The 144179-nt window shown below is 39.0% G+C and overlaps 1 protein-coding gene across 3 annotated transcripts; it reads right to left on the bottom strand.

Moving 5' to 3' along the window:
- Window positions 1-42817: 42817 nt before the first annotated feature.
- On the bottom strand, window positions 42818-119891 carry HAPLN1 (hyaluronan and proteoglycan link protein 1). 3 transcript variants are annotated; one of them, XM_070232622.1, is made up of 5 exons: window positions 87585-87822; window positions 76058-76183; window positions 56949-57320; window positions 48452-48754; window positions 42818-46418 (listed from the first exon to the last, which is right to left on the bottom strand). In XM_070232622.1, exons 2-5 carry the CDS (start codon window positions 76155-76157, stop codon window positions 46129-46131), a joined length of 1065 nt encoding a protein of 354 aa, XP_070088723.1. In that variant the 5' UTR covers window positions 76158-76183; window positions 87585-87822; the 3' UTR covers window positions 42818-46128. The 3 variants fall into 3 exon arrangements, with proteins under 3 accessions (XP_070088723.1, XP_070088722.1, NP_001075973.1); XM_070232621.1 differs by lacking the exon at window positions 87585-87822 and adding an exon at window positions 76793-77007; NM_001082504.1 differs by lacking the exon at window positions 87585-87822 and adding an exon at window positions 119573-119891 and having other exon boundaries at window positions 46061-46418.
- Window positions 119892-144179: the final 24288 nt, after the last annotated feature.

Genomic DNA, 144179 nt, shown 5'->3' with positions numbered 1-144179 from the left:
TCACCATGTTCTTAACACCTGTAATAGTGCCTCGCACGAGGCAGGCACTCAATAAATACTTGTTAAATGAATGACTAAATCTACCTCTCAATATTCACAGTGATTTTATTATTATTCCTATTTACTGAGAGGCTCAGGGACACACACTGACAGCCCCAAGCTAACCCACAAGCTAGGATGTACACCCAGAAAGTCTGACACTGGGGCTCATTAACACATTTTGTTATTCTGTGGAGTTCTTCTCCTTATTTATGGTTTTTCTCTCCCCAACTAGATTGCTAAGCTCCTTGGAAGTGCATATCCTACATTCTCATGTATCCCTCCCACCATTGTTGTTGTTACCGTTGAGTCAATTTCGACTCCTAGAGTCCGTGCGTAGAGCCTCTGCCCGGAACCCTGCCTGGTCTTTTCATGCCATCTTCTCACCTTCCCTCGCTCTATCAGACAATGCTCCACTGCTATTCATGGGTTTTCATGATCAATTTTTTTGAAAGGGGGCCAGGTTCTTCTTCCTACTCTGTCTTTAGCCTGGAAGCTCCACTGAAACCTGTCTACCATGGGTGACCCTGCTGGTATTTGAAATACTGGTGGCGTAGCTTTCAGCATCATAGCTACATGCAGCCACCACAGTATGACAACCGACAGATAGGTGGTGTGGTTTCCTGACTGGGAAACCAACCTGGGGTGCAGTGGTGAGAGCACCAAATCTTAACCACTAGACCACCAAGTCTGGCTATCCCTCACATCTAGCACATGGAAAAACATTGTATTGATTGATAAATCTTGTGCTGTAAAAAAAAAAAAAAAAATGGTAGAAGGGGAGCCTGTTGAAAGTAAGGTGTCAGTTCGATGATGTTCGTAACCACACTGAAACTAAGACCCCCTCCGTCCTTGCACAGGTGCCATCAAGAACCTGGTATGTTATATTCATTGAGCAATTCTGTTAACCAGCAGCATCAGAAGCTGGGGACAAAAAAAGAAAACTGTGAAGCCGCTTGTCTCTCTGTCTCTCCCAGTTCTTTGCTCCAGAAATAAGCCATCCACAGTTGTCTGCCACCTAAGTTGGTGGTTGAATGGTTTAGCAGAAGAGAATTATATGGGCTTTTGGGATTTCTAGCATGTCACACAAATGAATGTTTAGAAAAATACAGGTGGAATTTATGTCTGCCCAAGCGCGCAGAGTCAAAGGGAGTGTTGGTGTTGTTTCATGCTAGATGTAAGTTCATTGCGACTCTCACTCTTGCGTATTTAACCAAAGTAAATATTTGCCGTTAGAGCAGAATCGGAAGTGGCTTTCCAGCAGGATGTGGACAAATCTCCATGAAGCCATTTAACTTAATCCAGGAGATCAAGAAATTATTGCATGAAATTTGCAAATGCAGCCACATTACAAATATCCAACTTTTGGCTTTCAAAGAAAATGTAGCAGAAAAAAATATTGAAATAATGTACTCCAAGTTTTCATAACCCTTAGAAATCTATTTAAATTTAGACTAAAAGTGTAAAAGCACAAATTCATTTATCTGTGCACTCATTTTTTCATTCATTCAACAAATATTTTTGAGCAGAAACTACATTCCAGGAACTCTTGTATGTAATTTCTTGGATTCATTTCCTTGTTATGACACTAGGACAAGGCTCTTGTGGGTTTTAGTAACTACTCCTCAAACATGAAGGTTTTCAGCTGTCTAGAAATGGTCTGAGAACATCCTACACCTATACTGACACACTGAAAGGATCTGTTATCTGCCTCAGGGTTAAAGACATTTCATAGTAAAGCAAGCTTTGTTGGAAACTAGAAATAGCTTGTGAGTTCAGAATGGAAATAAACGTCTGGGGGTAGGAAGGAAGATTTATATTCAGGCAACAAGTAGCTTGCAATTATTCTGTGGTAAATAAAGACCTTCTTCTTAAAAATATTGCCTCAAATATTTATTTTAAAGTCATGTCTTCCGCCATCTTGTAAGTAGATTTACAATGTATTGACATGATGTCAAACAATGTTTTGGCCGAACTTTCTGTTCTACCGCTCCCAATTTCTCGACTGGGAGCTGGGAACTGTGTACTTATGCTCCAAGTGGACAGGAAGGCCTGGAGCATATCCTGAACACCACCCAGAGACCCTGAGTTAGCCCTGCAGAGGGTGCATTGCAGGAGGAGTGACTGTCAGCCAGAAGCAGCAGAGGCGGTCTGGATGTGGTAGGAAGCAGATCTGCCTGCAACCAGAACGTGTAGGATCAGCCCCCGGCATCCCACCCACTCTCTAGGGGGCTTCTTGGGACTCGGCCCCTGTGGGACTCAGTTTGCTCACATAATGTAGCTGGCTTCTAACAGGACCTAAATTGGTGTTCGGGACGTGGTGATGTCTGACACACCATGAAGAGAGGATTCTTGGGAATCGTGTTTTATGAATACATTTCTATGTGGGCTTTTGGTTTAGCTGAAAACTATAGGAAAAGGTTTCTTTTTTTTCCTCATGAGGAAGTGAGAGGACAGGAAACTACCCCATCTGCATCTACCACTTGAAGCAGAAGCTCAAGAAACTATTTTTATTAGAGACTCAAACCAAGGCTTACACAGTGCTGTGCTGTATGGTATAAGGGACAAAATGTGAGCCATAAATAGGGGGCCAGAAGCAGTGGGAATATCGAGATACCCAGAGACAACCAGAGGCTACTTTGGGAGCTGGGGATGCTGTGGGGCCCTCTGAGCAGAGATGGAGGCAGGAGTCAGACTAATTTCGTTCTGTCAGCCGTTGTGATTTCCTCTGAGGCTGTTCCAGGGAAAAGGGCAGTAGATGAGGTCAAAAGGGTTTACCAGTAGTAGAGTCTTCTTACGACGAAAGCTTATTCCAAACCAATAAAAGCAGAGCTCTCTGTGCTGAAGTGGGGAGAACCAGGAGCTGCCCTCTCAGCTCACCAGGCAATTGTACTTTTTAAAGCTCCTCCAAGGGCTTCCGATTTGCAGTCAAGGTTGCGAATCACTGCCTTAGAGTAGTGCTTCTCACACTTGTGTGTGCCTACAAAGCACCTGGGGATTTTGTTAAAATGCAGGTTCCGCTTCAGGAGGTCTGAGATGGGCCTGAGGCTCTGCAAGTCCAGCAAGCTCCCAGGTGATGCTGGTGATGCTGGAAGGCAAAACACATTTTGGAATAGCAAGATCCTGGAGCCTTGTTGGGTATGTAGTCTGGAGTTCTCATGCTTTAGTGGGGCATTTACATTTGCTGGAGTGGTTAAGACACAGATTATTGTGCCCAGCTCCCACTTTCTGATTCAGTAGATCTAGGGTGGGGCCTGATAATTTGCATTTCTAAGTTTGTAAAGAACATAGCTCTGGACATGATCATGTAGGGCAGTGGTTCTCAAACCTGGCCACACCTTGCAAACTTACAAAGAGTCGTCAGGTGCGGCCCCTCCACCCATTCACAGAATATGCTCTAAAGCCCCCTCGGTGATCCTGACGTGCGGTCAGCTTCGAGAACCATTGGCAGAAGGCCTCATAGGTTGTGTGAAGACGTCAGATTTTATTCTAAATGTGGCACCATGTACTGCTTGTTTCTGCTTTTAGAAATAATTCATTACCAGATGAAAGACGTTTTAAAGCAGATCACTGATGACATCCTGACAACTGAGCTATATGCCCCTATCTGGATACGCGAATGAATGCTCTCTCGAGGCAGATCCTGTCTGCGTTATCTTTTGTGACAACTGAGGGAGACTCAGAGAGGTTAACCAAACAACGTGTTAATTCCTGCAGAGAAATATATTAAAAGGTGCACAAATTGGCTAATTTTGAAATCTGCTCATGCCCAACTGGCTATACAGTTTTGCTCCCACTTTCTATTAACTTTGGTCTGTTCCATTACGGGCTATGCGGCAGAAGCTAATTCCTGGAGCCTGTAATTTGAAGTGGCAGGTCATTGAAACTTGGGTTCTCTATGAATATGTGTGTAATGTATAATACATTATTAAATACTGATTGTTTAAAACACAAATGAAACCAATTGAAGTCAGCTCCAGCAGTTGGTGGTTAATAATAAAAATGAAACTACAGATCATTAACATGGGTCCAAAAAAGGTCATTTCAAGTAGGTCTGCAAAAATTATTTTTTGTCACTTGGTATTAATTATGACATGCTAATATGTCTAATTTTATTTGGCCCATCAATGTTCACCTCATGTACTCGGATTGAAAAGCAGAACAAAGCTCTAAATCCAAGAAAGAAATAAAGAAAATGATCTATCTCACACTTGTATTAATATTTAATCTTCTTTATTAATTAATACTCTGAGGTTGCCAACACAAACCTCAGTAGAAATGTTACTCTTTCAAAAGAATATGAAATCAGATTTTAGTTTCAAATAGAATGTGATCATTTTATAAAATTTGATCACTTGATTTTTTTCTAAATAGAAAAAAGTCTCATTGAAATAATGGGATGGATAACAACAATAGTTTATATATGTACACACTATAGTAAATATAATAAACGTAATAACGTAATAAACATAATAAGCGTAATAAACGTAATAACGTAATAAACGTAATAAGCGCATACATATATAATATAACTTATCTGTCTCTACCCGTTAGTGTATCCCTGTAATTGCCTTCCTGGTTTTGGCTTCTGGAATTGTCCATGTGAAGCCGTGGATCCTGCAGCAGCTTTGCTTATGATGATGCCGCTTGTCCAAGAGCAGAAAAATTGTGCAGACTTCTAAAAGTCTAATCAAAGTAATAGCTATTTGTAAACAAGTGTCTATGAATTGCAGAAAAGACTCCAGAATCCTGTAGAGTGCATTTCTCCAGGACAAATATGCCACTCTCCTATGACAGTAACAGCTCTCACTTCCTTTGTCACCGATCTGCAACCAGGGGCATTGGCGCAAAATCGAATTCTAGCCCAGTAACAGCCTTGTGGGGCTTTACAACCCTCACCTCCAGTACTGAGTTTTCGACAAGAGCAATAATCTAGAAGGTTAGCTGTCTTTGTAATGAAAACAAACTAACCGTAGGTGTAAAGACTTACAGCTCCAAGTATAGATAGAAACTATAGCTCTTTCTGATCTCAGGTCCTTCACGTTGGCTTTCCAAAAAAATAAATAAATTCTCTTTCTAGTCCGATCTTTTCTTGAAAAACACTGATAAAAACAAGGTTTCCCAAAAGTCCCCTGACCAAGGCGAACACAATGGCTGTGTTTTACACCAGGTGCTATTTGACCCAGTTGATCATTCATTTAAACTCCTCCTGTGAACACGTCCTTCTCTTGACTTCTACGAATTGCATCCTGTTGGTTTTTCTCCTACTCCTTGGGCATCTCCTTTGCTGGTTCCTTCACATATTTTCTATTTATACTCTTTCTCTTGTTGATCTCACCCAGTCTTGTCATAGTAAATGCCACATATATGTTTATGACTCAGCCTGGATGTCTCCCTTCAACTTCAGACTTATACGTCCACTACCTACCTTACATGTCCACTTGAATGGCAGTAGGCATCTCAAACTTAACATGTCCAAATACAAAATCCTGCTCCCCCCTCTTACTTCCTCCATCCATTGTGCTCCCTATCTTGGCATTTCCATTGCTACCACTTGGTTTAGGCCACCAATATCTCTTGCCTGGATTATAAGCAACAGCCTACCATCTGGACTCACAGGTCCATCCTTGCTCAACTTTGGCTTAATCTTATCAAAGCAATTAGAATGACCTTGTTAAAGTCAGAGAACTATTGAATATCCTCCAATGGCTCCCCATATCTCTCGGAGTAAAAGGCACAAATGGACTTTTGTGTAGAGTCTTTATTCAACCTGGCTCCTTAGTATCTCTCCAATTCTTCCCCTACCACTTTCCCCTATGCTCACTCTGCTCGAACAACACTCGTCTCCTGGCTGTGCCTTCAGCAGGCCAGGCTACTCCCACCTCAGTGCTTTACACTTGCTTTTTTGTCTGCCTGGACCACTCCTCCTCCAGCTTGTTAGCTTGTTGTCTGACCTCCTTCAGATCTTTACTAAAATGTCACCATTTCAGTGAAGCCTTCACTGAACATCTATTTAAAATTCCAACTCCGTTGTTCAACACTTCTTGTTCTCCTTCTTTGATTTATTTTTCATCTTTTAGCATATAATTTGTTTATTGATATTGTTTATTACCTACCTACTTCCATTAGGTTGCAGGCTCCACGAGGGCAGGTATTTTATCTGGTTTGTTCATTATTGCATCCATTCCCAGTGACCCAAGAACACCTGGCCCTTAGTAGGCACCCAATAGTACTTGTTGAATGAAAGAATGACTAGCTCCCTACGTGTGATTTTTGTGAGTGTTTGAGCAATGGGCGACCTGCTTTTACAGAGCTGTTTCTTAATATACTCTTTCTCCCTATTCTTCATTGCCTGTCTCTTTTAAAAGCTGGGTTTGCATTTTCTATTCCTTTCATTCAATAAATGCTATGTATCAGACCCTGTGCTAGGTGCTGAATAATACATTAACGAAATAAACACTGTTCTTGTTGTCATGGGTTTTGTCATACGGTTGTTGGAGAAAGACATCAGATGAATAACACAAATACGTGTAAGATTATACATTGTGGTAGAAGATTATGAAGGCAGAGACAGAGTACTGTGAGAAAGAATAACAGTGGGGTGAGGGGGTTTACTTTAGACGGGATGGGAAGGCCATCCTAATGAGGTGACGTTTAAGCTGAGAGGAGGTGTGAAGGATGAGAAGAATTTAGTAACGCAAAATGTAAAATCTGGGGGGAAGGGCATTTCGGGGAAAGAAAATAGTGTTATATGAAGGCCCTGAGGGAGTAAAGAACATGGCATATTTGAGAATCCCAAAGAAAGCCCGTGTGATTTGGGAGAGAGATTGACAGTTTCTATATTTTCTACAGCCTCGTGTAATGGCGAAGAGCTTGGAGCTCTAAGGCCAGCTCCCAGGTCAAATCCCGTCTTCACCTCTTGATAGCTCGTAATGTTTGACAAGTTACTTAACTACTCCATGTCTTAGATTCCTCATCTGTAAAATGGGGATATTTATAGTCCCTGCTTCAAATGGCTGTTGTGTTATCAAATGAGCCATTGTACGAAAGTACTTAGAACAGTATCTGCAATGCAGTAGACGCATACAAATTTGAACATTCATCCTGAATTCAGCTGCTTCTCACCATACCTAGAACTGCCACTCCGATCCATCAACATTTCTTGCCCTGCTCCTGAGACTGCTTCTCTTTGGTCTCTGTGTACTCACTCTTAACCCAATATAATCCATTCTCCACACAGAAGTTAGGGGGAATTATATTTTATAGAAATTTAATCATGTCACTTACCTGCTCAAAACTTTCCTAGAGTTAAAGTAAACCCACTTAGAATAAAATGCCAAGCTTTTTCCACAGCCCCCAAGGCTCTCCATGATCTGGCTCTCACCTGCCATTATGGACTCATTTTCTACCAGTTTCCCTTTGCTTGCTATGCTTTTCTATCTAGATCTCATTCTTATCTGATGGTCTTTATATGTAGTGTTGTCTATATTCAGAATGTTCTTTCTGTAGCGTTCCACTCCTCATTTTGCAGGTCTTTGCTCAAACGTCTTCTTAAAAATGCCTTTCAATTCTATATATAGAAAACCCTAAAGAACCCATCAGAAAACTATTGGAAATAATCAACAACTGTAGCAAAGTTTCAGGGTACAAAATCAATTTAAAAAAATCAGTTGCATTTCTATACATCAACAATGAACTAGCAGAAAGAGAAATCAAGAATACAATCCCATTTACAATCACAACAAACAGAATAAAATATCTAGGAATAAACTTAACCAATGAAGTGGAAGACCTGTATACTGAAAACTGTAAGACCTTGGTGAAAGAAATTGAAGAAGATATAAAGAAATGGAAAGATATTCCATACTCATGGGTTGGAATAATAAACACAGTTAAAACGTCCGTACTACCTAAAGCAGACTACAGATTCAATGCAATCCAAATCAGATTCTCAATGACATTCTTCACAGAAATAGAACAATGAATCCTAAAATTTGTATGGAACAACAAAAGACCCTGAATAGCCAAAGCAATCCTGAGAAAAAAGAACAAAGCTGAAGGCATCACAAACTCTGACTTCAAAATATACTACAAAGCAATAGTAATCAAAACAGCATGGTACTGGCACAAAAACACACACACAGATCAATGGAACAGAGTTGAAAGCCCAGAAATAAAACCACACACACATGGACAGTTAATCTTCAACAAAGGAGCCAAGAACATACAATGGAGAAAGCAAAATCTCTTCAATAAATGGTGTTGGGAAAACTGGACAGCCACATGAAAAAGAATGAAAGTAGATCATTATCTTGCACCATACATAAAAAATAACTCAAAATGGATTAAAGATTTGAATGTAAGACCTGAAACCATAAAACTCCAAGAAGAAAATATAGGCAATACACTCTTTGACATTGGTCTTAGCAGCATCTCTTCAAATACTGAGTAGTAGGGCAAGGGAAACAAAAGAAAAAGTTAACAAATGAGACTACAACAGACCAAAAACCTCTGCAAAGCAAAGGAAATTATGAGCAAAATGAAAAGACAACCCAACTGGGAGAAACCCAACCAACTTGGAGAAAATATTTGCAAATCATTTATCCGATAAGGGGTTGATCTCCAAAATATATAAAGAACTCATACAACTCAACAATAAAAAAACAAACAAGCCTATCAAAAAATGGGCGGTGGATCTGAACAGACATTTTTCCAAAGATATACAGGTGGCCGACAGACACATGAAATGATGTTCAACATCATTAATTATTAGGGAAATGCAAATCAAAATTACAATGAGATATTGCATTACACCAATCAGAATGGCTATAATTACTAAGACAAAAAACAACAAATGTTGGAAAGGATGTGGAGAAAAGGGAACCCTTATATACTGCTGGTGGGAATGCAAACCGGTGCAGCCACTATGGAAAACTGTATGGAGATTCCTCAAAAAATTAAAAATAGAAGTACCATACAATCCAGCTAACCCACTATTGGGTATTTATCCAAAGAACTTGAAATCAATGATCCAAAGAGATTTATGCATCCCTATGTTAATCGCAGCATTATTCACAATAGCCAAAGTGCGGAAGTAACCCAAGTGCCCTTCTACAGATGAATGGCTAAAGAGGATGTGGTATATATACAATGGAATACTACTCAGCCATAAAAAAGACAAAATTGGCCCATTTGCAATGACATGAATGGAACTTGAGGATGTGATGTTAAGTGAAATAAACCAGACAGAGAAAGACAAACACCATATGATTTCACTCACATGTAGAAGATAACAAATACACGGATAAAGAGAACAGATTAGTGGTTACCAGAGGGGAAAGGGATTGAGGGGTGAGTAAAAGGGATGAAGGGGCACATATGTATGGTGGTGGAGAAAAATTAGACCACTGGGGTGAGCACAATTAAGTGTATTGAGAAACCGATAAATAATAATGCACACCCGAAATACATAATGTTGTAAACCATTCTGAGCCCAATAAAATTATTTGGGAAAAAATGACTTTCATGATCATCACATCTAAACAGGCACATCCTCTGTCCTCAGTCCCTGTGAATCATTTACTGTTTTATTTTTTACCTCACACTCTTTATCAGTTGAAATTATATTATTTATTTCATTGTTTACTTGTTTCTTGCTTATCTCCCTTACTCGCACTATAACATACCAGGGACCCAGTACATATTTGTTGAATAAGTGGATGCTTTTACCTATTCTGATAAATGGAAGAATGATTGATAATATGTGCTTGGAGGTTGCAAATTATTTCCACTTTTCAGCTCTGCAGGTGGAAAGGCATCTTTTTAGTTGCCTCATTTGTTTCTCCCCTCTCAGGGATTGCTGTCTAGTGCTGCTTGTTGTTCAATATCTGAAAACCATTGTTTTATATATTTTATTTGTTTTTAAATTTTGGTTGTTTAAAATGAAAGAGTAAATCTGGTCCCCATTTCTCCATCTTGGCGGGAACTAAACAATTCCACATATATGATTTTTATGACTCCAAGTGGTTGGTTGTACTTTGTATGGCCTTCTTACAAAAGGAAAGCATCTCACATAAAGGCAATTCAGACAGATTATTGTGTCCTTTCTCCATTTGTATCCCAGGTCCTTAATACCTAAGTCAACATGTTACCATCTTGCAATACCATGCATGATATTGAAAGTTGTATTAATATAAATCTAGGAGGGTTTACATAGTGAGGCTGGCTGGTGGCATAGTGGTTAAGTTCACATGCCCTGCTTCAGTGGCCTGGGGTTTGTAGGTTCAGATCCCGGGAGTGGACCCACACACCACTCATCAAGCCACACTGTGGTGGTGTCCCACATACAAAGCAGAGGAATATTGGCACAGAAGTTAGCTCAGGGACAATATTCCTCAAGCAAAAAGAGGAAGATTGGTAACAGATGTTAGCTCAGGGCCAATCTTCCTCACCAAATCAATCAATAAATAAGTAAAAGAAGGATTTTGCACAGCATTTCCTTGGTCTTTTCCTAGGGCTCGTCTCTGTTATTTCACATCTGACTGGTTGAAGAACCAGGCAGATCCCAGAGTAGAGGCTTCTGAGAGACCCAAAATACAATATTTGGCCAGACCCTACGTGGTGCTTTGAACAATTCTTGCTCGTTTTTCACTAAAGCGGATAGGTTATTTCAAATCTAAATTCTAGAAAAGGGAACATACTAAGTTAACATCTTCAAGAATTTAATTCTTATAAGAGTCAATACAAAGTTTTTGTTGTAACACGAGTTCCCACCCACCCCCAACTCCAGAAAAATATTTAAATACTAAAATTGAATAGATGTGGAGATTTAATAGATCAATACTTGGAAATTTGGGATACGGCTTAAAAGAATAAGAAATATTTCCTATGGAAAATCAGGCTTCTATCACATTGATTTCTAGGCAGCCGATTTCAACCTAAGCATCCTGAGATTGCCTTTCTACTAACTGAGAAGTGGATAATTAGATACGAATTCATCTGCTAGGGCTCGACTTTCTATTTTCATTTAGAACAAAGCAAATTTTCTCCATCAGTTAAAAGGCTGAAAATGGATGAGTTTATTATAGCATAGAAAATTCTTTGTTATTTAATCCTTTGTGTAATGAAAGGAAAACACATAAAGAACTTTGAAAAGGACTTCGCTGTTGGTAATTGTTCTGATATGTGTTGCCAATTTCTGCATTCAGACCTGGTCTGAAGCCAAGAAGTTGTGTATGGATACCCTTAATGTCTTTTTATTCTACTTATAGAAATAAGGCATGAAGAACATAATGATACCCTGGAAGGAGAAAAAAAAATACTAATTTAGGCTGAGCAATCAGTTCTAATATAAATGGGGGATATCAAGTAGTGAATTTTTTATAATACAACTTCAGTTTTAGATGTAAATAGAATTTTGAAAGTTACTGTTCCACACTAGTAGGTTAACCCTAAAGGCCTGACATCAGTGTCTAGTTTTTAGGCATTAACTTAGATTAAAAGGTTTGTTGAAATATTTTGGTTAATAAGCTGCTGAGATTTGACTTGTGAAAATCTCATTCACCAGAAGTCTCTTGGAGACCCTTGCTATTCATTGGGTCAGAAAGAAGGCAAGAATTATGACAAGGAAAGAAAGGAAAAATGATTTTTTCAATCAGCTTACATGGACCAATCCGAAAATGATAGGTCTAACTTGCCTTAAAAATATTTCTGGGACACTGGAACAAAATGCGAATGTACACTCATTCATTCAAGAAACATATAAATGTGTGATATGCAGAGCTCTGTTTCAGTCACTCTTCTAGGTATTTTGGAAATACCAGTGAGCAAAAACAAAAATCCCTATAATTCTTGCTGTCCTAGAGCTTAGGTTGTGTTAGCGAGTAGACACACAATAAAAATAAACACAATAACTGAGTATATCACAAATTTGCCATAATCAAATTCCTTTGTGCAATGAGCTAGCACATGGGTCAGCACTTTTTTCCTTTAAAGGGGCAGAGAGTCAATACTTTTGGCTTTGCTGGCCATATGGTATCTGTTGCAAATACTCAACTCTGCCATGGTGGTGTGAAAGCAGCAATAGATAATATGTAAACAAATATGCATGGCTGAGTTCCAGTAAACATTTATACACAAAACCAACTGGTAGGCTAGATTTGGGCCACAGACTGTAGTTTGTCTGCCATGATGATAGAGTGTAGAGACTATATTATCTTTGGAGTGGGGGCCAGTAGGTGAGGAGGGGTGCAACATGGTGCAGGAGAAAGAGTAATCATTGAACTCTAGATAGACCTGTCCTTCGAGCTCAGCTCTTCCGCTTAGCCAGTGCACATAGCAGGTGTTAGGGGCTGAATGTTTGCGTCTCCCTGCTCCCCCTGCCCCAAATTCATATGTTGAAGCCTTAACTCCCAACGTGACGGTATCTTGGGGTGGGGACTTTTGGAGGTAATTAGGTTTAGATGAGGTCATAAGGGTGGGGCCCCATGATGGGACTAGCGTCCATCAGAGCTTTCTCTCCCTCTCCACCATATGAGGACACAGTGAGAAGGCAGCCAGCTGCAAGCCAAGTAAAGGATCCTTGGTAGGAACTGAATCCACAGAAACCTTGATCTGGGGCTTTCCAGCTTCTAGAACTATGAAAAGTAAACATCTGTTGTTTGAGCCACCTGGTCTATGGTATTCTGCTATAGCAGCCCAAGCTGCCTAAGACAGCAGGCATTCTGACTAAGACAGCAGGCATTCAAAAACAGGAGAATATTTACCAGATATCAGACTGAGAGCAAAAGACATCACTTCAGGGCACAATGATGAGTTCAGAAATAAGGGAGAAAGGGTTGTAGAAGAGGCCATGTCTCTCTAAATATTGCTTCTGTCCCCTCTCACTCCTCTCCTTCCGGTACTTCAATTATACAGATTTGTGCTTTTTGACTATGCCTTACATGTCTCAGACTTCCTGTTTCATTTCTTCTATTCTTTTTCGATGCTTTTTTTTTGCATATTCTTATTCACCTGTCTCCCTGTTCACCAATCCTGTCTTACACTGTGTTCAATCTGCTCTAAAACTCACTCTATCATTTCTTAATTTCAGATACAGTATTTTTCCATTCTACAATGTCTATTTGATTTTTTTATATTACAATTTTTTGCTTAATTCTCAATCTTTTCTACTATTTGACCAACTCTTTCTCTAATATCTGAATCACCTGTGGATCCTTTTTTTCCCCTCTCTTGGTTTTTAGTAAACCTAGTGAGTCTTATGTATTAGCATGCCTCATAAGTTTGGATATTGTGGATTAAAAAAAAAGAACTGTAGAGGCCCTGTTGATTTCTTTCAAAGAGTGCTAGTTTTTTTGGCAAGCAGATAGATCCTGCTGAGGTGTGATTTTGGCTTTGTTAGGGCTAGACTATTAAATTTCTCACCTTATTTGACCTGATTGCGCAGACCTTATTCTTTATGGGTTTCCCCTACTCCTAGGGCGTGCCCCTTCTGAGGTCTCAACAAAATTTTGTGATGTTTACTGATGCACCTCCTCTAGTAGGGCTTAAAAATTCAAACTTGTATTTTTTTGGTACTGAGTGCTGCTTAAATCTGTGATGAGATTTTCAGCTTCCAGCTGCCATTTTCGTCTGGGTTTTTGAGTTCCACCTGACTTGTGTGCAGTTTAGGCTTTGTCCAACAACTTGTGGGGAATATATACATCAGTTTCTGGGCTCCTTTTCTGAATTTCTCTCAGTGTTAAAAAATTTCTTCTGGAGTGCCTCACCCTTTCAAGAAAGCCACTTTCCATTTGGCCTTATTTCCCCATGCTTGAATGTGGAAAACTACCTTAGAGAAAAGCCCGGGGAAATGTGAAGCTCACCTTCTACGCTTCCTTCTCTCAAGGATTATAGCATCTGTATTGCTGGCTCTCCAGTGTCAAGTAGTTGTTTTGTATATTTTATCCAGGTCTTATAATAGATTCAGTCATAGCACTAATCCAATGCAAAATACTCTGCCACGGCCAGAACTGGCTCCCCTTGACTCTTCAACTTACTCTAATATAGTTTACATCCCACTACTCCATTGAAACTGCTCTTGCTAGGGTCACCAGCCACTTTTATGGTACCACTCCAGTGGATTCTGTTCAGTCTTTATCCTACACTATTTCTTACTAGCATTTGGTACAGTTGGCCACTTTCTGTCTTTGGCTTTCATACCATACACTCTTGGCATTCTTTCCACTTCAGTAGCCATTTTTTCCTTAGTCTCCTTTGTTGACTTGGTTCTCCTTTACTCAGCCATTAATATTTGAGTTCCTCTAGACCCTCTGATAGAAGTCTTAGGTCCTCTTTTCTCCTCACTCTACAACCGCTTTGTAGGTGGTCATATTCAAACCTGATGACTGCCATAATGTGCCGGGAACTTTCAAATGTATATTTCCAACCCAGGCCCCCCTTCTAAGTTTCACAACTTAGATCTAATGGCTTCCTTGAGATCTCCACTTGGATGATTCACAAGGATTTCCAAATTTAGTATGTCTAAAATGAAGCTATTTTTGTGCTGTGTGCTGACCTCCCCTCTCTTCCCAAGTTTTCCATCTCAGCAAAGGTCATCACTCTCCAACCCACCCCATCCCCTCCAACCTGTAATTCTTGCCAGACACTTGGGAATAACCTTGATTCTTCTCTTTCGTTTCAATAGACCAGGTTTCATTAGCTCACCTTTTGGTCAGACTTTCAACTTTATGAGAGTCCATCTCTTTGCGGGCTGATGAACTTATTTGAGGATAGAGGGACTGTGAATTCAGAAATCTCACTGTATCACAGCGTAGGATGGATACAGAAATTCATAGGCAAGATCAAAGTCATCAAATAAAGATTAATTTATGTCCATTATACTTTGTTTTAGATGCTTAGGACATCTGCAATTAATCTTTAAATGATTTCTAGGAAACGAGAAATTTGGAGGCTAAAGAGGTGGGTTGCATCAGGAAGGAAAAACTTTCCTCCTACCTTTCTAGATTCTGTAAATGGTCTAACAATTGAAATGACATAAGATAGATTAACAGGAGAAAAACAAATTTAATTACATAAGTACGGGAGCACCACAATGATATGAGATTCAAAGGCAGCCAGGCAATTGAGGCTTAGCTAACATCCTGATCTAAGGAAAGGGGTAGAGGTCTGGGGCTGCAAACGAGAGGAAGGCCATTCACATCAAGGTGAGAGGAGAAGATGCTTGGAAGACATAGTTGCCCTGTGATGCAGATGAGTTTCATGAGTAAAAAGTCATCTTTGATAATAGCTCTCTTCCTGGTACAGGCCACCTTTCCAATGTAAATTTCCTTTATAATTACAGATTTTCTCCCCAAATGGGAAAGTTATATTTCCTTTAGGCAGTTAAAGGAGAGGTAAAGAGCTTTTCCTGAGTTTGTTGGGTCTTGATTGCTTTTCTCCCAAAATAGTCCCCATGCCAAAGTGGCATTTTTGGGGAGAATTGTTCTGAATCCCTTAAGATAAGATAGATTCTCTGAGGCTACCTTCTAGGAAATGGTTACCATCTCAGAGAACTGCATCTGTCATTCACAGAATTGCTACTAGCTAGATGGACTATCAATTTATGTTACATAGGCTGAAATTTTAGGCTCTTTTAAAGTCATGAATAACTGGGAAATTTAGATTTATGCATACCATCTAGTCTATTAAAAGTCTTAAAAAATTAAAATGCTTTTTAAAAAGACCAGGATGTCTCAGCGAATGAGTTTCTAGAGAATGGTCTAAGTAAAGTGATATCTTTATTTTTTGTAAGCTTGCTTCAGAATGCCAAACACAGCACAGTACCCACTGACCCTGGGTGACCTTGGGCAAGTCCTTACCCTCTCTGTCTTTCTTTCTCTCAGTTATAAAGTGGTGATGGTGATAGTGCCTGCCTCATTGGTTGCTGTGAGGCTTAAATGACCCAGTATTTATAAAGAGCCTAGAACAGTGTCTGGACCAGGGCAAACATGGTAACCCAGGGCTTGCTAAGTAAATTAAGTAGTCATCCTGGCTTCTCCTTTTCAGTTTCTCCATCACTTTGTGAAAGAACTAAGGAGTCAGGAACCCTAGATTCTCACCCCAGAGGTGTCACTGTTTAATGGTGTGGCCTCAGTACCACTTAATTTTAGTACCACTTGGCTTTGGCTCTGCATCTGTAGCCTAGGAAGTCACATGTATTGGGTACTTCTCTTGCACCGGGCACTCTATGAAGCACTCGACCTACAACATTTCATTTAATTCTCACAACTACACCTCCAGCTAGGTGGGAAAATAGTAATCTTCATTTTATCTGAGGCTTAGAGAAGATAATAACTTGCCTGAAGTCACACAGCTAGGAAGCGTGGCATCCGGGCAGCTTGTCTCTCTCCAGAGGGCAAAGTTCCTGACCAGCGCTCTGAGATGCTGAGCCTGCTTCTCACTCTCCCCAGTGGCTGCTGGTTCCTCACTGACAGAACTTTCAGGCATTGAAAAGCAGCCCAGATTTCAGCCAGGCCTCTGTCTCTGAAAACCATCTGCCGTTTTGGCTGTAGGAGTCCTGAGAGTGTCTCCTTATGGGTGAGACATCTCCGTTGCCTCCTGGTGTGGGCTAGAATCCAGCCCACGTCAGCGGCTCTCTTGCTCTCTCTGGAAAGGAATAGTGGGAGCCTGGGCTGGCCTTTGTCCCTTGGCTTTTGGTTCTCCCCTGTCATTGCTTTCTTTCCAGGATGCATTTGCAATTATAACACAGAAATCATGCAGACCCTAAGCCCTCTGTTGCCTCTTTAACATTTTCTCCTCTGAATCCAGTCCTAGTTTCCCTTGGCAACGGTGTAACTTGACCACCTCCTTCCCCCCACAAATGTATTTTTAGCATTTCAAAACTCAATCCTATTGTCAATATAATTGTTTGTTATCCAGAATCCAGATTATCCTTGCAGTGGATACATTGTCCCTCAACAGACAATATATTTGTCATTTAATACCTTTGTGACTCTAATGGTGAGAAAAGCAGGCCAGGGAGGAAGGAAGCATCACAAGGTGGCAGGGTAGAGAGTTTTCAGACCGGCAGAGTCTTGTGATACCTCTGAAACCACACTGCGGGTGGTCGGGGTCTGGGTGAGGGAGGCACCCACTCCTCCGCTGAAGACCAGCAGAATCATTAAATGTCGGTGCTAGAAAGGATCATAGACAACATTCCAGCCAGCATAGAGATGAACTCAAGACCACTGTAGGCTGAATGCCTTGCTTAAGGTCCCATGTCACCTTAGCATTTGACCAGGACTAGCCCTCCTGACACCAATGCTCTTAACCCTAAATGGTGTCACCTCTTCCACACCAAATTTGTGTGTGGAGTGGGTATGAACCCCAGACCACAGATTCAGGTGTGCAGTGGGTTGAATTGTGTCCCCTCAAAAAGATATGTTCAAATCCTAACCCCTGGTCTCTGTGGATAGGAACTTATTTGGAAATAGGGTCTTTTCAGATGTAATCAAGTTAAGATGAGGTCAAGACGGATTAGGGTGAATCCTGAATTCAATGACTGATATCCTTATAAGAAGAAGAGAGGACACAAAGGGACACGCACACAGAGAAAAAGGCCATGTGAAGATGGAGGCAGCAATTCAGGAACCCTGAGGATTGCCGGCAACAACCACAAGCTAGGAAAAGGCAAGGAAGGAATTTTCCCTACAGTCTTCGGAGTGAGCACAGCTCTGCTGCCACCTTCATTTTGTACTTCTAGCCTTTAGAACTGAGAGAATGAATTTCTGTTGCTTCAAGCCACCCACTTTGCGGTAATTTGTTGTAGCAGTCCTAGGAAGCTAAGACAAGATGGCTATTAAATATAATTTTATTTTTCTGTAACACGACATGACATTTATTTTGTGCTTCAGTTCTTCCAGGGAGTAAACACTTAAACCAGTCAGTTCAGCCTCTCTCACCTCCCAGGACTGTGCCTCAGCTACAACATGCACATATATGTCCAACCCAGCTAGCTGAGAACACGCCTTGTTTCTGTGCCCAAGGCTTCAACAGAGCTGATGGCTCCAGCAGCTTCCAGCCTACCGCAGGGCGTGAGACACTTACACGGGCAGATTGCCCTCACGTACACTGGGGTGTTAATGGACATTTCCAGTGAGTACTTCTTTGTCATGGTGGCTCTGCCAGAGAAGAAGTCTTCAGCATCTCACTTCCCAAGACCCACCTACGTCCTTTCTCTCAATTCTCCCTCACCTCTGCAGTCAGGGAAAAGTCCTTAGCCTCGGTTCTCTCCACCTCATTTGTTGGCATTCTCCTTTTACTCTTTATCTTTGCCCTGAATCCTCTAACTTCCTAATTTAGACTTTTGGGATACAAATCCCTAAATATTTCCTGGCTTTTTTAGCTTTCTGTCTTGTGACATCCTTCCCCTGAGGCAATGTAACCAGAATATTTGCAGCAGAGGAAATGGGCAAAGAAAGTGGAAAATACTGGTGGAAAAACAATGAATATTAGTTTATCAAAACTATTATCTGGATGAATGTGATATGGAAGAAAAATGTACTCCTGAAGCCAAAGAGACGTGGCATCTGATGCCAACAATATGACTTTCTAGATGTAACTGGGGCAAGTTATATTTAGCTGCTGTGAACCTTTGTACTCCCACTTACCAAAATAGGAAATTAGAAGACCTACCTCCCGGAGTTGTTGTAAGGATTAAATTTAGTGAGATAATACATGCAAAGCCATAGTGTCTCCATTTAGCAAAAGTACAAAGAGAATAGCAACTAGCCAAGTCAACATTGTTGCAGAAATGATTTACGACTGAGTTGATTTTCCAGTTCTTTCCTAAGAAACCAGTATCCATGAAGACCCGTATCCATCAGCTATTTAGCCTGAAGATTCATTCTGAATGTGGGCTCCCACTACTATGCAAGATCCTACCATGGAGGATGGCTGGCTCCTTAATTGTCTTTCTTGAGCTAAGGAATAGCCTGAGGATGGGAACTAGGCTTTTAATTCTTCCCTATCATTATTATTTTCTAGCTTTGGTGCACTTTGGATTTTGTGCTTTCTTGAATCTAGATAAATACTCTGCAGACAGACAAACATCTTATATTTTAATCTACTTGCCTCTTAAACTGGAACACTGCTGAACTCTTCTGGGGAATTAGGAGTACTTTAGAGTCTTTCAGGAGTTGGTGAAACCCAGGCAGAGACTCTGTTGACTTTGCCAGACTTTTCTACTCTAAGAGGTTGTCATTCAGATGCAGGGCCACTAGATGTCACAAATGGGGAAGCGTTCTACCTGCTCCCTGTGGTTTCTCCCGCATGGAGAGGTGGTGATATACTATAATCCTGCCTTTTTTTTTTTTCAATTGTTTTAAAGGACTTAGTTTTTTTAGAGCAGTTTTAGGTTTTTAACAAAATTGAGAGGAAGGTACAGAGTTTCCCATATAGCCCCTGCTCCCATACATACATAGCCTCCCCTACTATCAACATCACTCACCAGAATGGTGCACTTTTTACCAAGGATAAATCCCCATTGATACATCATTACCACCAAAATCCATAGTTTACCTGAGGCTTCACTCTTGCTGTTGCATATTTGGGTTTGGACAAATGTATAATGACATATATCCATCATCATAATGTCATTGCCATGGTCTGAATGTTTGTGTGCCCCCCAGTTCATATGTTAAAATCCTAACCCCCAAAGGTGATGGTAGTCGTAGGTGAGGCCTGTCGGAGGTGATTAGGTCATGAGGGTGGAACCCTCATGAGTGAGATTAGTGCTTTATGAAAGAGATCCCACAGAGCTCCCCAGCCCCTTCTGCCATGTGAGAGGACAACCAGAAGTCAGCTACTCAGAAGGGGGCCCTCACTCAACCGTGCCGGCAGCCTGATCTCAGACTTCCAGCCTCCAGGACTGTGAGAAATTAATTTCTGTTGTTTATAAGCTACCCAATCTGTAGTATTTTATTATAGCAGCCTGAATGGAGTAACACAATCATACAGAGTCTCTTCACTGCCCTGAAAATCCTCTGTGCTCTGTTTATGCATCTCTCCTCCCTTCCCCACCCCTGGCAACTACTTATCTTTTTTCTGTGTCCATAGTTTTCTCGTTTCCAGAATGTCTTGTAATTGGATACATACAGTAGGCAGCCTTTTCAGACTGGCTTCTTTCACCTAGTAATACACATTTAAGCTTCCTCCATGTCTTTTCATGGCTTGACAGCTCATTTCATTTTAGCATTAAATAATATTTCATTGTCTGAATGTATCATAGTTTATTTATCCATTCACCTACTGAAGAACATCTTGGTTGCTTTCAAGTTTGGCAATTATGATTAAAGCTGCTATAAACATCTGTGTGTAGGTTTTTGTGTTGAAAGGAGTTTTCAGCTTTTTTGGGTAAATATCAAGGAGTGTGATTGCTAGATCATGGGTAAGTGTACGTTATTTTTATGAGAAACTGCCAAACTATCTTCCAAAGTGGCTGTACCATTTTGCTTTCCCACCAGCAATGAATGAGAGTTCTTGTTGATCCACATCCTTGCCAGCATTTGGTGTTGTCAGTGTTCTAGATTTTGGCTGTTCTAATAGGTGTGTAGTGGGATCTCAGCTGCTTTAATTTACATTTCCCTGATGGCATATGATATGGAACATCTTTTCATACACTTATTTTCCATCTATATATCTTCTTCACTGAGGTGTCTGTTAAGATCTTTGACCCATTTTTTAATCAGGCTGTCTTCTTATTATTGAGTTTTAAGAGTTCTTCATATATTTTGAATAAAAGTCCTTTATCAGATGTGTCTTTTGTAAATATTTTCTCCAGTGTGTGGCTTGTCTTCTCATTCTCTTGATGTTGTTTTTTGCAGAGCAGAAGTTTTCAATTGTAATGAAGTCCACTTTATCTATTATTTCTTTCACGGATGGTCCTTTGGTGTTGTATGTAAAAAGTCGTCATCATACCCAACATCATCCAAGTTTTCTCTTCTATTATCTACTAGGAGTTTTATAGTTTTATATTTTGCATTTAGGTCTGTGATCCATTTTGAGTTACTTTTTGTAAAGGCTGTAAGGTCTGTGTCTAGATTCATTTTTTTGCATGCAGATGTCTAGTTGTTCCAGTGCCATTTGCTCCATTGTCTTACCTTTACTCCTTTTCAAAGATCAGTTGACTGTATTTATGAGTGTCTATTTCTGGGCTCTCTATTTTTTTTCATTGATCTAATTTTTCTATTCTTTCACCAATACCACACTGTCTTGATTACTATAGCTTTACAGTAAGTCTTGAGGTTGGGTAGCATCAGTCCTCCACTTTGTTCTTTTCCTTCAATACTGTATTGGCTATTCTGGGTCTTTTGCCTCTCCATATAAACTTTAGAATCAGTTTGTTGATATCCATAAAATAACTGGTTAAAATTTTGATTGGGATCACATTGAATCTATAGACCAACTTGGGAAGAACTGACATCTTGTTTTTTGTGCTGGTCTCAGCCTATCGATAACCAGTGGCATGGCTGGACTGGCCCTTGTGATTCTTATTATGATTGCAAGACACTCTCAACAATAACCACCAGGAAACTTTGAGGAAAAAAAGATTTGTGACTTACAGCTGCTGGAAATTACATGACACACCTGGGGGCACACAGCAAGATTGCAGGTAGAGAGAGAGAGAAAGAGCACAGGCCTAGAGTTCTTTTATTGGAGTTGAGGGTGGGGGCCTAGGGTTTTGCAGGCTCATTCTGCACAGTCATGCACCATATGACGTTTCTGTCAATGAGGGACCACATGTACGACAGTGGTTCCATAAGGTTAGTACCATGTAGCCTAGGTGTGTAGTAGGCTATCCCATGTAGATTTGTGTAAGTACACTCTATGATGTTCACACAATGACAAAATTGCCTAACAATGCACCTCTCAGAATGTATCCCCATTTTTAAGGGGCATATGACTGTACTGGTGAATGTAAAACATAAGAGAGGGGATCTAAAGCACAGGAAGAGAAAAAAACCAAATGGTCAGTCATCTAAACCAACCCAAATCTCCAAAACAAAGGAGGCTGGGGTGGAGGGGACAGCCTGGCTCTTTATCTAGTGGTTCTTACTGGGAACAAATGTTAAGAAGCCAAGAATATGGTCAAATTAGGGCAAATGGCTCTTTTCTCTAGACAGGGGCCAAAGGTGGGAAAAAACTGAGCATTTCAGGGCTGGTACTGGCTACAGCTGGGTGTTGCTGCCTTGCCCAAGGACACACTGTCCTAGGGCGGCCCACACCTATTGACTGACTGGTATATAAGGGCTCAGTCATTTCAGCACAATGTGGGACAACTCTGAAAGGCCATTTACCTCCAGAGCACCTCCCCAGGATCAGCTGAATTTATGTACGAGGTCTGCATCACAGCTTGACTTTGCCCTCAGCTAATCCTCCCTCCTTCCCCCACTTCCACAGGCACTCCCTGATAAACGTACTACACATTAACCTCTGCCTCAGAGTCAGCTTCTTGGAGAACCTCACTTGTGTCAGTGTGCATGCAAAGACAGAAGCTTTTGCGTCATATTCAGGGTTCCCCTCCTCTCTTGGAACAAAACTGGGTATTCCCAAGAGTGAGAAGTCAGAGTGAGCAAAGTAATTGACTTGTTATATTGAAGAATAACAGTGGCATCCCTTTGCTGATTATCGCTGGAGATAATACTGGTTATGTGTAAATGAATAGTGGTATCCCACAGAGAGCAGCGGGCTCAAAAATCCAGTAGGGAATTAATACTTTGTAATTTTCTAATTTGAGATAACTAGGTGAACTCTTAGTTCTTTTCAAAATTCAGTTTAAATGTCACTGGCCCTGTTTTTCTTTCTGTAGTTTCCTCAGAATAGTTGTTCTCTTCTTTCATTTTCTCATACTGCAATATGATGCTGTATTAGTGTCCTACCAAAGGAATGGGATATGGGGGAGTGGCAGGGGAGAGCAATCTGCTCTAGAGGCAGGTAAAAAGGGGATATAATGTCTGTGAAGAATTTAAAAACAATAATAAAATGGACTAAAGTTCAGCCTGCTTTTTATTATCACCATGCATTGGCAATCCTAAACAGTGTCAGTGACAAAATGCTCTTTCATCCATGAGGAGTGCTCCCCTGTCCCCCACCCTCGTAGCTTATGCACTCCTTTCCACCTTGATCTACCACAACTCAATATATATCTTAATTATGGCACCAGTCACCTTGTATTATACTGTTTATCCCAGACTATGAATTCTTCATGTCTAGTTTAAGTATGGCTGATCTTTGTTCCTCCTTGTCATCTCTGTGTAATCCCTATTATAATTCCTGACCCAAAGTAGTCACCAATAATATATAGTCAAATAAATAAGGGATAGTAATTCAGTTCTTCATCTATGTGTGGGAGTAGCAGGTTGTTACAGCGATAATAAAGCATTCTAGCCCTAAAGTTCAACCAACATCCTAAATCAACATCATTATGCTTCCCTCAAACTTGATTTTCTTTTAACTTTCCACAGTTATTAAATCAAAACCCCACTTTTTCTGGTACCACCAACCTATTGGAATAGACAAAGTCATGTAACAGTAACAACTTGTGTCACAAGTCCTTGTCCCCACCTGCCTACTCAGGACCACCAATCCCATTTATTCATGTATTCAATCCTGCAATGGAAAATTGTTCATAAAATAAATAAATATTGACTACTGTGTGCCAGACACTGGTCTAGCACCCTGAAATCTCATCCAGTTGTGTCTGAGAGTTCCAAGTGGATGTCTCAGCCATGATTATAAATAGAGTTGTTGACGAAAATAATCCACAACCAATCTATAAATGAAAATTTGGGTGAGTTTATTCTGAGTTTAAATCTTAGGATTATAACCCGGGAGAGTCTTTCCACAAAGGAACAGAGCACTCCAAAGAGGTGGGGGTACACAGGGTGGTTATATACCCTCAAAGAGGGTGTTTCACATATGATTGAAATGTCCCTCCCACAATAGTCACAAGATCGCCCTGTCGGCACAGAGCTTGATGGACACAGCAGGTAGTGGGTCTGCTCTCTCGGAGGGCGTAGCAGGAGTCAAGTCTATTGTCTCAAGCTGGACGGTCACAAGTGAGCACAGCAATCAGTTTCTAGCCTAAGGAAAGATACTTAATCCTTAAGGAGACGCCAATGTTGGGAGGGGGAGAGAAGTTGCACCTTTATCTCAAGGGCCTTTGCTCTTCTCTCAAGGGCCTTTGCTCTTGCCATAGGGAATCTCTAAAGCAGATGTACAATGCATGCTCAACGGCCTCGGTCAGGCCCTTTTGGAAAGACAAAGTCAAGCCGAATTAGGTTTATACCAAATGGCTTCCTCATATACTCCAATATATCCTATTGCTTGCCATTTTTATTTGTCAGAGTGTAACTAAAACACACTTTGAGTTCTCTTGCTAATACTGACCTTCTCCCATAGTGCAACTTCAATGCATTATTTCATAACAATATCTCTGACTGAGTATGCGTCTTTGCATAGACTCCCAAGGGTGAGGAGAAAACAGAAAAAAGGAAAGAAAATTCTCTCTTGTCATCATCACCCTTCGTTTCTCCAATGTATCCTTTATCTTATGGCCAGACTGTCTTCCAATGTATATTTATAAGTTTAAGTCTCTCTCGTCATCAAATCTCCTCAGTGGTTTCCTATTACTACAAAATAAAGGCCAAATCTCATGGCATTTAAAGCTAGTGGAAGGAAAAAATAAACAAACAAATGTCACAGAACGAAAATGACTAACATATGGCAGCTCTCAGGCTTTTTCTTCTCCCTGTCAACTGAGGAGTGGTCTGGCTTTCCCCCCAACCTCATTTTTCCTTTTCCTTTTTCTTTTGAGGAGAGGTCTTCCAGTGTCCTTTGCACAGTTGCTGGTTGGTTGTATAGTTTGGGGGCTGCCCAAACATACCTGGGGCAAGGTGGGGCGTGGACCTTAGTTGCAGGGTGTGCTTAGCCTACTAAGCTGTGCCTGCAGGGTGCCAGGAATGATGTTCCCTCCAGAGAGGGCGTGTTCATCTTACTGGAACAGAGGTCCCACATAGCTGGCTTTTGTGATTCAAAATCTGGAGAAGGGTAAGAAGTGTGGGCAAGAGAAGAGAAGGAAAAGGGCCAGAGAGAGGATGGCTAAGACTGAGAAAGGAGGTTTTTTAGCATGTTTAGTGTGAGAAAGTATCAGAATAGCTGTGGGTTGGTAAGGAAAGGGAAGGGGGAGAAATGAGATTCTAAGAACCATTGCTCAGGTGCTGGCCCCGTGGCATAGCAGGTAAGTTCACGTGCTCAGCTTTGGGGGCCCAGGGTTTGCAGGTTGGGATCCCTGGCACGGACCTAGCTCCAACCATCAAACCACACTGTGGCAGCATCCCACATGAAAAGTCGAGGAAGATTGGCACGGGTGTTAGTTCAAAAACAATCTTCCTCAAGCAAAGAGAAGAAGACTGGCAATAGATTCCTCTGAGATTGGCTCAGGGCCAACCTTCCTCACCCTGCCCCCCCCAAAAAGAGGAAGAAGAAGAAGAAGAAGAAGAAGAAGCATTGTTCAAACAAAGAATCTAAGCTATGTTGAAATTTCTTTTGGTTTCTAGACTATTTTCTTTGTCTGCCATAATGTTAGAAAAATCATTTTACTCTCCAGCCTCCATGTTTCAGTTTAACCCGCTAACCCGTTAGTTAAAGTTTGCAGCTGCCTTCCAGGTCAACGTGTGTTGGGAAAAGACATCCTTTTGTCTTTGCGTTCATCAGCTGTTTGACCTTGAGAAAGTTAGCATTTTCCTTAACCTCCATTTTTTTAATCTGCAAACTGGGGTAGTGAGAACACATGCCTCGTGGAATGGTTGTGAGGGCTAAGTGACATCATGTAAATATAAAGTCCTTTGCTCAGTATTTGGTGCAGTGAGAGTGCTAAATAAATGATAACATCCTGTTATTGTTTATGTTGTTAGATGGTGAATATCAGGCAGAATCCTTGGAAGTCTCCAGAAAGAAATTGTGTCCTGGCAAGCTGAAAGGGATCAAGAAGAAACCCTGGGGCTTGCTGAATTGCAGTGACTAGAATGAAAGCATCTACTCTTTGCAGTGGTTTCTCTAGTCTGTAGACATAGCGTATTTTTATTTCTAACTGCTAACATGTCATATTTCCTCTAAGTAGTAGTTTCTTATGTTAAGCCTCTCATATAATTTTAACATTTTTCTGCATCTCATTTGCTTAAGCTTGTTTTTCTTTTTCCTTCCATGTTCCATCTTGTTTGCTTGCTCCTACTCAAAGCTATTTCTATTAAAAAGATTTAAGGACTGCAAGCCTCCTCCAATCTTGAATTTAAATGGTGAAAATATGCTTAACATCTCAACTCTCTTCTCTCCAAGTCATCGCCTTCTTCCATCCTGCTCCCCACTCTACAACTTTGGCATCTCCCCCAGAAAAAGCCTGCTCCTCAAGTTCTCAGCTTTCGCCTTCAGAGATGAAAAGGGGTAATCAGTTGTATCTCTTTGTTTCATAAAGAAACAACAATAACAACAAAAACCACACTGCCTCAACAGCTAGTTGTAATTACAAACCAGATACGACTTAAAATAAAATTCAAACACGGAGGCAAAAGTTCTTTGAGCCAGAGTGGTCCAAAGGGGCGTCATCCCTCTTTCCCACAGTTTTCTTTCACTTCCTCCAAAAGTTCACTCTTTCCTTGTTGTATTGCAGAGTTCTATCCTCTCACATCATTTTCAAAGGCTCAAGGTTCTTAATCTACAGCCTGAAGATACTAGCACAAAGGTCTCTACTAGAATTTATGGATGGCTTTTAAGTGGAAAAGATCCTTTAAAACTATCTTAAAGACAATGAAGAGTGTGTGTGTGTGTGTGTGTGTGTGCAGCCATGTGCACAAGCAGACATTTTCCGGGAAAAGAATCACATCTATTAGCAAAATCTCAAAGATCCCTCCAAAATTAGTCACACTTTCTAGGACTTCGATGGTTCATCCAAACACTTAATTTCACTTATTTCTCTTTTGCTCCTGCTTCTCCGATCGCAGGGACATTATCTTTACACAATACAACAGAACTATGTAGTAGTTCTATACAGGCATTTTAGATCTCAAAGCAGAAATGTTTCTTCCTTCTTCCTATCACATGAGAGGATTAGCCCCCATTTTAGGGCCTATGCAATAGGCACTTCAATTAAATTGGTGTTTTCAAACAGTGCAGATGCATGGTGATACGAAGGAGAATTAAGCATAGCTCCTGCTGTCCAGGAGTTTATAATGTACCAGGAAGGCAGATATGTTAAAAAAAAAACAACCCACAAAAAACACCACCACCTACAATCGCAGCAATGCAGTCATCTATATGCGGAACCATGGAAGGATAGATGGAGTTTCTAACCTTGTCTGGAGAGTTGGGATAGACCTGTTGAAACAGTGATATCCAAATGTTTCTTGAAAGGCCTTGGGGAGTTTTATAGAGAGGACGAGTGGGAGCAAGCATTCTTGGCAGGAATGGGTGTATGTGGGGCCTGAGGGAATGGGGTAGGTTTGGTGGGATCTGTGACTGGAGGGGACGTTGGGATCAGGTGAATGCTCCCAAGTGAATGACTTGCAATTTCAGGCCAAATCATACATGCATATATATGAGTGTATGTTATCTGTAAATATGTTCCCATGTAAAGAAAATGTGCTTTGGGGAGAGATCTGCCCAGTTGTCAAGAAGTTCCAAGTTGTAGGAGATGGGAAGGCACAGGATGAGCAGATAGAGACCATTTGGGAACCGAGGGGTCCAACACCTGAGCCCTAGAAATGCAGATCCAGGTCTGAGGTGGAGCTAAGGGGACAGTTCTCTGAGACATGAAAAACCATCCAAATCTGTCAGAGGGGAAAGAAGCCAAATCTGCTATACAGGCTCTTCAATTCTAGGAGCACTTTAAAAATCATCAATGAATATAGATCCCTAAACACTTCTCCGTTTGCTTATTTAACCTGGGAGCTTTCAGCTTATTTTATCAAGGATTGCCTTGGGTTTTGTGAAGGGTACTGTACAGAGTGCACGTGGTTTAAGTTATGCAATTATGTTCCAACGAAACCCCGTTATTCACTGGTGAAGGTCAAATGTAGAATGACTATTTTTGAGAAGGTGACTCTCACATAATTCCTTTGCGTTTTAATAAATTGCGTGTTCGTGGACACTTTATTCTGAGCGGGTCTTTATTGCCTTGGCAAATAGGGCTACACACCATTTTTGCCTATGGAGACATTACTGATGGCAGAGCCTATAGACCAAAGAGCGTGAGACTAAACACTGTAGAGTTGTTTGCACATTACGGTTCTCTGTGAAAGAACCAGACCATTGTATCCTTTGCCTAGGGCTGCTTAGAGACAGTTTAGCTGTCAAGTAAACTTACTAAATGGGCTTTTAATTTGCTGTATATATCAGAACCTGAGGATAATGTTGCAAGTATCTGAGAATTGGCTTGTGGAAGAAGCTAAATTTGGCTGTTATCGCTGTAGAAGGGGCCATGTTTGATTCATTGTTTTCGTTTGCATAACTTAAGTATTTTTAAGGAGCTGCTGAGAGAATATATTTGAATTAAATTTAGTGGGCAGAATAACTATGGAAAGATTTGTGCTCTGAAAATGCTTTTATCTGAACCCTTTTCCATGATAAAGATAGAAAATGTTTAGGCTGGTGTTTTATCTTTGTTTTTCTCCACCAAATAATATTTACTAGTTATCTTTCTTGATGACACAGACCTTGCTTCTTTCTTTGTTACTGTTATGATTTTGCTCAAGCATGTTGCCAACATATAGGAAACTTCAGGGTCTTCCGGGCGGGAGGACAGGGGTTGATGTTTTACAGGACGTAGTCACAGAGTATAGGATTTGTTAGAAATGACGGGAGGTTTTTGAAGGAACATCCACCTGAAAGTTGCTTTCCTCCTGCCAAGCTTACAATGGTCTGTGGAAACCGTGACCAGTATGGCCACAGAGAGAAAGCCCCGGCCTGAGTCCTCCTGGGTATCCCCGGAGGGAGCATTCGCAGATGGGAACTAGCAGACAGTGAACCTCTCAGAGTCTGGCCCCGCAGGGCTCCAGACAAACTGGAAACACACATTTTCCAGGAAAACTGAACTGTGTTAATAATGGCTGAAGGGTATTTCTCCATAGTTGGCATATGATCCCTAACATAAAGACGTGACACAATCAGTGAAGCCAGTTTGGGACACAAAAGAGGAGAAGCAGAGAATACAGACAATAAGGTCACAGCAGGAGAAGCCCTTGGGCAGAAGCTTCTTCCAAGCTATCTCCTTGAGGATCAGGAATATCTTTAATGTCCAAATTGATAAATAAATGACAAGTAATAGGATATATTGGGGTATGTGAGGAAGCTATTTGGTTTAAAACTAATTCCACCTGACCTTGTTTTTCCAAAAGGGCCTGACATGGCCTGTGGAGCATGCATTGTAATCAGCTTTAAATATTTACTATGTCTCAAAGACAAGAATGATGCCCTTAAAGACAGGCATGTAACTTCCCCCATATTGGCATTTCTTTAAGGATTAGCGTCTCTCCCTAAACTAAGGATTAATTACTGACCTGCTCTGCTCGCCTTGTGACCACTCACCTTGTGACCACTCACCTTGTGACCACCACTGACCTGCTGACCACTGATCTACTGTGTCAGCAATGTAATCTCATGACTATTGTAAGAGGGACATTCCTGTCATATGTGATGTATGCTCTTTGTTCCAAGATGGTATATAACCACGCTGTACATTCTACTTCTTTGGTGCCCTTCTTTCCTTGGGGAAGAAAGGCCCCAGGCTAGTCCTCAGATCTGGCTCATAATAAACTCACCCCAATTTTGATTTATAGACTGATTATGGATTATTTGTGTCAACAAATTGGAGGATTTAATTTCACTTAGGTAGATATATGAATGGGCTATAGATTTTTGGTTCAGCAGTGAGTTGAAGAAATGATCTTAACCACTGACTGTGGAATTTCTGTTAAAGAGGAAAGTGGATTTAGGGAAACCATTTATGTATTAGACTGGGGTGAAAGATGAGAGCTTGGAGGCAGTGAACTAAAGAGATAGTGTAGTGATTGTGCATTAGGAATAAACATGGATTTGGGGAGAAAAGAGTCAAAAGTAGAGAAGAAACAGAGGCATGGTTGAACAATAGACGCCAAAAGACATTTAAGAAGAGGCATTCCTAATGCTCGCTTTTAAGTTTATATTGCACACTACTCATCTTCTCACTTGCAAAGACAGTTCATGCAGTCTGCTGGGAACTCCAAAGCTTTGTAGAATTGCTAAGACAGCGCTTTCTTTGGCCTTGAGAGACATATGCAAATAAGACAAGAATAAAAATATTTGTAAGTGTTCTGATACCTGTTCTTTACCCCTTTAAGCACAATTTTAAGGTGTTAAAATATTCATCAGAATGTTAATATATGTATCATAAAATTAAAGAACATTTAGAAGTTGCAAAAGTGCTTTTCTGTTTTTTCTTTTTTTTTTAAAGATTGTTACCTGAGCTAACATCTGTTGCCAATCTTCTTGTGCGTTTTTTTTTTTTTTCTTCTTCTCCAAAATCTCCCCCTCCCTGGTACATAGTTGTATATTCTAGTTGTGAGTGCCTCTGGCTGTGCTATGTGGAACATGGCCTCCACATGGCCTGATGAGCGGCGCCGTGTCCGCATCCAGGATCTGAATCAGCGCAACCCTGGGCCCCCGAAGCTGAGTGTGTGAACTTAACCACTTGGCCATGGGCCTGCCCCAGCCCTTTTTTGCTTTTTTTTTAATTCTCTCTTAGCCTAGTCTTTGGTTACTTGACCATGTTTGTTTTGTATCTCTGGCTGCTAAACTTCATCCCATTTCTCCAGCATACTTCTCAGCAGTAGTCCTGGGATATCATGAGGTTATTGCCAATACTAAAAGTTTAGAATTCACTTTAAAATTTTAGGAATTTTCCCTGCTCTCAACTTTAAAAAAGGTATATATGTGAAAAATAATTAAGTTCCTCTTCAATGCTTATAGGGAAATTGTTTACTTAAAATGTTTATTTCTTGAAGGTAATTATCATTTCATAAAACTATTTGTGCAATTCTATAGCTTTAGATTTTTGTTTGAACAGAATGCATAAAAAAGAGCTGTTAAAAACTTAAGTATTTTATTTCCATGGCTAATGTACATCAGAATCTTGAAAACCACTCATTTGACCTATAAGATGAATTACGAAGGTAAATTAACTCTGTGGAAGTCACAAAAATCCTCTTTTGGACACTGTATTTCTGATGCACAATGATGGCACACACAATTTCCTTTGATGTTATTGCAGTACTGTGCAGAATTCTTTCTAGCATTCTGTCTACAATTCTTTCTAGTAGAAATGATACAGGCTGGCTGCTTCTGAGTGCTCTTCAGGGCTGCAAAGAAAAAGTTTATAAACTATGATTTTTAATTTTTGGTTCAAGACATGGTCAGAGGATTCGTATTATCTTAAAATAATTTTTTATCTTTTATAACCGCAGGGCTGTAATAGCTAAAACAAGACCTGGGAGTTGCCGATGATTAGGTAAGTTGAATTTGCAGCTTTGCCAGATGTCTTCTTTAGCTGGGAAAGAGAAAGATCATGAGGACTAGAAAGGGAGTGTTTGGATGATGCTGAGTGTCCTGGTCCCCACAGGATCTCCTTTGCCAGCATGGTGACCCTCCTTTCCTATTGACGAAGCTGATCCTGCCTTGCCTAGAAACCTAAAACGACCTCCCCTGAGATCATTATGCTGCAAGGATGAGGTGACTCTCCTCACAGCCGACCCTTTGTCTCTCTCCTTGTTTTCAAATCTGTAATTACAGTTAGGTCCCAGCATGCCACAGGGGGAGTACGAAGTGTGACTCGAGAGGACAGTGCTGACAAAAAAAGATTTGTAAGACTTTGACAATTCAGGTGATCAAAAAACAGCAACAAGCATGGGAATTGATACTAACGGCCCTAGGGCAGAGGAGAAAGAACCTGATTTTAGGAGACACTCATTCTCCCAGCTGCTAGGCATGTTGGCTGCTGAAAACTCACATCTGAGTTTCTCACTAGGAGTTGACCTCTGCTGAAGAGCCTTCTCCTTGGAACAGCCCACACTAAGGATTGGTCAGTTCAGGGATGTAAAGCCTTTGCCCCTTCCCTCCATTCAGGACAACACTGAAGGGTCATCCTAGCTCTGTGCACTTGGCTGAAACCTCTGTTGCAAGGGCCTTGCAATTCAGCTTCTCCCTCTGCTCAATTCTGCTTCTGTTGCTCGCTCACAAACGTTATTACTGAGAGCAGTGTGCTATAAACTTCCTGCGTACAAATCTACATCTCAGAATCTGTTTCCAGGAAGAGTAGACCTAAGACAGTCCCTGACAGGAGTAATCCACAAAAGTAGACTGCAATGGAATATTGGTGCTGCCTCCTGTGTTGCCGGCTGGCACAGAGGACCCATTGCTGCTCACAGGTAGAGTATGGGGAGCCCCTGGCTTACCATAGTCTTGTAATTGTGGTATTCATTGTGTGTGTGTGTGAAATTCATTGGGGTGAATTGTGATGGATTTTGGTGAAGGAAATGCACTGCTGGGTCCAGTATCTCAAGAGTTTCAGGGATTCAGGGAGAAATGGTAATTATAAGGGCTATGGAGCGGGATGCCTGTTGCTGGTGGTCATTGATACATTGGAGAAAGAGAAAGAAGAGCTGAGGGTGATTAATCACCAATTAAAGGCAAAGTGTGACAGTCAGAAGGTGTGCTTGAAAGCATATAAAGCAATTCTTACCTTCTGGTACTTTAAGGCAGAAAAAGCTAAGGCTCAGGCTCAGGGCTTAATTAGGAGAGTAGCAAAGCTTCAGAGAAGGAATGTGGAAATCCCAACCCCAAGTCTGTGTATCAATGTCTGAGCCGAGTGCAGACTTAAGTTTAATGCATGAGGTTCATTAACTCTCTGAACCCTCTGAGCCTGTAAAAGTGACCCACTCCTCCCTCTAGGAGGCTAGTGCTCTGCCACTTTTTTGAAGATGGTACAGAGGCTTCTGCCCAGGAGATAGCAAGCACCTCCGCTTAGGATGTAACCCCACCTGCTACTGGAAACCAGATCAACTGCTAGAGTTGAGTCACAACATAACCTGGACGGGAAAGTGCTGGGCCTGCTGAGGGAAGAAAGAGACCGCACCTGGAAGAAGCTGTGGCACTTACACAGCGTGTCCCCGCAGGAGTTGGGAGACCATGGATTGGACTAGATTCCGAAGGTGCTGGCTCTGGGGAGTGGAATGTAAAGTTGGGTAGGAGATAGTTTTTCAATATGGGAACACTTTCCTGTGACACAGGAGTTAACACCCTTTCAAGGACCTGGGACAGGGTGCCAACACTCTATGAAGATAGCTCTTAGAAGCTTGGAGAAAGAAACAGCCCACACTAAGTGAAGTAAAATGTGAGAATTACTGAGAAAAATGGCGGAAAAAAATGAGACAAAGGCTTGAAGTGGGCATGCTAAATAGATATATTATGTGAGAATAGAAAACACTGGCTTGATTGAATTTGTAAGGAAAAACAGAACAAAACCTCTGCTGTATTCTATGAATTCCAAGGTGGACGTCATTTGCAACCAGTAACTGTATCCATCGCGTTCTGAGCCATCCTTATTGGTGTGTGGTTAATGGATTTTTGTTGTCATTGCTGGTTTGTTTGTTTTTAACTGTATGTGAATCCCGAGAAAGAGTTAAACACAGGCTGTGTGTTCCGCCACAGTTCCCATTGTGTATGGCCCCTCTTTGCTCTAGGAAGGGGCTTTCTCACTCCTCTGCAAGGTATACAAGTCTCCTCTGTTCTGGATGGGTTGGGTAAGGGGCTATGCAGAGTTCTGGGGCTCAAGCCTTGGTGGATGGTTGATGGATAGGCAGTGGGCTGAATTCTGGTGATTGGTGGCCTTACAGGGTATCAATTCTGCACTGACTCAGGCCCATACCTCTCTCTGGTTTTCCTCACCCACCCTCCTGTCCACATGGCAGGCTCTAGTTCTCTCTCCTCTCACCCACTGCATCATTTTTCTAATCCTGGGGAGCAGTATCCCCTTCTGCAAGCCTGCACTTGAATCTCTCAGCCTGCCGAAAGGCCAGATTGTTGTTGAAGAGTTGAGCATCCTAGCTTTCTTTTTAAGGCTCTGTATGGGTGACTTGTGTCTGCCCTGAGCACTTGGGGAAAAGAGGAAGCCCTTGGGGTACAAGTCAACAAATCCAGTATTTGAGAGGAAAGATGTATCCCATCACGAACCTCTATATTGTTTTGTGTGTGAGGTGGCAGAAAATAGTTTAAGAACTGCTGAAATACACAACATTGTCTGACTAGTCCAATCAGAGAACATTTTAGTGAAACCTAGAAGCTGATCTGCTTTTAAAATTTGTGGGCTTTTGCCAGTTCCACCGGACAAGTTATGTGCATTTCCACTCATTTATTGAGCAAGCTGAAGAGTTCCTGAGGACTTGGAAATTTATCTTATGATCCTAATTTCTTCCCATATTTCCCAAGCCTGACTCATTAAATCACCCAACCAAACTTGAACAAGCATCCATGACGTTTTCCCCTTACACAATCTGCTCTCCAATAAAGGCTACGTGAAGAGGAGAAACTCAATTATTTTAAGATAAAAAGTTAGATTAGGTGGCACTCCACATAGTTGCCAGCCATCTGGTTCAGTCACAAACTCCCTAGGGATCCTGAACATATTTGCAACTGAAAAGAATTTGAACTTGAATGACTTTTAAATTGGGACATAAAATGTGGCAACCCAGACTATGCAGCTACTTAGCAAGGACTAATGAATGGACCTGTTTTCAGCCTTATGCTCCATGTTTTCCTCTCTTTAGAGAGAACTAAAAAGGATGCAAACACTTGTTAATAATTAAATTAAAAATACTTTCCCTAAAATTAAACCATACCTATAAAATAGATTTTAATTTAATCCAAAAAAGTCTTCTGCCCTGAGTGACCTTTCTCATTTGCTGGTTAGCAGGGAAGCACATTCTCAGTAGTTAAGTTCTTGCGTTAAGGAAATGCAGTGTTTTATAGATAAGTCTACAGACTATACAGTAACAAACCGTATTTTCATGGTGGAATTATTTTCATTATCACGTCAGACACACCTCTTCAGCTGCCTCCAGCTCAACCCAGCTGCACCTGTACTGAGCTCCACCGTGAGCGGTCTCTGAGTGCACATGCTGCTGGGAGTGGGGAACTGTGGATGGCATTTAATCTCCAGAAACCTGCAGCGTTTCTACATCAGAGAAGTCATACGTCAGAACACAGTTGTCCAAGTCCTCTGTCAGACACAACAAACTTTCAGTTTATCATAGTTTGTCCAGCAAACACTAATTTTAGAACTTTTACAAATCATTATTAAGAATACTGTCCCCCACTAACTACCCACACTGCATTAACTTTCACTAAGGGACTGCAGTCGATACCAACACAGGCCCAGACAACAGGTGTCCCAGGATGACCGTTTAAAGGTGTCTCAAATTTTTCATGCATGTAATTGACAGTGAGCGATTTTGAGACAGTTGACTTTAATTTTGAATTCTAAAGGGATGGTCTTTGATCAATGAGAAAAAAGCTTCACTTTCTACAGAAAGGTTGGCTGAGCCAGAAAAAAATATTTTTGGTTCAAATGTACTAGGCTTATATTTTAAGAAAATTCAACTAGTTCAGCCCATGCAGAAAATTTCTAAAGGAAGATGTATGACATAAATTTTACATTATATTTGCTTATGCACCTCAACAAATGTTTGTAAAAACATATATTTTTGGAAAGTTTTAGTAATTTTTTTGAAAAATGCATTGCCAAAGACAGAATCTTTATCCACTGGAAAAATGGGTACAACTTACAAAGACCCAAAATTTGACTGTGGAGCAAGAACTCTTTAGGTCTTCAGTTGATCATCACCCGATTGAAGAAGGAATAATTTGTTTTGTACAGAGCATGGCATACAGTAGACTAGGGGTAATCATTACAAGCTTCTAGGCTTGGGCCTTTGGACAAAATTGCTATTTGATATAGTGTGCTTGCAAAGGATATCATAAATAATAATGACAATGATGGTTAATGATGAATATGCCATTTATTGAACACTTACTAGTGCCAAGCACTCTTTGAAGCACTTACACACGTTAACTCATTTGATCAACCAATAATCTTAACCAATAGGATAAATGCTGAGATGAGCTTATTTCTTTCCTAATTTCAGGCAGTCATAAAAGGGCTGCAGCAGATAAGAGATTAGGTCTGGGTAAAATATTCAGGGCTTCCTGGAGAAGGTCAACTTTGACTGAGTTCCTGAGAGGTGGCTTGTTTGGAGGAAAAGCACGACCATCTAGCTCTGGTGGACATTAAGGTAGGAGCCTGTTGTGGACACCTTGTAGAAAATGTAACAAAGCTCCGCTGGGGAGCATTGCATTTTCTCTGGTTCCCCTCCTACGCTGATCAACCACCTTGTGCAAGAAATCTCAGGCAGTTCTCAATAAAGTACTGTTGCCTATCTTGATGATGTAGGGAAATGTGTGTGTGGTGTATTTTGAGTTGCTAAAATGATCGGAAAGGAGTAATCACTCGCAATGAGTGGCTGGAGGAGTAAGGGATGTTAGTAAGAAAGGGAGTAGGGGAAATTAAGAATAAGGGAAAGATGAGATAAACCCACAATAGTAATGAACCATTTTATCCAAAACGCCCATGGCACTTCTGGAGAAACACTGGAGGTAGTTCAAGTCCTCACCAACATATATCCAGGATGGCTTTACTGTGGCAGAGCTGGAATAGGGAATGACATAGTCAGGGGGAGTTTATAGAATCAAGTCTAGAATATTTTTATCCAATATTTTCTGGAAATTATAAGGCTCCAATGAGAATGTACTAATATTGTGACATTAATTTGTTAAATAAATTTTGTATAATATATCTTTGCTGTGGAAACTTTAGAAGTAGAAGGAAGAAGGATAACCCCCGTGAATATATTAGTGTATTTCCTTCAGGTTTTACTGAGCATATTAATTAATTGATTGCAGATAGTTAAGATTCTAAAGACAACACACATTTTTTTAATTGCCGTTTTTGAACATTTCATAGAACGGAATAACTTTCATAGCCTAAAACCAATACTGTATACTTGTAAGTTTCTGAGTCTTTTAAAGGCTTCTATATGTGCAGAGTCATTAGATATTTACATTTCAAATAAGAGTAAGCTTTAATTATAGTTTCAGCATTTTATTTACCTTTGCAGTATTTCAAACGAGCCTGGAGGGAGTTTATTTACATTGCATGTCCAAACCGACCTGTGAAGTGATGCTTTAGCTCTCGATAAAAGATGAGAGCATCTCTGCAGACCAATTGTCCCAGGGAGAGCTGCCTGCATGGACTCTCTAAGGCTTCAGGCAGCAGTCTCCGGAGGCCGTTACACTGTACTGGTTCATCCTGGACAGCGCTCTCCCACCAAACCCTCCAACTCTGATGCCTGAACTTTCCTCCACTGACTGTTAAATAGACAGCCAATTCTCAATGAATTTGCCCATGTCAGCAGTTTCCTATATCTTTTTGGTGTCAACTAACTGTTGTTATATTGTTAGTGCACCTTTCTAATTAACATTTATCCTTTTAAATCCAGTCAGGTCATTGGTTATCATTCTTCTCTTTATAATTTAGAATTATTCTTCCCAGTGAAGAGGATATAAAATAGAACTTTATTCATTCTTTTGCACAGGAAGTATTCAGATAGGAAGTCTCCACGCCTTTTGCCACTCATCTTTTGTTTGTCATTCTAAAGCTAGGGAAGGACTGGGCAGGTCCTGTCCCCTCTGCCAATGCCAGGCCATGTGCTCTCTGGAGGAGCCACAGAGTCAAGGAAGGTGAAGGGCAGCTAAAGGACATTTCAAGCTCATTTCTTATTGAATTGTATCGTTCACGTCTTTCACTTCATCAGAATGAGTTGTAGCAGACTCAAATAGCTGTACCAGATCCATAAGCCAATTAGGAAATCACTTATGGTTTTCGTAATGACATAGTTCATGCAGTTTATATTTTCTATAATCAATTAATTAATTAATTGAGCATGTTTAATTAGAATCTATAATGATGATCTAATTTTTATTAGAAACTATGACCTCTTCACGTACGTAGTGGAAAATAAATTATAAAACAAAATTTAACAGTGTTTTTCTCCCCCTTGGGTATTTGGATTATGAGTGATTTTCATTTTTTTTGTGTTCTTATCTCTGTTTTTCAGCATTTTTACTAAAAATATGTATTAATTTATGATAAGAAAATATTATTCATTTTGAAACTACATCTTTAGCCCTATGCTAGCCTTTGATGTGAGGGTGGAGGATTATTAAAATAGTATTTTATAGCCCATGATTTTGGAAATTTATGATTTAACTTAATGACCAAGAATATGTGAAAACAAAAATTTAAATAATTATATATTGTAGATTTACATAGTAATAGTATGAACAACAAAGATATTCCAAGGTAGTATGTTATTACAGATGATAATGAACTTTATATCTTCAAATAATCTCAATTATGAGAAAAAAGAATGTACAATGTTGATATTATCATCTCTTTTTTCAGATGAAGAAACTGAGGGCTGTTTTTCTATTTGACTTTTGAATTTACATATAGAAGATAATATAATAAGAACTAATACTTATAGAGTGCTTACTATGTGCCAGGAGTTGTTCCATCATTTTCCATGAAGTTAAGTATGGTGCAGTGGTTAAGAGGGTGCCTCCTTGAACCACCCACTTCATTTAAATCTTTACTTTGCTACTTACAAGAAGCTCTGTGGCTTAGGGCAAGTCATTTAACCTCTCTGGGATTTTGTTTTCTCATTTTAAAAATGTAGGTAATAATACCTGTATTACAGGGGTAAGTGGCTAAATACATTGTATGTGTAAAATACTTAGCACAGTGTGGTGTATCAAGTTAGCTATTACCAAAATATATTAACTCACTCAAATTTTATAACCCAAAGAGGCAAGCATTAATGATGTCATTCATATTAATATCTCTACTTTCAGATGGGGAAACCAAGGCCAAGAACGTTATATGATTTGCTCAGAGACAGTATGTGGCAAACCTAGATTTGAACTCTGGTGGTGTCTGTGATCTTAACCACTTTATGGTACTGTGTCTTCAGATGATAAATAGCCCAGTATCTTTCATTTGATGACTGAAATAGTGATAAGTAAAAAGGGATGCATGTTTCCAAGAAGCATGATCCCATAAAATAAATATGCTTTTGGAAAACAGCAGTATTTATATATTCTAATGTATATACTTAGAGTTTTAAAAAGTAGACAGTTGTCTCTGGCACTTGGTAAACAGATTTCATCAAACTGTGTATCCTTACTCAGGACTAGGGTAGAGTTCTTTCTCCCCTCTCCTCCCTTTCCTCTCTCTTTCTTCTTTGTCACCCCCTTCTCTGTACCTGCCAATCCTCTTCTCTGTCTTGCCAGCATTGTGTTGGCTGAGGGCCCATGTTTGTAATGTAAAGTTCACAGTGGGGATAGGCCTTTTTTTCTGAGATGTAACTAAAATCTCAGAAGCTGTTGACTTCAGTGTGGAGTTAGAATTCTTGTCCCCAAAATATTTTATACAATTATTGTTACAGCCCTTGGATTTCAGTGCTTTAGATGGGAAAGAGTTTGATATCAGGATAATACATAAAGGGTGTAAAGTGTTTTTTTTTTCTTTTTTGGAAGATTAGCCCTGAGCTAACATCTGCTGCCAATCTTCCTCTTTTTTGCTGAGGAAGACTGGCCCTGAGCTAACATCCATGCCCATGTTCCTCTACTTTATATGTGGGACGCCTACCACAGCATGGCGTGGCAAGCAGTGCCATATCCGCATCCGGGATCCGAACCGGTGAACCCTGGGCCACCGAAGCGGAACGTGTGAACTTAACTGCTGCGCCACCGAGCTGGCCCCTGTAAAGTAGCTTTTACAGGAGGAGTGACAACAATGGGGTAGGCAGGCAGATGATAGCTTATTAGATACACACATGCTAATGTACTGGGGGCCATCATTAGCAGAAACAGAGCAAATCAAATGAAATATTGACATGTGAAGAATATTCTAAGTTCAATCAAATTCAAACTAATTATACTACTTTAAAATATTATTTTCAGTTGTGAGCTATAAATATCAATATAATCGTATATCAATTGAATGACTTTGGTTTGCCCTCCTAAATCTTTTAAGACCAGAGGTTCTCAAGCCTGGCTGCATATTAGAATTAATGGGGAGTAGGCAGGGGGCAAAAATTCGTGATGTCCAGGTTGCACCCTTGACCATAACCTCTTGGGAGAGACCCAGGCCTCAGTGTTTTTCCAAAGCTCCCTAGGTGATTCCAATATGCCGAGTACAATTGCTTTAACAGGTGACAGAATTTTCATGTATATTGAACTTAAAGGTTGGCTTTTAAAAAACATTCTATTAGAACACCAGAAATCGCTTCTCAGCCTCTTGAAATTTGTCTTTCATCACAGGAGTATCTTCCCACGGAGCAAGGATGTTCAGTTTGGCAGAACTCGAGCACAGGAAGAACCACAAAGGACTTTATTTATCTTTTCCCTGGGCTCACAGCAATCACTACACGCGAATATGTTTATTTATCAGAATAATAAATGAGGGGTTCTGCAGCTCTGTTTTAGATTCACATGCAAGGTTCTCAGTATCTTCAAAGAAGGGCCTTTCAAAGACTCTAAAACTGCAAACTCAGTTGCTTTTTATCTTTTTCTGCTCTCTACATATATATGAGTTTGGGCAGGCAGAATTTTCACTAACCAAAATCAAAGGGAGAGACATTTTTTAAAAACCCCCAAAACAAAAAACATCCAGATAGTTCAAGCAGGATGAAGAGCTGGAGATTGAGCCCTGTCCTTAGAAAGAAAAATATGGGAGTAAAGTATTCTTGGAAGTCTATCACCATCCAAGAATCCTACATTTTTGGAGAAAGCCAACAGTTTTATTGTTAGGTAATGGAGAATCTAAACTTTCTCTCCACCTGGGGAACACTCCCCTGAATAAATGGAGCTCAGTCTACAGTCAGAGACCAACTAAATGAAGGAGCCATTTTTTGTGTGTGGGAAGAAGATTGTCCCTGAGCTAACATCTGTGGCAATCTTCCTTTGTTTTGTATGTGGGACACTGTCACAGCATGGCTTGATGAGTGGTGCGTGTGTCTGCGCCTGGGATCTGAACCTGCGAACCCTGGGCCACCAAAGTGGAGTGAGTGAACTTAACCACTATGCCACCAGGCTGGCCCCAAGTGCCGTCTTTTAATAGTTGATGCACGTGATGCTGAACAGCCCCAGTGGACAGAAAAAAGCCGAGAAGGAAAATTGGTTGATTTCAAGAAAGACATGGAATCACCTTCTGGGCTGACCTGAGTTGTTTGAGATGATGAGTGGCTATAGAGGTGACAAAACTTTATTGGCCTGAAAGAAATATAGAGAAAATAAATAAGCTTTATTTGCTTCTTAGTGAAAAAAAAAATGTGGGCTGTGAATTTCCTTGCTAAGATTGGGGCATGTAGCCTGCTGTCAGTTTCCTGAATATATCACCTACTGAGAAGCAGACTACAGAGCCGTTTTAAACTGTGTCTCTAAATAATCCCAAATGGAGGGACCAAGAAATCAAGACAGGAAAGGAAAGATCCTTTTCTGACACTTTTGATATCAGTTTCTTCTTACTTCATCCTCGTCTCCCTCCTACTCCCAAATTAATCCTTTGCTTTTATTACTCTTCCTTGCATATCTGACCATCTTGGACAGGGTCTATTCTACTCAGAAATAGTCTTAGCATTAAGCCTTGTCACTTGGTAGGGAACTAAGGGCATCACATCTGAGCAGTTTAACTTTTTTTTATTTAAGCACTACAAAACTCCATGGGACCCTTCTATTAGTACCAAGTAGGGTTTGTAATGCCCAGGCTGTAATAATTCACGAAATTTGCTGGCAAAGTGAAGATGACATCCTTCATCTGTGTGAGAACTTAAACACTAAAATAAGATGATTTAATTTCATATTATTCTTGGACTTTCTTCTCCAAGGTTGTTTAATGTATTCCAAATAAGTATGAGAAAAATTTTAAAGTGCATTTTTCTGTCTGAATCTCCATGATTCAAAACTTTTAAGGTGTGTTTGATTTCAAGTCATTGCACCAGCAATAGAGTCTTGTACCCAAGAATCCATTTCTGGATAGCAGGAATATGCAGAAACTATTTTCCACATTGAAAATTCAGGGACTTGATGGAAATATTGAAAAATATCTTCCTTGTTTTTGGAGTGTAAAGTGCTAGGGAGAAGGACTTTACTATGAAAATAAAGATCTGTCTGTTAATTTAGTACTAATAATTGAAGTCACAAAGTATCTCAAGTATATCAATCTGATCAACATCATCACAGACTTTCGGGATTGCTAACCTAGTGAGAAGAACAATTATGCTTTGAATCATAGAAAAAGAGAAAAAAGCCAATAAATTTCAGGATAATACTATTGCTGATTTAGCAACACTGTAGCTATGCTCTCTTTTCCCCTAACTTTGCCAAATACCAGGAAATAGAAATTGCTATGTGTTTACAATTTGAACTTGAATGTACCGGAACAAGGATGGGTTAAATGTCTTTTCTTAAAATAATGTATTTATAGAGTTTGACACAAAGAATAGCAGCTAATATTCTACAACTCGGAAGAATCAAAAGATACTGCAGTAACACAAAATTGACTTTTAATGTTTGTTTACCAGTTCATTGTATCTTACAGAAAATGAAAACATTTTTGTTTTTTGTAATACAGTTGGTTCTTCTCCTCAGATTTGTACTCAGTAGGTATTAAATGCCTTTAAATACTGATTTTCTTTTACTCAGGTGGCTTAATGACTTTCGTAGTTTTCATTGCTTTCGTCGTACATCATTGCTGCTCTGGCAGTAGTAAGCTATGATACAGTTAACTTCTCAACAAAACTACGGCACTTATCCATTGTTTGTTCTTGATGTATTCTACGCTGAAAACTGATGGCTACTTCCCTTTTGATCCTCCCCTCCTTAGTGGTCAGCTTCTCCATGGGACCACCATATTCTTTGGAGCACTGAAATCAAGAAACCCAGTATGGCTGCCAGCAACCAAATTGGAATCTCCTTTGAGTCTGCTTCTAATTGCCAAAATAATAAGCAACTATATTATTGCATAAAATAAAACTTTAATAGGTACCGGCCCCCTTTCTATGACAGAAAGTTTAAATTTACAAATACCATATCTGACTAAAAATTACTGTGATAAAATATGGCAGCAGTCATTTAAAGATGGCTTCCAGTGTTAATGTGACTAACTTGTTTTTATTCCTATTCTTTTTATATGAATTATTTCTTTCTGTTTGGTTTTTCAAATGTAGATGTCTCAGTGAAATTTGCAGATAAACTTTGTTCCTTATGTGGGCCACAAGTGTTAATTATGGGCAAAATGATCAAACAAAGATTTCCTAACCCAGACTCCCATCTCATCCCTCTGATACTCTTGGAAGCCAAGTTTGAGGAGCAACTTCTGAATTAGCCAGTGTTGTACTGACTTTTCGTTAGGAATTGTGTTAGGATAACCTTTCTTTTTCAGACATTCTCAGTGAGATATCTTGGAGAATGAAATAGGAAAATAGACATTTGGTGAAAAATGGCAAAATGAGCACATTAAAAAAAACTCTTATTCAAGTAGGAGTCCAAAGGGGTAAGGAGATTGTGATCCTTTGGGGGAAGTCAGAAGATAAAAAGTCTGCCCAGCAGTATTCATTCTGTTAAGATTTTTTTTACAAGATGGAAAAATGGTGTGCAATTGGTATAGATTTTAATCAGTTAACAGTCACTCCAGAGATTTTGATCAGCACCAATTCCTAAACTAGTAAGTATTCAAAAGTTAAGAAATGCTACTATGCTTAACATTATAAAGGTAGAGTTCTACAGCAATAACTGAAATTTTTATATCTGCTTCAATAGAAATTTGTTCCCACTTGCATTTCCAATAAAATTCTTGTAACGTGGGTAATAATCGTTCAGGTTATGGGCTATCTCCAATGAGCTAATCCCCATATTTGAGGTGTTAGAGTTGCTAGTTTGGAGCTGGTCTCCTCTTTAAATAATATCTTCATCTTCTTCTAGACCCTTCAAGTATTTTTAATTTAGAAGTTCGAATTTTATTTGCATCAGCAGAGATTGAGTTAAACCTCGCAATCTCTTTGGATTTATATTTTTGTATAGTTTGCATATCCAACCTAATGTAAAAATGTGCATGCATATATTGTCATCTTTTAATATTAAAGCATCTGAAAATTTCCAGATATGCTTTTGATAAAAGAAGTGATCTACTTTTATTTACAATATTTTGTCTAGATAACGTATGAATATAGTTATGGTTTCATGGACTTCCAATTGTTCTATACCTTCCACACACATAACTCTACATTTATAGAGTAAATTTATTAGAATTATTACAGAGCTTTAAATGCAACCACAATCAATTCAGGAAACAGATTTATTTACTCATGTTCATGGGAGGAAAATCTACATAAAAACATTCATGAAAGCATACCAGCTATGTCATACTTGGATTCTTATACTAAATCCCATTTATTAGAACTCATTGTAAAACAATGGGAAACCATGAAATGTAATTTGAATACAAATATTGGTCCCTGTGGGGTCTCAACAGTCATAGAAATATAGGAAAACAGAGCTTTATTTAAGATTGGAGCTGCTAATACGGAAAGTTGTTTTTCTGAAGCTGGCCTTACCTTTTCACTTAAAGCCCTGAAGATTTTAGTGTAAACTCTGTGATAACAGCTTCAGCACTTCATTTAAGACTAATGACGATCAGCAAGGAAAGTGACATCATCGACCACATTTTCTATATGGAGGGAGGTTTAGAACTACTTTGTTGACTTTTTTCCCCAAACACAGGCACTAGTTGTGCTTTCTAGTGTATATACAAATAGGAATAATAAGAATTTTGAAAGTTGGGTCCTTTCTTCTTGGTTAGACAAACGTATAGTTATTCATTCCTTTTATGATTTAATTTTTTATGTAACGTAAATAAGGAAATATTAAATAGTTTAAAGTTATTTTTATAGGACAGTAACATTTCATAGGCTAACATAAAGTCAAGCTGCTAAATTTTACACTTTTTCTGTCCAGCAGTTTATCTATATAACTGCCCTGAGTAGATGCTAAATGCTGCTTAGCAAACGGCCCTTAGAATTTAAATAGAACTCAGTAAAGCTACTCGAAAGATAAAACGATTCTTCTCAGGCATGTGTAATTTTAATTAGAAGAATGTAGGAATCTCTCATTGGTTAAATATTATCTGCTTGTTTAAGTTTCTTACTTCATATAAATGGGGTTGTTAAGGAGTTTTAACTGTGCTTGTTTCTATGCATTGGAGTTCCTATGAATTTCGTATTTTGGTCAAAAAGGCAGGATTTTAAACAGTAAAATATTCTGTCTATCGGAGATTTGAAATATTAACTTTTAGAAAAGTGTGGATTGTTCCCTTGTGAAACTGAGTTTTGTGCAACCTCTCAGAATCTCGGTTTATGGTAAAGAAGCCTGTATTTCAAATCCGTCGCTCTAATTTGTTTATCGCAGTACATTTCAAAATTGTACAAATGTGTAAAATTTGTGCTTGTGGAAGCTGCTGCTCTGAGTAGCTTTACTTTCCTTAATTGAATCCTGGCAATTCTCAACTATTGCGTGCCCCTTTCATGAAAGGATACTTCACTGGGACGGTGTAGCCTAAACAGTTTGGCTCCAAAGCCTCCTTTTGTGGAGCCTCCCTAAAAATTATATTAATTTATAATATATATTGAATGATCGCTTTACAAAAACAAATTAATGAATTGGTCTTTATGAAAATGACTCTTTACAGTAAGTAAAAAAGGGTTCTCACAGTTTTGGTAACTTGCACGAGTTCATATTGAAATAAAACCTTTCACATGTTCTCAATGACTTGAAAACAGACGTGCGCTAGGGGCACGCTCAATTGTATGCTCTGAAGCAGTAGACACCATACAGCTTATGCTTCTTGTCTGGGAACCCCACGAAGCGCACTGCAGCCTCAGTGGGACTGCAGCGCCTTCTTGGCCTAGAGATAGGGTAGCGGACACTGCCATCCGCCAACCAGCCCGCATCGCAGCGGTCATATCCCAGAAGTTTCCAGGCAGCAAATATCTGGCCCACTTTTGCAATCTGAGCACCATCTTTGAGACACGCCTGCACCGCTTCATCATAGGTCAGCTTGGTGGGGTGGATCAGGTAGTAAAAACGGCCTGTGGAAAGAAGGAGAGAGAGTCAACGGGCCTGTCTGCGACTGAGCCACACGGAGATGGAAGGAGCCCAAAACGGAAGTGTTTCCCAATGAAATGGGACATTGAGCAATGTCTGTCAAGTTTTTGGAACACAGGATTGTCAATTAAATATAGTGTTCCTAGGTCACTCTCCCTTAAATTAGTTTTTCTCCTTGCCCCTTAATATGTGTTCAGACATGTCCTTTTATAGCTGTAAAAAAGAAAAGGGAAGTGACAGATGCAGTTTCTGTTAGCTAATTAGTGACTGAAACAGCCCTTCTGTGGCACTAGAGAAGACAAAATTCCATGTTAAAAGCAAGAGCTATTGAAATTCTAGCTGTGGCAAGACTGAACCCCAGCACAAGTTTCTGGAGAGGAAAAATTTGAATGTGAAAGGATCAAAAAACATTCCTGACATAAAAGTCCATTTACAAAAATCAAAAGCCCTGAAGTCCTTTTCATTACAGGTATCAATAAGGCATTATTCTTGTTCAAAGACTACAGTATGAAAACGCAAAAAATACAGGAAGTCATTTGCCATAAATAATACGGACTCAGAATGTGAACCCCGTCTGCTCACTCACTAGCAAAGAGGATGAATTTATTTATTTTTTTCAACTTCCCCCTGTGGGAGCCCTGACACTGTTTCTTGATTTCACAAGAAAGAGCAAGTTAGTCTCAACCTCGTTGAATAGTGTTAATTGCTGAGATTCCTTCAGTGTGTATTAAATATGCATAAAATGTATAAAATATGACATCCACCGACAGAAGTGACACACGCTGATTGAAGATTTTCTCAGATTTTTCGTTTCAGGGAGAATATTATCAGACTCTCATCTGATTACACATTGTAATGCGATGTCCTCCTGCCCCTCATTAAATATAGATTATTGAAGTATAAATTAATGCCTGCCAGTTCTTTCTAGACTGAGACAATATGATTTAGAGAGAGGGTAGAGGCCATTGGAACATTGAATAGAGGGTTGGTTCTATCATCTATAGCAGAGGTTGGCAAACTACAGCACAGGAATCAAATGACACTTCATTAGAACACAACCACACCCATCCATTTAATACCATCTACAGCTGCTTTTGTGTTACAACGCACAAAGCTACATTGAGTAGTTGCAACAGAAACCGTGTGGCCCACGGAGCCAAAAATATTTACCATCTGACCCTTTACAATGTTTGTTGATCCCTGATTCTTTGCTATTTTCCCCAAAGTGTGTCACGAGGGCCCTAAAGTATAAAATGATGAGGCCAGGGCTTGCTTCACTGGTGTGCAACTTGTGTGGTTACACAGGGCTCCATGCTTGGTTTAATGCTCTGTTGTCACCATCTTAAAATTCTTGATAAGTTTTGAACAAGGAGCCCACATTTTTGTTTTGCCCTGGGCCCCACTCGTTATGTAGCTGGTTCTGGATAGAGCAAGATATAGGGTTGGGAGTTGTGTTGAATGCAACGAATCCGTCATCAGCACTGATGCTACCCGGATCTCTTTTTTTCTGCTTCCACTTGCAGTGTTATTCTACTTATTTTTCTTTCAAAGCTCTTTATCTTGAGCTTTCTCTTTATCAGAGAGAGAAAGCTTTCTCTTTATCCTGAGCTTTGCTGATCATCTGTGAATACACTGACGTTATAATGGAGGAGAGCATGACGCAAGAGCCCGTCTTACTTCAACTGAGAGATCTATCTCCCATGAAGGGCACGCAGTGGTGGCATCATCTTTGGCCATAAGAAAAAGACTCCATACAATAGGGCAGTTTAAACTATTTCATGATAACAATTAGATGCAATAAACCTAGGAATAGTGGAAATACACACTCTTGCTTGACTTATGTGGATATTTTTGAAAAATTATGACACTAAACAATTTATTACATCTTTTCAAACTGGAGCAATACTTCAAAATTTGGTTTTTTTTCTTAAGTAGATAAGATTAAAAGTTGGGCGTAGTATTGTGGTACGTATTGGTCTCTGGGATAGGAGAGAAGGAGGTATGGTTAATATCTTACCATTGAAGTTGGATGTAAAACAGAAAACATCATATCTGCTTTTTTCTTTATCCCAAAACCCGTAGTTCCTGACTCCAGGCACTGTGTTCTGGCCTCCGCAGGGCTCTCTCGGCTTTGTGATGGGGTACTGCACAGACCCATCGCTGAGCCAGCCGGCGTTGCACCAGTCCAGCCCGCCCCGCCAGGCATCGTACAGCTGGTCGAAGGAGGCAATCACAGCATCCTGGTCCAGACAAGCCTGCTGTGCCTCGTGAAAATTGAGATTGTAGCGACCCAGTCGTGGAAAGTAAGGGAATACCACACCTGTCCAAAGGAGAAGGGGAGGTGTCATTAGTGGCATAAAAGTGAAAACTTGGAGCAAATCCCACTTGACTGGTGAAAAAGGTAATAGAATCTCCATCAGATGAAGTAGCAATGTTTGATCATCTTGTGATGGTTTCTCATGGTCCCTTTTGCCTTCAAACAGCCTCTCAGCTCTGAGCACCTCACAATTAGCTATTCAGTAGGATAACTTCAGTGATTTACCTCTTTTGCTAAGAGTTCAATGCAAGCCTTATGATTCTCCTTTCTGAACCAATTCAGCTGCAGATCATAGTTTCTAAATAGCCCTCCCCGAGAACTTGCCTTCTGCCGCTGGTTACTAACCCTAAAAGGGATCACCACGGAGCCTTTTCCACCTGGGAAGAGGCCAATCTTGAATGCTAAGAGAGGTGGGGGACGTAGAAATAGTGCTCGGGGAGAAGGTATTTGTCAAAATTCACTTTTTTTCTAAGGAATTATTCTTATATAATTGGTAATTAGTTTTATACAGTCCTTTAGATGTATAAACAAACGATCAAGCGGGGATACGCACCTCCTTTCACATGTGCTCCTAAAAAGTTGCAGACAAGTAACTTTCATTCGGGACATCTCATTTGTAGAAGCTCTAATGTCAATTCCTAACAAAACCTGAATGCCGCAGTCTCGTCTCATATGGCTAGGACAATTCTTCCCAGAGAGGCACCTCCATAAAAAGCGTCATGGCTTTCTATCTGTTTCAACTTTCAGTATAACCCTTAATTTAATTTTTCTTCTGTCCTTGGACAGCACAACTAAAATCAGAGCTCTCATCTAAAAAATATTTCCATTACTATTTTTCAGCTTGCATATTCATATATTGCAAACTGAAACTAAGCTTTTAAAAACATTTTTATTGCAAATGGAAAAAAGAGCTTCCAGAAGCTTGTGCTATACAAGGTAAGTACAAAAGAGACATCCGTATACAATACCAAAGATTTAAGTTAAATATTCTGGAGGACAAAAACCTTTAGTGAATGTAAACAGTGTGAACTGACGCTTGACTTTGCCTGGGAAAATGGCTTTCCAAAAGCATTGCTTTTGGTCCAATAATCATAGGAGGTGATTGAGCTGTCTCACAACTTTCTGCACAATTTCTTTAAAGTATAAAGATTGCACTATAAGAAAGCAAAGTTGTATCATTTGGGGGACATTTTGAAGTACCACTGTATCAGTATGTCTGCTGCTAAAAGACAATTAATTTAGAGTGACTATTCAGGCCTTGCCTTGGATTTTTTTTAATATAATTAGAAATAATTAATATTTTAGCATGTGGAATGTAAAAAATTGTCCCACTGACACAGTAATTTGGTGGTTTATATCACATGTGCTACTTTATGAGCCTGCAGACTCTATTGCCGTACCCTATAAAAAGGGTACAACTCACTAATAGTGTAATAAGTACACAGGAAATGTTTTCTTTTGTAAGTAGTCCTGGAAAATTCTACAAGGAGAAATTTCAATAGCTTAAATCAAATTACGTCCATCGAAGGCCTCCGCAGGACATGTTTGTACCCCTAGGGCAGTCCAGCTGGCACAGTCCACTAGAGGCAGAGATCCAGGAAGGCTTCCTGATCTCATCCTGCCTTCTCAGGTTCTTGGCTGAAGGATCTGTAAGCTGAATCAGAGCCAAAAGAAAGGAGGAAAAGACTCTCTTGGTTGCCACTGCCCCCTGCAGTGATGGGGGTGGGGAGCATGGAGACGGCTCTATCTAAGAAGGGCTATGCCTGGGCATCCAGCTAAGAACCCAGTTAACACTGGGAAGCGACTGCTATAGGGCTCCCCGTCCCCTCATGCCTTTCATCCTCTTTCCTCAGCAATGCCGATGAAAAGGAAAACATTTAATTTATCCAGTAGAGATTTCCTTGGCAGCTAGACCTCGAGTGAGAGAAAAATCTCAAAGTATCTCAATCTGGAGAGAGAAAGAAACCATTTGGGTTGAATTCCATTTCCCAAATGACTCAAGATGGTAAAATAGTGGAGAATGTAGGATATCTTAATTTATAATAATTTTAAAGACCTAGACAACCTCTCAGGTTTAAATTCACTGTGGTGCACTGGGTGGCCTCCCATGGACATTAGGAAAATTTTTTCTTTAGTAATTTGTCCTTGATTAATCATTGGGTGTTACTGAAATATGTTGGATTCAGTTCCAAATCCAGTGTAAACGTTTTTATTTGAGTTCCTTTCAAATTTAACATAATCTGATAAATCATTTCTTAAAGTCAAAGTGAAACCCTATATTAAAATTTTACTATTTTTCAATTTCAAGAATAAACAGTCAACTTATTGTTATAGTAACTCAAAAGATTTACTGAATAAATTTTAATTAATGTTTGTTGATGCTGGAAAGAAGACATTCCAAGTAAATCAAGGTCAATTTCTATGTCTTACTCAGCCAAAGTTTTAAAAGTTTCACTATATTGTACACATTTGGTGCACGCATTTCAACAATCAGATGTTTCTTACAAGCAGGGGCATTTCTGGAACTACATGTTTGTTAGTATTTTATTTATTTACTTATTTTACTTCCAGTTAGTTAAGATTTCAACATCTAAGACTATGATTGCGGATGCTTGGCTCTGTGGAAAAATGTGCAATTCCTACAGCTGAATTATGGAGCAAATGGTGATTGCTTTAGTCCAGCATTACAGAAATAAGAAAAGTTAAACTTTCACGAGTGAGAAAGAATGATGTATGATTATTTCCCAAGTATGATTATTTTATAATTATATGTCAAAATATAATCAAAAGCTCTTTACTTTTCCATGAAGGGCTGGTATGCAGCACCGCAGAGAGGATTAATGAGGATGGTACATCATACGGAAAAGAATCATATCAAAGGATGTGAGTAGTCAGTCAAAATAGGTTTTGAAATCACATTCTTTAAGATTTATAATTGTGGGGCTGGCTCCATGGCCGAGTGGTTAAGCTCGCGTGCTCCGCTGCCACGGCCCAGGGTTCAGATCCTGGGCGCGGACATGGCACTGCTCATCAGGCCACGTTGAGGTGGCGTCCCACATTCCACAACTAGAAGGACATGCAACTAAGATATACAACTGCGTACAGGGGGGTTTGGGGAGATAAAGCGGGGGGGGGGGGGGCGGGGGGGGGAAGATTGGCAACAGTTGTTAGCCCAGGTGCCAATCTTTAAAAAAAAAAAAGATTTATAATTGCTCAGTCCAATTCATCCTTGCTGTTGGGAAATATCAATTTGTTAGACATATAAAGGTTTTCACACCATGGTACATATAAAAGCTAAAGTAAATCTCAGTAACTCTATAAAGCAAATATTTTTAGTGATGAAAAGGCAGAGACCATGCAGCATAATTTTACCTTCCTCAGTGCCTCTCACAGTGCCTATCGGTGCTATGTACACATCTGAAATTATTTTTCTATTTCTGAAAGTTCTCAGATTATATTTTTGTGTATTTGGCCCCATTTTCTCCAATGGAAAACCAATGCAATGGAAGATTAGAAGCACAAATATCATGTTTTTCATATCATTATTTATATATTTGTTGATTGCTGAGATGAGTTCTGTAGCCCAAGCTACTCATAGATTTCTAGTGATATCCGAATAAGGCTTGTCTTTTGTTGACACTGTTTCTAGCACTGTGGGTAGTGGGTAGTAATAAGAGGGCTTTACCCTATCCAAGGTTCTATATGAAAAAATTGTGTTCCCACAGCTAATTCCAATACACACGTAGGTCAGTTTTTCAAAACAATTTACAAATTCTTTTTTTTAAGGAAAGATCAGCCCTGAGCTAATATCGACAGCCAATCCTTCTCTTTTTGTCGAGGAAGAGTGGCCCTGAGCTAACATCTGGGCTCATCTTCCTCCATTTTATATGTAGGACACCTGCCACAGCATGGCTTGATGAGCAGTGCATAGGTCTCTGCCAGGGATCCGAACTGGTGAACTCTGGGCCGCCGAAGTGGAGCATGTGAACTTAGCTGTGCCACTGGACTGGCCCAGGATTTATGGATTTTTAATCGGTGTGATTAAAAATCAGTTCCTAAGTCACAACTAAGAGCGAGGCATTGTGCTCTGTACTCTAGGATACAGATTTGGGGGTGTGGCCTCTTCCTGCAAAGAGCCCATAATTTGATAAAAATTTATATGTATAAAAATGTGAATCTAAGATGTAATAAATCTTGTAATATAAATACAAACCATATAACTTGGGCATCTTGAAGAATAATTTTTTTCTAATCGGAAAAATTCTCTGGAGAACATAGCGTTTAATCTGGTATTAAAGGGCCAATATAATTAAAGACATTGTACAACTACAGTTGGAAAGACAGCTTAATCACGACATTTAGAATGATGCACTTCCCTGACCTTGTTTATGCACGCTGGAAGACTAACCAGGTGCTTGAGAGAAGCTTGCCTGATTGGCAGGTGGTCACACGTAAGGATGTAATTGATAATGATCAAAGGTCAGAAACTGGAACAAGAGCTAATAAATGATAACCACGATGTATCTCTTCTGCCACATGTGGTTTACTACAGCCTTCAGACTCTTCTGTGTATAATTGCTGCATGTTGATTATCCCAGACTCTGTGGAAACTGTCAAGTCACTCACAATGTCCATCCTGAGGTTAGCAATCGAGCTTCCTCAAATTTTATTCTATAATGGTATTGTGGCTATGTTAAAACATTTTTTTGTAATTTCATTTTAAAATATGAGTCTTTATATTTTATTGAGGTGTGTGTGTATATATATATATATATATATCAAATAATATCCTCAGTTTTTCTTGGAAATTATTCAGTGGGAGTGGGAGTAAATAGAGCAAGATAAAGTAAGATTGGCTATAATGACACTTTTTTGAAGCTGGATGATGATATATGGGGATTCCTTATGCTAATATTTCTACTTTTCCAAATGTGCTGTAATATAAAGTTAGAAATTTTTATCCCACCCTTTTGCCAAGCTGGGCCTTAAACCAATCAAGCTGGATGCTACGTGTATGTGGCATCTGTTGTTCAAATTTTGGCCTGTGGAGTTTCTCCTTCCTGCCTACGGTGCCCCCTTTCCTGCTTTTTCACGCTCTCTACCCTCTGACATGACCAAGTTCACCTTTCATGGTCCACAGCAGTGTCTCTTCCTTCAGTGTGTTTCCCATGGCCCCTCTATTCCATGCACACTTTTTTGTATTTGAAAGTTTAAACCTATTGCATCAAACATTCAACCACCTGTAAACTATTTACCAAGTACTAACTTTGTTCTTGGCACTTGACTGCCCTCAAGTAGATCATATTTAGCAGGCAGAGAGACAAGTTTGCAAATATTTAAAAAATAAGATGTGATTAGAGCTATAATGGAAATCTGTACCGAGTGCTAAGAGAACATGATAGCTGGGGCGGGGGTGGAGGAGGGCACAGGGTACAGCTGATCTCTGATCTTGTTCTTAAGAGAGAGCATTTTCTTCAGTTGCTCAGAAGCAGGTTCATGTGTACCATGTTACATGTAAAATGTCAGTTATTTCAGGGCAGGTCCTCTGGTTAATGGCTGCTTCTACCCTTTCTACAGCACACCAGAAAGATGGAAAAACACTGTCTGGAGTGAGGGGAATTTAACAGCTACCATGGGTACACCAATTAATGCAGTATGACCAAAGGACCGTCGCTAGGTCACCTCCCAAATAACTTTGGGGCCTTTAAGAATCTTCTGAAGCCACTGTTCTGCCCCCAACAGAGACTTTCTCCTTCCCGTGAGCCCCCAGATCATAGTAGATAAAGCCGATGCCCCTGGTATCAAATCGCAGCTCTAGCTCTTTCTACCAGCCATGCTACCTCAGAAAAGGAGTTTGCCCTAAGTCTCATCTGTCAGGGGGATTCCCGAAAGTGAGCACAATAAGTAGCACGTATGATTAATTTGTTTGTACCCACTTTCTTTACCAAATTCTGCCATATTTTAAAGTCTTTACCTTTTTTTTTTTGAGGAAGATTAGCCCTGAGCTAACTGCTGCCAATCCTCCCCTTTTTGCTGAGGAAGACCGGCCCTGAGCTAACATCCATGCCTATCTTCCTCTACTTTATACGTGGCACGCCTGCCACAGCATGGCTTGACAGGTGGTGCCATGTCCGCACCAGGCATCCAAACCAGCGATCCCCAGGCTGCCAAAGCAGAACATGCACACTTTACGGCTGCGCCACCGCGCCGGCCCTTAAGGTACTTACTTTTGAAAGTATCTTAGAATCTTTAACGGGCTGTAAGATCGTTGAGTGAAAGGAACTGAGGTTTGGAATTTTTTGTATCTCATGGCACTAACACAGCACTTGTAAAAATACCTATCAATTAAATTGGTTTCTTGGACACATTTGCTTGGCTCAAATGCATATGTGTTATATGATAGAGAAACGTTCTAAAAGCATGGAAAACGTGGAGATTTGAGATGGTGCAAGGCCTAGGCAGGAAAAATGACTTTTCTTATAATTTGCCTTCAACACCTCTAATTGTGCCTTAAACGAAGTCTCAGTTTGACCCTATAATGCGTTATCCTTTACCATATGCTAAATCTCCTTTTCAATCGAAGGGAGAGCAGGTTCATGCTCAAAGCCATTAACAAGCAGGTATCCAGCTAGAATTTAGAAATACCTTATATTCAGTGTATTTATTTTTACGGCTTCCTCTTATTTTCGTCAAGTTATGCTGGTTTCTACTTATTTAAAATTGCGTTTTAAAATAAATGTAGAGAGACAATAAATATGGCACTTGAATTACTTAGGTTCAGGAAATATTGTGGTATATAAACATAATTTTAGAAGAAAAAGTAACTTAGATAATATAGGTCAACCCACTATTCAGAGATGAAGAAGCCAAAGTACAACAAGGATAAGTAACTTGCCCCAGTTACAGAATTTATACTAGCAGAGCTGGGACTACCCTAAACCTCTAGATACTACTAACTCAAGGCTCTGTCCATTGCCTGATGCCCCTTCAATAAAGGAAGTTGGTCCTCAAGTAATATTTGATAATTGACTGTCTTCTCTAAGCCAACTACTTCTTGCATCCTAAATAATGCCCGTGTTCATGGATATTAATGTGAATCAATAAAAAACTGAAAACACAAGGTGACATGCAATCAGGAGCCGAGAACTACAACTAAGAGAGACAAGAGAAGGTCACAAAAAGGCAATTTATGACATCGTGCAACTTGTTAGATATATAAAGCTATACATTTCCATACACACATTGGGATTCTATGGGGTTCAGAAGGCCAAATCTTCAGTGATGTGCTAGTGGACGAAACGGATATTTTTCCGAAAGCCACAGATCTGTCCTAGGATGTGAAAGAAGCTTCTAGCAAATACACACGCATAGTTTATGTACATAAGGAAGGAAAGTATTCTATCAATGCAGCCGCAATTCATCCTTCAGTGTAAAGAAATGTGGAAACTCATGACTATAAGTTGTCCTGAGATACGTGAGAAACGAAGGGGAGGAGTTTCCCCACTGGTGGGCACAGAGGGTGGGCTTCGGGCAGAGGGGAGGTGGGAAGGCACAGACCCATTTTATTGTTTAGCTGTGTGTACACTTTGGTTTTTGAACCTACTGAGTGTATTACATATTGAAGAAATATTCCCCCAAAATGCCTTGACTATTTTGTATCCAATGTCTAAGAGACTCTGGGTCATTTAAAAAAAATTATTTCTTTACAAGAATATTTAAATAAATCTAGTGATCACTTTTTTGTTAAGTTTTCATAGTTACTTTACAGAACACAATTACATGTATTTTAGTTGGCAGATGTCCTTCAGAAAATCTGCCATTATTTTGGAACTGAGATAATTTTAAGAGCACAATAAAAAAGCATCCACTCCGAATTTCTCAATAACCTTGTAATGAGATTTAGATTTTGCACAGCACAAGGCAGTTTCTGGATATTGTTGATTCAGTTCCACTGTATGTTTCTCCTACAGGCAAATAGCTTCAATTTTGTGTATAACCATTTTGTGTACATTTCAAATATGAAAGCTGGAATCATAGACAGACTGCAAAATACAAAAGAACAGAAAAACACACCATGCATGGACTTTCGGTTTCTCACATCATCACTATGGTAAGCCCTAGAGATTACTTGTCATGCAAAAAAAAAATCAATGATTATTTATCATTTCTAAGCTTAGCGTAATTTACAGATACCTACCTTGTAAGTCTAATGCTACCACAGCAGTATCATCTTCTAGTCCTTCAATCACCTCACACTTATATCTCCCATAATCATCCAGGGTGAGATCTGTGATCACCAGAGAAGCATCGTTATCACTTCCTCCCTTCAGAAACACTCTCCCCTGGTAGCCTCCATAGGTTTTCTTGTGGTATCCCATGGAAACAAAAACGTCCACTTCCTTGAGGTAATCTGAAGTTAGCTTGGTCCACTTGATTCGGATTTTGTGGGTTCCTGAGCCAAATGCTGTAGGGTCTCGAAGAAATTTGCATGGCAGTGTAACATTGCCACCTCTATGTGAGAACACCTTGGCTTGTTCTGCTTCCACGAGTAGACGGGGGCCATTTTCCGCTATAATTGAAAAAAAAGAAAGCACCATTAACATGCTTGCAGACTTTTTTTAATAAAATTAAATCTACTACCTATATAGGGTATTGATGAAGAGCAGCACTGGGTGATCAGCTTCTCTGCTCTATTGAGCAGTGATCGCCTTTGAACCACAGGGACGGGTACCTCTGGTACCTAGAGGGCATCTACAAGGTAGTCACATCTTGTAACCCCCGAAAAAAAGAAGGACATGCATTATGATCATTGAGAAATATTGGATGTAAGACTCCATAGTCACCTGAAGTTTGGTGATTTCATAATAAATGTTATTTATTTTTCTTCTACATTTTAATATCAAAAACGTAGAAAGAAGACCAAGAAAAGATACAGGGTACCACAACTCTTTCATCAATATAAACCAACAAATTTCAAGGTGGGTAGGTGTATCTCCTCCCAGCTGAGCTTTCAAATATAATAAATCTGTATTATATTTGTAGGAAAAGTATAAAGCAACATGATTAACTTTCATTGTACTTTTCTGGCCAAAGAACTCAGAATCTCCTCACATTTTTGGCTTCTGTTCAAATATACATCTGTGATATACCATTCAGGAGCATTTCAAGCAACACGTATGCCTTTTAATTTTGCACAAAAGCTAAACATCACGAAGGTATTTTTAGTGAATACCTTAAAAAAACTTCAGACTTTGAAATATAGTCCCAAACTTGAATGTTTTAAAAGTGTATCCAAAGTTATACTTATTTTCTGATTAACCAAATAATTATTTGCCCTTGTTCCCTTAAATCTCCTTCTACTCCCCCTCTCCTGCTTTCTGCTGTGTCTTTTTTAGTTATCTGATCGCTTCCATCTTTCCTTCCCTCGTCCTTTTGTTCTGCTCCTCCCTCCCACAAGGACTTTATTGCCTTCCAGAGAGCGCCGCAATATTCCAAGCCTGCCAAGTCAGCAGGGCTGCCCTTCTCGAGAGAGCCAGCTGTTATTTTCAGATCTTGGCTTTCTCTGGGGTTTCCCTGGTTAGCTCATTGTGCTTTTGACCTTGACAAGGTCTCTTGAGGATGGGCAAGGTTTGAAAATGAGAAAACGATATAAGAACTCCTGGACACACACACCTTCTCATCCACACAGCTTTCAAAGGCTGCCAACACTGCCTTTCGTGGAGCTCTGCAGCCCTTCCTGCCATAGGCCAGTAGATACTGAATTAACCTGGGCCATGAATCATTTAAGATACACACGTCACCAGGAAGGGTAGCCACTCTCCTCCAGACAGATCTCAAAACTTATTTAATGCTATACGTAGGATTCAGACTTCAAAATAAAAAGTGTTTAAAAATAGACACAGTGGTTCTGTTTTATTTCTTTTTACACAGCAATTAGAATTAATATTTTTAAATGAACATATTTCATTTATAAGTCAGCTCCAATCCTCAGAAACCAAGGTTAACAAAGCCATCAATTCCTTCATTTTGAATAGATAATAAAATGAGAGGATAATGGCTTAATTAAAATGAATTACAAATCCAGCTCATTAAGCATTTCCTTTACATTCCACTCGTTGTTTTCTTATTTATGACGGTAGAATCACAAGGGATGAAAGGGAAATCTACCCAACTCTACCCTACATATAATGTTTCCCTCACAGCATCCCCAGTGACTGCATCCAAGTTCTAACGAAGTTTCTCTGTGTCTTCTTTCTGGGAGGAGGAAAAGGTGCAGTTGACTAAGTTTGCTCAGCAATCCCTGAGGACCACAGGGAACATCTCCTACCCAGTACTTTGGGAGGACACCTGGGAGCTGGGCCTTCCCATGCTGGGACTGAGTCTAGACATGCCAGAGCTACAAGAGGTTGCAGTTTCAAGATTCTTTCAAGTTTTTTACTTTAAAGTCAAAACTAATGCCCAAATGCACTCAGATAGGGGATATTATAGTAGTTCGGATCAAGGACTTTAATGTGACAGAGCCTTCATTCTAACCGTACCGCCTCAATTTACTAGCTCCGTGGCCTTGATCCAGCTGTGCAACCTCTAAGCCCCAATTTTCTTCCATGTGAATCAGGGGTAGTGAGTTCTACCATATACAGTTGACATAATAGATATGTAAAGTATTTAGAATTATGTCCGACCAAAAGTGTGCCCTCACCAGCTGTTCCTACTGCACAGATTCTCCAAGGTATTTATCAAATATGATACTGCCTGATAGTGAGCATAATTTTGATATATATTAACCTTCCATAGTTTCACTTACTTACAAAGTTTTGAACCATGTGGAGTGAAAAAGTACATAAAATGCCACCTGTGTTATATAGGAGACTTGGAAATTATTGTGTGGTTTAGCATAATCATAAGGTGTTCCAGAATAAATACTAGGTCTGAGTGTTTTATAAATTAAAGAGTTAAAGCAAAGATCAAATCTCTTGTACAAGGGACTGAGACTTCTAATTTTTTTCTGTGGTTAACTGTAAATTGTCTCTTAGTATTTTAGAAGCATAGACCTCTGATTGTTTTAGGTACCATTTCCTTATACTCCAGTATTGTGAGTAGATGATGACTTATGTGGTATAATATTAAGAATTGAGCAGACACCAAAAATCCACTGGCTTCCTGCAAAAAAATTTTTCTAACTAGCCTGCCAAAATGTATAAAATTCTACCATTCTTATTTCTTTTGGTGGGGGCTGGAGTGTTGAAGTGATGGATGCCAGAAGTGCCTGGCTGAAATTCAAAGAACCTTAAGAAAGATATGTAACGTGTAACACATTGAGTGACTGAGGACCATTAATGTTCACTAACCTAAATCCCCAACATGGCCTTGAAAACAACGTTTTTTGTTAGTTTGCTTGTTTTAGAAGCTCAACACTGCAGATCACAGATCACTGAGCATTGCTGGCGGGAGTAGCCTGTTGCAGAACAGGTAAGATGTGGTAATGAGCACTGGCAAGCGAGTCAGGAGCCCTGGGTGTTTGACTGGCAGGTCTACTTCAGGAGAACACTGAGCTTAAGATCTTATCAGGCTCACTCTGGTGGGTTGTCATGATGAGGATCAGCCATGAAACACACTAAGCTGAAGAGGAGAGAGGACAGGGAAAGAGCAGTAAAGAGAACAGAGAGTGCCGATGACAAACTTTGTGCTATCTTGCCTACAGTGTCTTGAATCTGATCATTAGATGCAAAAACGTGAATCGGTTCAAAATTAACGTTTAAATCAAAACTGTTTGATCAACAGGGCAATTGCAAGGCAAATAAAATGCAAAAGACAAAAATAAACTTTGATCATCAGAATGAGTATTGCTTGTTTTCCTTTATTAAAAAAATATAAACAGATAAATAAAACTAGGCCACATACATGTGCTCACTTGCAAGGGGACTGAATTTTTTAGAAGTCCAATTTGTAAGTTGCAGAAATTTCATGTTCCTGTTAGTGAGTGTCAATGACAGTGACTTGAAAAGATGTGATGCCCTTCAAAGACCACAGTTTTCTCCAGGGGAAACAGCAGGGCCTCATTATTATTTTACAAATTCTGCTGTGAAATCCAGACGACATTGTTCTATTTCACCAAATCATGAAAGCAATGGCATGACCGAACAACTGCTCTTTGTATTGCCATGTAATTTAGATGAAGTCTTCTCAACAATAGGATAAAAACAATTAATTGCAGAAAAACAATTTAGAAATATGGTATTGGACTATTACCTATTGTTCTTAGTTCTATTAAAAGTGTAATCATTTTTTTTGGCAGTTCATTGCCAAAGAAATACACATGACAGAAAAAAGAAGGTGCTACAGATCAAAGTCTGTCTCTTTAAAATGAATTAGGCATTGTGCAAAATAACCAATTGGTTAGTTTTTGGTGTTGGTTAGTTTCTCACCGCTGGATAGATAAAGCAGCTTCCAGACTTTTGGATTTTTCTAGTCCAATAAACTGTAAAACAAAACAAAACTGGGGAATATATTTGAGATGACTAAATAAGATGCTAAACAAGGACGTTAAAAATACTCTTCTCCCAAGAAAAAACTCTACCACCATCGTTTGAATTTTTTATTGTGGTGAAATACACATAATGTAAAATTTGCCATTTTAACCATTAGGTGTACAATTCAATGGCATTAATTACCTTCACAGTGTTGTGCAACCACTACCACTATCTATTTCTAAAACATTTTCATCTCTGCAAAGAGACAGCGAATTCCTCCCTAACATTCCAAACTGGCGGGCAGAGACTCAATCGTCAGGTCCACAATGAATCACTTGAAAAAACTGCACAAGGTTTTACAAATGGTTCCTTATTTTCACAACATTCGTTATCACTTTGGTGGGTCTGGGTGTATAAGACTAACTCTTTAGAAGCTGTTACTTTCCCCAGGGTAGCCAAACCTGCCTGAGGATGAGCAACCAGGATGGATTGGTATCCTTGTTGCTGTTCTTACCATTGTCTGTTGAGACAATGACTCTGTTTCCCTAGTCCCTGCCTCATTTACATTGTTCCTCCAGCATCATCATGGTGCCTGGCAAGTGATAAGTGTGGCTGAAAAGGATTATGATGCCTAGAGCCTGTGCTGATCTATGGCAGTAGACATGATATCTGAATTCTCTTTTACCATAGTGTAGATCTAGAATGGAAACACTTTATAATCACAATTAAATATATGTATTAAGACACAATATTTGAGCAGAATACATAATTTAGACATTTGTCTCTCATGGTACCTTGTTCATTACATTTGGGTAGGACACATAATTTAGGAAAAAATTAAGGCATATCTAACTCATTAGCCTTTGACAGTTTATAATTATTTTGTTTCCTTCAGATTGGAATGAACCTAATTTTTCCTGGAGTTGCTCACCAGGAGTCAGAATCTCTCATCATTTGGTCATGATTCCAATGTGTCTAGTGAGCTCTGCCTCAGAAACTTTTACAAGGGCCCTCTCCTCTGTCCCTGTGGCCACCACCCCCATCCTGCCTTTTCCGTCCTTTCAGAGGGCTGATTGCTTTTAATTTGTCAGAGACAGAGCTTTAGTTTCCTTCCCAGCTATTCCTGAATGCAGAGGACTCTGAGCCTCTCCACTAGCCCTTGGCGCCTTAGGAAGGGCTGACCTGAAGAGGGCAGGAGAGAAGCTTTGACGAGGATCTCATCCTTGCCCCGGGCCCTCAACTACGGAATGATTTGAGTTTGAAATCTTCTTGGATTTGTCTCTAGCCTATCTTTGTTTTCATCTGGAGTTCAAACTCTGACCTGAAGACACCTCAGAGAATGTGGGTTTCTTACCATCTGTGTAAATTCAAAAGAAATATTATTTGCATAAATTATTCTGAAAGGATTCACAAGAAACTAATAACCTTGGAAGCCTGTGGGAAGGTGAGGTGGATGTCTAGCTGGAGGAATCTTGGGGGATTTTCATGGCGTATACATCCATATTTATAAAATTTTGAACCATGTGAATGTATCACCTATGCATGCACTAAATAAAAGTGGTATGAAATTAAACAAAATAGTTGAGGGGATTTAATTGACAAATAAACAAAAATTTTGCCTAAAGTACCTCTGGAAAGATACACAAGAAGCTGGTAGCCACGACTATGATATATTGCCGTAACTGCAAGATGACATTTTTGTAGAAGACCTATGGCTCTGTTAATAAAAATGTTATCTTTAAACATGTCTTCAAAGACGAAGGCTTTAGCACATTTTCCCTATTCCCTTAAGATACCGTTGACAACAGTACTGATTTTTGTCTAGTTCTGACTATAAAGGAAAAGCCCAAAGGTGAAAATACCGTAAGTGAAGACTGCTGTTTGCTGTGAAGTGATCGCTGCTGTTTCTCACCACCTGGGACTCTGCCTTTTGGTCCCACAGGCTTCAAGAACACACTCCTGTCAATACCGCCCCCCAGTCCCCTCGCCAGGTCCTATATCTCTCTAACTACTGTAGGGTCTTTGTGCCCTACTCATTCCTATCAATCTACAGCTGAACCAAATTACCTGGAATTGTGTTTTCACAGTTTTCTTAAATGGCATGTGTCCTTTCTGTCAAGATCTACATATGTGATGTGAGGTGTGGTATTGACCATATCATTCTTCCTTCCTTTGCCTTAGAGCTAAATCGATTCTGTAATGGGAAACTGCCCAACACCAAAATACAGTATTGTTTTGGGTGCTGTTGATCATGAACGTGTACCATATTGTTGTTATATTCAAGTTTCATAGCAAAAAGTAAGGATAAATGCTATCATTGGTTTGGAGCCTGGAGGTTGATCTATGGCAATACTTAAAAAAAAATGTTTTTTCAGAGACAGTGGAACTTTTTCTGCCCAAAGGATATCTTAGACAAATCTTTGCCATATAAATCTGATAAAAACTGACCTTCTCTGCTTGAAATGAGCATCAAGAGGTATATGGGATCCAGTGAATACTGTTTAAAAATCTCTGTTCTGAGATGTAAGCCTGAAACTATGTTAATATCCTGAAAAAATTATCTCTTCTCTTCATCATTTTCAACCAAGAAGAAGTAAAATGTGATGAAGATATTTAGCTCCGTTCTGCTACCAAGTTCTTTATGGGCTATTGTCTTGCACATTCATTATTATTTCATGGATTTTCTCAGCAGTTAGAGTTTACTGGTTAAGTATACGGACTATGCCTCTTACATTGTGTCACTTAACCTTTCTGTGCCTCAGATTCCTCACCAATAAAGTGGAGTTCAGCTACCTTCTTCCCAGGATTCTTCTGAAGCTTAAATGAGGCAATGCGTTGAGAACTTAGCCTTGTGCCTGACATACCTCGAGTGCCCGTAAATGTTGGCCTTTACTAAAAAACATTTACTGAGTGGCCAGAGTGCCAGGTGTGCTAACCAGCTTCTACCTTCTACACTGTCTTCTTTCCTGGGCTCTTTCAGAAGACACTTCCTAGAAAGTATTGGTTCTTGGGAAATTCACATCTCATCAACTTTTGATGCTTCCCCTAAACTAGTGGTTCTTAAGACAGGAGTGCATTTCAGGACCACCACCTTGAAGCTTTGTTAAAAAAACAACTGTCTGCATCTATATAATCCCCTTCTTCCTGCTCCTCCTCAATTTCCTTGGGGGCTCCAGAGCGTCTTCATTTTGCAATGTGTTTATCGACAGCTGCCGTCTCCAACTTGCTCCTCTAACTCCTCTCAAGAATCACCACAATGGCCTGTGGGAGAAGTTTCTCCAAGGCCCATGGCCAAACTGTTTTTCATAGTGATTTGATTTCTTCTGGAACACAGTTATATCCACTGAACGGAATAAAATGGGAGCCACTTTTACCCACTGCTTCACTCCAAATGTTCCAAGAAAAGGCTTAGACAGAGGCTGTATGGTTCCTGTGTGGCTTCGAAGCACAAGAATTGGCCTGCCTGAGTTTGCATCTCAGCTTTATCACTTAACAACATGACGGGGGGCCAGCTACTGACCTCTTTCAGCTTCAGGGGTGGGTAACCACCTTTATGCAGTGTTGTGGTGAGGACTAAATGAGACAACCCAGGTAATGCATTTTCTACTGTGCATCACATATTGCGGGTTTAAATTAATATTATTGCTGTTGGTAAGTCCAATATAACTGGTTCCAGAACTAGAGATCATTTTATTATCTTTGCCAACTCAGATTTGTCTGCTTTAGCTAATAATTTTCAGAATTTAAATAGATTCATGTTATCCAAGATTTATGGATAAAAATTAGCATTTAATGCCTACGATTTTAGACTTCGAAAAAATAAGTTGGGTTATCACAGTTACAGAGAAATTAAGGAATACATTACAGAAAAATAAAATGGAAAATCCAACTTGAACACTTCACTAATATGGTTAACGACATTCTTAATATAAACACACTTTCCAGGATTTTAACTGTAATACAGGCTTCTTTCAAAGGGTATGGGGAAACTGAAACGTTAGCATGAGTCATTCTTCTTCATTAAGCTGTAATTAACCACACACTCCTTTATTATTGGAAATGTGTCTTTATGTGGTAAAGGGGTAGAACTCAAATCTACTTGTCTCTGCTCAGACCACTTCCACTTTGTGGTGAAATGTAAGGTCAAGTGATCCGTAATTTGCAGAAAGGACACTGTTAGTTTTCTAAACTGATATGGTTAATGTCTTCACTTAGTATGAAAGACATCAAGATAATACCATTACAGAGTCAATCCTGGAGGCAAAAGGGAAGTTTTGATTCTTAATAAACAATCGTGAACTGATAGCCTATAATGGGTCAAGTATTAAGTTGAGTGGGGGAGCAGGTACTGGTTCTCACAGATGTTGTCCAATTGGAATGCAGGCTGAAAAACAGCAGGTATGTGGATTTTTCAACAAATGCTAGAAATGCAAATTTTTAAAAAATTTTTAATTTTTCTGAGGAAGATTGGCCCTGAGCTAACATCTGTTGCCAATCTTCCTCTTTTTACTTGAGGAAGATTGTTGCTGAACCAACATCTGTGCCAATCTTCCTCTATTTATGTGGGATGCCACCAAAGGGTGGTTTGATGAGTGGTGCTAGGTCTGTGGCCAGGATTTGAAGCTGTGAACCTGGGCCACTGAAGCAGAGCTCACCAAACTTAACCACTACACCACAAGGCCGACCCTAGATTTTTTAAAATGTTATACAAGAAAAAAAATTACCACACATCAGTGATCAGGATTCAGACTCTGGGAAGCAAATATGTCACCTCTGCATCCTCCTTCACCCACCTGTTGGGGCTGAGGGTCTCCAGAGCTCAGCCCAGGGCATCTCCTCACCTCCATCTGCACTTCCTCCTTCCCCAGGCAATCTCGTCTAATCCCATGGCTATAAATACGTGCTGATGTTTATGTGCTGATGCTTATGTGCTTATGTACTTATGTGCTGGTGGTCCAAAACCTTCTAGCAGTGTACTTTTTCCTGAGCACCAAGCTAGTAAATCCAACTACCTGCTGGTCCTGTATCAGCTGCCAAATAGACGACTGGAGTCCCTCCTCCCCTGCCCAAACCTGTCCTCCCAATCTTCCTCAGTTTAGTTTGTGCCTCCATCATCCATCCATTTGTCCAAGCCCAGATTGAGGAGGTGTGTTTGATGTGTCCTTCCCCTTAAACTTGACATCCAATCTATCAGCAAGTGCTGCCAGCGCTACCTCCATTTTTTTTTTTTTTTTTCAACTGGGTTCATCTTAATTCATCTCCACAGCTACCATTCTGGACCCCCTTCATGATTTCTCATCTCAAGGTCTCCTCCTCTTCACTCTTGGCCCACCGGAATCCACTATTCATGTGGTCTTTTGACATGTAAATCATATCACCTCACCCCCTTACTCAAAACCTTTTTACTATTTTCAAGTGTTTTTAGAATAAAATCTGAACTCTGTACTCTGAACCAAATATAAAATACTATGGTCTCACTACTGCCTCCTCTTCTAATCTCATCTTCAGCCACATCCCCCCCTGCCAGGCTGCAGTGCCTTCAGCTTCCCTCCAGTTTGAAAACACCATGTTTATTCCCATCGCAGAGAGTTTGCCTTTCCCACTCTTTCTACCTGGAATGCTCTGTCCCTGGTTCTAGATGTGACTGGCTCCCGCTCACTCTTCTGATCTCAGCTTAGAGAGCCCCTCATGCTCCCCTCCACTTGGATTGATCTCGAGGCTGCCTGGGGGCTCTCTCACAACACATTTTCCCTTAAAAACTCTTCCCTATTTATTGTTTAGATGTTCCGTTTTATTTATTCAATTACGCATACAGGCCAAACAAATAGTTATAAGAGGCTGAAGTTGATGAAGCTTGGTTTGCAGCACACTTTGATTTTAGTGTATTGTGGGCAGTCTATAAGCAACTATTACTTTACTCATCTTTTAAAATAAGGTATTCTGTTTACCTGGAAACATCTCAATGCTGTAGTAACCATCTAATCAGCGTTTCAGGATTTAAGCTAATTAAGATCCTTTGTTAATGATTGTTTGATAAAAGAAAGCAAAGTAAGCGTATGAAAATAATCACAGGCAGATTTTGGAGATTTAAAACCCGTCAGCATAATTTATGACACATTTCAAGTGAAAGTAAGAATTGTTCATAACTCACATTATACTAGGGAAGAAAACTTTAAAATTTATTTCTCTATTGTTAAAAAAAACAAAGAACAGGAAAAACACTTGTGTGAAAGTGTTCATTATTTTCTACCAGCAACATTATTCGTCACAGATAATCATAAATCCATGGTGAAACAACGTAGTCATATAACTAAGAAAATAAGAAATTTATGTAATGTATATTGTAATTTACAAGGAAACCTACCTCTCTTTGACTTCCATGTCTTTCCTTTCACCCATGCTTTCACTACCATTCAGTAACTCTGAGCCAAATAAACAAACGTCATTTCCACTGCTTTCCAGGAACAAGGCATAGCAAGGAGGCAAAGCAAGCACCATGACAAATAGAATCATCTAGAAGTGGAAATCTCCTCACTTCAAGGAATGTTTTCAATAATGTTTTTATTTTAAACTTAAATCACTCTTCAAACACAAGATAGGACTCTCTTTTTTTTCTACTTTCTTCTCCTCAGCTACACAACTGACTGTAGTAAATGCTGCCTGTTCTAACATACTTTGTTAATTTTATATGTGATGGACTATGGCCCTTCTGTGTTTTTATCCTCAATGTCCTTGCCCCTTTTGAGTGGATAGTGTTTGGGAAAAGTAGGGAGAATTCTTGTTTAACTTGTGCTTTTCAATACACTTCACAGCATAATCCTTGAGCACGTAAAAATAGACTACTCAGGGTTTACCCAAGTGGTAATTAGTCACTGAGTGAGCACTGAAGTCAAGAAACCAACGTGTTTAATTGAAACAACATTAAAACGGCTACTATTTGTATACTATTTCAACATTAAAATGGCTACTGACTAGTCAATAACCATTTTTGAGGACACACCTGTTTAGTGCTACCACGCTGTGGCAATACAAAATATGCAAATGTTTCTGAAGTAATTTTATAAAACTTTGAGATTTCTTATGCTTTCAATGTCTTCATTTTGAAATAAAAATATTTCTATAACAAAGATTTCTTTTTTGCCCCTGGATATTGTTACTGTGATGACTTCTTAATGGAAAATTTTAACTCGTTTTGGTAGATTTTTGTATTCCAAAAGAATCTCCTAAAACAGTAATTTTCCACCGTGCATTTAAAATAAAGAGCTAAAGCAATAAGGAAAACTAAATCTATTCTTTCTTGATATCTGGTAAAGTCAGAGAAACATGGTATCACTACGTTAACATTAAGCCATTACGCTATAGGTCCGTGCATTAGCTGAGTCAACATTGATTCTTGCAAAGTTGCAACCAAAGGGACAGGCTTCTATGTTTAATGGATTTTTCTGGGTATTCGGGAAGGTTTCCAAAGAATCATTGGCTTCCGGCATAATTTGCCAATTTCAGCACCCAGGACTGAACAGAGAAAGCAATGGCTGCTAGTGTGAATTTGTTGCTACCTGAAAAGATGATTAAATATAGGTTTTTATCCCTGGAAACTTCCCAAAATTTGTTCTTTTAACAGATTCTTTATAGAATAACCTAGAATGCTGAATTCAGCATTCTAGGTTATTCAATAACAACTATAGCAATATTCTTAATTTTATGCATTTAAATCTGATAAGTGATAAAAACTTTAGTGAGTATAAATACAAAGTTCTAAATGCTAAGATCTTTTTGTTTGGTAACTAATTCTTTTTTCCATGTTTCCACCCTATTTAACACTTCTTTTATTCTTTCTTGTCACCTTTGTTGCCGTGATAATATTGTCATTAAGCTCACTGAGGAGATCTCTGTCCTTCCACAGAGAATAACTCAGTGTTTTGCATGAAGGAGGCAAATGTTCAACAAATGCCTGAATGAGTAAATTTTCTCAAAAGGACACACAAATGCACAGAAGACTAGGACATGGGCTAGCAGATGCAAAGTTGGTAGGGAAACGTATATTTCTAAATATAGATTAAGGGATTGATAGAAATTGTATATCAATCTATAATCATTTCATTCCTTGCTCTCTACTTATAACCATCGTGTACGTGTGTATATATGTATAACTATATGAGTTTGTGCATCTAGTGTAGCAACTATATAGTCAAAGAAACATATTGCCGTATTTTGACTTATACCTATAATTTAAAGAAACTACTTTTCTTGTTTGAATAAAAGTAGTAACACATAATGCTATCTTCTCTCTGTAGCATTCCACAATTTTCCTACGTGGCCGTTATCATAGTCAATGGCTCTAGATCTGTAATAACATCTGTCTCTTGCTAGACTATAAAGCTGATGAAGACAAAGACCATGTGTTTTGTTGATCATTCTATCCCCAATCCTGTTTATAGTGGGTGCTTGCTATAGACTGAATGTCTACGTCCCCCCGCAATTTCATATGTTGAAACTTGATCCCCAGTGTGATAATACTTGGAGGTGGGGCCTTTGGGAGGTGATTAGGTCATGGGGATGGAACCTCATGAATGGAAGTAGTACCCTTATAAAAGAGACCCAGGAGAGGTCCCTTGCCCTCTTCCGCCTTGTGAGGACACAGAGAAAAAACAGCCATCTATGAATTGGGAAGCCAGCTGTCACCAGACACTGAATCTGCCAGCATCATGATCTTGGACTTCCCAGCCTGCAGAATTGTGAGAAATTAATTTCTGTTGTTTATGTCACCCAGTCTGTGGTATTCTGTTATAGCAACCTGAATAAGTATATATCTGTATGTGTGCAGGATAGGAGCATTTTTGCATATGTATGTATATGCCTACATATACATTTTCCTTCTTCTCTTTTGGGCTCATCTATTATATTCATATGGTGATACTCTTAGTTTGATCAAATAATAAGCCTGTGTTTAATGTAGTCGGTTCTTACCATATTTGGTTTCACATCCTATATTAAACTAATTCTAGATTTTAGAATTGGTCATCTAATACTCGTGATATTGCTAATTTTCACAATTTCATGATGAAATTCTCTGGTATTTTATAACTATAATTTCTAGATAGAATTATTAAAGTATATATGTTTATCTAAATGCAATTTGGAAAATATACTTGATATTTTTGCCTACAAATAGCATACTCTGTCTCAAAAAGAAAAAAATGAATTAATTTAACTTTTCACAACAGACTCACAGAGTCCAAGTGAGTTTTAGGCGGAAGAGAGGGAATTAACGTTGGAGTAACACTTATCTAGTTGCCTGATTAAACTCTGGCTCTGTAGATGGTTTGTGATCATACATTATTAAATTCACTCCACTGCTTTGGATCCACTCTGCACCACCAGATCCCGACTCTGCAGATATTACATAAGGAACAGGATAGCACTGCAGTGACCAAAGGTAAATGGAATCCTCTTCAAAGCTGCATGCACCCATTAGGAGGAATGCGGCCACCTGCCTCTGGTGGACTCTTGCTAAGAGTAAGATGCTGCAGATAGCATGGAAGCCATGCATACGAAGAAACAAAATTTGTTACCCAAAGTCATAATTCTCTTCCTTATTTCGTGAACTGCCTGTCGTTTCATGAACTGAAAAGATTACCCTGAGATTTGGAAAGACCAACTAGGACTTTATTAGTAAAAGTATCTGAATTTTCGTCCTGGATTTATTCAACAAGCATTATGGATCACCTACCATGTGCCAGGTACTGGTTTATGTGACTGGGGTACATCAGGAAGACAGAGATCCCTGCTCTTCTGGCAGAGATGGACACAAACATTACATAAAAATAGGTAAAGTAGATAGCCAGCGCTACAGAGAAACGGAAAAGAAGATCTGAGAGAGACTGTGGTGCCCGAGGAGGGACAGAGAGCAGTACTCAAGGTGAGCTCATAAAGAAGGTGAGACATGAACTCAGATTTGAAGAAGACCAGGGGATTAGCCAAAAGAAACTGTTCCTCATCAGCCATGCAACCTGAGACAAGTAACATAGAAGCTCCGGGCCTTGATTTTCTCATTTGTACAATGGGATATTGATCTAGATGATCCAGACTACAGCCCTTTTACATTCTTAAATTCTATAAACTATGCTTCAGCTCACGCTGGCTTTACAGAATCAAAGCAGTCATCTAGTTCAGGTTCCCTAAGCCCACACAATGTGTCATGTATCGCTAAATGCTAAGGATGCCGCAGAAATTAAGAAAGGCTCATTAGGATAGTGGTAATTCGGAAGCGTCTTATTACACTCATTCATTTATTCAACAAACATATATTAAGCACCTACTATGTGCCAGGTACTGCTCTATAGCTGCGGTGTGACAAAGCTGACAGTCTGATGAGGAAGGGGAGGCATGATAGCAAGAAGTAACACATGCCACTCTGGGGCAGAGGGGTTAGAGACGCATGCAGGAAGGAGGAACCAACCACACTGAGTGGGCAGTGTCCACTTTCACCAGGGGTTCTGGATCCACATTATTTTTTCTACCCATAGAGATGAACTTTTGACAATTCTTTCTTCAGAAAAATCTAATTGTTTTATCTTTTGAGAAAAGTGACAATAACTTTTACTTATTAAACGGAAGGGAACAGTTTTCTGAGATTTCCTCTTACTATTCTTTTAAAAAATTAAAAGTAGCTTATCTGTGTTCATCTAGTAAGTATATTAAGGAAAATATTACTAAAGTTTGGGAAACTTGTTTCTCCAAGGGAAGTAAAAGTGACCAGATAATATTTAATACTATTGGAGAAATTTTTTTCCTTTTTAAATTGGCACTGGAGCTAACACCTCTTGTCAATCTTTTTTTTTTTTCCTTCTCCTTCTTCTTTTTCCCAAAGCCCCCCAGCACATAGCTGTATATTCTAGCTGTGAGTGCCTCTGGTTGTGCTATGTGGGACATCACCTCAGCATGGCCTGATGAGCTGTACCATGTCCACACCCGGGATCCGAACTGGCCAAACTGCGGGCTGCCGAAGCACAGCGGGCAGACTTAACCACTAGGCCACGGGGCCGGCCCCTATTGGGAAATTTTAAACTGTGAAATTAAAGAGGGAAAAGAATTCAACTTATCCAATGTTTACTTCATTAGAACTAAGGTAATGATATGGTTCTGTCAACAAATCAATTTGTAAAGTATGAGCTTTTTCCATCAGTATTTGTGCTCCCTTTTCTGTTTAAAAATCAGTTTTCCATGACAGTGAGGCAGTAATTAACATGACAATGACAACTAGCATCTATTAGGAGCTTAGTGTGTGCCAGGCTTGGTACTAGGCACTTTTCTTTCTGTCTTACTTTTTTGAGGAAGATGAGCCCTGAGCTAACATCTGCCGCCAATCCTCCTCTTTTTGCTGAGGAAGACTGGTCCTGAGCTAACATCCTCGCCCATCTTCCTCTACTTTAGATGCAGGATGCCTACCACAGCATGGCTTGCCAAGCAATGCCATGTCCACACCCGGGATCCAAACCGGTGAACACTGAGCCGCCGAAGCAGAATGTGTGCACTTAACTGCTGTGCCATTGGGCCAGCCCCATAGGCACTTTTCTATATATTATCTAATTTAATTCTCACAAAGCTCTATGGAATAAACAGTGATTATGCCCAATTTTATAGATGAGGTAACTGAGACTTAAAAAGATTAAGTAAATTGTCCAAGGTCTAAAGTCAGTAAGTAGCTTTAGGGGAAAAGCTCTTGAACTTGTCATCAGAAGACCTGCATTTGAACTCCAGAGGCAGGAAGCATTGAATCTCTGACCCAGAGAAGGTCAAGCAGTTATGTATTCAATACAACTATAACTGTTTTGCTTTTTCCATTAGTTAATGATCAGAAAATTTTTTTGCTGTCTATGTAAATGTCTTCTTAAAAGTTGTATTTTAAAAAGTATATTCATCATCTTTGACATTCTACTGGTAATTCAAAGTCTACCCAAAGAGTTTTTAAACCTGATCTAAGTATTTTAAAAAGTGTGCTGTTGTGTGATTTGGTACTCCATATAAAATTCTTCCTAATGGTCTCAAGTTTCAAAGGATTTAGAAGCTGTTTGACAAGGCGCATTATGAAATAAGGAATATAATCCGTTAGTTTAGAATGTTATACAGATGGTATTAACAGCAGCCATCTCTTCCTGTAGAAGGATTTGAGGAAATTGCTATCCCCCACATTGAGGACAGTATATGATATACAAGCTAATATCTTGATTGCACATTCTTAGCAGACTCCATGGACAAGCGAAGTTTGCTTTCTTGTGTAGCCAAACGGATTCAATAAAAAAATTAAAGAGAATGAATTAGTACATGTGCAATTTTATCTAAATCTGTGTCTTTCGACATAGGAAGCCGGGAGAGTTTCCTTTTTCATTATCAGAAAAATGCTTTTCACTAGAAATGCTTTGCACAAGGGTCTACACTTGCCATTTCCTTTCCTGGTAATTTGATTTAAAAAAAATTTTTTTAAGCCAAATTAAATTTTTTTGTGCTTATATCTCTGTAGAAGCTTCCACAACAAAATTTGGAGGAAGCCTTTAGAAAAATAATTAAGTAACTCTTATGCATGAGACTCAAGAATGTATCATCAAAGTGTTGAGCATTTTTATCAAGGCAGCAAAGGAGAATCTGAGGACGATGTGCATTATTCCGCTGATATCATTCAGTCCTGGGGAGCTTAGAGTATAAAAATAGAAAGTTAATGAAAAATGGGAGATAGAAAAAGTGTTTTTGCAGTAATGTGAATTTTGAACAATTTTCTATCACTAAGAGAAGCTCATACTGCTTATCAGTACAATTCAGGAATTTGAGATTTAGATTACTAATTTAATCATCTGACTGCAAAATTCTTATCAAATTCTTATCCCTCTGGGCCATGTTTGATAAATAAAAGTTTTAAATATAAGAAAATAATCCAGTATTTCAAGTAAGTAATGATATTTTCTGCTTTAGTGATTGTCTACTTTCCCTTACGGTTTATTTTTGGCCTGTAGAAGACAACTGAAATCATGGCAGGCCAGTGGGAAGTCTTCCTCTGAAGGACTGAAGAACATGAAAGTTCAACCTGAATGCTGTTATAAAGGAAACAACTTTTTTATTGGATAAAAAGTAATAAGAACAGGCATTTGGAGCAATTTGAAAACGAATTCTAAAGTGTGGACATAGTATTACACTCCTGACCCAAATTGCATTTCAGTATTAAGTTTCCCAAGCAAAATATAGGCCTTGTCGTTTTATTACTTGAAAGCTCTGAGCAACTTTCTAAGAATATGAATTTGCAATTAAAATGAAGTGGACTATCAAGGCATTTAAAAAAATTTGAGAGTGTATGCAAACAATCTGGATAGTTCTGATACCTCGGGTCAGAAATTTCTTTGCACTAAATTTCAACGGAATATATGTAACTGGAAAGGCCGGAGCAGCAGAAGTTTTCCCTGCTGAGAAAACTCGAGACTGACTTCTAAACTCCCCAGGAGTAAAAATGTATTACAGTTTTAGGGGCAATTTAGACTAAATGGTTTGTACATAGTTAATAAGATAGGTATCTCTCTAATAGTTACTTGAAACCACAGCTTAAGGTTATTTTACATCAGATTTAAAACTGCTATTGTTAATAATAACTAGATATTATTACCATTTTGGCTGAATTGAATTCTGTGACTAGACGTTAAAAGGATGTTATTCCTCATCAGAAATCTCTGCGTGTAAATATAGTCTTTGGGAAACAGCTCTGATTCTACCATATTAAAAGAATCAGCTGAATCAGCAGTTGCATAGTAAAATTTATGATTATATAATTCCTTTTCACAGTCCAAGAGTGAAAAACATAAAGCTATTGGAAGCAAAGAGAACTGAAAGAGTCATGTCTAAAATAGGTGGACGCTGTCAAATTCAAAATTCTATTTGGGTAGTCATGCATACAGGAAAATACTTTTAGCCAGACTTACACTATCATTTGACCTTCACAAGTCATACTTTCCAACCGTGAATGCAGTTTTCTGAGACTATACTTTTGACCTTGAAGATATAACTTGATATTTTATGTCTCTTAGCAAACTTATAATGCCTCTGGTCCCTAAACTGAGGTCATCTAAAATTAATACCATATCTTTAAATGGTTAAATTCTGTAATTCTTATTTTAATTACTCAGCACACAAGGGCAAAGTGGGAAGCTACAGTTCCTTTAGAACTATCTTTCTCTTACTGCATAGGTCTCTCAGCTTTCTTAATGCAGGATGTCCCTCAGCTGAAGCTGGGACTGAGGAAATAGCTGCATTGCACTGCAGCCTCCAGTCTCGCCACAGCTCCCAGGCTTAGGATTTAGCTGAGCTGAAAAGATAGATGCAGGGGCAGTATATTGGTCCGTGGGGCTTAAAGCTTTACCGAAGGAGATTATAATAGGGTAAGTTACTTTCTTTCTGAACCTTAGCTTGTCTGACTTTCATTTTCACGTTGTTTTTTCTCAGTGATTACTCTAACAGAATGACCTTACATCGTAAGTTTTACTTCCTATTTCTGCCCCCTTTTGCCTTTTATTTAAACAGATTTTATGCCTTCCATTCTACTTAGAAGACAGCAACTGTACTAAAAAGGCTTCAACAATTGCAGCAACTCCCTGCAGTTGGACAGTCTTAAGCCATTCCACTTTAATTGTCCCCAATTCTTAACTCTACTGTAATGCAATAGCATTCAGAAGCCAGGGAGCTTGTTCACCAATTAGCAGAAAGGAAAAGAAAAAGTCAGTGCAGCAGAACGAAAATTAAGAAACACTAATCAAGCATCTCAACTCTAAGTAACTTGAAATTAATTTGACTTTCTTACCTTGGATGTGAATAACTCTGTCGTGATCTAGAGTGTAGTTGTCTGAACGGTGATCAGCCCCGCAGATTGAAATCAGCACCAGAAGAAGTAGACTCTTCATCTTTGTAGCCCAGAGAATCTTCTTCACTGTAAGAGCATCGCATACAAAGAGGCATGTGAGATTTGGAACCCTTTGGAGTGTTGCACTGCACAACTTATTACCGCCTTATCATCATAGAATGGGTCTGTACAAATATTTAACCCAATCTGTTCAGAAAGTTCCTGTAGCTGTCTTTGAGAGCTGAAGACTGCAGCTTTGAACAATTCCAGTTTCCTTTATGTAGCCAGAGTCCAAACAGTGTTTAACTCTATCTTTGCAGAATTGTAAATCTAGACATTTAAAACAGCATAATTTTGATATAGAGAGTTACGGCAAGTTACAAAGAGATGTGGCAAGGACATAAATAAACTTAAAAAAATTTAAACCTTTGGCTTTGAAATATAAGTTAATAAAACAACAATTTGATATATATATATATATATATATGAATATTTATCATATTTATCACCTGGTCTAATTAGGAACTGAATCTTAAACCAGGGCAAATCAAGAATATTTTCATGAAACTGGACATCATCATTCATTTTACATGTGGCTTCCTAAGCAGGTTAGATTCTCTTGTTCCAAATAGAAAAGAGGCCAAAAAAAAATGCCTGATTAAGCAGAAGCAGCACATTTGATAGAGACTGACTTACCATCTTACATACTGCTTGGGTCTGTGATGAATAGTTGAAAATTATGGACAAACTAGGTTAGAATTGTGCGTGCTCCCACTGCAGTCATCCTGATTGATTTTTCATTCATTTCTACCTAAAATGCTGACGCGCCAACTTAGAGTGCCAGGTAGGGTCCCTGCAGTCAGCAGAGCCACGGCTGCAGGGACTGTCCCTGCCAGCCTCGCAGGGCAATTAGGCAAATGAAGAGCAGAAATAGACAGGGAGGCGCAGCTCTGGTCCTAAGTGACACAGGCAGAGCCATCACTTGGCTGTCCTTTATTGAAAGAACAATTTAATTAGAAAAAATTCCCCCCCAAATATAATCATTGGAAGGACCAAGAAGTGATTCCAAGTGATACAAACCTTCGACCTTTGCAACATTTGCCAGGCAAGAATTTCAGGGTCGCTCCTCTGTTGTAATGTGGAAGCTGAGGCAAATATTAACAAGGGCTTTCTTTTTCTCTCATGCACACAGCAGCCTTAACAATACTTGGCTATTTTTAAAACTGAAATTGCACAGTACTGGCTTCTCACACTAATTTGTTTTTTCCAGGAAAGCCTGACTCTCTGGAATACTTATTAAAGAGCTCTGAGTCTGTTCCTGGAGGTCCTTGAGGGCCAGCCTCTCTACTCCACAGCCTAAGGCACCGTTCACAGAAGTGTGCCGTGTCCGTGTCTCCCCCAACCCGGCCTTTCCTGGGACCCAAGTGCCTCTCTGCATTCTCCCCTCTGAAAATCAGCAGTGTTGTGATACTGATGACTTCAGTCTTTCATGTCTATCTTAACCCTTTTCTTTTTCTTCATTATATCACAGAAAGAAGATGGTGGATGAGCAAACGGAGAAACTCATTTTTCCAGGAAACTAAGAGTGCCATCTTCAAAATTCTACCTGATTTACTGATCTTCTATTCAGAAGTTCACTTGCTTGTTCCTCTGAGGATGTTTTGGAAATGATTATTTTTTTGAAGCTACTGATTTTTCTCCATAGGAATATTATGCACATATATCACCTATTTCAACCCAGAACTATGCTTTGGGTGAACAAACAGAATAAAGCTGACCTTTTGGCATTTGGAAGATAATTGGGGCGATTGTAGACACAACCTAAAACACTGGCAAACCAGCACAAGAGGTGTCCTGGGCTCTCTGCTTGCCACAGGAATCAGAGGGGAGGGGGAAAGTGGAAGAGAGAGTGGAGGAAAGCATACCATTTTACCTGTTAAAGAGAGGAGACATTCTAGGTAAGGGGTCAAGATGAGCAGAGGCAGAGAATTTGCTACATTATTTTTCACATAGTGTGGTCATTCACAGTATAATTTATAGGGAGTTGTATACCTACCACAACACACACACACACACAGGGTTAGAGTTCTGCAAACTACTGTTGCAGGAACCTTGATTTTTATTCATTTTTACGTAAAATCTATTACACAAAAATTTATATATCTCCTTGAATTCCATACCAAAGCATTAAAAACTTTACCACTAAAGGTTCGTTTCATTGAGCTAAGGTATTAACTGTCCAGCAAGCAAATTTTAAAAATGCAAACATCCTGGGGGAGGGAATTAACAATAACAAGAACAGCAGGAATTCCTTTTAGTTGAATGTCTACTATTTGCCAAGCACCATGCTAAGTATTATGCACAAAATGGCGCATGCAGTCCTTATAATAATTCCGTGGGACAGATATTTCCATTTTTCCTGACACAGACCTTGCTGAAGGTTGCACATCAGTAAGCAGGAAAGTTTGTATTCACTTTCAAGCAAAAACAACACCTACTTTGAGTTGCCCTTATTTTTCTGAAAGAGAAAATTAATTTGTTATTTGTTTTATTGTCTTTTTTTATTTAGGTCCTTTAGCGAGAACCTACTATGATCTTAAAACTTAAACTTGTGTTATATGTGAATACAAACCTTTTTTCCAAGACTTACCCAAGAGAAGTCAGATGACACTTGTCGTAGCATGATTGTGCCCTGCCTCGTCTATACCACCACCCTGGCGCCACGGACACCGCCTCAGTGGCTCATGTGTGCTCATACACATGCAGTCACACACGCCATCTTCAATTTTAAAAAGCCAAGGATACCGCACCTCTTCAGTGATTTGTGATTAAAATAGAAGCATCCGTCAGCAAACACTTCCAAGTACCCCACACTGGCACTGACGCACTCCAGGTAGGAGTGAGCTGACGTATGTTATCTTTGCTACCGTAGTGCATAACATCTGTCTCACCAAAAGATGCGAAACTAGAAATGAGAACTTAAGGGGCAATCTTCAGGTGTTTCAGCAAACTGCAAGTATAACACGAGATACGGCACACTAGATCGAGGTCCTTGAGGACAAGGCCGTGTGAGCGGTCTGTGTGCCGGTCCTCAGAGAAGGACGCCTCAATGTAGTAGGAGGTCATGTGAGTGAATGAATCTGAATTTTGCTTATTTGCATTTTGTAATGATGTCTTTTCCAAATATCTACGTATGCTAGGTAAAAGTTTTTAGTTTTAATATGAGTAAAATTTAGGAAATTTGGGGGACTTTTATATAACTGGCTATTGCCAGCCTTGAGTTAGCACTCTGGGTTCACCTGCCACTCACACCTTGATGGTCTCTTTTTACAGCCTAACTTCCCTGCTGCCCTGATGCTCCAGCCAGCTTCCAGATGAGTTCAGATTGAAATGGCTGTGTTCAGAGTGAAAGACACATGATAGGACGGTAATTTCACAGTTCTGCTTTGGTGATAATTGAACCCCTATTTGAAAGGAACATACTCTAACCAGCGTAGAAGTCTAATAGTTTAATAGAAACAAAGATATACTTTTGCCGATAGTCTAATACAAAAGTAGCCAGTTGCTATTCCCTACACACCTACAACGGTAAAATTATTGTATCCGATAACGGAGAAATAGAACCAAGTGGAAGGCATGCCTGCTATTTTCTGTGCCTTGAGGGCTAATGCCACTATTTCCTGAACTGCTATTCCATGCCAGGCACTGTCCTTGAAGCTTCATCTATTTAATCATCATTTCTCAGAACAACTCAGTTGAAGTAAGTATGTTAGTCTACACATTTTACAGTTCTGGAAATGGAGTCAGAGTAGCGAAGTCCCCAGCATGTAAAGCCAGGAGCTGGGATCTGGGCAACCTGCGCTCCCCACCGCTGTTACTGGTGTCCTCGAGGAGCGTCCTCAGCTCTCCTAGACAGCTCTCACAACTCTTTCAAGGCTTCCCACAAGCTGGAATGTCCCTCCCACCCCTCTCTCGGGGTTGTAGGTGTAGCACTGATCACAGCCCTGTTTGCACAAGACGCCTATGAGTTCAAAGCCTGAATGCTTTTCCCCACTGCATGCTCCACACTGAGAACCGTCCCGTGTGCCCAGGGGAAGGAGGAGTGGAAACTGAGACGTGGGAGAAACAGTTACAAGGACTAAAGGAGCCAAGACCAGGGGGAGTTTTACACTGGTTGAAGATTACGTGTGTTAGTATACGGAGAATGGTGAAGACTTACTTTTTTCTCCATTGAGGGTGTAATGAAATAAATCAGGTTTCAATCTCCCACTTAAAATTTAGTTTAAAAATCAAGAGAATCAAGGGGCAGGCCGGTGGCATAGTGGTTAAGTTTGTGCACTCCGCTTTGGTGGCCAAGTCTTCTTGGGTTCTGATCCCAGGCTCAGACCTATACACCACTCATCAAGCCATGCTGTGGCGGTGTCCCACATACAAAATGGAGGAAGATTGGCACAGATGTTAGCTCAGGAGCAATCGTCCTCACACACACACACACACACACACACACAAATTATGAGAACCAATACAAAGTTTGCCAGAAATTGAATGAGCAAACCATAGAATCTCACTTGACAGAATTATTTTAAAATACACTGAATCTTCTCCTCCTTGATACCTTTTAAGTTTGATCTCGTTACAGGCAGTGTTTCCTAAAAGTTGGTCAGTGGTGCAGTGACATGAAAAAAAAGAGAGAGAGAAAAGGGACTGCAAGAGTGTACTTTTTCATTAGATTAAATTAATTCAATTTAAAAAATTAGTTTGTTTTCTAAAGTAACTTTTCTTACCTTTTTGATACCTGTTAGAATGACTGTTATTTCACAGAATTAGAAATTTTAGACTTTTCAAATTCTAGATTATTCTATCCTTACTTAGCAACTGTATTTTTTTTAGATGACAACCTTCTGCTGGCTCATCAAGTGTTTTGTTGGTGGTGGTTGGCTTTGTTTTCTGTTTTGACTCTCCAGGTGTGTAAAATCCAGGTCAGACCACTGACCCAAATGATGGTGAAAGAACTCAGACTACTGATGCATTTGAATTGTTCAGTGTGTGGAGGGATGACTGGATCTTCACCTAAGCCCCGGGATTTACTGCACACAATGGAGCAGAATGCACAACAGCTTGGAATATACCCAACGCTCAAGAGAGAAGCCATGACTGAAAAAAAATCTTTGTTCAACTACACAACACTAGCTCCCCTCAGGGAGTGCGTCTGTATAAACTTCAAGCGGACACAGCATTCTCCCTGTCGTCTTGCATTGTTTGATGAAAAAGCAAGCTACTGAGGAAGTTAGTTACAGAGCATTTATGATGCCCTGGATTCGATGTCCAGCCACGGACATCATGGCGACATCCTAATCTGGCCATGGTCAATCTGTTCCTTCCTTGCTCTGGTATGATGCTCTGGCAACCTGATAACCTGGAAAAAGTCCTAGATCAGGAGGAAGAAAACATGAGTTCTATTCTAGGTCTCATAACCAATGCATCAGGTCTCAATTTCTTCACCTACAAAACAGAAATAGTGATAATAACTTCTCAGCAGGGTAAAAATTTGTGCTTTTGAAAAAGTATAAAAACTATACAGGGGCTGCCTGGTGGCGCAGCAGTTAAGTTTGCACGTTCCGCTCCAGTGGCCTGGGGTTGGCCGGTTCGGATCCCGGGTGCAGACATGGCAGCGCTTGGAAAGCCATGCTGTGGCAGGCATCCCACATAAAATAGAGGAAGATGGGCATGCATGTTAGCTCAGGGCCAGTCTTCCTCAGCAAAAAGAGGAGGATTGGCAGCAGATGTTACCTCAGGGCTAATCTTCCTCAAAAGAAAAAAACCCAAAACTATAGAAATTAAGGTATTGTTATTAACCTGGCATGGCCCACCTCAAACCTGATAAATTTCTAGGAATAAAAGTAAGAAAAATAGCAAACTAAAGATATCTCCACCTGAGGGGCAGGTGAGTTCTAGAAGTTCACGGTTTCGAATGAGTGCAGGCGTCAAAACAGAATGTGGAGCCTGGAGCAGCAGCAGAAGCAGCACCAGGAAACTTGTTAGAAAAGCAGATTCTTGGGGCCCCCTCAGATCTCCTGAATCAGGAACGGGGGTGGGGCCCAGGCAGTAGTGTTTTGCAGGCCTGCCCCTCCCCCAGGTGATGCTGACGCAGGCTCAGATTTGAGAACCACCGGTGTAAGCCTTCAGGATTGCCAGGTGTTCTCCATCTTGTGGTTGAGCCTCTGGGAGTCTGCAAACCCCTGGAAATAATGTTGCGCCTGTGTTCATTTTTCCTCTCTCTACTTTTCCTCATTTTCCCTTTTTCTACAGTGCATGTATTTTTTTTTTTAAGCGTTACTTTAGAACACTGGAAAGGAATGCTCATATCATTTTTTAAAATATTAAACAGATGGGTGGATACTTTTTCCTGTCATTTTATGAACTTTTTATAATGTTGCTATGTTTATAAAATTAAAAAGGCAGAGAGGCTGGCCCAGCGACATACTGTTTAAGTTCATCTGTTCCGCTTCAGTGGCCCCAGGTTCTTGGGTGCAGATTCGGGGCTCAGACCTACACACCACTCATCAAGCCGTGCTGTGGCATCATTCAGTATACAAAATAGAGGAAGAGTGGCACAGATGTTAGCTCAGGGCCAATCTTCCTCACCAAACAATAAGTTAAAAAGGCAGAATACTATGTAATTCAATTTGGAAAGATTTCGATCCAAAAATGGCTAACAATTTAGAAAATATATTTGGCATTCAGAAGATTACTTGCCATGATTTATTTTCTGCAAGTTTGGGATGACTACCACTTACTCAAACAGTCTTGGAGAGCACCTAACACTGTCTCTGGACTTTTGACAATTACAGCACATCTGATGTTGAAGTCCCCTTGCAGCATCAGCTCTGGTCCCATTGCTCCTCTCTGAAGCCAGTGTAGTTTCTCTGACAGGCTCATTGAAGCAAAGGCCACTCAACAATAAGAAGGGCAATAAAAAAGTAGCGAAGGGGTGATAAAGGGAGTATTTGCACACTGTCTCTAAGTTTGAGGAAATGAATAGGTCACAAGAAAATGAGTACCGTGGTACAATTCCCAGATCCAAGAACGTTGTAAGATGGCTTCTCTGAGAACGGGATTTGTTACAGAGCCCGCAGTCTCGCTAACGGAGGAGCTAAGTATGCCTTAGCCACTTGTACAGAAACTGCTTAGGTTTAGAACAAATCGCTTAAAAATGATCACTTTATTGAGCATCACTTCGTTGTGGATGTCTCCACCATTTACTTGTGGTTTCTTTCCTAATTAAAAGTCTCAGAAATCTCAACAAGTCATGGATTTGTGCCATGCAAATAAAACATGAGAGGTTGAACCTCGGATCCCCATGACACTTGGAATAAGCCGCATTTAAAAATTTATGAGTCATTTCTTTTTCTCTTCCTCCTCCACATTTTGAAATCAGACTTCCCCCCCATCTTTTCCCCTATATTTTCCATCATCATTCTCTCTTTTTTTCATTTTTCTTTTATGCTACTATTTCTCCATTCATTACTTACAAATCTTATCCATCTGCTCTTACTTCATTTTTTCTCTGTATTTTATTTATTACATTATTTGATACTGGACATTATCATATGATTTATCATCTACACCAGGGCTCAGAGTGAATGGGAGAACAATTTATAACTCTATGGGAAAGAGCGACATGTAAATTGGGGCCGTACGCAGGACACACGGAGAGATGGTGTGACAGCGATGGAGGAAGGCAGAATTTAGTTTCATTCCTTGCTCTGCCACTTTCTAGTGGTGACCCTGAGAGCAGTCATTCAATTGCTTCAGGTCAACTTTTTTATGCATCAATTGGAATAGTTGATGACAAATGTCAAAACCTTACATATATTAGTTGTTGTTATAGTTATTATTATCTGCTTTTTTCATACTGGAGATATCAGGCCCTCCATTGTACTCACATTGCATTTTAGGGCTGTCCTCCTCAGAAAATGCAGTCATGGATTTTTAGAAGGATAATGTCAACAATGCTTGTTTAAGGAGCATTCCGGTTCACTTACTGCTTTTGGCTGGTTCTTCTTCGCCAGCTTTCTCTTAGAGAATATTGATAGAGTTTGGAACAAACTCAGCAACCCTTCACTTAATCAAAGTGCATTTGCTCAAGCTGCTCATTGGCCCATCTGGACTCACTTTAGATAATTCTTGACACAGGAGTTAGACTTTCCCCAAACCAGCTTTATGAAAGGGCTCTGCAGTGGTTGTGTTTGTTTATAGGTTTTCTAAAACAAACATAAAAAGCAGATATGAATAAAAGCACAAATTGCATCTGGTGTGTATACTGTTCAATTCTACAAGCTTTTATTGAATACCCAGGGTATGTTGGGGAAAGCGGTGCATATACACACTGACAAGAGCAGGACTTATTGGGACTTTTCCTGTTTCTGAGTAACTAACAACCTGGCATTGCTGGACGAATAAATGAATGAAGCACTTAGATCAAGATTCTGACACTTCTAGGTTACAAACTCTGTGAAATCCAAGCTTTAAACTGATGCTTAAAAGTTGTAAACATTTCATTCAAAATTTATTTGCAAACAACACCTTCATTTGGAATTGTGTTCTCTACCCCACTTCACACTGAGGTTGGGGATGGATTTACAGGTATAATGAAGATAGCACTGTATATTTATTTTACGTCTTATCTCACTCATTTTTCCACCATGAAAAGAGCAGGCAGAGTAGACTATGCCTCTCCAATCTTGCGGTGTGTCCTCGCCAGCTAGGAATCTCTTCAAATGGGATAATACCAGTGGACAGGCAGTTGTCGAAATCCACTCATATGACAAGAAGGAATGTAAGTTGTAACTATAGCAAAAATGGACTTTCTTGTCATTGCGTATTCTTAGTGTCTTTTGCATGTGTAGCCACATCATACAGGAAGGATGAAGTATGTACACAGAAACGTCAATTCATCCTGACATTATGTACTTAAAAAAGTCTTTTTCCCTCTGCATTTACCCGACAGTCAGTAAGCTCTCTTCCCAGCTCGTGCAGAGGAAGTTTCAGACTTGCTGTCAATATATTCCAAATTCCAGTTCTAACTCTAGTGGATGATTCACAATTTGTTGGAGAAGAAAATGATACAATAGGTGGACAGGGAGCGTTATGGTCTCAAAGCCGTGGAAGGTAGTAGAGGTTGCCACAGCAGCTTCGGCCTGTTTCTGTGATCACTGTCCTATGTGCTATGTGTGGGTGTTCTTACCATCTCCCCAAAGGTTTTTCAGTTATGTGAGAGTTGCAAGTTTTCAGGGTCAGGAGGGGACATGTTTTCTGTAATTAATAATCTGTCTCTTAACCAGATAGTTGTTAGGAGAGGAAGTCAATAAATACATGTTAGGCAATACATTTTGGTCATGATGGTGATATTAAAAGAAAATAAATCTCTTATCTTCCCTTCTATTTATCTTGGGGAACTTATCCTACTTTTACTGCCCTGAAAAATCATAATTTTACTGTAGAATATTAAGAATTAGACTACAATCAATATGAATATCACATTGTTATGCTCTTAAAAATGCATCCTTCATGGAATGTAGAAGAAAACAGTTTCTATCATTACACATAAAGAAAATCATCAAAAACCAAATCACCTCAAGAACAATTCTTAAAAGATGATTAAATCTGTCAGAATATAAACTAGCAACACTGCCACTTCTCAGGCCATCTTGTAATTTCTTTGTAGTTTGACATGCTAAATGCTACCATGGTGTACTGGTATTGTAATAATGATCAAATTACGCGAATAATAAGTCCACATGCTAGAGGTCATTTTAACTAAAAGGAAAATTTCACTAAAAGTTTCTTTGTATCTGGCCTAGAATAATTTCATCAATAAACAAACAAACCATAAAGTATGTACATATGTTAGCATTGTTCTGAGAAAAAAAAGTTTTCTCTGGAGAATAAACAAGGCTACTCTAAGAAGTATGCTTGCGAGGCAAACTTGTAGAGGAAAGACGTCATTTTATAAATTCATTCTTCCTTGATTCCATGATCAAAGATCTCAGTAGCATCAACAACAAAGCATTATATAGAATAATATGAAAATTAGACTCTAAAAATATTTTTTCTTAATGTATAAAATAAAAAATGAATTATCATCATTATCATTAACAGCAAATGATTTTTGAACACTAACAAGGAATTTGGCACTAAATTAATAACTCTCCAAAGGTAGACATATTCCCTAGTGAATTGCAATTCAAACAGAACTTAAACACCGGCATTTTAAAGAGATCAGAAGGTCCCTTTTAACCAATGATGGATGTAGTCTTTTCTGAAACATTATAAAAGAATGAATATATATATAAAATAATATTAAGAACTTACATTGCTATCTCATTGTTTCCTAACTAACAAATCCAAAACCAGACAATACCAAATAAAAGAAAACAACTTCCACTTTTTTATAACTCTTTACATCATTTTAAAACTATGGAAAATAAATCTCTCCTTCTTCTTCTTTTTTTTTGTTTTTTGCTGAGGAAGATTAGCCCTGAGCTAACATCTGTGCCAATCTTCCTCCACTTTTTTATATGTGTGTTGCCACCACAGCATGGCTGACAAGTGGTATAGGTCCGTGCCCAGGATCCAAACTGCAAACCCAGGCCACTGAAGTGGAGTGCATGGAACTCAACCACTATACCATGATGCCAGCCCCTCTTCTTCACATTTTGATGTGCAAACATGAATAAAGTTGACAAGTGCTAGGGCTATTTTTTTTTTTTCTCTGAGGAAGATTAGCCCTGAGCTAACATCTGCTGCCAATCCTCCTCTTCTTTGCTGAGGAAGACTATCCCTGAGCTAATATCTGTGCCCATTTTCCTCTACTTTATATGTAGGACGCCTGCCACAGCATGGCTTGACAAGCGGTGCATAGGTCTGCACCCAGGATCCGAACCAGCAAACCCCGGGCCACCAAAGCTAAATGTGCAAACTTAACCGCTGCGGCACCAGGCCGGCCCCTAGGACTACTTTGACATGTAGTTTACATAAAAACAAGTTTAAAGATCTAGCTCACATGCGCACAACTAAATGGATACAAGCCTCTTAGTTACAGGCTTTATAATTTGAAACAAAAGTTTTTAAATAAAGTATTCAGAAGTAGGGTTTATATGGATAGAAAACTGATCATAACATCACTTTCAATTAGATTACTTTCGAAATTATTTCTAATTGAGCTAGCAAAACACTATTTTAAGACTGTCTCATTTAAATTTTAGCATTTCTTATAAACTTCAAAATTTCAACAGCTGTCAGTTAAACATTATATTAACACTGGATCTAAAAATACAACCGCGAGTCCTCCACACGACAGCTTTAGCGCCATCACAGCTGTGACGGGAACAAGTCTGCATAATGCAAAACCCAACTCTCAGCTCACCCCTGCATCCCACATGTCACTCTAAACTAGTTGACAAACAAAAAGAATCAGGCAACTCACATGTGTTTTATACGGTGATCAGACTCTGAGCAGGTGTAGAAAGATTTTAAATATATGTTAATTCTGATTGTTTACTAAATGCAAGAAAGAGTTTTACGATCGATGGTTTCCTGAGGTATCTGATGGCACTAAGTCATAAAAACAAAAATAAATCCATTCACGATCTTTAGCAGCAAAAACTTCTCTCTCCTCTCCCATTGAAGCAGTCTCCACCTCTTCTGGCTGTCGATTTTAAGTTATCTTCCAAGACTCTGAAGCAGTTTAGTATCGGTCCACATTCGACGTCAAAGCATGATCTCATCAGAATTCAGTTCATTGGTTTATGAGCAACAAAGCCTGTTCTAGCCCAAAGGCTGTGTCTACACAGCACAAAAGGGAGAAGAATACAACATTCTCCAATTAACTTGGCAAATACTGGCAGCTAAGTTCATTAAATGAGTTTCCAAACCGTTTTTGTGATGTAAGATACAACCCAAGAATTCATCTTAATAGGTTTTTAAGTTATAGTAATCTTTGAAAGTGTTTTTTAAGCTTTTAAAACTAAATAATCCTCGTTTACGTCTTCTTTAGCTGAGGAATTTGCTCATTCTGAAAATAACCGAAATCATTTCAGCAACCTTTTTCATAGGCACCTAAGCTCAGTCAGTCGGTTAGAACTGACTACTCTGGACTCCAAAAAATCTACATCATTTGTAAGTTTATTTTATAAAGAATAATGCTATTTAAAATTTTTATGTTATGTATTAGGTTTGCTATCAACTCAGAACTAAGTAATCATCTATGAGTATAACACAAAAATACGGGCAGTATTATCTCAAGAAGGAGGGAGATTGGGTATACCTAAATTGCAAAGGTTTTTCACTGTCCTAAATAACATGAAATCACCACCCCCAACCCTCCCACAGACTCACCCTTTCAACCTGGCTCCAAATTCTCACCATTAGATTTATCAATACACAGTTCCCAAGGTCTTTGCCACTTCCAGCTTGACCATGGTTTTGTAAAGTATAATGGAGGGTCTCAAGTCCACGCTAGTGAGAGCAGTGTAGAAGCAACAGTGTTCCTGGGTGGGTACCGACCAAGTTAAGAGGAAAGGAACAACCATAAACACTAAGTTTCCCTTTTCCACAATTTTCATAGAAAGCAATGGCTGTTCCAAGAATAATTACATAAGAGACCCAAATTCTCATCGATGCTGGGGAAATGACAGTCGAGGATTATTTGTGTACTTTGAATAATGATCTTTGAATGATCTCTTTCACCTTGTTAATTTTAGCAGGTACGCAGATATATTTATGTCAAGGTGGCGAAACGTAATCCTGAGATATACCACCTGGAAAGCAAGGGAAATTGTAACATCGTATGACACTTCAGAAAAGGAACTGCTATCCCCAAATTGCAGAAAAACCTCACATACACAGCTTTCAGTCACCACCCTCAGATGTTGGTAGTAACTGCATACCTGAAAATAATTTTTAGTGCACATGACATTGCAAATACTGAGAGAACCACTAAAGATATAAATGTCATGAGAAATAAAATGTCAATGGCTGATTCAGAGATTGACTCCCAAAAAAGTGTGTTTTGCAGACAATTGTTTAAAAGGCAAAAGCTCCTGTGGCTGAGAGCAAGCGAACAGAACACGAAGGAGGAGGAGCAGGAGCAGAGTGGGGAATTGAGGGCAGGAGGAAGAGACGCAAAAGAAGAAGAGGAGGAGGAAGAGGAGGGGGCCAGGAAGAGGGATGGAGGGAGGGAGGGAGAAAAGAGGGAGTGGGGGAGCGAGGAGGAGGAGGAAGGAAGGGGAGGAGGTGGAGGAGCACGGGAAGAGGGAAGGAGGGAGAGAGAGAAAGAGATGGAGAAAGAGGGGGAGGAGAGGAAGGAGAGGAGGGGCAGCGAGGGAGGGGGTGGGGAGGTAGGAAAGTGCAGAAGCTGGGAAGAGAGAAAGAACTGTGTTCCTTAGCGCTAACACCTGGGGAGAGCGGCCAGCACTACAGCCAGTAGAAATGGGAGAAATGACACAAAGGTCAGATATCACAATAGAGAGTACCCACTAGAGAGGCTAAGTGAACATTCTGAACGGATCCAGGGAGGGAAAACCCAGTCTCCGTTCAGTATCTCAGGGGCTCCTAAGTTACATCCTCTGTTATATGAAGCCACGATTCAAGTCATCCATTGAGCAGCACTTCACGTCAGGCAAGCAGAAATAAGCCTCAACTTCAGACCCCAAAGCAGTCACCCTTCAGAAGGCTGAGGAGCAATAGAAGAGAGCAGGATGCTAAGTGCACAAAAGCATAGTCAGGGTACCATCGGAGAAAGAGGAGACGCTCTCCAGCAAGCAAGAGGAAGGCCCGGCCCCACCCCCCGCAGTTGTGCAATACAGCAGCCTTGGCAGGCACCTAACCCAGCCTGGGTGGGGATAGGAAAGGTTTCACGAAGAAAATGACTGCTCAGCTGGATCTGGGTGACAAGAAGAAGAGAAGAGGGAAGCAGCTGTTGCTGTCTATTAGAATGGCAGGTGCAGAGGCATGAGTGTGAGACGGCTTGGGCAGCTCCTAGGACTGCGTGTAGCTCAGTGGGCCTGGAGGGTAGGACTGTCAGAATGGATGGGCTGGAGAGGAGGCTGGACAGGCAGGCAGGGGCAGCGATGAGAAGGCCCTGCACATCATGCTCATCTGCATTTTTCCTAATCTTAGCAAGTCTTCTAAACAAAGTGCCACCATCACCGAGTGATTTACCTTATCTTTACACATTTCATAATAATACTGTGAAAATATAACTGCGTTGGGGGCCACATTACAAATAGGGATTTTCTGAATCATGCCATATATACTCTGTTCACTAGGAAAGATGCATGCATAACACACTTTAAAAATGTTTCCAATTTTTCACAAAAGTAAAATGTAAAAATTTCAAAATGTAAGAGGTTAACTTATAGCATTGATTCTCACTCATTCTTCAGGAAGGCCAGATTAACATAGATATCGATATAAATTCATTGATCGGTGTAATCATGGAACATACCAAAAATTTAATACATTTTCATATTGGATTATATCAAAAGACTGTCAAGCCACACACTTTAGAATGGCTCTAGGAATATTTATGGGATTCAAAAGCAGAGTCTAGCCCATTGTGTGAATGCACAAATACTGGGACGCAAGCTCTATGAGGGAAGACACTCTGTTCCCTTCCACATCCTCTGGCACACAGTAGGAACTCAGGGGTGCTGGTTGTGCACTATGCACTGCAAGACGAATGGCAGCCCCCAGTGTTGTATACTACACAACCTGCACAACTGTATGCTGTAGTCCTGTAGATATTACATATACCACACACACACACACAAACACACAACTTACCTATTGAACAAATCATCACATTTCATACAAAACTGTAGAAAACAATCATATGATTTTCAAATAATTAACGATGCACCTAAAAGTGTTTGATTCCATGCTAATGTTACAAAAGTTTAGACTCCCTGAGGACAAAAACCCTATTTTATTAGTCTCTACACTGCTGGCGTCCAGTGATTTTGCAGTGAGTGTTCAATGATTGAATAAAGGAGATTGGGCTTTCTGTGGTTCTAAATACACCTGATGCGAGGGTGAGCTAGAGTTAACTAAAGTAATTGCTAGAAGAACTCAGTTATTCCGTGTTTTGTGTTGATCGCTATGACCCTGTCTGGCCTGCCTCAACCTCATCCTGTTGTGGGCAAATCATCCAAGTTTGCTGCGTATTTGAAAAGCATAATCTGCCCTGACACAAAAGGACCATTTTTGGCCAAGAGAATACAACTGCATATATCTTTCTGCAAGTATTTCCACACAAGCTCTTGAAGTCCATTCGTAGGAGGGCATAAACCATAAAGGCTTTTAAGACATTTACATGGGCTCTCATTGCTAACTGTTCATCTCTCCTACCTCCAGTGCCAATCCCCAGCCCATCTTATTGAGAACATTCTCACACTGATGGAAAATAAACACAGTACAAGCCATGGAAGGCTTACGGGGACTGGGACTGACTTTTCATCAGCGTCAGCATTCTCTACTTCATTTCATCACTCCGGTACTCTGGAGATCGTTTGAAATTGTGCTACCACCAATGGCAGAGTCAAAACAAAAATTAGTGATGTAAAATGTAGTCAAATAGGTGGGTAAAAAGTAAAGAACAAGACTTGAGGCCAAATTATGTATCTCATTTCCTCCTACTCGCTAATTTAAAATTAGCTTAAGGATCATGCCCTTTGACCCACTCGTTGCAGGGTTTTCTGACCTCTGTCTTAAAAAGGGAAAGATATGACAGGAAGACAAAGAAGCAGCTGTTACTCGTGGTGAAAGGTAGAGGAGGAAACAAGACCAGTCTGTCAAATATAATCACCTTGGCGCAGCTTCCTGAACTCTGCTGTCCTTTCCCGCCAGCTTATGGAAACCTCCCTTGGTTGGAGGACAGACCAAGTTAGTGAAATCCACAAACGTTAATTCTTATCTGAGTTGGCAATAGTAATAGCACCAATGAAGTAAGAAGGTTTAATGTCCTTGGACTTTACATGGTAATTTCTAGGAATGAATGAATTCAGAGGCAACCATGCCACCTCTTCATTCTGCTAATGCTGACTGACAATGTAATGGGTCAAATCCAGTGCAAACACAGGCATGTGCCCCACCCGCCAGCCCACCCCCACCAATGAGAGATAGTCAGCAAGTGAACTTAGGCGAGCTCCCTGAATCTACACTGCTGGGCCGTCGGGGTGGGAGAAGAAAGCAAGGCAGGTGGGGTGCAAAGCGACATAAAACAAAAGAAGGTCATTTAGCTTTCAAGGCATTCAGGAGCAGGATAAGGTTTATTTTCTCCACATCTGGACGGGTGTGTTGTTTTTTTTCATTCCTGAATTTCAAGGGAAGAATTTCATTCTGTAAAAATGCCATTGCTCAAAAAAAGAAAACAAACAAACAAAAAGAAGTGAATAGGCAAAGTAGGCTGTTTGAAAGTTAAGGCAGTTAAGGTGACAGGTAATTAGGAATATAAAACAAAAGAGGAAATGTACTTAAAATAAAAAGACGTGTACAACACAACTGGTAGAAAAAAGGGCAATTGGTTGTTAAAAAGCAAAAAAACACGAGAACAGAGGAAAAGACAATGTTCTCATTGAATCATTAACTTCAATGATCTGATCTAGTCAAAGTCAAGTTTTAAAAACTACACCATTGGCAAATATTCTCTCAGTATGTAGTGAACGGCCTAAGGATGCATCTGCTGTTTCTCCCATTGAGAAGAAGAGTGTGGCCCTCAGTTAGGAACCTCTTGACCACAATTTGCATTTTTAGTGATAGTTTAGGAAGGTCTTTGCAAAATAACCCTCTCAGCAAAAGAACACATTTTGGTTTAGTCACGTGCAAAGGCAGAAAATAAATAGCTACTTACTGGCATCGTATTCAAAACATTTATTCAACAATATTTTCTAGGCAAGCATATAAAATGCAGTCCATATCCCCAACTGTCTCTCACCATTATGGATTTCAAACCAGGAATGACCTCTTTAAATCCCATTGGATTGCATTTGGTGCCATACCAGCGCCATTCGGCACTCAACTTCCCCAGCTGGGTGCACCTGCCTTGATGGAAGCAACGCCTGCATTGTATTATCAGCCCCTGAATCTCCAGCACAGAGGCTGGAAGAAGGTCCTCATGACTATTTTGCAAGTTATAGCTGTGATTTTTAACATTTTGGAACATCCTATTCTTTAATCTACATAACGGAAAGAAAAAAAGAGAGAAAGCATCATGAGGATTGATTACTTTTTTATTTGTGCTCTCTGGTGTTAGCACATCTAAACCCTGAAAACGCATTTATACAGAACACTCCCAGTGACTGCTCTTCAACTGAAACATCCAAAGGCTGTTTTCACCTCCTTGGTTTTCTTAAGGTACAGAGATTGGATAGACGAGAGTTTCTAAGTCACAAAATAGGCCAAATGGGACAAAGTAAATTTGCTCTCATATCTCTCCATTCCTTCCTCTGTTTTCATTCTTTCTTCTTTCTCTCTTTAGAACACCCTGGTGTCTGGGACATTTTAGCTACTCATGGGTTGATGCTTCCAGACTCCGTCCTCAGACCTGCTGTCCTGACCCGAGTGTTAGCTCCTTTCTGACCCTCTCTTGACTTGAAATCAACACTTCCTTTTTCTTTAGTTTTCAATAATCTCTTGCTTTTCTAATAATGCCTTTGACTGAAAAATTTATCTTCTATAGTGAACATTTTAGGCAATGGGAGAACGATTTTGTCCAACAAGTCGTCCCAGTGACCACAGAATCTCATAATCCACCTGGGCTGCCTGTTTTGAGGCCCCAGGCTGCATTCATTTCCACGTAGCAGCTTAGTTCCTGCCAGTCTTCATGTGGTTCTCTTCAGGAGTTGAACTTCTCAGTACCCACAATGGGCCTGGCATGGTCTCCCTGTGCCCACTTTAAGAAGTCCTCATTCTCAATTGTAAAATGAAGTTGCTTCAAAATACTAGCATAATCGGCAAATCAAATTCTTTCCAATAATTAAATGCACATGAGAAGCAAATGGTTGTTGACCTCTTTTGTGGGCACCCACGATTTTGGATGACTTTCTGGGATGGTATTTGCTAAATGCAGCTTTGAGTCCTTTTTTTTTTTTCACTTTGGATAATGGGTATTTGAGGAAAGTGGATTTCAATGGGACACATTAATATAGACTGGAGAGATAATAACTCCAGAAAATGAGACATTCAGGGCAATGGTGGACAAAAGCAGGAAACTTCTATCACCTTCTGCTTATGTACAGTGAGAAATAGCTATAATAATACACTAAAAAAGTCAAAAGCTAAGAAAACTAAGCTGAATGCCATGACAATATTCATTTGCCAACCAATGCCCATTTGGCCAATAGCTGATGACACTCAGCAGCACCGTGGGGAGCTTAAATTCAATGCTCTGTATTCAGGCTTAAGCACAAGTCTTAGCACAGACATTTGTATTCGCACAGCCAAAAATGCCATTCAGAACAAGCTTGCCTGGAGGAGCTACAAAGTCTATAATATGGGCATAGTCTACCTTATTTAAATTTGCTCAGTCCACTGGCCAATCATCCTAATTATTAGACCCCTGTTTGTAGAAGATTTTCTCTTTTTCCTGACAGAATTAATTTCACTATCCTTCCTATTTGGGGTAGGTGGGTGAGGAGGGTTTGGGGTCACTGGATTTAGCCAAGGCCAAAACTGAACATTCGAGAGCCTAAAGGGTGACTGTTTCCACTGTCAGACTGTTAGGTAGACACAGCCAACGAAGTGATGAAAATCACAGTTATGGGCATTTGAGTGGTGAAGATTGTCAGCCTGCCTTATGTGTCCCTGGAGGGGACAGCCGCCTAAATGGAGATTTTTCAGGGCAATAAAAGGGCTCATAACTAAAATACAGTTTTTTCTCACTGCCCAGCCAAGAAGAGTAAAAGGGACAAAGAAGTCTCTGGAAGAAGACGGAGTGCCCACAACAGCGACTTCAACTACTTTAGTACTTTGCCTAGGGCAAGCTGTAATGGGGGGGCCACATCCAGAGAACACACAGGTGATTTCAGACCTGAAAGTGGAATCAAATGTGCAGACTAAAGCTAAGAAATGGCCACTTTTCTCAGAGACGGAGGGAGTTCTTTATTTACTACACATCCCCAGATATTTTAAATTTCTTATACACTGATTTCAGTATAGAATGTAGTTGTGTGTATGCATCTATTTACACACAAAAATAAGCAAACCCAGTAGTTTAAACACACACACACACGAGTTAATTAATGAAACTTGGCTAATTCTAAGCTCAAATAGATACACATTTTTTTTAAAACAATTCTCCCATTGGATTTATATACAACTTTTTCCTCTTAAAAGTCAGAGATAGGAAATTCTACACGAATAAACAAAAAACATTGAATTGCGATCCATTCTTTCTTAATTTCAAAGTTAAAGGACTAATGTTATTTTGCATTTACAGTATTATTAGTTTACTACTTTCTTCAAAGAGCTATTTTTTAAAAGACCACCCAGAAGTTTCAACTAATTGAGGAAGCAATCTTCAGCTTACTTAAAAAGAAGGGCTGCATGGGACACATTCCTGGCACCAGTACTCTGTCATATAGGTTTGTGCTGGATATAATGCAAATGACAGTCTTAAATTTTGATAATACCTTGGTCTTTTCCTTTTGCCCCTAAAAACACTCAAAGCAAGAAAATAGTTAAGAATCTCTGATATCTTTTTCAGAGAGATTGCCTCATAATTTGAGGTTTAGAAACACCAGGAAAAAAATGAGCCACCCAAGGAGATCATAAAAGCTGAAGTCACAGATGTAGAAGCAGGTTTTCAGTAGTATGATGAATTTCTGAGTTTGGGGAAAGTGTAAGATGTTATTCAAAGTAGCTCATTAAGGCAGTGGAATTCTCATGAGTTGTTTGGTCATGGGAGAGACATCTGTAAACGTGGACTAAAAGGTTTCATGAAAAAAATGTTTGAGGAATAAATTGGAACCTAGAATAAGAAAAATATTGGGGAATTTATATTTAGAGTCATGTTAATGCTAGTCTCATGGTACCATTGCAACATTTTCTAGTTTATTAATGTGGGTTTTTCTATGTAAAGAGTCAAACATCTTTCTTTTCAAAAGAGGTCTTTCCATTTTTCTCTCTTAAATTATAATATTTGTGTGCCTTTGATTTTTTCTCCTGAGGAAAAAAAAGTCTGATATAATTTGGATGTTGATAAAGAAGTTGAAAACTATTTATATAACTATTTATTATATATTCAGTCATGTTAATATGATTAATTACAAAATATAATTCTTTAATACTATCCTACCTATTTTATTAAAATAAGCCACATATTTTTATCACAAGTTTTATATGAATGTGTGTACTATTTTAGAGAAACTAGAAAAAGAAAGAAAAACAAAAATATGAAAATAAAACCATTTAGAACTTCTGCTTCTTATCCAGATGGAGTAGGAGGGGCAAGATTTACCCTCCTGTCTAAAATGACTGAAAAGAAAATGGACAAAATTTAGAAAAAATGGCACTTAAGACATTGGACATGAGGCAGAGAAGAATAGTAACGTCTGATCAACAGAAAACAAATGAGGTGAGTGGTATGATTGTCCTAGTTCATTGCCTGAAGAAAGTATCTATGCTGCAGTGCAAGAAGATGGAACCCTTTCAGAGCCCATTGGACAATCTGAATTGAGGAGATGGAGCCTAAAGTTTGGAAATCCAAGGAAGCTAGAAATCACAGGGCAGAACAATGGAGAGGAGAGGCGGGGGGAAAGTGGCACAAAGAGAGAACTTGGGATATTTACAGAGTTTGCCCTGGAATATTCCAGTGAGGGTTGATCAGTGCATGTGGGTGAAGAATCTATCCAAGTCCAGGGAAAGGATCATCCTAAAGGATTAGCATTCACATAGCACTGGCAAAAGTACTTGCTTCTAGCAGTCAGCGTGGAAGATCTCATAATTCATGGGGCATTGGTTTACAGTCTTAAGAAGAATCTTTACTCAATAGTTGGGGAAAAATTAATACTAAACTAACCGCAGCACTGGTACCAAAGCTTCAAAGAATGATCCGAAAGAATCAAATTGTTTCTAAGTACTTTAACCACATCCCTAAACAAAGTACGATAATATTTATAGGAATAAAAACACTCAGCACTAAACAAGGCAAAACTCAAACTTTATGGCATCCAGTAAAAAGCAGGAAAATACAAACAAAAACAATGGAGAGAAAAATCAACCAATGGATTGACTCAGAAATGATACAGATGATATCAGTATACATAGATGGCAGAAATAATAGATAAAACATTAAAATGTTATTATAACTATATTCCAAATGCTAAAGAAGCTGGAAAAATTATTGAATATGCTAAATAGAGGAATGGAAAAGAAATTTATAAAAGACCCATATAAAATATTTAGAGATGACAATGTCTGAGATGAAAAGTTTATTGAATGAGATTAATGGCAGGTTAAATGATGCAGGGAAAAAAACGGTTAATGAAGTTGACCATGGTGCAACAGAAACTATCCAAAATAAAAAAGAGAAAGAAAAGAAGTCTGAAAAATAAACAGGAAAAGAGCATAACTCAACTGTGGGACAACTGTAAGTGGCCAAAGAAATATGTAATTAGAATCTCCAATGGAGAGGAGGGAAGGAGCAGGAAAAAAAAAAATTTTGAAGAAATAATAACTGAAAAATTTCAAATTTGACAAAAACTATAAACACACAGATGCCAAAAGCTCAACAAATCCCAAGCACCAGAAACATGAAGAAAATTAAACCAAGGTCCATAATAATCAAATTATTTAAAATCAATGGTAAAACGAAAATCTGAAAAAAAGCTGGAAAAAGAAGGTATATTATGTACTGAGGAATAAATGTAAGGATTAAGGCAGATTTATTGTTTGAGATAATGTAAGCAAGAATATATTGGAGCAAGATCTTTAAAGTACTGAAAGAAAATAACTGTTAACCTAGAATTCTTTAAACTGCAGAAATATCTTTCAAAAAAGCAAAAGCAGAAATGAAGACTTTCTCTAACATATAAAAGCTAAAATAATTCATCTAGCCTACACTGCAATATCAACAGCCTACACTACAATAAATATTTAAGGAAGTCCTTCATGCAGAAGGAAAACATCAGATGGAAATCTGTATCTACACAAGGAATGAAGTGCATGGAAAATGCTGACTACATGGATAAAGACTTTTTGCTTATTATATAAAGCTTTTCAAAAGATAGCTGACACCTTAAAGCAAAAATGATATCAATATGTAAGTATGTAAGTGGAGTTTATAATACATTTAGAAGTAAAATACATGACAACATTTGCACAAGACTTGGTTCAGTGGTCATGAAAATATACCACTGTAAGGTTCTTACACTTTACGTGAAGTAGTATAATATCATATGAAAGCAGATTGATAAATTAAGTTGTATCCTATAAATGCTAAACCACCCAATAAAATGATATAACAAAGAATCGTAGCTAATAATCAACAAAAGAGATAAAATGGAATTTTTTAAAAAGTTAAAATTAATCCAAAAGAAGATAGAAAAAGAGGGGGCAAAGGGAACAAAGAACATAAGAGGCAAATAAAAAATGTAGCAAGGTGATAGATTCAAAACCAACTATATCAATATTCATGTTAAATGTAAATGGTCCAAAAATACCAATTAAGAGGCAGAGGTTGTCAGATTGGGTTTAAAAGAAAGACCCAACTATGTGTTTCCCAAAAGACACTCACTTTAAATAAAAAAGAGAAAAATATATTAAAAGTGAAAGGATGGGAAAGTATATAACATATTAATACTAACCAAAAGGAAGTTGGGAAGACTATATTAAAATCAGACAGAGTAGATTACACAACAAAAAAAGTATCGTCAGGAAAAATGAGGGTATCTTCAGAATGATGAAGGAGTCAAGTCATCAGGAAGACATTGCAATCTTAAAAATGTATGCTCCTCATAGCAAAATACGTGAAGCAAAACCTGATAGATCTGCAAGGAGAGATTAGAACACTCCTTTGTCAATAACTGATAGAACAAATAGTCAAAAGAATCAGTAAATATGTGTAAGACTTGGACGATATAAACAACCTGACCTACTTGCTATTTATAAAACATTCTACTCAACAGCAGAATATCCACTCATTTCAAGTACATACCAACCATTTACCAAGATAAACTACGTTCTGGGCCATAAAACAATTCTCAGCAAATGTAAAAAGATTCAGGTCATGCAAAATACACTCTTTGATAGTAGAATTGTTAGAAATCAATAACAAAAAGATACTTGGAATATCTCCATATGTTTGGAAACTAAACTACAAACTTTTAAATAACCCAAAGGTTAAAGATGAAATCAAAAGGAACATTACAAATTATTTTGAACAGAATGAAAATGAAAACTCAACATATGAAAATTTCTGGGATGCAGTTTAGATATTACTTACTGAAAACTTATAGCCTTACATAACTACATCAGAAAAGGAGAAATGTCTTAAGTCAATGACTTCAGATTCCACCTTAAGAAACTAAGAAAAAAAGAATGCAAGAAACTTGATGTAAGCAGAAGAAAGACTAATAAAGATCACAGCAGAAATCAATGAAGTAGCAAAAAAAACAAAGAGAAAATCAATGAAAACAAAAGACGGTTCTGTGAAAAGATCAATACAATTGATAAACCTCTATCCAGGCTAATCTGATAAAAAATAAAAGACACTAATTATCAACATCATTAATGAAAGAGGTAACATCACTACCAATTTCATAGATATAAACAAGATAAATAGTATGAAAACTTTATTCTAATAAACTCAAAAAATTAAAAATAAAATGGGCAAATTTCTTGAAAGATACAAATTACCAAAGCTCATACAACAACAAAGAAGTTACCTGAATAGTTCTATATCTTTTAAAGAAATTGAATTTGTAGTTAAAAACATTCCCATGAACAATAGCAACAAAACCTCCAGGCCCATATCACTTCACTAGTGAAGTCAACCAAACTTTAAAGAAGAAATACTTTACACAAACTCCTGGAAAAACCTGAAAAGGAAGGAGTGCTTCTCAATTTGTTCTATGAGGCCAGCATTATTCTAACACCAAAACCAGACAAAGATATTACAAGAAAAGAAAACTACAGACCAATTACTTTCCATGAACATAGATGCAAAAATTCTTAACAAAATTTTAGCAAATCTGACCCAACAATATATAAAGTGGATTATACAAAATGGGGCTTATTCCAGGGATTCAGGGTTTATTTTACATTAGAAAATCAATTAATATAATTCTTTATATTACATATATATGTAGAGATGGATAGATAGATACAGATAGATAGATGATAGACAGGCAGACAAACAGATAAACAGAAATATATAAATATATATAAAATTATCTTAAAAGATTCACGAAAAGCATCTGACAAGATCCAAAATCATCTCTTAATAAAGACTCAATAAACTAGGAATAGAAGGGAACTTCTCCAACCCGAGAAAGGGCAGCTATACACAACCCACAGCTGACATCACACTTAATAGTAAAAGACTGAATTCTTTACTCCTAAAATCAGAAACAAGGGGGCCAGCCCAGTGGCATAGTGATTAAGTTTGCACGCTCTGCTTCTGCAGACTGGTGTTTGCCAGCTTGGATCCCCAGTGTAGACCTACACACCGCTCATCAAGCCATGCTGTGGCAGGAGTCCCACATATAAATCAGAGGAAGATGGGCACAGATGTTAGCTAGGGCCAATCTTCTGCAGAAAAAAGAGGAGGATTGGCGATGGATGTTAGACCAGGGCTGATCTTCCTCAAAAAAACCTCCAAAATCAGAAACAAGGCAAGTATGTATGCTCTTATCACTTACTTTCAACACTGGACTGAAGGTTTCCAGGCAGTGCATTAAGGCCAGAAAAAGACATAGAAGGCATACAGACTGGGAAGGAGGAATTAAAACTTTATTCACAGACAATATGATTGTCTACACAGAAAAACATAATGAATCTGCAAAAAAAGCTACTGTAATCAATAACTGAGTTTAGCAAAGTTGCTGGATACAAGACCAATGTGCAAACATTAATTCCACTTCTATATACTGGTAACGAATACACAGAAATTGAAATTTAGATATTGTAATCTACAATATCATCCCAAAGTATGAAATATTTAGGGAAAAGTCAGCCAAAAGATATGTGAAACTTGAACACTGAAAATTACAAAATATTGCTTAAATTAAAGGAGGCTTAACTGGAGAGATACGTTGTGTTCATGGAGTAGGAGACCTAACACCTTTAAAATATCAATTTTCCCCAAATCGATCTATAAATTCAACGCATTTTCAATCAAAACCTTAGCACACATTTTTGTAGAAATGGACAAACTGATTCTAAAATTCATGTGGAAATGTAAATTACCTGTAATAGCCGAAACAATTTAGAAAAGGAAGAGCAAAGTTGAAGGACTCGTGCTACCTGACTTTGAGACTTATCATAAAGTTACAGTAATCAAAACAGAGTGGTATTTACATTGAGATAGACAAAACAGATAAAAGGAACAGAATAAAGCATACAGAAATAGAATCACACATATATGGTCAATTGATTTTCAACAAAGATACAAAGGAAACAGTGGAAAAAGGGTAGTCTTCCACAAAAGGTGCTAGAAAACTTGGATATCCATATATATATATATATATATATATATAAAACGTGAACTTCAATCCATACTTTGCATTATATATATAAAAGACTAACTCAAAATGAATCATTAAACTAAACTCAAAACTACAAAGATTCCAGGAAAAAAAACATAGGAGAATGTATCTGGTACTTTGGGTTATATGAAGATTTCTAATATACAACATGAAAGCATGATCCTTATAAGAAAAAAATGATAAATGGACTTTATTAACATTAAGAACTCCTGCTCTTCAAAAGACATTGATAAGAACATGAAAAGACAAACTACAGCCTGAGAGAAAATGTTCCCAAAGCACATATCTGATAAAGGACTTGAATCCAGAATAGACAAAGAACACTTAAAAAGCAATATCAAGAAAACAAACAAAAACTAAAAATATGCAAAAGATTTGAAAAGACACATCACTAAAGAAGATACACAAATGAAACATAAATGCATGAAAAGATGCTAAGTATCACTGGTTATCAGGGAAATGCAAATTAAAAGCACAGGGAGATACCACTATACAACTACTAGAATACTTAAAATTAAAAGGATTAACTCTAGGAGGTGTTAGAGAGGGTGTGGAGCAACTAGAAGTGTCTCCCACACTGCTGGAGAGTCAAAATGGGATAACCACTTTGGGGACTGTTTAGTTGTTTATTAAATAAAAATGGAAATGTCACCTACCATATAACCCAGCCATTCCACTCCTAGGCATTTACTCCAGAGAAATGAAAGCATATATCCAGACAAAGACTTACACATGAATATTCATACCTGCTTTATTTGTAGTCGTCTGAAACTGACAACCACCTAAATGCCCATCAACAGGTGAATTGATAAACAAATTGTGGTATCCATAAACTGAAATACTACTCAGAGTGAAAAGGAATAAACGATTGATACACACAAGAAGAATGACACTCAAACTAATTATGCTGCATGAATGAATCCATATTTTTTTAAAGAGACATAATAATGATTTTTTCAATATAAAATTCTAGGAAATACAAACTAATTTTCACTGACAGAAAGTAGATCAGTGTTTGCGAACGAGGCAGAGGGAGGGAGAAGATTACAAAGAGACACCAGAAAACTTCTTGGGTGATGAATATTTTTATCTGATTGTAGTGATGGTCTCACAGGCATATACACATGCAAAACTCATCATGTGTGCTTTCTGAACATGTACAGTCTATTGTATGTCAATCATGCCTCAAAAAGGTGTTAAAAATAAATACAGTCATCCATAATTCCTCCAATCAGAGAAGACCTTTTTTTATTTCTATGTTTCATTGCAGACGTATTCAAACATTTTAGCCAAATATACATGCCCTTTTTATTTTCATGGAAATGGAACCAAATTATGTGATGTTTTTGAAAGTGATTTTTTAAACGGACTATATGATGAGTATCTCCCCATTTCATTAAATCCTCTTCTATGTCATTTTTAGTACCTGCACATTACCCTATTGGATGTGTATGCTAAAACTATTTTAAACAATTATGAATTTCTGGATTTTTAAATATATTTTTTATTGTTTTACTAATAAAACCATTATTATTACATAGCTATAAGTACCTTTTTAGCAATCTATAATTATTTTTTTAGGCTACATTCTACAAAGTGAGATGACTAAATTAAAGATATATATTCACAAACTTGTGCAACCATTACCACTATCTCATTCTGGAACATTCCATCACCTCTAAAAGAAACCCTGTACCCATGAGCTGTCACTCTCCCATTCCCTCCTTCCCTCATCCTGACAACCACTAATCTGCTTTCTGTCTCTATGGCTCTGTCTATCCTGGACATTTCATATAAGTGGAACCACACAGTACGTGGTCCTTTTATGCTTGGCTTCTTTCACTTTGCATAAAGTTTTCAAGGTTCATCCATTCTGTCACATGTATTAATACTCCATTATTTTTAGGGCTGAATAATAATCCATTGGGGAGCTATACCACATTCATCCATTCAGCAGTTGATGGATATTTGGGTTATTTTTCCACTTTTTGGCTCTAGTGACTAATGCTACTATGAACATCCGTGCATAAGTTTTTGTGTAAACACATTATCTACCTAGCAATGGAATTGGGCTTCACCAGTTTACGTTCTTACCAACAATGCATGAGACTCCCAATTTCTCCATGTCCTCACCAGCACTTGTTATTGTCTGTCTTTTTTATTATGGCCATGCTAGTGGATGTGAAGTAGTGTCTCATTTTGGTTTTCATTTACATTTCCCTAATGACGTCGAGCACCTTTTTGTGTGCTTATTGGTCATTTGTATATCTTCTTAGGAGAAATGTCTATTCAGATCTTTTGCCCACTTTTAAAATTGGGTTGTCTTTTTATGATTGAGTTGTCAGTGTTCTTCATTTATTCTAGATACCAGACCCTCACTAGAAAAATGATTTGCAAAGATTTTTCTCCCAATCTGTGGGTTGTATTTTCATTTTCTTAATATTTTCCTTTGAAGCACAAAGGTTTTTAATTTGGATGAAGTGCAGTTTATCTATTTTTTTCTTTGGTTGCTTGCACTTTTGGTGTCATATCTAGGAAACCATTGCCTAATCTAAGGTTATGAATATTGACACCTACATTTTCTTCTAAAAGTTTTACAGTTTTAGCTCTTACATTTAGACCTTTGATCTATATTGAATTAATTTTTGTGTATGGTGTGATATAGAGGTCCAATTTCATTCTTCTGTATGTGGTTTTCTAGTTGTTCCAGAATCATTTGTTGAAAAGAGCATACTTTCTCCATTGAGTTGTCTTGGCATTCTTGTTGAAAATATATTATTGATTTTTAAGAACTCTTTGCATATTGAGGATATTGCTCCTTTGTCTTCAGTGTATGTTGAAAACATTTTCCCCTTATTTTGATTTATAGATTTTTTTATGTATAGAAATTGTGAAGATTTATGTAACTAAATATATTAGTATTTTTCTCAATGATGTCTTCTGCCATGTTATATAAATATGCACCTATATTTCCCCCTAGTAGTAGTTTATGAAAATAATTAAAATAGCTACCAAGTTTTCATTACTTTTTATGGTGCTTTACATACATTATCTTGGTAGATTCTTAGAACCACAAACACTATCAGGCAATCACTATCAATCATAAGTGTACAATAAAACTCAAAGCTTAAGTAATTTGCACAAGATACATAGCTGGTATATGTAGAGTAAAACCTGAATTGGGATTTAAATCCAGGTGTACCTGACTCCATAGCTTGAGCTCCAAAATAACTGTAATAACTTAAATTTGAACTTCATCATCATGGATATAAAAAGTTTCCCCCAAACTTTTCTAATGCAATACCTTATACACAATGCTCAATTCTACTTAAGGATTGGGGCATCTCTTGAGTAAGTGGAAATACAATATTTTTAGTATAGAATATTCTATTTCAAATTTTTAAAAAATCTTAAATAAATTTTTAATTCCCATAGAATATATTAAACACGAAAAATCAAATTCACTGTTGTATGTAAATTATTGACTAGTGATAAAAAAGAGAGAGAATGCTAAATCAGTAAAAAGAAAACTTTGCCAGACTATATAAAATAAAGCTGATGTTTTGAAAACCATGAAGTAATGAAACAAATGTAAAATATTGATTGCAATGTAGCTTACTATCAATAAACTATTGAAGGAGATTATTTTTTATCAAATGGGTCCAAAATCTATTGGTGACTTTATACGGTGACTCTACTATTACTAGGGCGGCTTACACAGAGCCTACTCCAGCTGAATGACATGCCTCTGGTTGTCCTTAAGGAGCAAGTATACAGTTCAAATTGTAAAGGTTCACCAGGATGCCTTTGTGTTACTCCTAGGAGAAATCCTTTGGGCTGTGTGGAGAAAGCTCCGCTCCAAACCATCTCCTTTAATCAAAGGATCCCAAGCATTCCCCAGTGCACGAATGCAATTACGTCAAGATGTAAACTTCATAGGCAGTAAATACATTTTGTGTATGCTTAGATAATTTTCAATTGCATATCAGGGCACAGATAAAGGGAAATGTTTTTATAGTCCATTCAAACTTAAGTTGTTTGAACTATTCACCCATGCACTCAAAATTCAGAGTTGCGATTCATGGGAACATTCTGCTACATAAATCAAATGTGTAAACCAAGAAAGAATTGATTCCTGATATGTTTCATATTAAATCAATCCTGTGCCATAGTTTAGGACAATAGGCTTAGTTCAAAATCAATTAAAATGTGAATAATAACAGAACCACAATTCAAGCTACACATCTACTTTAACATTAAGAGCAGAATACAGAAAATCTTCCTCTTGATAGGTAGAAACAAATGTTTTATTTAAAAAACACTTATCTATTGCTATACTGCATAGAAATCAAGATTTTAAAAAAATAGGAAGTTTGGCATTCCAGGTACCACAGATGTCTCATCTCTGAATGACCCTGAGTAATAATCCTGAATAACCTGAATAATTATTACTATTCAGGAGTCACAGATTGTTCACCTCGCATTGTCATGCTGTTGTCATGCTCATGTAGGCAAGTGGGGATGGAAGGAGATGCATTTTTGCAAAGAATGTACGATAATACAAATTAAGATCGTATTTTGCTTTATATCATTGGTAGTAAATTGGTATTTTCCTTTAATGTTTGGATCTCAAACCCTTCAAATATTTTGTTTTACCATTGGGCAATTAATGCATCACTGCTAATAAAAACTATTAGATCAAGCTAGGTTTCCATTTTTCATATGACCAAATACTTTAAGGATGGAGAGGTTTAATGATGGTATAACACTCTTCTCATTCTGCTGTCTGAAAATTAATTTGAAATAGTAACAATATATAATGAAATAAAGCCACAATAAAAGAGTGCATATGATCAATGCCTTCTGCTTTCAAAATAAATATTTTTGACTGTGCATTGACATTTATTTTCCATCTCTCTGGTGCCTCAGCTACTTGTTTAATAAAAGGAGACCTTTCCAATGACAAGGACATTATCTTATTCATTTCCATAACTCTGTTAGCACTATCAATCAAGAGGTTTGCTTTCAAGTCATGTTAATACAAATGAGGTTTTTTTCTTTTAGTCTTAGGGTGTCAAGACTCAAAGCCTGTACATGGGTTATAAAGCTAAGACTAAAAGTAATTGCAGCGTGGCTTGGAAGCTAGAAGAAATAACATGATCTGCAGAGTTTGGAAGTATGTACCCAAAATAACAAAATACTGCAGAACAAAACGTAATGTTTTGCATTTAGAAATAAGCTGCCCAAATATGAACTGGGGAAGATATTAAACATACCCAAAGTTCCTTCACAGGGCAAAACTAGAACAAATGGTTGGAAGTTAAGGAAGCCGATTTTAATGTCAGGAAGAACATTTTGGTAATTCCTCTAAAAGTGAAATGAATTGCCCTGTAAATACACAGTGCTTTCTGCCACTGCAGGTGTTGAAGGAGATCAACAAACATCTGTCAAGTATATTACACTAGGGATCCCCACTGTGGGTGGGACGCTGGAACAGATTAGGTCCTTTGAACTCCATGATTCCAAATCTCTGAAGGCCATCAGATGGATAAACAATCTCCTAACTGAAAGTCTATAAATTAGTGAAATAAAGACATTTCAACAATTAAATACAGTATAAGACACAGAAAAGTGTGCTAAGTAAAGTAACCGTGGTAAAAATACAATATTTAGAGAGAAATTGAGAAAAAAGTGACGAATTCCAGCTTGCGGTACAATGTTAGGTTGCCTGGAGGAAGTTGTATATTAATGATTCCAGCATGAGCCATATTTCAGGCGGGAGGGACAAAGTGGTAAGGGATTCCTGCCTGAAAGAAGTAGCTGAGCAAAGAATTAGAGGAGTAGAACTGCCTGAATGTCTGCGAAGAGAAGACAGATAGTCCGGAGATTTTAATTATTGGAATCTTTATGACAAATTTGTATTTACTTTGGCTACCAAGACCTGCCTTTCAGGGCCCTAAACAAATAATTCTAACACTGTAAAACATCCTGCATAAATCATAAGCTTCTCAATCATTATATTTATTTTCTCTTTGTAATCTAAAATAATATTAGATAATGATAAAGATAGATAGGAGCCTCCCAAAGGGCTTCCAGAACTTTTCCTAGACAGCAGTAGGACTGTGCAGCATCTGCAAACAGAGCAGAAACTGAGTCACTAATAAAATTTATCTCAGTCCAGCTCCTTCCGGGAACTAGGCACGCTGATATCCCTCCAGGCGTGAAGACTTGCTCTCTCAGAGAAAGTAGGTTGAGCTGATAAGATCTACCCTGGAATATAGTCAAGTCAGCCCGCTGATTTTTGGCATTTCCTGAACTGGAAAGAAAAACAAAGTGTCCAACTAGCTGATTTTGCTACTTGTTAGTATCCTGCGTCTTTCCTTTCTGGAAGCTTTTAATATTTTCTCTTTGCTTTTGTCAGCGGTTTTTCTATACCATATTGGGGTGTGGGTTTTTAATTTATTTTTACTTTTTGATACTTATCCTCGGGCTTTGTGGTGCTTCTTGAATCTGTGATGTGGAGAGTCACAAGCTATTATTTCTAAAAGATTGTTTCTGCCCCATTTGGTTTCTCCCGCTGGGGTGCCAACGTCTGTATCTCATATATCTTTTACTATTTTTCCCCCCAGTATCTTTCATTCTTTTTCAGGTTTCAGTCTGGATACTTTTTTTCAGACCTATTTTCCAGTTTACTAATCATCTCCTGAAAGTTTCTAAATGTTTCCTAAACACCTGTACTGAGCTCCTATTTTAGTTATTATATTTCCTCAGTTCTGGAATTTTCATTTGAATGATTTTTTTTATAGTTTCCAGTTCTTTGCTAAAATTCTTTAGTATCTAATTTCTTAAATATATTAATAGCATAACATCTGTATCTGATAACTCTAATATTTAGATCTCCTATTGATCTATTTCTATTTTTTTTATTATCTTGATTTATTTGGTCATTTGATCCTGTCAGCTGGTATTCTGTGTAATTTTAGATGAGGAGATTTGAGTCTAGAAAGGTAAGCTAGAGCTGGTCACGGAAAATCTTGCAAATCATATTAATAATTTGGACTTAATTGCCACAACAATAGAAAGGCATTGAAGGGCTTTAACCAGGCAAATATAATTTTTTGTGAAGAATATTGTCCCTGAGCTAACATATGTGCCAATCTTTCTCTATTTTGCCTGAGGGACACCACCACAGCACGGGCAATGGCTTGGTGGGTGGTGTGTAGGTCGGCACCTGGGATCCAAAGCGGAACACAGGAACTTAACCACTATACCACCAGGTCGGCCCCAAGGCAAATATTTTCAGTTTACACTCTAGAAAGATTATTCTAGCTTCAGTGTGAGGGAATGCACTAGAAAGCAACAAGACTGGAGACACAGAGACCAGTGGGTAAGATTTGCAGAAATTTAGGCAAGAGAAGATGGTGACAAGGGGTAAGGTTTAGGCAGAAGGAGATAGAAAAGGGTGTATATCCTCAAAAGATATTTGTGGGATAGAAGCCACATGATGATTCCCATGTTTCTGTTTTTGGAAACTGAGAGGAGAGAAAAGGGTGCCATTTACTAAACTAGATACAATTGGGTAAAGTTCAAATTCAGGGGAAAGAAAAGGAGTTCATTCGGGACCTCTGGAGTCTGAGAGGCTCGAGAGACTTCCTAATTGGGAGATGTTTGTGGTTTGGACACTCAGGAGAAAATTTTGGGAGAGATATAAAGATCTGGGAGTCCTGGGCACATAGGTGATTAATGCGGAGGAGTGGATGAGAGTGCACAGGGAGAACACATAGAGGGGGGGCAAAGCGCACTGGGCGGAAGCTACCAGAACACAGACTGCTAAGGGGCAGGGGAGCGTCTTAGAAGCCTGAAGTGGAGACTGAGAGGGAGTACTCAGAGAAGTCTGTCGAAAACTAGGACAGTGTGAGATCACAGAAACGAAGGGCAGAGATTGTTGTGAGGGGAACATGGTCACCAGCATTAAACGCCACTAAGAAAACAAACCACTGTGACCCTGGTGAGGGGCGTTTCAGTGGAGCAGCTGAGGGAGCAGGCACACGGCAGTGGCCTGAGGGGTGGATGGGGTGAAGGTGTAGAGAGTCAGCACAGGGAAGGCGTGAAGTTTGGCTCTGACGGGAAGGAGAACGATTGGCAGGTAGAATGTATGTAAGATTAGGGAAAGTTTTATATTTTTAAGACAATAAGATGTGACCATGATTAAATCCAATAGGAAGAAATAACCAGAGTGGGAGAGGTTGAAGATACAAGAGAGAAAATGCCTAATTAAGAATGTTTAGAGCTCAGGGGGGCAACGTCTGCCTTAGACTCTTAGAGGTAAAGGAAAGTTTTCCTTGTGTGTTTTTTTTTCCTAACAGAAGGGAAAAAAGAGAGAATATATAGGGGTGCTGGTGGTCAGGGACTCGTTTTGGTGGCAGGACGGTGAGAGGGTTCTTTGCAGATGGCTTCTATTTTCAGTATGAATTAGGGAAGCATGGACATCTGTTACAGGGAGTTTGAGAAGAAAAAACTTTTAAGGAATATGGTAGAACTGCCACACAGCATTAAAAGCGCAGCTGAAGTCATGAAGTTGTACAGTGATTCCATTCTGCTGGGGGATATGAGCTTTTCCTAGCAGTTCCCAGCAGTTTAGAGCAAGTGTGGAGGAAGAGGACAGTTGGATTCATCCTGAAAAAGGATTTTGGCTGGTAGATCCTTCTGCAGACAACAGGACAAGGACATTGAGAATGTTGGCAAGCATGATGGACAACGGAAAAGAAAGAGAAGATGAAAGGGAGCAAACAGGCAGAAGGAATACCGGAAGTCTGGGAAGGAGGTTCCAGATCAGTCCGATGAACCAGTAGTCTTGACTCCAAATTTTCCAGTTTGGGTTATTGGGATTATGATTTAACTTACATTTAAGGAGACCAGTTTGTTGAGACAGTCTTGGTTTATACATGTTATTCTGGAATAATTAATGTCACCCCATTTCATTTTCAAAAGTGTTCTGCTTTGGGTAATAAATTATACAGTCTTGGTATTTATATAGAGATGACATGGGCCATGCTTGGTAGAACGACGATAATGAGCTCAATTTTGGACATGCTGAGTTCAAGGATCTTATGAGAAATTCAGGTTAAAAGGTCAAGTAAACCAAAAATACATGCAGATACGACCTAACGTCACTCATAAAACATAAAGTAGTATAATACTAAATGACATACTTTAGTGCTTATCTCAAGAATGATATACTAATTTGCAGACAATACGTTCAACACTTAGAAAATATTTGCATTAAATACTTGAGACCCCTTTCTTGGTATTAAAATATATAGCATTTCTGGGTAAAGTGAAAAATATTAATCATGTGAGGAATAATTTTAACATTGAACAAATTGTTGATCTGTTATAACATGTTAATACAGTTAAATTAGGTCATACTTCAAAAACATCACAAGGTGGCAGCACAACTACAATTGACATAAAATTAACGGAGGAAAAGAGCTCTCAGATATTCTGCAGTTAGAATATTTGAGAATTTATACCCATTGTACATTATGCATATTTTTCTAAATGGATACTCTTTCATTTAGAAATAAGTATTTGTTCTATTACTGCCAACTTGAAAAAGTGAAAATTTAAAATTTTAATTTTTTAACATGTACATTATTTTAAAATATTTTAGATAGATGAAAACTCATGATCACTAATAGACATTTACGGCATCCTTAAGATAGCTGTTAGTATATAGGGTATAAAACACAGTAGTTATAAATGTTTGATATATTTGCATCTTGATTGGTATATCACAGTTGGACAATTTTATTTAGAGTATCTTTTTAAAGATATTTATACCACTGGTGAAAATACATTCAGTAACTTTATTTGTCCACCTTTAGAAGGAGGGTATTCAGAAGTCTCATGGAGAAATTCTTGGTTGCCGTATTCTAGTTACAGTAACTTCAAGTTGGGGGGTAGGATTATCAGATTTAGCCAATGAAAAATACAGGACCCCCAGTTAAATTTGAACTGCAGATAAACACCAAATAATCTCTTTAGCATAAGTACGTACCATGCAATATTTGGGACATACTTATAGTAAAAATTATTCAATTATTCATTGTATTTTATATGGCAACGCAGGCAGGGATAAAGAAGAACTAGAAAAAAAAGCAGGTTGCTGAGAAGACCAGAGAAATCCAGGATTCTGGGCTCCGAATCTGACCTAAGATTTAGAGGTCTTCACGATCAAGGAACTAGGAAAAGAATTATAAATGGACTCAAACTAGGACTGCATTCTGTGGCGAACTCATTTATACGTTAAGCTAAACAACATGGGTTAAGGTTAATCAAGTACTCTGGTGAATTACCATCTACACTACACATTGATTACTGATTTTTAAACAACAAAATGCAATAACATATATTTAAAGCCGGCTCAATATTGGACAAAATTGAATAAATAACTACAATTCAGACATTTTGGGGTCTTACCCAGGTTCAGGGTTATCATTATGAAAATCTATCATTAAAGCATCAAGGCTCGGAAATGCCATTTTAATTTCATTTAATTCAACAAACATGTCTGGCACCTTCCCTATGCAGAGGACTGAACAAGACTGTGAGACACAAGGATTAATAAAACATTGCTATTATCCAACCCAGTGGATATTTATGGTTGATAAAAGAAAAGTTAAAATCATGCATCAATAATGGCAAAACTCATTCTTACCTATTTTTTCCTGAGTTCAGTTCTTGGTCAAGTTTGTCGCCCTTTGTTCTTCCCTGGGATGATCGCCTTCCTTCTTCCACATGATTTTCAGCTACCATCTTAATACCAAAGACTTCCAAATCTCTATTTCCAGCCATGACTTCTCCCCTCTGCTTACGATACGTATATTCAACTTGTATGGGTCCCATGGGCACTTCCTAAATCAGACTCACCATTTTCTTCCATTTTCTCAATCTTAGTCGATTGCGTCCCTCTCCATGTATGGTGTGCCCCTGAAACATTCACACTGTCCTCGACTTCTCTCCCTCATCCAATCAATTCACCCTTATTAGATCATGTCTACACTATTCCAAGTCCTCTCTCAACTCATTTCCCCCCTCCAGTCTCGCTTTCCTTAAATTTGCAGATTTACTGAAATTATCAACTATTTTTACACTATTAATTGTATACCAACATTTATTGTTATTTAAATCTGGGAAAATTTTATGAATTTAACAACCTTGAAAGATATGATGAAGACTGAAAAGAAAACAAAGACCGAGTTGGGGAATGGCCTGGGGTTGGGAGGTGTTCAGATGTCTGAAATAGAGGCACCTGGGAGGGAAGGCAGGGAGACCCCTGAAACCTCACGTTCAGCACTGCCCTGGGCACTGACAGCAGCAACAGCAAGCATTTATAGGGCACCTACTGAATGTCAGGCATTCATATCCCCCAGAGAGGTGAATAATGCAGGCCAATGATCCCTCTTCTCTAGGCCACAGGGAAGAAGGGAAAAGCAATCAACTCTCTCACTCTGGGTGCTCAGTCCCAGCAGTTTAAAAAGTGGTGAGCACATCTTTATGTCATACAACTAGATCAGTATCTTATAGGAGCACCAAACCATGGTGGCGAAATCAAAGGAAACATACATAAATCTGAACCAACTAATAACAACACGACTATCATTTGCTGTATGTGAATTAAACATAAAATGGGAAGGAATTTAAACAAATGACTCTGATTAGTGTTACTTTTATAAAGCCGTAGTAAATTTTCAGAGTTTTTTTTCCACAGTTCGTTTTCCAGCCTCTATAATCAGCACCGATGTTGAAATTTCTCTGAAACCAATTGTAGTTAAGTACCTGAGCACATATTTTAAAAAGATGTTGGCTTTGACCCGTATTTCCAACTTGATGGCTAATTTCTGTGCTTGCCTTGTGTGTATCCCTGTCTTCCTCCTTCGTCCCCTTGACTTAGAGGAGTTCTTGGACCAAATATGTGGATTCTCCCTGCTCCCTCCCTCTAGACCCGCATATTTGGGGTGGCATAAGGGCTCAAACAGTAGAACACAAGAAGCTGTAGGGGCTCTACCCGTCAAAGGGCAGCATGCCAAGCATGGTAATGAAAAGCTGAGAGGAGCTAGGCGTAGCTTATGGCAAAGTGCCCAGGAGCGTTCAAAGGATGGGCTTCGATGCCCCTTGGGGTTGGGGAGGGGAGATGGCCTGGGCAAAGCACTGGGGGGAGGATGGAAAAACAGGTTGATCAGGCTCAGCCTAGAGGAGCCAGTGGTTAACAGGACCAAAGGTCCTTCAAGTTTCTGGAAACTGGCCTTAAGAGAATGCCTCTGGCCTCACCTCTGGAGTGGGGATAATTGAGAGATTGAAGACCGTGGAGGACTAAATCAGCTTAATTACACCCTTGGTGTAAGGATGGGAAGGCCCCCAGATGTTTGAAATTCTTTTTAGAGAAAACAAAACATTTACTTTAAAGAGATAAAAGGCTTAAAATGTAAATGCATGAGTGAAACTCATTCACACTTAAGTGTCATCAGTCAGTCAAGAAATCCATCAACCAGGGCAGTATCAGCTCCTTTGGGGTAGTGGGTGGAAAGCAGGAGTCTCAGTTTATGAGGAGGGGCCTGGAAAGTTTGGAGAAGTGCAAAAGACAGAGACCCAGGAGACTACGAAGGCAAACTTCACCCACTTGGCAAATTTTACTAGTGATTCCTGATGCGCATCCATCTGTCTTCTCCACCAGCTTGTGAACTCCTTGAGCCAATTACTCTGCAACACCTAGCGTGATGCCTGGTGCAAATGGTAAGCACTGAATCATTCTGTGCACAATCTGAATTTTAGTGGCAAACTGGTGGACAGCAACTGTGTGCAAATGAATTTTAGCTTTTCGTATCCATCCAAGGAGACTGATTAATGGAACACTAGCCCTCCCGGGGTTCTGGAGTGTCAGAGCTGCCCCCCCAGGCCCATCTGTGCCCATGCAACCAAGAAACAAAGCTCTTATCCACTCAGCCTGAAGAAGGCAAATAAGGGCAAATAATTTTAAAGATGCATCCTCAAAATTCTCTTAATATGAAAACCACAAGGCTAGAACTTTCTGGTTGTTTCTGTTACTCAATGTGTACCTCAGGATCTTGCAACATTTTAGATTCATTATCATCAATTTTGACTTTCTTATATTTTTAGAATGAATTTGCATGGTGTAAAGTGAGGGGTCCAGCACATAATGCTGGAACAGTGCTTGGTAAACAGCAAGTGTTCAATAAATTTTCGTTGAATGAACAAGTGAACGCAGGAATGATCAAATGAGGTAATCCTCATTTCATCAATGTCAATATCAAATATTAATATCAACATCAAATGAGATATTATCCGTAAAACTTTGTGAAAAGTTTAGGAAAATCCAGATTTACCTTAAAAATAACTTGAATATTATTTAACTTAATTGGACTTTATTTAATACAGTAAACGTAATTGGAATATAGTAATTGGAAGCTAGTAACCAACCAAGTAAAATGTGTTCTCTCCGGATTAAGCTATGTTGGACAAAAGGGGAAACTTCTGTTGCTCATTCAAGACTGAGACCCAACTAAAACTTTCGTAAGTTTTCTGAGTTATTTTTATTCTGAGTTTGTTTTGTTTTTGTTTTGCAAATAGCCTCCTGGCCTCCTAGCTATACCCCCATCACTCCATCGCCCCCTGTGAAGCTATAAAACAATGAACAGAAGCTCAAAGTAGTCCAGCAACATTTGATATTTTAAACAAATCCTGGCTTTATCCGAACATAGTTATATCCTCACTTCATAGCTGTATCTTCAACACCAGCAAGCCCCCTGCAGGTCTCCACCTCTGGGAGAAGCCATTATGTGAAGCTACTAGAAGATAACCAAGAGCCCAGCAGCAGCAGACCATTTCAGAGAGCTTGGCTGGCTCCTTCTTGAAGAGTTTGTTCTTGCCTGGTATCAAGTCTCTGAAATCATTCAAACTTCTTGGAGCCATTTTCCAATTTATGACTAAATTTCTACCTTCAGGACCTCTGACTTTTTGGGAATCTCTCATTATTTTCCTCACTAGAATGAGTCTGTGATTCATCCTAAATCACAAGGATGATCAGATAAAATTGTTAACAGAATGGTTTGTTTCTGGTGCATGATGACTTATTGGAAATAAGAATTAAGATAATTTGCTTTACTTTACATGATTGATAGTGTTTCCAGCCATCACCTCTGATCAATACAGGCTATAATTTTGTGGCATTAATGAAAAAAGACTTAATGAGCAGCTCTCCTTCTTTCACCGGGTGGGTCTCACTGTCAAACAAAAAACCAAAGTCCCCTCGATAGGAAACTTCCATTCCCCATCAGCAGGCTTAACTCAATTTGTGGATTATACCTCTTCAGCTCAGCAAGTAACAAATTAATCATTTTTTTCTCCTACTGAGGCATTTTACCTCCCAACCTGAATTTCAGAACTCGTCTTGATTAATGTCGATGTGCTGAACACTGTCGCCATTAAGTCATATATCTTGCAAAGAGCCAATTGGAGAAATAATTCATACATCTCCTGATGAAAAGTTTTTCAAAACTCCCAGTGCAGTATTCCAATGGATTAATCTTCTATGGTATCCTGATGCTTCTTTCAAACAGTGGCTTTTCTTGTAATTGTTCTTGCCTAGGGTTTTTTTCTATTATGTCAATTTAATGGAAGTGCTGTTCCTGCTTCAAAACTGCATGTGAACAACAGGTGTAGACGAAGTTGTTCCACATGCTAATTATTAGTCTTTGAGAGCAATATTTTGTGAAATATACTTCACTACCCCAAAGCAATTTTTACTGCTATCCTTTTACATTTAATGAAAAAATATCTAAAGAATATGTAATAATATGTGCCAGTGTGTGTGTACTAACCTTTCAAGCTGATAATTATTGGCCCATTCAAAATCAGTAACTATAAACTTTACAGAAATTTGTTTCCATTTGAGAAGGTGATTCAAGATTCAAACTCTGTCCGCCCTGTTTTGAACTAGGTCATGACATCTCTGTAAAAAACAAATCCTATATGAGAAGCAAGTTACGGTTATTAAACTATATCCTCATGGAGACAGAAAGTTGATGGTAAATTACCCAGTAAAGAGTAACCTGATTTTGAATGCAACCACTGGGAATTTAATCAACTGTTAAGTGGTGCCTTGATTTTTAAATTATATAAAAATCACTTGCTGTATTTTCAACTCTGAACACCTACCCCAAAGTCTGGCATGTACTTAGTGTTCAATATCAGTAGAATGGAAGTCTGAATTTTTTAGCAAGAGGCTGGTGAGAAAGCCTTCTTTGACTCATCCACTAGGTGGCACACAGGGACCGTGTTTCCCATGTTGAACCATCACAGACCCTGCCATTCATGGTATCAATAAAGAGCTGCATTATTAATTTATAACATCACGTCCACTCTACACCTAATATTTGTTTAGCCAGCTGTTTCCTCTAATCCGCCTAAACACTATTGATTAAAATCTTAAGTATATTCGGGTTTCCATCCCTCCCCATTGCCCCCCAACAGCATTTTGTTACCTTTAAATAACAGACTAAGTACATTTAAATAACACAGACTAAGTACTATGGTTACTAGTAATGAATCCAGGATGTTGGCAAATTAACTAGAGGCAACAGAAGACTATAATGTGAAAGTTATGTTTTAAGTTGCTTTGCATTTCATTGGAATTTAATTGGTGGAATACCGTTATCTTAAAAATGTAATCTGGAAAATAAAACATGCATGGGGCAAAAGGAAATGAAAACTAGTACTAGTGTTTTCTGGAAAAAGGAGGCATTTTCTGAATACGACTCTTGTTCATCTTTACAAAGTACAGTGCTGCCTTAAGATTTAAAGACTACTTCAACTACTCAGAAAATACCAATATTCCACGTCCAAGATGCTAAAAGGCAGGACTGTCTCGTAGACCGTCTGTCTACTCATAAAGCATCTTTCTGCGTCTTCTGAACGTATTTATCCTGGATGTGGTACTTACTCCCAAAGGAAGGAAAAGGAAGTAAAACCGCTAGGAATATAACGGATTGATTCTTCTCTGTGAAAGTCTCTTCAGTCTTTCTAAATTCCTGTGTCAGTCATTCCTCTGAGGACAGCACCTTGCTGACAATAAATGACTCACTTTATAAGAACATGCTGTTCCCCTCATTCTTGTTTCACATGGAAAGCCCAGGCCCACTGGACACTCCTGTTTGGTATGCTGGCCTCTGGGTACATTCTCCCTGGGGACCAGTGACCTCTTGAAGTTGGTTTTCTTTTGCTCATTTAATTAAGTTTAGGCAAAATTACCTCTCCTTATCTAGTTTTCCCATTTTCAAGCTGTTTCCAATTTTACGAAGAGGTTAGAAAAAAATGTCGTTATTCTCTTAGCTTAAACAATTAAATTATTAAGAGCAGATACCCCAAAAGTGACTAAAGACTAAAGATGAAATGCTTAATAGACCTTTGGCATTTTTACTGAACGGAAGGAAAAATTTCTTTATTAGTAGAAATAGATGGAATTGAAGTTAAAAACTGATGGGAAGGATTAAGAAGTATCATCCTAAAAGTTATCCAAAGAGAACTACTATGGTATATTTGGGGTAGAACAATATGCCCATTTTATGATTCCATTAAAATATTGAAGTCACTAAAGTGTGTATAAAACTACAGCAAATTTAGTACACTGAAATAATCAAGTAGAAATGGTTACCAGAAACTCCATTTGTAATGAATAAATATTACATTTCACTTAGAAATTAACTCACAGGCTTTATTTCTTAAGAACCGTTAGCTTCCAAGAAGCCAGCCAGTATGTCTGATTCTATGACATCACGCTGGAACATGTACAGGAACACTTTCCATCCTAAAAATTCCCAAATGTCCTGGCCACTTTGTGTATTTTTCCAGTGATAAATGAAAATAAAATAACTTATTTTCAAAATAACAAACCATCTTATTGTGAACCCAACAGTCATATTCAATGGAAGAAAAACAACTTCATTTAAGCCCCAAAGAGTTCAGATTTGCTTCGGGTGGTGAACAAACTCAACACATAAATAATTCCTTTAAGCAACTTTTTAAAGAATCTTAACATCTATGGCTTTAAAATTTTTTTCAGCACATTAAAACTGTCTGTCAACATGATTCTAGATATGAAATGGATCATAATGCTACTATCGTAATTCCACAATTAACTGGAGAAGCCTGGACCAAAATTGGTAACATCTCAAAGATTATCAATCTAACAGGTATCACCTAGGATTATGGTAACTTTCTTTTTCACATACACCTATATATTCCCCAAAGCAAAACTCATAAATCTGCAGTGGGCATTCCCATTTTCAGCCTCTGCTCTCCTTTCTTCATCCCAGGTGCTATAAAAATGCTTGTTGAAATACAGATGGAAAAGTCACCGCTTGGAAACCATGCGCCTCCCAGATTTATAGTACTGCTAGCAAAAGCCAGGATGCTCGAGTTAATCCTTGCCCCAGTTCTACACTGAGCAATACAGTATTTTCTCTGACAATATGAATCTTTTTTTAAAAAAACTTGAGATATGTTAAACTCAAAAGAAAATAGTCAGAAAAAAACTTTAAATGTATACATATATCATGATATGTATTGCTCTCTGAAATCTTTAAGGCACCAAGGTTTGACCGAAAGAGGAAACAATTTGTGGGAAGTTTACCTTGTTCTGAAATCCAGAAGCGCAGATGCTCTCAAGTCCTGCTGAAGTTGGAGCCCGGAGATGAAGTGAAGCTAGCGCTTTTCCCCCTCACCTTAAGTTTGTCTCTGGGCAAGTGTGTGTGTGCGTGTGTGAGTGTGTGTGTGTGCAGAATGTCTCTTTGTGGCGCTGGATGGCAGAGGTCCTGGTCCTGGGAAGAAGGAGGCACTTTCTCACCAAGAGCAGAAGAAAAGCAAAGCGTCACTAGGAAAGTTCTCCTCCCAGATCCCCTAATTACAGCCTAACGTGCACTTCATGCACACTTCAGGGAGGAAGGGAGGGGCAGCTCTGTACCCAGACCTTGTGAAACAGCAGCCTCTTAGACGACTTTCCCTCTGCTCAGATGCCCGAGTGTCCCGCTCGGGGCTTCAGGGAAAGCGGCAGCTACAACCACAAGCCCCCACCCACACCACTCCTCCTGCACCCTCGCCACTCCTGGGTCTGTCCAGAGCGGATGGGGCAAGGGGTCTGTGGAATGATCCGTGAGGCAGCGGTGTGAGGCAGACACGCCAGGAGAGTGAATTTTCGCTTTGTTTTTTAGTCTCTGCTTAAAAGGAAAATCCAAGGGTAGGAAGAGTCCTGGCTTTCCCGCCTCCCTCTCCCCAAAGTAGATCCAGGGTAACCAGGTAGAGAGACAATTATGGCAACAGCAGACAAAGCTGCCTAAACTGAAGATGCCCTTCCACCCACATTGCCAGAAGAGTATTTTTTTTGTTTACTGGACTCGGTATCGATATTAGGTTTGAATCTCCGTTAACAAACAAACAACTGCTATTGTATCCCTGGATGACAGAGCTCAAAGAACCTGGATTTATTTATAGAGCGAGGAATGCGAGGGGCAGACGGGATGGGTGGGGTTGGCTTATGGATCCATATCCAGGATTAGAACCAGATGAGCACAGGGCGCGCGCGCGCGCTCACACACACAGAAAAACGCGCGCGCGCTCCCCTAAAATAACCGCTGGGGAAGATGCTGGGACACGCGGGAAAACGCCTTCTGAACAAATAGACATTTATTTATAACTCCTGGGAGAGTATATAGGTCCATTGATTCCACCTTGGGTAACCAAGGGTTTTGGAGAGGAAATGGCTTCATATTTCAATAACAGAGCCACCTTTGATGGAGCCTAGGAGGGGAAAAAAAGAAACACACCGCAGGAAGCAAACGGCTGTTGAAGCAGCCGGGAGGAGGGAGCGGGGCTGGCCCCGGGATGAGGACAAGCAAACAAGCCCAGGGGCCCCGAGCCAGAGAGGAGGCGAGACGCAAGCAGGCTTGCCCGAGAGCCTGGGGGTGCAGGGCACCGAGGGCGCGGGGCGCTGGGAGGGGTCCAGGAGCTCGCGCCCGCGCTCCCGGCTCTCGCCCGGCGGCCGGGGGAGCCGCAGGCGGGACTCCAGGCTCATCCCAGCAGGGGACCAGGGACGGGGGCGGGGGCCGGGGGGTCTGGCGGGCCAGAGGAGTGATGGAGCAGAGGGATTGGTGGGGCAGGACTCGCGGGCAGATGAGCTAGTCGGGTAGGGGCATCAGTGGGACAGGAACGCAGGCGAGACTTGGGGATCAGTGAGGCAGGGACGCCAGTTGGGCTGCAGACTCGTGGGGCAGATGAGCTAGCAGGGCAGGGGACAGGTGGGGCAGGGGCACCGGAGGGCAGGGCGCGCGGACCAAGCGGCGCGGGAGGCGGCGAGCGGCGCTATTGTCTTAGAGATAAAGCCTAACCCGCGGTGGTGGCTTCCTTTTCGGAGTGAGGCGGGAAAGAGATCTCAAAAAAGGAAAAAAAGGCTCCCTTCCAGCTTTTCCCTGACATATTTATTTCACCAGCTCTTGCTCCCAGGCTCGCCCTTGCCATTCGGATCTTTGGTAAATTAACACGTGCCTCTTACCTCTTGGAAAGATTTTATTCCAAAGACACACCAAACGCCCACAAACCCTCACTAAATGAAGACAGTTATATTCGAAATGAAATCATTAAAAATGAATCCTCCAACAGTCAATTCAACACCTTTCTTGTAATTCGAAAACCTGGGCAAGGCGCTCTTTTCATTTCTTTCTGTTTCTCCCCACGGGAACAGGCCACTGAAGGTTGTGCAATTTTATGTCGTTAATTTCATGGCTATTGAGACAGCTGTTATACTGTAGGTCCCCACATTAACTGCCAATAAAAATAAGATACATCTCTGCTTTTCAACTCTGAAAAGAGTTTTTATGCCATTTCTTGTAAATTTGTAAATTTCTTGTACGCATTTTAAGGAACATAAGGGAATTAGACTTAAAAACAGATATCCTACAATTTTTATATTAAAGCTCCATAAAGGTGGTGAGGCTGGTGGTGTGGGTGTGTGGCTGTGAAATCATATAAAGATAGCTTAAATACTGATCTTGTTCCCTCAGCTTAAAAACCTAATTTTGGGAGCCTGAGGAGCAAATCAGATCAGCTGGCCCATGATGCTTCCTTATTTTGTGGTCTGCTCCATATACTTATTCCAGGAGACCATTAAGAGAACATAATGCATTCTCTTCAGAAATTGTTTATTAGCCACACAAGACCATCTGTTTTGCAATGTAGTCAGACCACAGTGAATTACACTAGAATTTTTTTTCCATTTCCCCACCATTTGAGAGAGGCTTCCAGAAATAATGACAGCTACTTACCTCTGCTGTTCCTGACAGAGTTATCTGTCAATCCTTCCCCATCCTATTTCCTACCTCCCCTTTCCAGTTGCCTAGTTACTAGTCTTTGTTAAGATATCTCCAGTATTTTTAATCACAAACCCTTAACCTGTCAATAATGTGTTTTAAATGTTATTCAGGCAATTTAATTGGCATTATCTATATTTATATTCATTTCTAGGTTCACTTGGTTTACTAAATACTTAAAATTTACGTTGGAATTAGCTTTAAGAGTCTGTTAAAAAGACTTTTGTGTTTAACATTCAGTTAAATAGTGCTTTATAGAGGTATGCATTTCATTGATAAGTCATTATCATTACCCATCAGGGCAAACTCATTATAATAAGCTTTGGTAAAAAAAAAAAAAAAAAAAATCAAGTAAATAAATAAATAAATAAGATTCTATTCTTATGACTAAATGTTTTACACAGGTGTAAGTTATATAAAAAAATAGAAAACGCAAATATCTTTTTAAAGGAAAATCATATCAAAAAAGTGTTCTGTACATGAAGATTCCCTCTAATTGTTAATATTAGTAATTGATGTGGAAACTCATGGCTTTCATTGCATGTTGAGGAGTTTTTGTTTGTGTTCTTGTTTTGGAGAAGGCAAGGAGACCAGCTTTGTTAAGTTTCAAGAAAAACCAAATATTTTCTTCAATGTTAATTTTTAAAATGACTTATGTGGTTCAAATTCATGTCAGGTTCTACGTTACATTACCTGACTTGTGCTACAGATAAAAAGCCTAAAAGTCAAGGCTAGTTCTGGGAAAGCAGACACAGACTTAGAGCTAATGGGTATAGATAGCTGTATATGTGTATATGCACATTATGAAAAGATCTTGTCTAGCATAATGCAAAAGTATTTTTTAAGAATGAAAATTAGGTCAGAATGGTGTTATAAAATGTAACATTCCATTATTTTGTTAATTGTAAGACAGTTTGAGTGATCAGTTTGAGCCAGATGAAATGGAATATTCAACCATTTTTGACCTACCAAAAAAGGCAATTTCACCTGGCTTAACCTAATATAAACTTAAATATGTGCATAGTATAAAATAGCAGGAACATTTTCAACGTTTAAAAAATATCGATCTAAAATATCATGAATCTTTTATACATAATAAATTCATAAGCAGAATGGTATTCTTGCTGGCATATTATGCTTCTAATGAAATATACATTTATATTCAAATGGAGATTATCTAAATTCATCTCCGCTTCAAACTCCGAAAGAGACTGCTGTATTATCCACTGAATTCCAGAGAACTCCTTCCCTGGGAGATGTGTTTCCTGGAATTTTTGCCTCAGGCTAATGTTATACCTGGTTGAACATCTGCTAGGATAAGGGTGCAGCTCTGTGCACTTTGAGGTGCCGGGGGAGGAGAGCCATTTGACCTTTCCTGTCTGAGGGCTCAGAGCTTCGTTAAAGCATCCCTTGGGATTGTGGGCATAGCCATGAGAAAAACATCATTTGTAATTAGGTCCTTCCCACTGGCTATATTCCTGTTGAACTCCATGATTAAAATACAAATTCAATATTCGAAATGGTCACAAAGCATTTGGTAAAAGGTTATTTTGCTTTTAATGCAATGGGGAGATGACTTTCCATGGGCCCAGTTTTTGTACTCTCACTCTCAAAAAGTGTCCTGCAGAGAGACTCTTCAAAAGGGCAAAAGAAATAATTAGGCAATAAATTGTTCAAACGTTAAGAGCGGAGCTGTTCCGGAAGCTGGTGAGGCCACATGAATATCATCCCAAGTGATAAATATCCTTAATTCTTGAGAAGGCAGTGCCTGCGTGCTCCCCTTCTTGTCTGCTGGATTGCTTTTGGTTTCACAGCATCTTTCTTGTAATCTATTGTTTTCTCAGCGTGTTTCTTTTGTCCAGAATGCCCAAACTCTTTCTTCATTGTTTTTAATAAATTGATGTCGATTTCATTATTAACTAGATTCTACTCATTTTGCAGTAAGTCCCAGATTCAGTCCCGTCTCCTTGGTCATGGGAACCTTCCTCTATCACAGTCACGTGTTACTATTAAGAACGCCCACTTGCCGCTTTTATATTGCTTTGTATTTTCATGTATTTAGTTTTTTTTTTTTTTATCAGGACTATCATGAACTCTCCGAGGGATGATATTATATCTTTGCATCTTCAGAGTCTGACACAGGCCTTGCAGTTAGAAGCTGATCAAAAAATGTTTATTGCTATTGTTGAAGATGATGAGAGGCTTCATAATCAGGAGAGAAAATGAAAACAAACGAGGAAAGCTAATTATTGAGCAAGTTAGTTCAGAGGATTTTACATATAATAGCCAATGGCATAAAGAATAAATCATCAAAGGTTGATTAATAATTTGTATCATTGTTATTGATCTTGTAGAATTAAAAGAAACATACACATTTTTCTTTTGTGCTTGGCTAATGAGTGATTGTATAAATGATAATCAACAAAAGTAAAATATTTTACTCTTTTAAGAAACTAGGTTGAGGCTCCTGACAAAACAAGGTCATTGTCTTAGAATTACATCAGCCACCTGAATATTGATTTTTTCTCTTGTATTTATCTAGTTATTTTAAATTTAAGCCAATTATAACTATCAGTAAATGTAGTCCTTGTTGTATTTTCTTCTTGCTCTTTTTTCTTATAATCCTCAGAGGAAAGGATGTCAAGTCTAATTGGGTGGAGTGATTTATATATAGTCCTTCTTAAGGTAAAATGGGTGAATTAGCTAATGCATCAAGGTTGGCATAGGGCGAGACTACTCAGGAAAGACTGAAGTGTAGGGCTTTGATTATTTGGAAGTGAAGGAAAATAGTCTAGAGCTGTCAGAAAGAAGGAAAGAAAGATAGGAATAATTTTATCAGAAGCCCTTGAAGAAGAATTTTAAAAGGGAGAGATGAATGCCAAGTGCCAAGCTTAGGGACAGTTTGATTAGAAGACTAGAAGAGAATATTAACATAAATACTTAGAGCAACAAACCTCTTAGTAAATTTTGATATAGTGGTTTGGGATAAACATCTGGATGCTTTTGAAATTTTATATACAAGTCTATGCTAAACTTGGTAGGTAAAATCTAAGTTTTCCTTAATATCACCAGAAATACAAATTAATTCTCTCTTTATATCCAAGTTTTAGGTAGACACTGGCAGTATTTGAAAGAATAGCTAAGGTACCTATCTATATCTTTATATACATACATAGAGATATACATATCTGTATACACTTTTTTTGCCTTAAGGTCATTAGAAAGCTCACTTGTGGTTTATTTTCAGCGTTGAGGAAGTAAAAGGACTTAGGAAGGAGCCTTTGAACAGTGCATGTGGAAATAGCTTTACAGGCATTTTTCTTGAATACTTCCTTTCACAGACTAGCTCAGCCAATTGATTCTACTGTAAATAGGAAATCTGCACTTCTTCCTAAGCACAATCTAGTTGCTCCAACATATGGCTAAATTAAGGCATGAAAGGTTCAACTGGAAGGAAGACTCTATGAGTAAACAAAGAAAAGAAAAAGAGGAAGTATTTCTCCATCTTGGGACTAATTGCTCCTAGCCCTGTTGCTGAGTACACCATAATTCTTCAGTAATCCTGCCCTAAATGTCAACTAGAGAATGCTTGTTGGTGCAAATACCTGGTGTTGTATCTCTTTTGAGCTTAAAGGCAGGTAATTTGAGACAACGAAAAATTCTGAAAATTTGCAAAGTTGAAGTGGCTAGCTTTCAGCTTGTACACAGGAAAAATAGTCAAGTTCTTCAGAATCTGGTGGTCTCTAGGAAGTTTTTTTCCTATTAATGTTCTCTACTCTAAACTCTCCCTACCCCCTTCTAATAACACTTCAATAGAAGTAGAAAGTTTTTAGAATTAAAAGTAAGCTAAAATGATTTAACTCAATCATTTGCTTTCTGGATAAGTAAACTGAGTCTACTGAGACTGAGGAACTGTCCCAAAGTCACCCTGCTGTCCTGATGTAAGTCTCTGAATTTTCCCAGCCACCCATTTCTGCAAATCAAAGTATTAGGATTTAGTAGGACTTAATGGATTTCTTTAAGAACATAGTCAGGAATTATTTCTTCGTCTCTGTTTTTACCTCATGTCTCTATTGTGGAACATTGTGCAGTACACCTCATTAGTTGGGTGTATGTCTGCCTCTCTTACTACAGTATGAGCACATTGCTTGTTCACGTCTAATTCATTCTTAAATCCTCCAGCATTGCCTCCCACCCTGCCCCAAGCACTGTGGCTTGCACATGTAGGGGTAGGGAAAAGTTTGCTGAATTGCATCATATCAAAACCATAGAAGAAGTATGTTAGCAGGAAGAAATCGGAAAGTGATTTCTAGTAGAAATGTTCAGTTTTATCTACCATAAGAAAGTAGCAGTATGTTTTGATTTGAGACCCACCTCGACTCATTTTTATCGCTTTTGGTTCTTCTCTCTTCTCTCTTAGTTTCTCTGTTTGTCATCTTAATGCTCGGCTGCACAAATGCTTAATCTTTCCTACGAGTTGGAAATTACCGTGTCAGGAGTCTGTTGACTCTAGAAGGAAGTCGGAAGTGTTTCTCACCATTACCGCCTCTTTTTCATTTCCAATACCCCTTTCTTATTTGAACCTCACTCTTCTTTAGCAGACTCCTGGGTGCCTCCCGTGACGCTGCTCTCCTCCCCCAGGGTCCCTGTCTGTGTGCCCATAATACTATTTCCTTTGTCATAGCTCTGAACATAGCACTTCCTTCATCAAAAACTTTTTTGATAAGGCTTGCTGGATAGCTGAGCTCTAAAAACCTGAGATGTGTATTTGGTTCTGTGACCTAAACATTCAAATCTACCCTGCTTTACTATACTTGGCCTGAGAGTGGCATTCTTTACTCTTTGAATTAATTAAGTTGTTTGGAGGCCTTTGGATCAAGTTGAGTGACTATAGTTGTTCATCAGACTCTGACAACTCCTACAATACATTTTCTGATTACCTACATTGCTGTGCATGAAACTTTCTTAAGCAAATAGGTCCCTGCTGAATAGAATTTTGTACTCCAATTTCATAGATAGTCACTACGCTCCATTTCTGTGTATCTAGATTCATAAAATAATAGACAAATATTTGTAGAGCAAAAGTGTATTTGATAATTTTGTATTATGGTTTGATCACTTGGTGGATTTTCTTGTGGCTGGAAGCCTTTGTGCTATTTGAGTATTACTTATTATTTGAGTACCACTGTTAGAATAGAGTGCAGAAAGTTCGGAAGCGCCCTCCCTCAGCTGGAATATCTGTAAAAACAAACTGTGTACATTGCCATACTGAGCTTCTATTTAAAAAGAAAATACTTAATTTTTGTAGAGCAGTTTTAGCTTCACAGCAAAATTGAGAGGAAGATGTAGAGATTTCCCAAATAGCCCTTACCCCCATACATGCATAGCCCTCCTCCCTCATTGTCAGCATCCCTAACCAGAGTGGCACATTTGTTACAAACAATGACCCTGATTACCATACTCTTATCACCCAAAGTCCGTAGCTTACTTTTGAGTTCACTCTTGGTGGTATACATTTTACAGGTTTGGATACATGTGTAATGACACATATCCACCATTGTAGTAGATTTTCACTGCCCTAAAAATCTTCTGGTTTCCTGCTATTCATCCCTCCTCCCATCTAACCCCTGGCAACCACTGACTGACTTTCCATTTTTAATGCCTTTAGATAATTTAAGAAGCTAACAGTGAGCTCCTGTGAGATCCCATCCTGAATGAAAATTTATAGTCCTAGCAACCACTTAGAAAACTCAAATTAGAGAGCTTTTAATGCATGTTATTTATTACAGAATATGTCCTAATCTTGTCGAGCTTCTGTATAGAAGGGGATAAATGAAAGTTCTGAGGTAAAATAATTTGGTGCATTAGGAATATATTTCTGGTCCTTTAATAAGAGTAAAGCTTCATTTCCGCCTAGTGGACTATCTTGCAGGCTGCTTCACTTCTACCAATATTCAATAATTAATCGTCTTTCAGTCTTTATTAATGGTTGGAAATTTTCTATTTTGTAACTTTGTTATTAAAAATCATGACATTTTTTAATCAACTATATAATTTAAAGTGAAATTAAGGTTCATAGCATTAATATGTATGTCATTTTGTGACTACCCTTTTGAAAGTTAACTATGAAAATGACTTCTTTCTACCACCATTTTTTTTTAAATAATTGAACTTGAAGCTTATTTTGTCTCACTGATTCTTCAAAGTTCTGGCTGTCAAAAGATATTTTTTTTCCTTAGGGTTTAGAGAAGAAAAGAAGACTCTTAAATAATAAAATACTTAATTTTAATGCCTGTAGTCTTTCTGTATGCTGACATTATCAAAGGATAAGAAAAATAATGGACCCATGGCAGTAATTTTCATTCTTTTCTTTACTTGACCTCTAGGAAGGGAGTGATTTCATATAATCCATGTTTGTGGTTTTGATGGGATGATGGTTTCGGATAAAGTTTTTGTTGTTTTCATTCCAAAATGGAAGCAGATTTTATCCCAAACCATGGATTGGGCAACCACAATTAATTGATTGATCAATAAAATAAAATAAAATAACTATAATCTCTTCTTACTGCTTTAAATCACCTAGTTTGTGTTCTTGTATCAAAATATTCACCAGAAATTGTAGGGGCTATTTGCATTATTCACTCATCATGCGGACAATGGAAATAATAATGAAAAGAATAAAAGCATATGTATAAGAAATGCTTTCATTCTGTGACAGGAAACTGGAACAGAGTGCATTACACTGTTTCTATATAGTTTTGAGGCCACACGCTTAGATGGACTTCTACGCTATGTTCTTGGTAAAATCATTCTCTGTGGAGGTCTTTGTGTCCTCCTGTTCAACAGAACAATGTTCTGTCAGGGAAAAGTTTATACCTGTGCATCTTTGATGCTTGAAAACGTTACAATACGGCAGAAATTTTAGAACCCTAATTGCCTTGCCAGATAAATTTCTGTTTTTTTTTCTCAGAGACATCTTATGATTCTTTCTAAGAAGTGTTTACCAGAACAGTGATGAAAGGGGCTGTAATCACTTCTGTTTTTATTTGTACTTAAGGGATAGATTTTGGGAAAAAGCCACCCACTTGCTCTGTCAAAATGCTGTAAGACTTTTGCTTATGCTGTCTTTGAATGTCAATCTCTATAAATTTATATTTTAAACTGGATTAAGCCACTATCTTTATCGTATATAAGATTACTACCTGTCGAGTTCTAAGCATTTTTAGAAATTAAGAGTGCAGTAACATGAACAAGCATCGGAAAAGGGTCTCAGTGAAGTTCTCTTTGGCTCCCATTTATTTTCTTATGGTATTTTTCATGTGAGGAAGAACAAACTATGGAAACTGTAATAGATTTGGAAGTAAATGATCTCTAAATTTTTTCTCTTAAGAATTAAAGCTTAGTGTCCCTGTCGTACACTCCCTTAGTACACTCCTTGTTCGAGACCTGCCTTCCTCGGGAGAGTTTCGGCTGCCCTAGAGCAGCGACTAAGTCAGTTTGTACACTGCTTTATCTTCAGTGCCTAGCATGCTGTAAGTGATTGACAATTTGACAAACGTTTAAAAAATGAAGTTTATTTTAAAAGTAAAAAATGAAAATAAGAAAAGAGCAAAAACTCCTTAACTAAAATTAGGTTTCATGTTCAGGGTGTCCTTAACTGAATCTTTGAATGACGTTGACGCTTGAGAGAGAAATGTTTTCCTACCCTGATTTACGCATTCCTCCTCACAAATCTTCTTCCAGATCTATTAATAAGAAATGGTATTGAATTCGTTTGAGCTGGGGCGATGCTGCTTAAAAACAGAGTGTGGAGGAACATCAGTGGTATAATTTGAGGGACACGAGAAGCCTGTCTGTTCAAAAATAGCTCCCACCTGGCGGCCACAGGATTGGAATTCCCATCACTGGAGTTGTTTTGTTGTTGTTAAGGTGTCTCCGGGAGGCCCATTTGAACTTATTTTATTCTGGTTGTTGTAAAAACAAAATGACATACTACCTCCTTTATGGGGCAGGACTTGTAATTAGGAGTTCTTATGTGACAGGTAACCTTTTGATCAGTAAAATGACGTATAATGTGCTATCATTTTGTTGAACAGGCAGAGATTTTCCACCTGAAAATTTGAGAAAGAGAAAGAAAAAGCCTCTAAAAAGATGTTAAGCTTCAGGTAAGGAGTAGAAGGCGCTCCTTTATGAAGGGTAAGTGGGTAAGAGATTAAATGATATTAGCTATGTGATTATTTGTGCAAAATTTAAGAAAAAAGAGAAAGAAAAATGAAATATTGCTGCAGCATGGATGAACCTATAGATCATGGAAATTCAATGTATTATTTATGTACCATATCCGGATTATGGCATGGATAGGAGACGGGGCCAGAGTTTGCTGAGCAATGATGGGTGGCACAGATATGGGAGTGAAGATGGGGAGTTGCTTAGCAACCCAAAGGGCATCAAAGCAATAAGACCTTGTCAGAAGAGATGGCCTGGCTTATGGAATCACCATCTGCCCATTTACCTAAGCCAGGAAGCAAAGGAGGGGTGGGTGTAGGGGTGGCACAGATTTCACTTGTTTTACTGGTGGATATTGTGATTTATAATAAGAAATATATATATTTGGTCTTCATCCCCATTTCTGGCACAGAACTCCTAAAACCCTTGGAATTTCCTAAGTGCTGACAGCTGCAAAGGTGTCTTTTGTTATGTTAATGAGGTGACTTTGAACCAGCCTGAGCATGGGGGCTGGTTGCCAGGAGAACCAAGCATGTGATTAGAGGGTTAGAACTTTCAGTCCCACCCGGAGACCTTCTGGGAGAGGAGAGAGGCTGGAGGTTGGATCAATTGCCAATGGCCAATGACTTAGTCAATGCTGGGTGTGTAATGAAGCCTCCAGAAAAACTCAAAAGGAGGGGATTTGGGGAGCTTCCTGGTTGGTGAACACGTGGAGATGCGAGTGAGGCTGGAGAGGACGTGGAAGCTCTGTGCCCTTCCCCATACGTTGCCCTATCTATTCATCTCTTCCATCTGGCTGTTCCTGAATTATATTCTTTTATAATAACCGGGCAATCTAGTAAGTAAAATGTTTCTCTGAGTTCTGTGAGCCACTCTGGCAAATTGATCGAACCCAAGGATGAGGTCATGAGAACCCCTGATTTGTCTGTTGGTCAGAGGTACAGGTAACAATCTGGACTTGGGATTGGCATTCTGAGTGGGAAAGGGTTGTTGGAACCTCCAGTTTACAGCCAGTAGGGCAGAAGCACAGATAACAGCCTGGGCTTGCGATGGGCGTCTGAAGTGGGGTGGGAGGTGTTCTTGCGGGACTGAACCCTTGACCTGTGGACTCTGAAGCTGTCTCTGGGTGGATAGCGTCAGAATTGATCTGAATTGAGTTAAATTGTAGGACGCCAGGCTCGTGTCCTGAGCATTGCTTGGTAGCATGGAGGGAAAACCTCCCCCAACACACACTGGAAATGGGCGCTGTTGGGTGGTGCTAGGCAAGACCTCCACACATGTGGTGACAGAAGGGAAGTGTGCTGAGGGTGGGAATACTGTGACAGGAAAAGAGAAACGCAGGAGGAAGCACTGGGTGTTCGTCACATAGATAGACTGAACTCAGATTTTCCTATTTACTGATTTTCTTGTTTTGAGTTTACCTTTTCTATTTCCTGCTTTCTCTTTGGTAAAGGTGATCATTTGTTCTCCAGTGGCTAGAAGGCAAAATCAGGAAAGAAGGAAAGTAATAAATGAGTTATTCCCGTAATAAATATCCAGGCTCCTGAATCATTAAGGATTTGAGTCAATTTTTATTTGCTTTCTTAACCAAACTTTTCCTCCACTGAAGAAAGGAGTGGTGAACAAGCAGAGGAAAAGCAGAAGGATGACCCACCCATAGGGTGTAGACCGTGACGATTCATATTTGAATCTGGGTGCTCCCCCTCCGAGCCTGTCCTTGGGCCGCTTATTTAACCTTTATAAATGGAAATTTCGTCTGCCATAAAATGAAGATCATCATGGCTCCTGGCGGCCGAGTTCTGTGAGGGTTAAATGAGCGAATGCTTAAAGAGAGTGGAGCCCCAGCTGTGGTCACAAATGGCTCCATCAGTGTCAGCTGTTCTTCCTCAGGGGACCAGCCCCCGACCCCTGAGCCTGATGAGGCTAGAATGATCTTCGAGTTGAAGATGACCCAGAAATTCTTAAGATGTATTTGAAGATACCAATTTTGACACCCTTCTGGGCATTAAAATATAGGTAATTGTACAAAAACAAAACCCCCTCAAGGCTCCGAGTCGCCGCAGGAGGTAACTGACACACTGTCACAAGTGTGGGGAACAGGAAACCTTTGATCTCTGACAAAAGTGACATTTTATTTTTGAGCCTGTTTTCCTCCCAGATTTGAATCATAGGTGGTTTATGTTTCACACGAAGTTAACGCTAACTAATAGCTAAGTTATTAGAGAGACGCTATGAACTGTAATCAGGGAGAGTTTTAAATACTACATGCTGGAGAGTTTACTTAACAAACAAGCCATGCTGGGGAGACTAATTAAACACTCACCTTTTAAACTTCCTTCTTCCACATTACAGCAGACCTTTTCATTTCTTTTTGCTCCAAACTCTGTCACTGTATCAAAATTTTCCTCTAGCATCTGACAATAGCTTCTTTCCTTCAGCAGTAGAAAATCTGACAGTAGCTTCTTTCCTTCCCTTTTACTGCTCAGCCACTATAAGTCTGCCTTCTGCCTCATCCAATTTACTGTTCTCTTTGGGGACACTAATGACATCTACAGTGTCAATGCTAAAACCCATGGATACTATTTGGGCCTTATTTGTTACTTTGGTAATTTTTCAAATTATTTATTCCCTTAGCTTTCCTGATGATATCCTCTCCTTGTTCTCATGAATCTCTGACCACTGCTTCTTTGTCTGTTTCGCCGGTTTTTCCTCTTCTTCCATCTCGGGTGCTTCCCAATGTTCAACCCTTGGTCCGCTGCTCTTTTCTCTTTACAGAGTCTTCTTAGATGATCTCATATACCTACTGTCTATGTGTCAGTCACTCCTAAATCTGAATCTCCAGAGTTTAGACTCTAATTTTCAGACACATGTGACTGTGTGCCTGTACTGAACATCTCCAGCTAAACCAGCCCCATTACAAGTATGCTCCTTCTCCTTATTTCCTGTCTTGGGTTAGGGATTCAACATCCGCCCGTTCACCGATGCCAGAAAGCCTGGGATCATTTTCGACTACTCTTGCATATCCACCTTATCAAACAAGGTCCAGTCAGATTTACTTCTTAATATTTCTCATTTTGATCTAAATGCCTGTCTTTACTGACATGAGTCTTCCTGTCTTTATTATTTCAGTAGCCTTCTAAATGCTCTCCATTCTTACCCTTTTAATAATGATGATATCAGACTCTTAAATAAGCGCTTACTACATGCCAATCTCTGAGTGTTACATTGTAACCGCGGGCCCTCCAGGACCAGATCTGCTGATCCCATCTCTTATCAACAGAGTGATTAAGCATTGCCTTTCAGAAAATCTGCAAAGTCACGAAGTCAGGGCATGCGCAAAAGAAGAAATCGTGATCTGAAATGACCTGAGAACTAAAGATCTTCCTCCCCAGGGAACCCAAGGACCATGACATGACTGGAACTCCTCGGAAGTCGGACTCTTATCAGAAATCAGGGGTCCCTCATTTGGGAAGATCTAGTGTTAAAATTCCTTCTCCACCCTGTCGTAAATGTGGCATAAAAGTACCTGTCTGAACAACTTCACCTGTCACCTTCTACTTCACGCTATATTCTGGCCACACTCACCTCATACTATAGTCTAACAGTAAACTCAGTAGCAATGATCAATTTTCTATCTTTGCATACCCACCGTGCAGCTTGGCGTTCATCTTCTCTGTTCTTATACTAACATATTTTTTAAACAAACAATTCACTAATGCTGTAACAGTTTAGCCAGTTTGCTAAAAGGGTATCATGCCAGACAGAATTCTAAGATGCTCCTTCTCTCCAAATTCCTGGCCCTTGGTGTACGTGTACCTTCTCCCAGTTATTCAAACAAACACTAATCTAGGTACTGCCATGAAGGGATTTTGCAGGTGTAGTTAAAGTCCCAAATCAGTTGACCTTACAACAGAGAGAGTATCTTCGTGGGCCTGGCCTAATCACATGAGCCCTTTAAAAGCAGAGAATTTTTTCCAGCTGGTCACAGAAGAGTGAGTTAAGAGATTCAAAGCATGTGAGCGGTTTGATGTGCTATTGCTGGCTTGAAGATGGAGCAGGCCCCATGGCAAGGAACAAGGGAGGCCTCTAGGAGGTGAAACCAGCCCCTGGCTGAGAGCCAGTTAGGAAATAGGAAGCTCCATCTTACAACTGCAAGGAACTGTATTGTGCCAACAAGAAGAACGAGCTTGGAAGCTATATTTTAAACACGAGATCATGTCATCTGTGAGTAGAGATAGTTTTGCTTTTTTCTTTCCAATCTGAATGCATTTTACTTATTTCTCTGCCTAATTTCCCCAACTAGAACCTCCAGTACCATGCTGAGTAGAAGTCGCAAGAGTGGAATCCTCGTCTTGTTCCTGAACTTATAGGGAAAATCTTTAGTCTTTCCTCGTTACGTGTGATGTTAGCTTTGGGCTCTGTGTAGATGGTGTTTATCAGGTTGAGGAAGTTTCCTCCTATTCCTAGTTTGTTGAGTGTTTCTTATCATGATAGAGTGTTGGATTTTGTCAAATGATTTTTCTGCATCAGTTGTGATGATCGTGTGTGTTTGTTGTTTACTCTGTTGATATGTTGTATTACACTAATTGATTTTGTGATGTTAAGGCTCTTTATTTCTTGAGATGTATCCCACTTGGTGTATAATCCTTTTTATATGTTGTTGGATTCAGTTTGCTAGAGCTACATTGATGGTTTTTGTGATTCATAAGGAGCATTAGCCTGTAGTTTTCTTCTGATATCTCTGTCTGGTTTTGGTATAATTCTTTCAACAAAATAATTAAATTAGAAGTCAAAAACAGGAAGAAATTTAGGAAATTCACAAATTGTGGAAATTAAACAAAATAGTTGTAAATAACCAATGGGTCAAAGATGAAATCACAAGCGGCATTTTATTAAAGATGAATGAAAACAAAAATACAACATACTAAAACTTATGTGCTTCAGCTGGAACAGTGCTTAGAGGGAAAGCAATTTCATATAGGTAAACACCTATATGAAAAAAGAAAAATCTCCCATCAATAACCTAAACTTTCACCTTAAGAAACTACAAAAGATCTGTAAACTTAAATCAAGCCAAACAGAAGGAAGGAAATAATTGTGAATGGAAATAAATGAAATAGAGAAAAGAAGACATTAAAGAAAATCAATAAAATTAAAAGTTGGTTCTTTGAAAAGATCAACAGAATTTGTAAACCTTCATTTATAGAATGACTGATAAAAGAGAGAAGATTCAAATTACTGAAATCAGGAGGAAAGAACATCAGTATCTGAGCCCTAATTTCATCTGTTAAATGAAAATTATAATATATGCCCTATCAGGTTGTAGATACTAAATGAGAAGTTATTGACCACTGCCTTCAATGTAGTAGGCTGTGAAGAGGGATTGTTTCTCTCCTCCCTCTTTTATACTTCTAGTTCATTTTCCATCATTTAAATCTTTCCAAAGTCTAACTTCAAAACCAGAAGTGGTTATTCATCCTTGTTACAACCTGCTACTCTGCTTAGCTTTCAGGCCTCCACATTCTAACCCCGATTTACCTTTCCACGTGTAGTCCTCCCGATATTCTCGCGTTAATGCTGAGCTTCAGCCAAGCTGTTTCATTCATTTTTCCTTGTATTGCAAATGATATCAGGATTTGTTTTCATGTATTTATCTGGGTTTTTTCCCCCTGGTTTTGCTCTCCCTTTATCTCTACTCTGTCACTGGTACTCTGCAGACTATTTTTTTTCCCCTCCAGCCCAAACCAGAGTGGAATCAATGAATCAAGGCATTTCTTACTTGAATGAAAGGCAGAAGCACTTGGCTCCTGCTAGCAGAGCTGTTTCTGGGTCCTCCACCCCTTATTTCAACAGCCTTCAATCTCCTCTCTGTCCTCTTTCTATACGCCTTTCAGGACCTCAAGTCCCGCCTCTTCCTTTAACTCTTCGCTCCTGCCCTGTTTGAAGCTCAGTCTATTTCTGTGTGTAATTATAATCAATTTATTTAACTATTTTATCTTTTGGTTTTTTAAATTGCATTATGACCAAAGCTTTAGCAAGGTGTGCATACCAGCTTATCCATACAATGTTACCTTGGGCTCAATTACAAACATCAAAAGAAAAGACAATTTAAAAAGGTTAAATATAAAAATAAGCAATATTTCAGAGAGAGATTAAAAAAAGGAGATTTTATGCAATTTGTTCCTGCTTAATTTTGCCCACAGCTTCTGAAATAACAGTGAGTTATGTTTTAAACAACGTCATTCAGAAAACGTTAACTTTAGATGGTATCTATTGAATTCCTCTGTAAAAGATTAGGAAATCAATGCGCACACATTTTCCTACTTCCTGTCAAACAATTTTGTCCTACTTTTGTTAGGACTATTACTAATTTTTACATTTTCAAAGTTTATAGTATATACATTCTTAAACAGGGCCTTTAAACTGAGAAACAAAATATCTAAATCCCTTTAAGATGATAAATATATTTTGCAGCATCGGTTCTATGGATGGGTCATAGGGCTGGGCCATAATTTATGTAAGCTGTGTGCTTTATAGGACATGTATGATATTTTCCATTTTTCCTATATAAGCAATATTCTGATGATCAATCTCATAGTTAAATTTTTGCTCACATATGTAATTTTTTTCAGTTTTTTCTTCCCTAAGTTTATGAGGAAAAAACAAAGACAAGTTTAAAAATTTAAGTCTGGGTAATCATTGGCTATCATGTTGACCAAGCACACAGGAATTTCAATTAATGTTTACTAAACCTACTGTAGTTCACCCATAAAATTAAAATGGAATGTCTTTTTCCCCAGTGTTTTGAAAGTTGCATTTAGATGACATCTGAAAAAGATCTGCTATCAAACAGGGCAGTATATTACTAATTTCATTGTCAAGGCAGTTTTATGAAACTACTGCCACCACTGCACAGCTTTTATGGTTTATTACCTTTTGATGTAAATGGCTACTTACGAAAACTGAAAACACTACGAAAATGTCAGAATAGTCCTGGGTTCTACACATCCCTGGCTTTATAGACTCCAACAGATCGTGAGGTTTCAAAGTGGGCCATCATTAGGAATTCCTAGCACATATCTTTTTGGAACAATACATGATAGTGACTTTTCCAAATATTTCATTTACCGACTATTTTCTAAATTATACTCTAAATTATAAATTATATTCTAAATTATATTCTATTCTAAATTATGTTGTATTCTAAATTATAAATCCAAAAATTCAACATGCAGATTATTATTCCCGTAATTGCAATACAGTCTCACCAATTGTGGTGATGGCATTGTGTGTACTTAAGAAAAAAATTGTCTTGGGGCTGGCCCCGTGGCCGAGTGGTTAAGTTCGCGCGCTCCGCTGCAGGCGGCCCAGTGTTTCGTTAGTTCGAATCCTGGGCGCGGACATGGCACTGCTCATCAGACCACGCTGAGGCAGCGTCCCACATGCCACAACTAGAAGAACCCACAACGAAGAATACACAACTATGTACCGGGGGGCTTTAGGGAGAAAAAGGAAAAAATAAAATCTTTAAAAAATAAAAAAAAAATTGTCAGAGCCTCTGCATGTCCATGGTAAATACAGATGTTAAAATAATCGTTGTTAGCTTTCATAATATTTCCAAATAAGACAGTGAAACACATAACTTCACAAAATGTCTTAAGTTTGGAGGAGCTTATTTTTAAGAATCTACCTGAATATGTGCTTAGGTTAAAGGAGAGGCAGTGTGCATTAATAATTCAAAACGCTGCCGCTTACACTTGCCTAATTAAAAAGGGCTCTTCAGGGAACCTGTCGAGTGGAGTGGAGTGTCTGTGTGTTGCTAAAGTCTCTGCACCATTAACTTTCCTTCTCTATTTAGGAGTGTTTAACAGAGAAGCAAATGCTATTGTAAATATGCCACAGCTTTTGCAAGGGTTAGACAGCTAAACAAACGTTTATTAAGATCGTGCTATGTAGCAGGCACTATGCTAGTGCTAGATGCCCCAGGATCGACGCTTTGTGTTTTCTCTTTGATGAGTTTAGAGGGAGATGTTTAGATGATACAGTTTAGAGGGAGAAATAGACGTGCAAACAGGTCATCTGAACATAATAGTTCTAAATTTGTATCCAGGCAAAAACATTCAAAGTATTTTGGGGAACAGAGTATTGGCCAAGTCTAGTAAGGTAAGGCAATGCCTGAACTGAGTCTTCAAAGATAAAAGCTAGCCACATAGAGGGCAGTCCACATGGCTGGAAGGACAGGAGCAATTTCAGCCCGCTTTTATATCTGGTCTCACCTTGGCCGGTATGTCGAGTGCAGTTGTGCAGGCTGTGCACTGAAGTCCAGCCCATAGCGCTCTGACTTGCACTCTTACGCTGCTCTGTATTTATCTGCCTGGAGGAGGCACCTTTCTGTCATCTCTCTGTTGGGAGTGGTGCCTTTTTATATCTGTTCACTCAGAAGGGGCACTTTCCTGCAGGTTTTCCAAGGGTATTATATGTTTTTTAGCTTTCTACTGTTGGTCACAGGGCAAGGCTTTCCCTTCATTTCACCTTTAACTCACAGATTTTCTAAGCATCTATCAGCCCCTTACGCTCTCTTCTGGAAGCTTCCAAGTATCCTGAGCTTTCTGCCTGTGGGTTGTCAATGCCAGCAGATTGAGAAGAGGATGGTGAGAGCTGGTCTGCACTCTGGGCTGTCTCTCTGTGGTCAAGATCACGGTCAATACAAACCTAAAGAACATGGACAACTGGCTGACCACTCAGGGGAGTTGTTCTTACAAGGGAACAACTGCATCCTGAGTTAGTTTCCAGAAAAGTTAGCTTCCAGGGGCTCATGGCTTTTCCACTGTCTTCTCCTTTCCACCTGGTGCCTCCCCCTCATTTTCACTCATCCCTCTCAGCTGGTTGCTTCCATAGACTCTGCCAGTGGAAAACTTCCTCTGCCCTCAGCCTCCAATTCTCTCTCCTGCATGGTCCTCAGGCTTTGTTTAGCTTTCTGCAGCAAGAGATTCACCCACCTGTCCCTGTGCAGGCTTGGGGGACAGAAGAGATGCCCAGGGAGCAAAGCTGGAAGAGATCACTAAGTTCAGAGAAGGCGTGTGTGTAGGGAAAAACAGGAGGTTAAAATTTAGAAATATATGTTAATTATATCTCACTTTAAAAAATTTAGAAATATTATATTACTGCATGTATATATTCTGGAAATCACCTGCAAAAGAAACATTTGGGAAAACCCAGAAAAGTGGCCTGTACATATAGTTACTTAGTTTAACTGAATAAAGGATTTATATAAAGCAAGTCTCTGAGAAATCCTCTGTTGTAACAAATCCCTTTCGGACAGCGGAGCTCCAACAAGCAAAGAGATTAGCTGGGTCAGCCACTATCTTTGAAGTTGTTAGGCAAATATTAACCCCGTAGATAATAAACGATTGATGGTAAGTAGTTAAAATTCTTTTTCTACTCCTTGGGGGAGAGATCAGGAGGCCCCTAAGTGTATTCAAATGCCTTTAAATTTCCATTTGGGTATTTCTGAGAAGCTCCAAGGAAAAGGTTACAAATTGGAACGCATGAGTTTGAACAGAAGTTGTGTGATCTTCGGGGAAGTCCCAACCCAGCAAAGTCCTGCTTTTACTTAGAAGTTGGACACAAAAATCTGATCTCTAGCCAAGAAAACCAGCAGTAGTTGTTCAGCAGCAATCAATTGGCAAGTAAAATCTGCATTTCAGAGAGGAAAAGTGCTGGGATAGAATTATTCGGACAAATTGGGGGATGAATTAATTTGATCAAGGCTCCTGGAACAGGTGGATATTGAGATGTAAGTGTGACCTAGAAAGACTGAACAAATACTGCCCCTTAGAGTAGGCAGGTTCAAAGTAATTTTTGGCAAGGTGACCAAAAGCCTGCAGATCTCTGCCACCACCCTACACGCCACCTTATGGCAGTGCTCCCTAGGTGTGGGCTGAGGACTGCTGACAGCACAATCACTTGGGGCACCATAAAATGTCGGATCCCCCAATCCTACCCTGGATTTCCAGCTTTGATATCTCTGAGAGGAAAATTCAAGAATCTGTTCTTGTGATGACCCCAAGTAATTCCTCGGTCTATTACTATTTAAGAATCATTGACTTAGAGAATACTATGTGCTATAGACAGTATGACATGCAGAAGTATAGGAGCCTGTTTACACAAAGAACTACACCTGTAGACTTCAAGATGTAGAAATTCCACGTGTACATATGTCTCTTCATAGGAAGACTGTGGAGATATATTATTACTTCTAAATAAGAATATACCTACCAAGCCAATATGCTTCTCATTTAGATTTTTCCTCTTAAAAAGAAAAAAAAATCAAATAGAGAGTTTTTTATAGATGAACTGGGCTGACCTGGGAGTGGATAGACGCGGAAGAAGGAGGAAAAATTTGTCTAGCGTTCACATAGTAAGCTGCTTGTAATTAAAACCATAAATATGGATAAGTAAATTGCACTGAATAGTATGGTGGTATTCTGGTAAATGTTGAACCATAAGCTCTTCAGGAAAAAGTCCTGATTTGTAGAATTTGTTGATTTTTATGATGTAAATACTTATGCATTTGTCAATTTCAAGCTCCCAATGGTTTAACAATCAGCTAGCAAAGTTCCTAAAATTTTAATAAATATGTTCTTATAAACCAATACCAGCCAGCTCCACTGACTTTATATATAAACTACTATACTTATATCTATGTTCTCAGTTAACTTTGTAACTTATTTATTATATCGAACAGTGCATAGTTTCCTCTCCATGTCCAAGCCAACATTATGTGTCCATGTAATTTTTCCCTTTTGCTGCTCTTTGTGTTTCATTATGATTTTGAAATATTAACATGCCAGTGCACTTTTCATTCAAATTATTTTCCTAGAATTACACATCCTTAATGTGTTTTAAAAAGGAACAAAGAGACCTTATAATAGTAATGAAAAACTAGCAATAACCACTAGATGAAGCAGGTTAAGGTTATTTTTTAAAAGTATTTATAAAACTCAATGGCATCAATGTATCAGACACCATCTGATTCGTTTTCCAAAAAATTTTCTCTTTTGCAAAATAATTTGGTGCATAGACTTGGAAGATAAGGAGGTGTCTGGCTCAATTGCTAGAATACTCTAAATAACTGTGCTTGATATTCACTGACAAGTAGAGGCTGATATGCTCTGGCAGCCAATGGGTCTGGCAGGGAACTATTTGTCGTATAATTTTCTGCAAAGAAGGGAAAGACATGGGAGGAGTCTGGGGAGATCCTTTAACAACACCCAAAGATGTTCACATACAACTTTCCAGAGGTGGAGAGGTTAGTGAGAAGGACAAGTATCTTCTGAGAAAGCTCCCTGTGAAAGTCTGATAATTGTTAGGTAACCATCCATGGGCTGTGCCCTTGGTCTCTGCCCAATACGCCCTCCCTTAAGAAGCGCTTTGGTAAGACATAGGCAAAATATTGGTTTAGACTTATGATTAATTTGGTTCTACCTGAAAATGCTATTTTTAGAGGAAGTTAGGAATTAGGAATTTAATTCTTCAAAGTGCCATTAGATTGTTCTTCTAGTGAGTTATTTAGCTAAAGTAATCCAGGCTATTTAGTAGGGAAGAATATTGTAGTGACATTGGTTAAAAATACCAAATATCTGGATTATATTTTTGTTATGGACTGAATTGTGTCCCCTCCAAATTCATATATGGAATGAAGCCTTAACTCCCAATATCACTATATATGGAGATGGGACCTTTAAGGAGGTAGTTAGGGTTAAATGAGGTCATAAGAAGTGGCCCTAATCTGATAGGACTGGTGTCTTTACAAGTAGAGAACTGGGCACCAGAGATCTGTGTGCGTATGTGTGTGTGCATGGAGGAAAGGCCAGGTGAGGACACAGTGAAGGGGCTGCCATCTGCAAACCAAGAAGAGAGGCCTCACTGGAACCCAACCTATTGGCGCCTTGATCTTGGGCTTCTTGACTCCAGAACAATGAGGAAATACATTTCTGGTATGTAAGCCCCCCAGTTTGTGGTATTCTGTCATGGCAGCCTGAGCAGACTAATACATATATATCACAACAGGATGCATTTTATTACTTTCAAGAATATAAAATAACTTAAAAAAAGCCAAGTATCCTTTTAACAACCACTACTATAACAATAACAGTTTACATTTATAGAATTCTTCTTCTTTTTGAGGAAGGTTAGGCATAGTCTCAATTCCTCTGCTAGTTTCAATACATTTAATCCTCAGAAGGTGATAAAGTTGGTACCTTATTGTTTTCCCTGTGTTACAAAATGAGGAAATAGAGGCACAAGAGCTTCAGGAATTTGTTTAATGCCGCAGACCAACTAAATGGTAGTGTCTTTGAATCCATCATTCTAGCTCAAGAGTCCAAGCTCTTACTCATTGTGCTATAAGGATAATTCGTTTGTGAAATAGGATTATTTTGTGCTTCTATAAAGAGGTTTGTTTTCCTAAAAGCAAATTGTTCACCTAAATTGCTTGTCATCTTCCTCCTGAAGTTACCGTTTGTCCATGTTATTCTCAAGGGGATGGGGTAAAGGGTAATATTAGAAATTTACTGAGGCTTCTTTAAAATCCATCCCTCCTGAACCCCTACCCTTAGTTTAGCCATAGTGAGCCCCTGCTGCTGATGAGGATGTGTTATGTAACCCAAGAGTGCAGAGAAGAAAGTTTGAGAACCACTGGTTAAGCCCAGAAGTTCTGCCTGTTGACACATGCAGTAGGACATGCGCAAATGTTATCACTTGAACAACGTTCCTGAACATCCAGCGTTAGAAAGTGGTAGAAGTAAATCAGAAAAAGTCAATAAAAATCTGTCTTCATTGAGTTTCTAAGGAAATGATTTCTAATCCTAGTGAAAAAATTCTAATATATCTTGGAGCAAAAAATTTTAATATAAAGAAAATAGATTTCAAGATTGAAATGGAAATAATCTAAGTCAGGACTCTATTGCCCAATTATCTGTTTTGTTCTATTTTAAATATAAATTTTACTCTTCCAAAAATAAGGTGGATTTAAAAATAAACATGTACATAACTATGATAGGGTCTCTTGTATATTCCTACGTGTGGAATATAAAGTGAAGTCAGAAACGACATGGTAAAGGAAAAGTGGTTGTTCTGCTCACCAGGGATAAGATAGTCTGTAGATGTGTACATCAAATTAGCTCTGGGAGTCTGGGTATTTCAAGGAGAGAATAATCTAATAACTTGCTTAGATCTCCTTGTTGGCATTATTCACTTTATTGCTTTGTAGTACATTTCATTACCAAAACTCTGGTTAACATTCTGCTGTAGAACAGAAACAGTTGATTTCCAAGAATGAATAATGATGGATCTGTAGGGTTTCAGCAATTTATTCCAGTGCAGTTTTTCCTTGTGGCCTTAACTTTCCCTACAGCTGGGTGATTGCAGTATCCCACATGTTCTGGCATCACGAAAAGGAAGAAAGAGCTGGCTACTACCCTATTTTTTTTAAGTACCTATATCTACTATAAACATATAGGTTTCCTGGCTAAAACAAAGGGTGACTTTGGTGGTCATCAAGGTCCTTCCTGTTCTTGCTATATTTGGTCTCTTCCTGCATTCTTCCCTCTGGCTCCTCAGCTCCTGCAAATCTCCTGTCTTCCCATTTGC

This window comes from Equus caballus, chromosome 14 (assembly GCF_041296265.1).
Source record: "Equus caballus isolate H_3958 breed thoroughbred chromosome 14, TB-T2T, whole genome shotgun sequence".
NCBI lineage: Eukaryota > Metazoa > Chordata > Mammalia > Perissodactyla > Equidae > Equus > Equus caballus.
Note: the sequence above shows the minus strand (reverse complement) of the source record. Positions and strands in the feature narration are given on the sequence as shown.

Excerpts from the sequence above, each read along its gene's own strand:
- HAPLN1 (NM_001082504.1), bottom strand. The coding sequence starts at position 76,157 with ATGAAGAGTCTACTTCTTCTGGTGCTGATTTCAATCTGCGGGGCTGAT. Across the intron at positions 57,321-76,057 it reads CAGAGTTATTCACATCCAAG|CGGAAAATGGCCCCCGTCTA; the intron begins GTAAGAAAGTCA and ends TTTCAATTATAG. Across the intron at positions 48,755-56,948 it reads GGTAGCATTAGACTTACAAG|GTGTGGTATTCCCTTACTTT; the intron begins GTAGGTATCTGT and ends TCCTTTGGACAG.